Below are 144179 nucleotides of genomic sequence, written 5' to 3'. Positions count from 1 at the left end.
GCTTTGCTCACCTGCTCAACAGCTCGTGTTAAAACATCCTGCTATTCATATTTCTGTCTTTTTGGTTTAGTCTATGTTTTGCCGTGATTGATTTAATTCATTTGTAACAGTACTGTACTCCACTCAGGCTGTGTTATTTCGATATAATTTAAGAGCCATGCTTTAAATGTATCCATTGGTGTATTAACTTGGTTAATTTGTATGATCTGACCCCGGTATGTATTGCGCTTACTGCCAAAGCTGGGTGTAAGACAAAGATACATATGAAGGGAAATGCTGGGGACAGCCGCATCTCTCTTTCTCTCTCTCGACGTTGACACCACACAGTATTACATTTGTCTAACAAGTCAATCTCTCATTAACACTCAAACTACTTCACAGTTGATATGTTTTCTCACTGAGTCCTAATCTACCTAGAACATTACTCTTATCTTACACTGGTGTCAGCAAAAGTATATTTCTGTTTAACCAGGCACACTGCATTGCTTGAAGAAGCCAACAAGATAACCGGCTTTGTCATAATTCCATGACATCATCTGCTTCTCATCCCACCTGGCCCCAGCCACTCCGCTCCACTCTACAAACAAACACATGTGGTTCTGTTCTCTTGTGTTGTTCACTCAATGTTGTTTTATGACATGGTGATCTAGTTTCTCATATGTAATATCCATGGCTTATTTTCATGGAATTGACCTGGGCATAAAATAACATACTCCAAACAAAACAGACATATAAGTAAATTATTAATATACCATTGGCTGACAATTACAGCAATAAACAGAATGGTCCCACTTTATTTGGATAGTCCCATATAGATGATCCACAGATGATCATACTATCTGTTGATAAGCAAATGCTTGCTTAGGTTGCGGTTAAGTTTAGAATAAGGGTTAGGGTAATGGTTAGGTTTAGGTTTAGAATAAGGATAGGTTAATGGTTAGGGTTAGGTTTAGAATAAGGGTTAGGGTAATGATTAGGGTTAAGGCTGGGGTTAGGTTAAGGTTAGGGTTAAGGCTAGGGTTAGGGTTAGTGGATTTTTAGTTGAAATGTTGTGGACAGTTATTGAACATCTCCAAGTCATCTACTTGAGAATATCCCAATAAAGTGTTAACAAAATAATTGGGGTAATTGTTGAATAACCTGTGGTTAACCTAAAGTGGGTCACATGGCTGAAGTGGCAGTCAGCCTAGATGAGATTTGTTCCCATGACTTGTCTTCATATGTATTTCAATACAGTCACATGATTTCTCAGAATTCTTGATGATTCTAAAGACTTAGCCTACCTGCCAATATGAGGCCTGAGAGAGTTGACTCTTGACGTCTAACTGTGATAATTGCCAGTATTAATGCCACTTCCTTATCGGGGAAGTTAACTGTACCATACAGGCTGCAGATGCTTCAGATGAGTCACAAGGCCAGACGGTTTTGCAACAAACTGAGGATTAAGACACTCTATAGGCCTGTTATTAGCATTTTGTTATCTTTCAAGTCTACCATTGCCATATTCTATCTCCTATTTGTCTGTGTTGATTCATTAATGATTCATTGGTGACAACACATTGGGCTTAAGTTGTGGATACAGTCAAGTTGGAAATCAGGTGGAAACATTCCAAAGCAATTCTAACACACGCTTGCCGATTTGAAGATGTCATTCTTGCATTCTAAATGGGTGTGACAGACAGTAAGACAGTAACTGTTATTTAGTCACCTGAGATGCACGTCTCATTGAAAGGAACTTTGTCCCATGATTTCTGAATAAGCTACCTTCTTATTTATCATCACTCATCAATATTAGAATTAGAATTCCTAAAACCAGGTCTCAAGCATGGATTACACTTGAGGCCCATGCGATTTCCACAGAGTTGGGTATGGCTGCCTTTTCCTGTTACGCTCCTTACCTATGGAATAGCCTGCAGACTAAACTTAAATTTGAGACTCTTGTTCCCCTGTTTCCCATTTTAAATATTTATTGGAGGATTTTTATTTTTGTATTGCTTGTAACTGTTTCTGGTAATGCAGGTTTTTGTGCTGTTCGGGGAATAACCTGTGTGTAAATGTAATCTGTTGCTGTATTTTTTTGTGTTATCTGTGATCGTTTTGTTTGTCTTGTGTAGTTTCTTAATCATTGTACCTAAACTGTATGTGTAAACATGTATACGCCGGGCCCAGCTGTAAAAGAGACCTTGGTCTCAGTCTGTGTTCCTTGTTGAAATAAAGGTATAATAATTATTATTATTATTACAGAGGCTTGCAATGAGACAGACATACAGCTCGGTTCCAAAGACTCTTTGAGAATGATTGCATGTTGCAAAGATATAGCGACTGTACGACTGATTTGACTGGTGAGATGTTGCTGTCGGTGTACCATGATGACTTGACAAGTTGTTGACGGATAATTATCTTTATCTTAATTATTTCTCATCTTTACCATTTCACTAACTGCCCTCACTTCTCACTTCCCCTCAAGCACTTCTAGCTGTAGCAGTTACAGATGTCGCTGTTTCCTGGCCCACTGTGTTCTCTGCAGGAAACTTATGCAGTGACTTGGCACTTTTTATTCACACATAGAGGGGGGAAGACTGACTGTAACTTACTCCTTTAAAGTACCCTCCCCTAACTCAATCCAAACAATGGAATAAACATTTTTGTTGTTGTTGGTGGTGGAATATTTCCCTTAAAACTGGAGTATTGTATCAAGGCACAAGGCGAGACCCAGATGCAGACACAGGAGGCAGATGGTTGGAGTCTTACAGTGTTTAATAATCCAAAGGGGTAGGCAAGAGAATAGTCGTGGACAGGCAAAAGGTCAAAACCAGATCAGAGTCCAGGTGGCAGACAGGCTCGTGGTCAAGGCAGACAGAATGGTCAGGCAGGCGGGTACAGAGTCCAGAACAGGCAAGGGTGGACTAGAAACCGGGAGGACTAGAAAAAGGAGAATAGCAAAAGGAGTATGGGACAAACACGCTGGTTGACTAAACATACAAGACGAACTGGCACAGGGAGACGGGAAACACAGGGATAAATACACTGGTAACCAGGTAAGCGAGACATGCCTCTGTTCTGTCTGAAAAACCTTGCAACCTCACACTCGGTATTGTTCTGTTCCAGTCTGGTCACCTCATGGGAAATGTCCACCTTTGGACTTGACCAAGAGATCATCCCAACAAACCTGTCAAAGCACCTTCACAGCATGAACATGATGAACATGAACTCATACTTTCTCCACGCACCAGGCTGCTAACATTAATTATATAACATGGGGCATATTTCCAATAGCACTGGTTGTAATTATGTAATGACGGTTGTCATACATCAAGAAATATCCGTAATTAAATGAAAGGACCTTTATTAAATGTTTTTTGTTCATTGTCTGGTGTTGGTGTTTCAAATATAGTCGCATTATTAAATCATTTCAGAATATTTATGTGAGGCCAAAAAAAGAGACCGTATCTTCTCACCCTATAACAATTCAAGCTTGTTGGGAAGGAGCCAACTTTCTAACGGAATATCAGTCATGTGTGAGTGTGAGTCATAGAAATAGCATGCTAACTGTTTTATACAGGTCCCAGCTGAGGAAGAACAATGTTCCCTCTGTGGTATATACTGAGCCTATACTGTCTATTCATAGGTAACTTCATATTAATGGAATTAATTCATCAATGATCCTTCACTATCACTGCTTATCATTCAAACTAGGGGAAAATGCAATGTTTCTCCCTTTTTAAGTTTCACAACCAGGGGAAATGCAGCTTTTTTTTTAGGGTGGCTTACCGCTGCTGCTCCCCTGATTCAAATAGGCCCCTCGCTGATGTCTTGCAGCTTTCCCTCTGGCACTGTCCATGTTCACATGGTCATTATGGTCAGGTGATCCCTACTTTTGATTGAAATGGGACACTATGCTATTACCACCTTCCCACTTTGCTATGAACGCATCATTTGGCCAAAATGGAGCCGTAGGGAAATGCTGGGGGAATCCCGCGCCTCTCTCACGCTCACTCTGTGTCTCAAGCTTTTCTTTGATGTTGATACTATTTCCATACAGTATTACAGTATTACCGTTGTCTATCCTTCTCTCCTTGACGCGTAAACTACTTCACAGTTGATATAATGTAGCCTAGTGATTGACAACAGTAAACATATTTACTGCTATAGAACCTCTCTTCACCTGTCTCTTAACTCAGTGAAATATTTTGCATACTGGATAAAGACTGCAACCTACTCTTATGTATTTACAGTATATTTTGAAGTTTACTCCCTGAGTCCTAATCTACATATAGCATTACTTCTATCTTATATGCTTGTTGTCACTAACACCAGTGTTTCATTTTCTTTGTATCAACTTTCCCCTATTTACGCTTTTATACCCTCATTTCCAGCTGTAATGTCAACAAAAGATAAGATTGTGTTTACCAGACAATCTGTGTAAAAAGGCCGTGCCTGTGCACGTGACTTTCCCAACAGTCCCTTTAGGGTGACTTTTCCCTTCTCAGCTGTCTATCACAGCCTCCTGGTTTCAGCCAATGTGTGCCTCGAATGGACATTTGGACTCTGGCCCCTCCCTCTCTAGCTCAGAGTGGTTGTCATCTTCAGCCGATGAGGACGCAAAGTTTGGCTGGGGAGGCGGAAGGCTAGGGCGGTAAGATGGCGGACAGGGAAAAAAGGAGGAAAATGTAACTGGATGGTTTGTCCTCTGACAAATCAACTGTAAATTTCGGTGTTCCTCAAGGTTCCGTTTTAGAACCACTATTGTTTTCACTATATATTTTACCTCTTGGTGATGTCATTCGGAAACATAATGTTAACTTTCACTGCTATGCAGATGACACACAACTGTACATTTCGATGGAACATGGTGAAGCCCCAAAATTGCCCTCGCTGGAAGCCTGTGTTTCAGACATAAGGAAGTGGATGTCTGCAAATGTTCTACTTTTAAACTCGGACAAAACAGAGATGCTTGTTCTAGGTCCCAAGAAACAAAGAGATCTTCTGTTGAATCTGACAATTAATCTTGATGGTTGTACAGTCGTCTCAAATAAAACTGTGAAGGACCTCGAAGTTACTCTGGACCCTGATCTCTCTTTGACGAACATATCAAGACTGTTTCAAGGACAGCTTTTTTCCTTCTACGTAACATTGCAAAAATCTGAAACTTTCTGTCCAAATATGATGCAGAAAAATGTATCCATGCTTTTGTCACTTCTAGGTTAGACTACTGCAATGCTCTACTTTCTGGCAACCCGGATAAAGCACTAAATAAACTTCAGTTAGTGCAAAACACGGCTGTTAGAATCTTGACTAGAACCCACATTTTTTATCATATTACTCCAGTGCAAGCCTCTCTACACTGGCTTCCTGTTAAGGCAAGGGCTGATTTCAAGGTTTTACTGCTAACCTACAAAGCATTACATGGGCTTGCTCCTACCCATCTTTCCGATTTGGTCCTGCCGTACATACTTACACGTACGCTACGGTCACAAGACGCAGGCCTCCTAATTGTCCCTAGAATTTCTAAGCAAACAGCTGGAGGCAGGGCTTTCCCCTATAGAGCTCCATTTTTATGGAATGGTCTGCCTACCCACGTGAAAGACGCAGACTCGGTCTCAACTTTTAAGTCTTTATTGAAGACTCATCTCTTCAGTAGGTCCTATGATTGAGTGTAGTCTGGCCCAGGAGTGTGAAGGTGAACGGAAAGACACTGGAACAACGAACCACCCTTGCTGTCTCTGCCTGGCCGGTTCCCCTCTCTCCACTGAGATTCTCTACCTCTAACCCTATTACAGGGGCTGAGTCACTGGCTTACTGGTGCTCTTCCATGCCGTCCCTAGGAGGGGTGCGTCACTTGAGTGGGTTGAGTCACTGACGTGATCTTCCTGTCTGGGTTGGCGCCCCCTTTGGGTTGTGCCATGGCAGAGATCTTCGTGGGCTATACTCGGCCTTGTCTCAGGATGGTAAGTTGGTGATTGAAGATATCCCTCTAGTAGTGTGGGGGTTGTGCTTTGGCAAAGTGGGTGGGGTTATATCCTGCCTGTTTGGCCCTGTCCGGGGGTATCGTCGGACGGGGCCACAGTGTCTCCCGACCCCTCCTGTCTCAGCCTCCAGTATTTATGCTGCAGTAGTTTATGTGTCGGGGGGCTAGGGTCAGTCTGTTATATCTAGATAATTTCTCCTGTCTTATCCGGTGTCCTGTGTGAATTTAAGTATGCTCTCTCTAATTCTTTCTTTCTCTCTCTCGAAGGACCTGAGCCCTAGGACCATGCCTCAGGACTACCTGGCCTGATGACTCCTTGCTGTTCCCAGTCCACCTGGCCATGCTGCTGCTCCAGTTTCAACTGTTCTGCCTGCGGTTATGGAACCCTGACCTGTTCACTGGACGTGCTAGCTGTCCCAGACCTGCTGTTTTCAACTCTCTAGAGACAGCAGGAGCGGTAGAGACACTCTGAATGATCGGCTATGAAAAGCCAACTGATATTTACTCCTGAGGTGCTGACCTGTTGCACCCTCGACAACCACTGTGATTATTATTATTTGACCCTGCTGGTCATCTATGAAGATTTGAACATCTTGGCCATGTTCTGTTATAATCTCCACCCGGCACAGCCAGAAGAGGACTGGCCACCCCTCATAGCCTGGTTCCTCTCTAGGTTTCTTCCTGGGTTCTAGCCTTTATAGGGAGTTTTTCCTAGCCACCGTGCTTCTACACCTGCATTGCTTGCTGTTTGGGGTTTTAGGCTGGGTTTCTGTACAGCACTTTGAGATATCAGCTGTAAGAAGGGCTTTATAAATAAATTTGATTTGATGTAACATATTATGTGTAAATATGCAGTGAGGGATTGCAGTCTTCTGGAAGATCTGATGAAGGAGAAGATGGTGGATAAGAAAAAAGAAGAAAAGTGGAATATTTTTTGAGTGAATATGGAATGAAGGATATCAAAGCTTTTGGAAGAGCAGAACGAAATTGAACCTGACAAGAGTGAGGTTGAATTAACTGCGATGGCAGGTGCAGTGATGACAGCCGAGAAGGAGCTGAGTGTAGAGGGAAGCAGTGTGGTGAAGAAGGAGCTGAGTGTAGAGGGAAGCAGTGTGGTGAAGAAGGAGCTGAGTGTAGAGGGAAGCAGTGTGGTGAAGAAGGAGCTGAGTGTAGAGGGAAGCAGTGTGGTGAAGAAGGAGCTGAGTGTAGAGGGAAGCAGTGTGGTGAAGAAGGAGCTGAGTGTAGAGGGAAGCAGTGTGGTGAAGAAGGAGCTGAGTGTAGAGGGAAGCAGTGTGGTGAAGAAGGAGCTGAGTGTAGAGGGAAGCAGTGTGGTGAAGAAGGAGCTGAGTGTAGAGGGAAGCAGTGTGGTGAAGAAGGAGCTGAGTGTAGAGGGAAGCAGTGTGGTGAGGATGGTTGGCGTCAAGTGCAAAAAGAGGTATACGTCAAATCAAATTTTATTGGTCACATACACATGGTTAGCAGATGTTAATGTGAGTGTAGTGAAATGCTTGTTCACCAGTAGATCAGAGATGGAACCTGACGAGAGTGAGGATGAAGTACCTGCGGTGAGGACTGCTGAGTTTGGACATGATAAAGAAGAATATGGTCCAATAGAAGTGACATTTTTGGAGAAAGTGGACCCTTGCCTTTTGGCAGATCCATTTGTGGTTTCACGGTGGGTGGGAAAGGATTTGGGTGCAGTTGAATCAGTGAAGGTAACAAGTAGTGGACTTGTGCTATTTGTTTGTGTCTCTTCTGACCAAGGGGAGTAGGCGCCCAGTGTCACACAACTTTGGTCAAGATCTGTTTCTTCCTTTGCTCTTAGGAACAGAGCACCATTGAAAGGAGTGATTTCTGGGGTAGCCTTAAGTGTGGAGGTGTAGCAATTGAAGTTGAAGATTGTTGGTGTTTGTGACGCCCGCCATTTGGTGCGTCGCAGACCTGGTGGGGAGCGTGGTGAAACAGAGTAGTCATTGTCAGTCCTTTTTGAGTTTTGAGTCAGAGTCTCTACCAGACAAGCTCATGTTAGGATAAATCAGTTATCCTGTTAGAGCTTTTGTGCCGAATCCACTGCAGTGTTTCAGGTGCCACGTTTATGGGACAGAGGATTGTTTAGTTTTGGTGGATAAAGTTGTGGTGTTAACTGTAGGGGTGCCCATGTTGCTGGGGATCGGAAGTGTCCGGTGCAAGAGAGGCAGGTTGAAGTGGCTAGCGTCAGAGTAGTGCAGAAGGTGCCATATGCTGAGACAGTGAAGAAAGTAGAGGAAGATGGGTCAAGGGTGAGGGATCCCGAGAGGATCCCTGTGAGTAGTAGATCTGTGCCAGCACAGAGGTATAGGTCAACGAGTGATTTATGCTTCAGTAAGGTTGGCTTCTTAGCATTCATGGCAATGGTTATCAACTGTATCGCACAAATGGAATGTAAATCACAGAAAATAGATGTTATGGTGGCAGCTGCAAAGATGTATTTGGGTATACAAGATTTGACTTCAGAAGAGTTACAGGGTGTGTTGAGGGGTGGTGTCCCGTCCTCCCGAGCCGTTGGCATGGTGCAGGAGCAGATAGGTTCAAAGTAGTGGAATGAGGTAGTGGGTTTTGAATGAGTCTACGTGGTGGTGTCTAGGGCTATTTTTCCATTTCTTAGAGGAACCGGACTAATGGAGAGAATTTGATGTACAGTAGGTAGGCTGTGACTAGCCTCACTCTCCAGTACAGTAGGTGGCGGTGTATGCACCTAAAAGCTGGATGCGATCCACCAACCAGATTCCAAAGATGAAGAAGTTTGGCTGGGGAACAAAATCAAAACAAGAGCAACAAGGCAGGTAATGCATATACTGAACTGATTTGCAGTTAAAGAACATGTCATTTTAGTCTGTTCCACTCAACATGTTGATAAGCTTGGACAGGAAGACCGACAGTGGTTTAAGGAACCAACCAAGACCTGAAGACATAATGCCAAATGTATTTATATATGCACACAATGACTGAATTATGCTTATGATAAATATTGGCATCTCACAGCCCTCAATGCTTATGGAACAATACTGCATTTCTGAAATGTTGACAGAATCAATCTGATAAGCAAATAAAACTGTCTGATATTAACTAGAAGTTCAGTGTGTTTTATAGAACTGTGCGTGCCGCAATGTAAGTTGGGCCCTCATATTGTTGATGATGATTAATGCATGCTACTGAAACCTACTAGTGTTGGTAATCTTGTTACATAGAATCCCCGAGCTGACAAGGTAGAAATCTGTCGTTCTGCCTCTGATTAAGGCAGTTAACCCACTGTTCCCTGGTAGGCCATCATTGTAATTAAGAATTTGTTCTTAACTGACTTACCTAGTTAAATAAAGGTTCAATTTAAAAATATATATATTTTTTAAACAGTGTTCTGTCATCAGATGTTAGCATTGTTTACCTGTTTAGCTAATGCATACTATCACCTAAGGACAGAATTGCCAGCTAATGTAACCATTACATGTGTGTGACTATTATTATGTGATTGCTATTATTACTGCAAGAAAGTGTGTTATGTTTCAGCTAAGTCAGTAGAATATTCTAGACTGCCTGGTGAGCTTGCACATGCTCACTGTATTTGTGGCCTACTAGATAAGATCTCTAGCTGGCTGGAGAGAGGTCATAAATCGTGACTGGCAGCAGTAATTAGCCTCTCTTCCCCAATATGTTGACACCTTATCTGTAGTGTGAATGTGTCTCCAATGATAGGCTATGTAGCCTACAGTTCCAATAGTATACCTTCATTATAGCTGTTACGTTCCCCAGTTTCTGTGTTGTTTTGGGTTTGTATGTGTGTATTTCAGGAAATGGCTTCCTGGATTCTAAGCAGCTGATTGGTCGGCCCCATCGATGATTGGAGCTCTGAACCCTCCCTCTCGTCAGGGGAAACAGCTGTTTTCAATTACCACCTCCTTCTCCAGCTGGATAAAAGCCAGTGTTCCTTTGTCAGGAAGAGAGAGAGTTTATTTTATGTCCTGTGTTGGTTGTTGAACAGTAACAGTTTTGTTGAAAGTATTTTGTAGCTGCTACTTCTGAGGTATGTGTACGCCAAAAGGATTGTGATTATTGAAATTGTTCACTTTAAGTTAGTAGTTATTCAGTTTTTGTCCCCAGGGGGGAGGCACCTTGGGAGTGCTTAGGCAAGAGGCCTGCGGGCATACGTAGTATTTACTGTCTACGCACACTAAGTAAGATCTGGGCGGACCACCCCCTGTATTTTGGTTAGCCTGCCAGGAGGTGGTAAAAGATGTAGGTAGGAGAGGGGACTCTAACTTTTACTTGATTTTCTTTGGTTCTGTCCAGCCCCTTTTCCCCACATTACCGTGTTAAGGAAATAAATTCCCTGTTCACATACCTTTTTCACTCCACTGGGAGCTGAATGTAGAGGGTGTTCTGGTTGCCATTGTGGAGTCGTCCTCTCCACAGTGGGGATCCCCTGCTAGTCGAGGCAGACGCTCGGGCTCCCAAGGTTCAACCATCTGCTGCCTTGGAATCTGCAAACACTAAGTTTCGACCTGATCACACCATTTATTTTTGGGGGGGTCACGCAATAAAAAAAAATATTTACCTTATAAGATAATTGGCAGTGCTTTAGACAGTGTAATATACTAAACTCAGCAAAAAAAGGTCCCTTTTCAGGACCCTGTCTTTCAAAGATAATTTGTAAAAATCCAAATAACTTCAAAGATCTTAATTGTAAAGGGTTTAAACACTGTTTCCCATGTTTGTTCAAAGAACCGTTAATGATCATGCACCTGTGGAACGGTCGTTAAGACACTAGCAGCTTACAGATGGTAGGCAATTAAGGTCACAGTTATGAAAACTTAGGACACTAAAGAGGCCTTTCTACTGACTCTGAAAAACAACAAAAGAAAGGTGGCCAGGGTCCCTGCTCATCTGCGTGAATGTGCCTTAGGCATGATGCAAGGAGGCATGAGGACTGCAGATGTGGCCAGGGCAATAAATTGCAATACATATAGCACTACAGGGAGACAGGATGGACAGCTGATCGTCCTCGCAGTTGCAGACCACGTGCAACAACACCTGCACAGGATCGGTACATCCGAACATCACACCTGCGGGAAAGGTACAGGATGGCAACAACTGCCTGAGTTACACCAGGAATGCACAATCCCTCCATCAGTGCTCAGACTGTCCGCAATAGGCTGAGAGAGGCTGGACTGAGGGCTTGTAGGCCTGTTGTAAGGCAGGTCCTCACCATCACCTGCAACATCGCCTTTGTGCACAAACCCAGTGTCGCTGGACCAGACAGGACTGACAAAAAGTGCTCTTCACTGATGAGTCGCGGTCTTGTCTCACCAGGGCTGATGGTCGGATTCGCGTTTATCGTCGAAGGAATGAGCGTTACAGAGGCCTGTACTCTGGAACGGGATCGATTTGGAGGTGGAGGGTCCGTCATGGTCTGGGGCGGTGTGTCATTGCAGGCAATCTCAACATTGTGCGTTACAGGGAAGACATCCTCCTCCCTCATGTGGTACCCTTCCTGCAGGTTCATCCTGACATGACCCTCCGGCATGACAATGCCACCAGCCATACTGCTCGTTCTGTGTGTGATTTCCTGCAAGACAGGAATGTCAGTGTTCTGCCATGGCCAGCGAAGAGCCCGGATCTCAATCCCATTGAGCACGTCTGGAACCTGTTGGATTGGAGGGTGAGGGCTAGGGCCATTCCCCCCCAGAAATGTCCGGGAACTTGCAGGTGCCTTGGTGGAAGAGTGGGGTAACATCTCACAGCAAGAACCGGCAAATTTGGTGCAGTCCATGAGGAGGAGATGCACTGCAGTACTTAATGCAGCTGGTGGCCTCACCAGATACTGACTGTTACTTGTGATTTTGATCTCCCCCCCCCCCTTTTTGTTCAGGGACACGTTATTCCATTTCTGTTAGTCACATGTCTGTGGAACTTGTTCAGTTTATGTCTCAGTTGTTGAATCTTATGTTCATACAAATATTTACACATGTTAAGTTTGCTGAAAATAAACGCAGTTGACAGTGAGAGGACGTTTTTTTTTTTTGTGTTTACTAAGATGGTACGCTATTAAATAAATACGTTTTCATCTAACATGTCCAAGCAGGAATGCATTATTAAAAATATTTTGATGTGCAAGATAATCCAGTGAGTTGTGAGTTGACACATTTTATTGTTATAATTTACTGTTGAAATAGAGCTTCAGAATTTTCAGAATTTTGTTCAATAGAGATGAATTTGCCTACATGTTTATGTTCACAAATATCATCGGCTACTTTTGTGGATTATTCACCACATGAAGTTTAAACTTAAAACAAATTAGCTAGATCACTAACTCTAAAGATAATACCCACTGCTACTAGTCCTGTATTAATCTAACAGTAAATGAAATGTCCTAAAAAAACTGCAGTTTTTATGCTCTCGCAATATTTCAATATGGCTTTTAGATTAAAGCCATATCAAAAATCTGTTGTAAAATAGTTGCTATTCAGCTCAATATTAAGAGATGACACATTTTTAAAGCATACTCACAGAAAGAGAACAACAATAGTTGCTTCCAAAGCTATGTATTGGATTTTTTTTAAATCTCCCGGAGCACACAAATGGCTCGCCCCAGCTGAACAGGCCCCTGCGAATCTAGCCCAGGGGCTGGGTAGACACTTTCATTACACGAGGATAATGCACTTTACTGTTTGACCCAAATCATGGTTTTAGCCGTCAAAAAATATTGATGTTTTGAAACTTTAAAAGTGAGATCAAATAAAATGTTATTTGTCACATGCACTGAATACAACAGGTAGCCTTACAGTGAAATCCTTAATTACAAGCCCTTAACCAACAATGCAGTTTTTAGAAAAATTTAGTTAAGAAAAGATTTACTAAACTAAAGTAAAAAAAGTAACACAATAAAATAACAAGGCTATATACGGGGGTCAATGTGCGGGGGTACAGGTTAGTAAAAAAATGGGGGGGGGGGTGAATGCAAATAGTCCGGGTAGTCATTTGATTAATTGTTCAGCAGTTTTATAGCTTGGGGTAGAAGTTGTTAAGGAGCCCTTTGGACCTAAACTTGGCGCTCTGGTACCGTTTGACATGCTGTAGCAGAGAGAACAGTACATGACTTGGGAGATTAGAGTCTTTGACAATTGTTTGCGCAGAACATTTTGACTCACCCTACTTGTAGACTAATTGAATGCCAATGCCATCCTCTCTTTCATACTGGCAAAAACGGTCTATGGCTCTGTCATACATTACTATTAGTTTTTGTTGTCATGGGCTAGCAAGCATTTTAGCTAGGTAGCCTATCTTCCTGGCATGGGCAACAGTGAACCAGCTAAGTTGGCTAGCTACCTAGTTACATTTACATTTAAGTCATTTAGCAGACGCTCTTATCCAGAGCGACTTACAAATTGGAAAGTTCATACATATTCATCCTGTTAACGTGAGTTAACGTGAGCCTACTAGGCTACATATTGACCTTTAATCGTTTCAGGCCAGTGGCACAACATTTTCATTCATGGTTAGATCCGAATCGCCATAATCATTGGCCTGTACAGAGAATTTAGTCAAAACCACAAGTCCAAATCCCCGTCTCCATCTATGGTTTAGGAAAGGGCTGATTTAGAAAGCTAGCTACTCCCGGACATCAACATGAGCAGACAAGGAACAGACATGTTTAAAAAAAAAAATAGTATTGCTTAGGAAGTGATTTGATTGGTCTGAAGCCACATTCAAACTGGCCTCCCTTGGGGGGTGTTTTGCTGCACCAAGACAACTTACAGTTGAGCCCAGCTCAACGCTGATTTGGCTAATTCTTTTTTTATTTTTTATTATCAAGGGAGGCCAAATACTCCCTGGTACAAATCAAATGCTACAGTAGCAATATGTTATACTCTTTTGGTCCAGACATTATCAGATACATGGGCTACACATACTGAGACAGAGGGGTGCTGTTAACCTCGCTCAGATGATTTCTTCGGTGAGATTCACCAGGACAACCCACAGTTGAGCTCAGCTCAACTGATTGACTAATTATTTTGTTTTATCAAAGTAGGCCAAGTAGGCCAACTTTGTTTTATCAAAGTAGGCCAAGTACTTGCTGGTATCCATCAATCAAATGCTATGGTGTCAACATGTTATACTCTTTTGTTCCAGATATCAGATACATGGGCTACACATACTGAGACAGAGGGGTGCTGTTTGGCTCGCTCTGAGGATTTCTCCGGGGAGCTTCAGCCACCTGCGAATTGATGGAAAGTTATGAAAACACAGATAGAGACGAACAACATTTTAAATACATTTTATTTTATTATTGATGAAATATTTGGTGAATCCTGGCTTCCCTTGGCATCCATAAATACACTTCACTGCTCAGATACAGTGCATTCGGAAAGAATTCAGACAGCTTGACTTTTTCCACATTTTTTACATTAGTCTTATTCTAAAATGCATAAAATATTTTTTCAACTGTGGGACTTTATATAGACAGGTGTGTGCCTTTCCAAATCATGTCCAATCAATTGAATTTACCACAGGTGTTCTCCAATCAAGTTGTAGAAACATCTCGAGAATGATCAATGGAAACGGGATGCACCTGAGCTCAATTTCAAGACTCATAGCAAAGGGTCTGAATACTTATGCAAATGAGTTATTTCGTGAATTTGCAAACATTTCTAGCTTTGTCTTTATGGAGTATGTGTGTGTAGATTGAGGGCCATTTATTTTTTTATCCATTTTTGAAAAAGGCTGTAACGGAATGAGGAAAAAGTCAAGGGGTCTGAATACTTGCAGAATGCACTGTATGTAAGGGATAATGAACGAGGGGCTATGCGTTGTTCTATGGAAAGTAATGAACGACGGGAAAAGTGTGAACTGACCTTTAAACAGAGATGCATTATTTTCCAGAGAACGCATAGAGCCCCGAGTTGATTATTCCTTTTATACCACGGCTATAATTGAACACATTTGCCTCCCAGTAGGATCAGAGTTCTCTTTTCCAGTAGGGGAGTTTTAGTTTTCTGCCTACTTGGCAGGTGTAAAGTGTCCATGCTTTGAGTATCCTGCCCCCCGCGGTAGGTTTAGAGTTCCCTACCTTCCTGGTTGGTCCAATCTATCCTGCCCCCTTGGTAGGCTCTCAGTTTATGGCTTTACCCAATCAATCAATCAAATGTATTTATAAAGCCCTTTTAACATCAACCAATGTAACAAAGTGCTATAGAGAAACCCAGCCTAAAACCCCAAACAGCAAGCAATGCAGATGTTTAAGCACGCTGGCTAAGAAAAACTTCCTAGAAAGACAGGAACCTAGGAAGAAACCTAGAGGAACCAGGCTCTGAGGGATAGCCAGTCCTCTTCTGGCTGTGCTGGGTTGAGATTATAACAGTACATGGCCAAGATGTTCAAACTATCATGGATGACCAGCAGGGTCTAATAATAATCACTACCGCAGAAGTTGTAGTGCAACAGGTCAGCAACTCAGGATTAAATGTCAGTTGGCCTTACATAGCCGAGCATTCATAGTTAGAGACATCAGGTGCGCTAGAGAGAGAGAGAGTTGAAAACAGCAGGTCCGGTATAAGGTAGCACGTCTGGTGAACAGGTCAGGGTTCCATAGCCGTGGGCAGAACAGTTGAAACTGGAGCAGCAACACGACCAGATGGACTGGGGACAGCAAGGAGTCACCGGGCCAGCTAGTCCTGAGGCATGGTCCCAGGGCTCAGGTCCTCCGGGAGGGGAGGGGGAGAGAGAGAATTAGAGGGAGCATACTTAAATTCACACAGTTCACCGGATAAGACAGGAGAAATACTCCAGACATAACAGACTGACCCTAGCCCCCCGACACAAACTATTGCAGCATAAATACTGGAGGCTGAGACAGGAGGGGTCGGGAGACACTGTGTCCCCGTCCGACAATACCCCCGGACAGGGCCAACCAGGCAGAATATAACTCCACACACTTTGCCAAAGCACAGCCCCCACACCACTAGAGGGATATCTTCAAACCACCAACTTACTACCCTGAGACAAGGCTGAGTATAACCCACAAAGATCTCCACCACGGCACGAACCAGAGGGGCCGCCCTCAGTCTCAGGCCCCAGTTGCAGGTTCAAACTTGTCTGACTTAGGTTCCCAGACTCCAGCCATAGTGCTAGGCCCCCAGTCCTCAGCCGTTCTAGGTCTACAGTCTCCTAGCACTAGTGGGTCCTAAGTTTGCTGCTCTGCCAGGCCATAGGCACCCTACCCAGCTTGGCCCCATGTTTGCTTCGCCGTTAGGCCTGCAGTCTGCTGCCCTGCTCAGATCGCAGCCCCCTGACTTAGTTGCTAGGCACTTGCCTAGCCTGCTAGGTTTAGGACCTCCTGCCATTCTAGGCCCAGAGTTAGTTGTACTAGGTTTGCTGTCTCCACGGTTCTTCAGCCTGCCAGGCTTAGAGCTTCCTGTCCTGCTGGGCCAAAAGTTCTGTGCTAGGTTCTCAGTCCTCAGCCCCCCTTGGCCCTCATTCGCTAGCACTAGGTCCTCAGTCTCCTGCTGTACTAGCTGTGATCTCCTATCCCTCAGTCGTTGCCCCCGTCAGGTCCAGAGTCGTTTTTCCCCGTCAGGTCCAGAGTCGTTTTTCCCCGTCAGGTCCAGAGTCGTTTTTCCCCGTCAGGTCCAGAGTCGTTTTTCCCCGTCAGGTCCAGAGTCGTTTTTCCCCGTCAGGTCCAGAGTCGTTTTTCCCCGTCAGGTCCAGAGTCGTTTTTCCCCGTCAGGTCCAGAGTCGTTTTTCCCCGTCAGGTCCAGAGTCGTTTTTCCCCGTCAGGTCCAGAGTCGTTTTCCCCGTCAGGTCCAGAGTCGTTTTCCCCGTCAGGTCCAGAGTCAGTTTCCCCGTCAGGTCCAGAGTCAGTTTCCCCGTCAGGTCCAGAATCAGTTTCCCTGTCAGGCCCAATGTTATCAGCACTTGTCTCCCAGCCTTCAGTCGTTGCGGTTTTGCTGTCTCCAGCTCTAGTTGGCCCTGTCTACTGCTCCGCCAGGCTATAGGTTCTCTTCCCCACTAGGTCTGCAGCCTCTGCCCTCAGTTGGTCCGCAACCCCCAGCCAGCAAGCAGTCAGCTCCCTCAGTGCTTCTCGCCAAATCTCCTGCCCTAGTTTTAGGCCCTGGTTTTCCCGTCTTACTAAACCCTGAGTTATCTATTCCTTTAGGTGTGCAGTCCCTGCTCCTAGCCAGTTCGCAGTACCCAGCCTCATTCGGCACCCAGTCGCCTATACTAGCACTAGGCTACAAGTTCCCTGCTTAGATAGGTTTGCAGCCTCCCACCATACCTGGCTTGCAATCCTCAGTTTTAGGGCCTGACAGTTCAGGGGACTTACTGCTGAGTTTCCTGCCCTGCTAGGCCCTCAGCCCCCTGACCTGGGGGACCCACGTTCCCTGACCCGGGTGGCCTGCTCTCTCCAGTTCTGGAGGGCCACTTGCCTCCTGCACTGGAAGACCCTCCGGCCCTTGCACCTGACCTCGTCTCTGGGGACCAGCCGGCCCCTGCCTCTAGATCCCCGAGGAGCCTTGCCTATGGGTCCCCAACTGCTCCACCATGCAAGCCATTGCCTTCAGCAGTGGTGAGTCACCAACCTCAGCCATTGAGCTAACAATGACAGTTGTGATATTGACTGTCATTGACAATAATAACTGCTTGGTAATGAAACTTTGCTAGAGATAGTTATCTTGTTACATCTAACTTATTTGTACTGTCGTCAGCTGGTAGCATTGTTTACCTGTTGGCTAGCTCATGCAAGTTGTCTAATTACAGAATTGCAAGTCACTGTTGCATGATTGTAGCTACAATCACAAGTGTTATGTGAATGTTGAATTTTCTGCAAGAAAGTGTCTTATTGTTAAGTTCTGGAAGATTCTCGAAGGCCTGGTTTGCTCGAGCATGCACACTTGATTTAAGGCCTTGGCCTAGTAATCAAGTAACGGCGCCTCCTAGGATCCAATAGGATCTCTCTGTAGCTGGTTGGTGAGACAGACGTAAATCCATCACACCTGACTCCAATAATCAACTAATCATGATCTTCAGTTTAGACCGCAGTTTGTTTAATAAGCTTTTTAATCAGTTTGCTTGGGATGGGGGAAAGTGTGTGACATCACTCCGGTCCCCCGAGGACTGGAGTTGCCCATCCCTAATATAGGCCTGACTGTGTAGCTTGTATTTCCAGTGTTTATATGCATGTTTATCTCCTTTCTTTTATAGAAACCACAGATTACTACTTTGATATGAGTGCGCCCATATATGGAGTTCCTGCTCTTGGGGCATTCCCATACGGAAGACAAAGTCCATATATGGAAATCCTGCTGTGGATTAAGACGTGTGGTCTGAAGCTTAAAGCTCTCCTGCGTTATAAGCAACACGTTCAGTGTGGTTGAGTTATGTATATTGTGTGCAGAGCTGATAACTGTGGTTTCTTTTTTTCAGCGAGCTGTGTTTGGGGGGAGGGGTTCTTGCCCGACAGCCTGTAGCAAGTCAGAACCTCAACAAAACACAGCAAGGCACTTCCCTAATTGCTCTAGTCGCACTGATTGAAGTCATTTAATGTTGAGCTAAATGTAAATATATATATACATATATAAAACTAAACGCTATAAACCAGTACTTTTTGGGGTTCAAACTTTATTTTGCTGGTCAGAACGGGGAAAACAGTTATGTTCAGAAACAATTTGAAAATTATTTAGGTTCCAACCTCAGTACAACTGTTTGTTGGGTAACAGTGTGAAGACGGATGCCTTTGAAATACTGTGAGGTTGGTTGATTAAACAAGAGGATTCAGGTGAGTTAGGTGGGCTTGTGGCTAATGAAGATTGGATGCAGGTCAGCAAATTGGCATGGTCAATGCTCTATGACCATATATATAATTCCTTCATAATGATCGCATGGCAATGTGGGTGTCTAGGCCCATATAAGGAGTTCCTGCTCTGGGCAAGTTATGCAAATTGTGAGCAGAGCTGATCACTGTGGTTTCCTTTTTTTCAGCAAGCTGTAAAGGGAATGATGCCACTCGTAGCTTGAGAGTTTTGTTTATGTGGGGTTGAGTGTGTGTGCATGTGTGCGTGTGGCAGCGGAGACAGAGTGGAATGACTGCTGATAAGTTCACAGGAAGGGGTGGCCTGTTTTCTTTTTCTTAATCATGATGTATCTGCTCATTGTATCCCATTTATTTACGGTGTTGAGGGTAATGTTTCTGGTTGCTGTTGTGGAGTATCTTCATCACTTGTTATCTATAGCAGGGTTTTACGGTAAAACACTCCTTCAAACTAATCATGGTCTAGATTAAAGCCCATTAACATTTGGTTGATTAGTTGAATCAGGTGTTATAGATTGTTTACCTAATCAGCCCATTTATTTATTCCAGACTGTGAATACAGTAAGGCATCATGTCATACTGGAGTGAGGGAGGTAACAGGTAAGGTGGTTGGTTGAGAAGGTAGGAGAACTAGCCCAAGGTGCCTGCATAGTCATAGGTTACTATAGTTCACATTTTTCAGTGAGGTCAGATGAGGATATACAGTGCATTCGGAAAGTATTCAGACCCCTTCCCTTTTTCCACATTTTGTGACATTACAGCCTTATTATAAAATGGATTAAGTCAATAAAAATACTCATCAATCTACACACAATACCCCATAATGACAAAGTGATAACAGGAAACCTGCCACTATCTCTACAGTAAGCATGGTGGTGGCAGCAACATCATGCTGTGGGGATGTTTTTCAGCGGCAGGGACTGGGAGACTAGTCGGGATCGAGGGAAAGATGAACAGAGCAAAATACACAGAGATCCTTGATGAAAACCTGCTTCAGAGCCCTCATACTGGGTCGAAGGTTCACCTTCCAATAGGACAACACCCTTCAGCACTCAGCCAAGACATTCAGGAGAAGGTTTTGGGACAAGTCTCTGAATGTCCTTGAGTGGTCTAGCTAGAGCCCGGACTTGAACCCGATTGAACATCTCTGGAGAGACTTGAAAATCGCTGTGCAGCGACACTCCCCATCCAACCTGACAGAGCTTGAGAGGATATGCAAAGAAGAATGGGAGAAACTCCCCAAATACAAGTGTGCCATGCTTGTAGTGTTATACCCAAGAATAGTGGAGGCTGTAATCGCTGCCAATGGTGCTTCAACAAAGCACTGAGTAAAGGGTCTGAATAATTCTGTAAAGAAAATATATACATTTGCAAAAATGCCTAAACTGTTTTTCCTTTGTCATTATGGGGTATTGTGTGTAGATTGATGAGGGGAGGAAAAACAATGTCATCCATTTTGGAATAAGGCTGTAATGTAATAAAATATTGAAAAAATCAGGGGGTCTGAATATTTTCCAAATCTACTCTAACACTCATTTAGTCATTAGTCAACATGCAACAGGCAAACTCTCACCAACTAGAGAGAGAAAACAGAGCTGGACTGACACAACAGTTGCTTCCTGGCTGCCACCATGTCCAACTCCTCCTTGAGCTGCCTGAGCAGAGCAATGATCACAGAGGGGGAAGGCTGCGGCTTACCTTCCCTGCCATTTGTGGTCTGTGGGCCTGGTAAACTGCCCTTAGTGGCTTAGCGTCCTATTTCAATCATGAGTTGAAGTTGGAGTCACTTAGTTAATAGTACAGAATGTGGAATTAATGTTGTTACTGTTATGTTCTGTCATATCATTGATAGTCATTTGGTATCAGATCTGAGGATGCAAAGCACTTAAAGTCAAGTTTACCAGGCCCACTAATCTCTCGTGGACAGACTACATGAACATTCATCTGACCAATTACAAAAGAATGTTGTTCTGGTTTAACTGAGATTACAGGCCCACAGACCACAGCCTACACAATGATGTAGTCACACCATTTAATCATTCTGAATACTGTTACATGAGACAGAAAAGAGAGAGTATCCTCTCACGGTATAACCTGTCTCCCTGGGTACGGAAGTACGGTGGTACGGCGGTGGCCTTAGTCCTTAGCTCTGACACGGACCCAGTTCCCTCTCAGCCAGACAGGCAGATAGACTTGAGGCAGAGAGAGAGGATGCCATTAAACATAATGACAAAGGAGTAGGTGTATGGCATTTCAAACTTGTATACCTCTACTCACAAAGAGATTAGTCACAGAAGTACATTTTCAGATGTGGCACAAAGCTCATGATTTGTGTGTATGATAGATGTTTACCATCTGGCATGGAGCTACCTCGTCCTTCTGTATAGAGTAGTGTTTAGAGTTGACCTTTCCAACTGGTTTGAGGGACAGAAACGTGACCGTGACTTAGCCTTGGACCATCATTGGGAGACTTGGTGGTTTCCTGGTTGTAGTCCTGTGTCCCTCTACAATCTCCACACTTCCTGTGGGGAAGTGGTCAGTCGCATCGCTGCTAATTTAATCATTCCGTGGAGGTTTGTAATAGTTTTATTACAACTCGTCAGACACCCCTAACCCTCCTTGTAGGCTACCCTGCCAGGCTATAACCCTGTTTATTTGCCCTGATATCTAACAGTAGTCTGTTATCCACAGCTATCTGCTCATTGTTTTCTAAAGTCTCTGGAAATGTGAAAGTTGTGAATCTGTTTTAGATTATAGTAATGAAGAGTGTTTTTTCTTCTTTAGTAGTTCTTATGCATTTAGCTCAGACTGAAGGTACTGTGATGTTTCCTGTTTCAGACTGGTGTCAGAGAGGGACAGCACTGTGATCCTTCTACTTAACTAAACAGTCTGGTGTGATTGACTTGGGTGGAAGGGAGGTGAAAGTGTTGCATGACTGCTGCTGAGAAGTTCACAGGGCGGGGGGGGGGGTAGTGAAAGTCCAACGTTTTTGGCAGTGAAAGTTGTGTAATGTTTGTACATTGTACACAACTGTACTCCCTGTTCACCCACGACTGCGTAGCCAGGCACAACTCCAACACCGCACACAGCCAAAATCCAACACAACATCATTAAGTTTGCCGACAACACAACGGTGGTAGGCCTGATCACTGACAATGAGTCAGCTTATACGGAGGTCAGAGACCTGGCAGTGCAGTGCCAGGTCAACAACCTCTCCCTCAACATGATCAAGACAAAGGAGATTATCGTGGACTACAGGAAAAGGTGAGCTGAGCACACCACCATTCTCATTGATGGGGCTGTAGTGGAGCAGGTTGAGAGATTTAAGTTCCTTGGTGTCCACATCAAACAATCAAGGTCCAAACACACCAAGACAGTCGTGAAGAGGGCACGACAATGCCCATTCCCCTCAGGAAACTGAAAAGATTTGGCATGGTCCACATATCTTCAAAGTTCTACAGCTGCACCATTGAGAGCATCCTGACTGGTTGCATCACCACCTGGTATCGCAACTGCAAGGTGCTACAGAGGGTAGTGCGTGCAGCCCATTACATCACTGGGGCCAAGCTTCCTGCCACCCAGGACCTTATACCAGGCAGTAAACTGAGGAAGGCCCAAAACATTTCCAAAGACTCCAAAGACTCCAGCCACCAGTCATGTACTGTTCTCTCTGCTAACGCACTGCAAGCGGTACCAGAGTGCCAAGTCTAGGTCCAAAAGGCTTCTTAACAGCTGCTACCCCCCCATAAGACTGCAGAACAGCTAATCAAATGGCTACCCAGACTATTTGCATTGACCCCCCCCCTCCTGAAAAATGTAAGCTGCTGCTACTCTATATTGTAGCAGGCTCAAGGGTGTGGGGTTTCCACATCACCAAGTTCAATAACAAAACAGGCACCAGTAGCACAAATAGAATGCAAAAGGGAAGTTTAGAGGTTTTGGTACACAGGGAAAGAACGGGGAATTCACCAATCACCTCACAGTCCACAAGCATTTCATGTTGTCCATTCCATTTTTCAGGGTTAATCCTCACACTCGGGTTCTCAGCCAATCTGGTCTGATACACACGGGGGGTAATCCAACAGTCCAGGTAATCACACAGATATTGCGCTCACTTCTCTCACGCTTCATACCACTCTTGGTTCTCTCCTACTCTGCCCTTTTGTGCAGGATGCTTCCTCCTTTATCCCCAAGTACTCCCTGGCTTAATGACCCACAGCCTATCCTTGTTGGGGCCGGAAGTCCATATAAGGCCCTGGGGTGGAGCCAACAGGCTTTCAGATATCTCCTCTCAATAACCACTCCCCTCACCTCTCCCTGCCATCTTACACAATATATACTATCTATACATAGTCACTTTACCCCTACTATACCTACATGTATATATTACCTCAACTAAATTGTACCCCCGCACATTTGCTCGGTACCGGTACACCCTGTATATAGCCTTGCTATTGTTATTTTATTGTTACTTAAAATAGATATATTTTGTGTTTATTTAGTTAATATTTTCTTAACTCTTATTTTTCTTAACTGCATTGTTGGTTTAAGGGCTTGTAAGTAAGCATTTCACGGAAAGGTCTACACCTGTTGTATTTGGCGCGTGTGACAAATACAATTTTATTTTATTATAGTAGTGAGGTGTTTAGTATCTTTAGTAGTATTATAGTAGTGAGGTGTTTAGTATCTTTAGTAGTTCTTATGCATTTAGCTCAGACTGTAGGTACTCTGAGGTTGCATGTTTCAGACTGGTGTCAGAGAGGGACAGCACTGTGATCCAGAACCTTCTATTTAACTAAACAGTCTGGTGTGGTCGACTTGTTATGCATAGTAAGCTGGTCACTGTGGCTTCCTTTTTGTGAGCTGTAAAAGTACAGGATAGATATCATATTGTGTTGGGGGAGGGCTGAGAGTGTTGCGTGAGGGCTGAGAAGAGGGGTGGTTGCTCTTCTCTTCCTGCACCTTGGTTGGAAGGAGAGGTAGCAACAATATTCTTCTCCTGCACAGATTGTTTAACTGAATAGTTGGAGGTGGATTTGTAACGTCATCAGAGGAAAACTGAGTATGAGGCATATTTAGATACATAATAGCGTCACACTTTTTTGATAGTCTGCCACAGACGGGTGGTTATTCTCTTGATATATATATTTGTGTAGGGTGGGTGGGGTGAGTCTGTGAGATGTACAGTGGAGCCTGCAGCTGATTTTTTTTCTCTGAGTGGAGACTGGAGCTGTTATTCTTAATCACAATGTATCTGTTCATTGTATTCCGTTCTTTATGGTGTTGAGGGTAATGTTTCTGATCACTGTTGTGAAGTATCTTCATCACATTGTTATCTATAGCATGGCAGGACACTTTTGTTCCAGTCCAGCTTCTTGGTAAAACACTGCTTCAAACTAATCATGGTCTAGATTGGCGCCCCCCCTTGGGTTGTGCCGTGGCGGAGATCTTTGTGGGCTATACTTGGCCTTGTCTCAGGATTGTAAGTTGGTGGTTGAAGATATCCCTCTAGTGGTGCGGGGGCTGTGCTTTGGCAAAGTGGGTGGGGTTATAGCCTGCCTGTTTGGCCCTGTCCGGGGGTATCATCGGATGGGGCCACAGTGTCTCCTGACCCCTCCTGTCTCAGCCTCCAGTATTTATGCTGCAGTAGTTTATGTGTCGGGGGGCTAGGGTCAGTCTGTTATATCTGGAGTACTTCTCCTGTCTTATCCGGTGTCCTGTGTGAATTTAAGTATGCTCTCTCTAATTCTCTCTCTCTTTCTCTCTTTCTTTCTTTTTCTCTCTCTTGGAGGACCTGAGCCCTAGGACCATGCCTCAGGACTACCTGGCATGATGACTCCTTGCTGTCCCCAGTCCACCTGACCGTGCTGCTGCTCCAGTTTCAACTGTTCTGTCTGACCGCTATGCAACCCTGACCTGTTCACCGGACGTGCTACCTGTTCCAGACCTGCTGTTTTCAACTCTCTAGAGACAGCAGGAGCGGTAGAGATACTCTTAATGATCGGCTATGAAAAGCCAACTGACATTTACTCCTGAGGTGCTGACTTGTTGCACCCTCGACAACTACTGTGATTATTATTATTTGACCATGCTGGTCATTTATGAACATTTGAACATCTTGGCCATGTTCTGTTTTAATCTCCACCCGGCACAGCCAGAAGAGGACTGGCCACCCCTCATAGCCTGGTTCCTCTCTAGGTTTCTTCCTAGGTTCTAGCCTTTATAGGGAGTTTTTCCTAGCCACCTGCATTGCTTGCTGTTTGTGGTTTTAGGCTGGGTTTCTGAACAGCAATATGAGATATCAGCTGATGTAAGAAGGGCTATATAAATACATTTGATTTGATTTAGATTGAAGACCATTAACATTTGGTTGATTTGTTGAATCAGTTGTGTTATAGATTGTTTACCTAAGCAGTCCATATATTTATTCCAGACTGTGAATACAATAAGACATCATGTCATTCTGGTGTCAGGGAGGTAAACCGGAAAAGACTCCTGTTCTGTTTTGGTATTTACTGTTCTTCTCCATGGTGACCACCACAGACATTTCTGTGACTAGGTTTGGTGGTGTAATTGAGCTGATATGTAAATTCCCCTGTACCGCTGCTCTATGCTTGGCTGAGAGACCGCTGTGGGAAAAACAATGAAACAGAATACCAGATTATACATTTAAAAACTTTCTATCAGTTTGTGTCCAGATGATGGATTTTGGTCAATAGGAGTGGAACTCAACCTGTTCCCTCTCCTGTCCCTTTCCTCTTTGTAGGTCTGAGCATGAACTCACCAGTTTTATAAACAGATTGTACAGATTGTACTGCTATTCTTTTGTGTTGTGCTGTGTAAATAAACACATGCCCAGCCAGCGATCCCAGTTCTTTGGTGTTGTTTATTCTAACATTGGACAAGGGAAGTGCACATATGATGAGAAGCACTTGCAATGACAGTACCTTGACAATACTATCGATAGTAAAAACATAAAAATAAATTAATATAAATAAAACATAACTTAATTATAAACTTCATATGTTTCAATCAACCATACAGACGTGCAAAACACGCAAACTTGGCGAATCAAAAAGTATGTGGTTTAAAATGGCAGGACCCTCTGTGTAAGTCTGTCACCGAGACCTCTCCCTGACTTTACTTCCAGACCCTAGGAATCCCAAGGGACTCATGTACCCTGTTGCAAATGTGCAGAGTAAAAAAAAAATCAAAATGTATCAACCTTGCTTTCTAAGAGTTTACTGTTTCCTCAAGTTGGTTTAAATAGGAAACAGTACACTCTATAAGAAAGCCGGGTTTAAACAGGAATTAGCCAGTAACTAGACAACATTCACCCGGTTAGAAAAATATCTGATATATTCACATCTTAACACCCTCCAAGCAGGTCCTGCACTTCCTCTTTCCCATTGCTCACAGAGAGGAGGTCTTCTGAGCTGCAAGAGAGAATACAACAGGAAGAAGAGAGATAGTTAAACAGAGCCCCCAGACAATATTAAATATCAAAGTTACTACACTTAGTTTTAGATCAGTCTGGGTCAAAACACTACTATACATACTCACTGCGCTTTAATATAGGAATACATTTTAAGGAATTAAAATGGCCAAATTAAATGGTGAGATCAAGTTGTCACCACTTTCATATTTCCCTTTGAAACGTTCACTGACTGATCCCTGTTTCAGCACCGATACTTTGTGTAAATCTGTGAAACTGTCACAAGGTTTGAAAAACCATAATGTCAGGGAAGTGACTTAGAGTATATAAAACAAAGTACAGTATTAATTTCATTTTGAATCCATAATGAACACATGCATGACAGGCATGAGAACAGCTCACCTTCAACAGAAGCGCCAGATACAGCCCAGCCAGCCAGACATATAGCCACCACACGACAAAAGCTGAAAACAAAACAAAACAAACAAGGGCTCATGCGTGTGGATGTCTCAACAAACACCCACTCATATGGTCTTGTTAACGGTTTCTCCCTTTCAGTAATCTATATACCGTATCAGTCAGAATGTTGGACACCTACTCATTCAAGGAGTTTTCTTAATTTGTACTATTTTCTAAATTGTAGAATAAGAGTGAAGACATCAAAACTATGAAGTAACACATATGGAATCATGTAGTAACCAAAAAAGTGTTAAACAAATTAAAATTGATTTTATATTTGAGATTCTTCGAAGTAGCCACCCTTTGCCTTGATTATAGCTTTGCACACACTTTTTCAGGTGATCTATTACTAAACCACCACCTAAATAGAGGACATTTGGCACTGCCGTTCAAAAGTTTGGGGTCACTTAGAAATGTTCTTGTTGTCCATGAAAACATACAAGAAATGAGTTGCAAAATGAATAGGAAATATAGTCAAGACGTTGACAAGGTTATAAATAATGATTTTTAATTGAAATAATAATTGTGTCCTTCAAACTTTCCTTTCGTCAAAGAATCCTCCATTTGCAGCAATTACAGCCTTGCAGACCTTTGGCATTCCAGTTGTCAATTTGTTGAGGTAATCTGAAGAGATTTCACCCCATGCTTCCTGAAGCACCTCCCACAAGTTGGATTGGCTTGATGGGCACTTGTTATGTACCATACGGTCAAGCTGCTCCCACAACAGCTCAATAGGGTTGAGATCCGGTGACTGTGCTGGACACTCCATTATAGACAGAATACCAGCTGACTGCTTCTTCCCTAAATAGTTATTCCATAGTTTGAAGCTGTGCTTTGGGTCATTGTCCTGTTGTAGGAGGAAGTTGGCTCCAATTAAGCGCCGTCCACAGCGGTTGGCATGGCATTGCAAAATGGAGTGATAGCCTTCCTTCTTCAAGATCCCTTTTACCCTGTACAAATATCCCACTTTACCACCACCAAAGCACCCCCAGACCATCACATTGCCTCCACCATGCTTGACAGATGGCGTCAAGCAATCCTCCATAATCTTCACATTTTTTCTGCATCTCATGAATGTTCTTTTTTGTGATCCGAACACCTCAAACTTAGATTTGTCTGTCCATAACACTTTTTTTTCCAATTGTCCTCTGTCCAGTGTCTGTGTTCTTTTGCCCATCTTAATCTTTTATTTTTATTGGCCAGTCTGAGATATGGATTTTTCTTCGCAACTCTGCCTAGAAGGCCAGCATCCCGGAGTCGAGTCTTTACTGTTGACATTGAAACTGGTGTTTTGCGGGTACTATTTAATGAAGCTGCCAGTTGAGGACTTGTGAGGCGTCTGTTTCTCAAACTAGACACTCTAATGTACTTGTCCTCTTGCTCAGTTGTGCACAGGGGCCTCCCACTTTGGTTAGAGACAGTTTGTGCTGTTCTATGAAGGGAGTGGTACACAGCGATGTACCATATCTTCAGTTTCTTGGCAATTTCTTGCACGGAATAGCCTCGCATGTCCATGTTCACATGGTCATTGTAGTCAGTTGATCCCTATTTTGTGATTTATGAACATAGTGTTAACTAAGTCACTCCAACTTCAACTCATGATTAAAATGGGACACTATGCTATTACCACCTTCCCACTTGATTATGAATTAGGCCAAAATGGAGCCATAAATTTACCAGGCCCGCTAATCTCTTGTGGACAGACTACATAAACATTAATCTGACCAATTACTGAAGACTTTAGGTCTGGGTTAACCGAGATTACAGGCCCACAGACCACAGCCCACACAATGATGTAGTCACACCATTTAATAATTTCTGAATACTGTTATGTGAGACAAAAAAGAGAGAGTATCCGCTCACGGTATAATCTGCCTTCCTGCCTCCCTGGTACGGTGGTAGGGCGGTGGCAAAGAAACAGTATCTTCTCACCCTATAACAATTCAAGCTTGTTGGGAAGGAGCCAACTTTCTCACGGAATATCAGTCATGTCACTAGTGAGTCATAGAAATAGCATGCTAACTGTTTTATACAGGTCTGAGCTGAGGAAGAACATTGTTCCCTCTGTGGTATATACTGAGCCTATACTCCTTCAATTAAGACCAGGCAGAGGCCATGTCAACAACAACTGCTTCATCATAATTCCATGACATATTCCTGCATGCAGACCGTATTTGATGATTAGGATCCTCACACAGTTGTAATTGGTTGAGCTGGTATATGGTGATGTGGTGCTGATGTCTCTAAAGTTACTATTCTTTAGAAAGTTAAACTTAACAGTGCTGGAGAACTGATACACACAACCTACTTTCAACCTACTTTCAACCTACTTTCAAAACACACAACATATGACCTGCAATCATAAACTCTCTTTCCACTTCCAGCAACACAAGTGGGAAAAAATGGTGAAGGACGAGCTAATGGGGAATCCCCTGAAGCACAAATGTAAACGTAATTTGATCCTTTAAGTTTGTCAGCAGCTGGTTGTGTAACGATCCTTGTTGGAAGGACGGTCGGACCAAGATTCAGCGTGGGGTAGGTTAATCATCTTTATTTATGATAACCGGCAAAAAAAACAAGAAAGAGTAACAAATGAACTGTACAGCTTTGTAGGGCTAAAAAGCAACCATACAAAATCAAGATCCCACAAACAGGTGGGAAAAGGCTGCCTAAATATGATCCCCAATCAGAGACAACGATAGACAGTTGCCTCTGATTGGGAAACATACCAGGCCAACATAGAAAATAAAAATAATAATAATAAAAAACTAGACTACCCACCCTAGTCACACCCTGACCTAACCTAAAGGTTCTCTAAGGTCAGGGCGTGACAAGTTGTGAAACTGACACACAGATTAAAATAACATTCTCCAAACAAAACAGACACATAAGCAAAATATTAACATAAAACTGTCTGGAAATGAACGCATTAAAACTAATTGGGGCAGTTGTTGAAAAACCTACATTTTGCATGACATTTTATGATTTATAAAAGAAACATGCTAATTTGTGAACGTGACCAACACAACTGTATTAATGGGTGTAGATACATTATATAAATCTACTTTGATTATATTTTAAGAAATTTGACCGCTTGCTGATGTGGTTTCAGCGTTTCCAACTTCCTATTCAGCTTAGCCAGCAGACCAGGAAACTTGGCAGTGCATGAAACACATGTAATGACTTGGTGCATTTGATTCAGGTTTACAGCCACATGCTCTGCCACAGCTACAGTTACACGCACGCACGCACGCACGCACGCACGCACGCACGCACGCACGCACGCACGCACGCACGCACGCACGCACGCACGCAGAGGGAGCACAGCATACCAGGGCAGCGTGTCACTACACTCAACATTAAACAAACACAGGCCCTCTCTGATACACAGTTATGATTGCTAAGCTGATATGTGGTCATCACTGATATACAGTGCATTCGGAAAGTTTTCAGACCCCCTCACTTTTCCCACAATGTGTTACGTTACGGCCTAATTCAAAAATTGCTTTAATTGTTTTTGTTCCTTATTGATCTACACACAATTCACTGTAATGACAAAGCAAAAACAGGTTTTTAGAATTTTTTGCAGATGTATAATACATTTTTTAAATAAAACTTATTTTCATAACTATTCAGACCCTTTGCTATGAGACTCTAAATTGAGCTCAGGTGCATCCTGTTTTCATTGATCATCCTTGAGATGTTTCTACAACTTGATTGGAGTCCACCTGTGGTAAATTAAATTGATTGGACATGATTTGGAAAGGCACACACCTGTCTATATAAGGTCCCACCGTTGACAGTGCATGTCAGAGCAACAACTAAGCCATAAGGTTGAAGGAATTGTCCGTATAGCTCCGAGACAGGATCGTGTCGAGGCAGAGCAGGCCCGGGGGCCACGAAGGTGCAAAAGGGGGCCTTGAATATTGTGCCCCCTCAGTTTTGTATCCCTATTCTGTCCCACAATCTGCCCCCTCCAACATGGCCAACCAATTTGTTGTATATGCTTCATTCATGCAACTCCCTGCACACTTCATACATAAGTCATGCACATTTTACCAGTGGAAAAAAATGAATTTGGATTGGCCTTTACAATAGAAGGGCGGGGTCAATTTGACCGTTTAGGTTTGCTTTCAAATTTAAGTACTACGAAGTACCTTAAGCACAATTCCCCACAATGCACATCTCATGACATCCCAAACAAATTAATTGGGCTCATGAGTGAGGTAGTCACAGAGGAAATTGTGAAGGAAGTAGATGATTCAATGTACACACTAGGAGTGGATGGGACTAAAGACCCAACCGGGTGCGAGAACACTTCAATTGTACTCCGTTACGTTGGCGAAAACAAGCGTGTTTGTGGGCGGCTACTGTCAATGGCAACGAGTAAAGAATGTGATGCTTTATCGCTGACTAACTTCATCCTGTCAGAGCGAACAAATTTTGGCCTTAGCACCGAGAAAATTCTTAGTCAATGTTATGATGGCATTGAAGCTGTGATTAACATTTGGAGCATCCACGGCAACTTGTGAGAACTCTTTCAACATTGAAACACGTATTCAGTGAGCACAGACGGAGCATGTTGCACAGGAGAAAAGCACAGCTGAATCAACTGGCATTTGAGAGGGTGAGTAAACTGTATTGCGTGGCTGGAAATACATTATGTGTAATTGTACTATCGATTATTATCCATCCTGTGTTATCAGAAAGCGAAAATAGTTGTGCCCCCTTAGTCATTCCCGATGCCCCCTTGCCGAGTTAATCCTGCCGCCGGGCCTGAGGCAGAGATCTGGGGTAGGGTAGCAAAAAATGTTGGCAGCATTGAAGGTCCCCAAAAAAACAGTGGCCTCCATCATTCTTAAATGGAACAAGTTTGAAACCACCAAGACTCTTCGTAGAGCTGGTCACCCGGCCAAACTGAGCAATCGGAGGAGAAGGGCCTTGGTCAGGGAGGTGACCAAGAAACTGATTTTCACTCTGACAGAGCTCCAGAGTTCCTCTGTGGAGATGGGAGAACCTTCCAGAAGGACAACCATCTCTGCAGCACTCCACCAATCAGGCCTTTATGGTAGAGTGGCCAGACGGAAGTCACTCCTCAGTAAAAGGCACATGACATCCCGCTTGAAGTTTGCGAAAAGGCACCTAAATGACTCAGACCATGAGAAACAAGATTCTCTGGTCTGATGAAACCAAGATTGAACTTTTTGGCCTCAATGCCAAGCGTCACGTCTAGAGGAAACCTTGCACCATCCCTACGGTGAAGCATGGTGCTGACAGCATCCTGCTGTGGGGATATTTTCAGCAGCAGGGACTGGTAGACTAGTCAGGATTGAGGCAAAGATGAACGGAGCAAAGTACAGAGAGATCCTTAACGAAAACCTGCTCGAGAGTGCTCAGGACCTCAGACTGGGGCAAAGGTTCACCTTCCAACAGGACATCGACCCTAAGCACACAGCCAAGCCAACGCAGGAGTGGTATCTGAATGTCCTTGAGTGGCCCAGCCAGAGCCCGGACTGGAACCTGATCGAACATCTCTGGAGAGACCTGAAAATAGCTGTGTGGCGACGCTCCCCATCCAACCTGACAGAGCTTGAGAGGATCTGCAGAGAATAATGGGAGAAACTCCCCATATACTGGTGTGCCAAGATTGTAGCATCATACCCAAGAAGACTCAATGCTCTAATCGCTGCCAAAGGTGCTTCAACAAAGTGCTGAGTAAAGGGTCTGAATACTTATGTAAATGCAATATTTTAGTTTCTTATTGTTAAGACATTTGCTAAAAATTATAAAAACCTGTTTTTGCTTTGTCATTATGGGGTATTGTGTGTAGATTGATGAGGGGGCAAAAAACAATTAAATCAATTTTAGAATAAGGCTGTAAATAACAAAATGTGGAAAAAGTGAAGGGATGTGAATACTTTTCGATTGCACTGAAGTCCTGAGGTCACTATAGTTTACCTTCCCCAGTGAGCCAAATAACCTGGAAAGGAGTACAGCTAGACACAGTCAAACATCAGAGGTAACGTAACGTGACGGTGAGTCATTGTCAATCAAGTTTTTTTGTTTTTGCATTCTTCGTCTTCTCTCCCCTCCGTGTCCATGGTAACCTGCTGAATAACAGCCACATTTCTGCACCCCCCCAACCCTCCTTGTAGGCCACACATTCAGGCTTTACGCCTGTTTATTTGCTCTGGTAGATCAACAAAGTATGTTGCTCACTGTTTCCAAAGTCTCTGGCAATATGAAAGTTGAGTCTAATGTTTTCAACCAGGGCTCTTCAACCCTGTTCAGGAGAGCTACAGTCCTGTAAGTTTTCACTCTAACCCTAATCTAGCACACCTGATTCTAATAATTAGCTGCTTGATGAACCGAATCAGGTTAATTACAACTGGGGTTGGAGTGAAAATCTACAGGAGGGTAGCTCTCCAGGAACAGGTTTGGAGAGTCCTGTTTTAGATTATAGTTGTGAAGTGTTGATTCTTCCTTATTAATTCATATGCATTTAGCTCAGTCTGTAGGTACTGTGAGGTGCCATGTTTCAGACTGGTGTCAGAGAGGGACAGCACGGTGATCCAGAACCTTCTATTTAACTTCAATTTAACTAGTCTGGTATATCATATTGTGGAAGTGGGAGGCTGAGAGTGTGGTGTGACTGCTGAGAAGAGGGGTAGGGTGGGGGAGTGGTGCTCTTCTCTTCCTGCACCTTGGTTGGAAGGAGAGGTAGCAACGGTTTTCTTCTCCTGCACAGATTGTTTAGCTACCTAGCTGGAGAAGGAGTTGTAACGTAACCAGAGGAAAACGGTTGATTTTGTTTGGCTAATGGAGTGTCAGGAATGTTTACGTGACACAGAGGATGGTTTTGCTTTTGACTTATTTGTGTTGACATGCTTGAAGATGCTCCTCTTAATATGTAGTAGTAAACTACTAGAGTTGCATTGCTGCTTATTTAATCATTCCCTTGAGGTTACACATTCAGGGGCTGAGTGTGGCGTGGGTGACTGCTGAGAAGAGGGGTGGGGGTGGGGGGGTTGCTCTTCTCTTCCTGCACCTTGGTTGGAAGGAGAGGTAGCAACAATATTCTTCTCCTGCACAGATTGTTTAACTGAATAGTTGGAGGTGGATTTGTAACGTCATCAGAGGAAAACTGAGTATGAGGCATATTTCGATTCATAATTGCATCACACCTTTGTGATAGTCTGCCACAGACGGGTGGTTATGCTCTTGAGATATTTGTGTTGTCAGAGCTGACAGAGGGTGGGTGTGGTGAGTCTGTGAGATGCATAGTGGAGCCTGCCTTAGGCCATCATGGGGAAGCTGATTTTTATTTTTTCTGGGTGGAGACTGGAGCTGTTTTTCTTAATCACAATGTATCTGCTCATTGTATTCCATTCTTTATGGTGTTGAGGGTAATGTTTCTGATCACTGTTGTGCAGTACCTTCATCATTTACTGTTATCTATAGCGTGGCAGGACACTTTTGTTCCAGTCCAGCTCCTTGGTAAAACACTCCTTCAAACTAATCATGGTCTAGATTGAAACCATTAACAATTGGTTGATTTGTTGAATCAGTTGTGTTATAGATTGTTTACCTAAGCAGTCCATATATTTATTCCAGACTGTGAATACAATAAGGCATCATGTCATTCTGGTGTCAGGGAGGTAAACCGGAAAAGACTCCTGTTCTGTTCTGTTTTGGTATTTACTGTTCCTTCTCCATGGTGACCACTTGAAACAAAGACATTTCTGTGGCTAGGTTTGGTGGTGTAATTGAGCTGATATGTAAATTCCCCTGTACCGCTGCTCTATGCTTGGCTGAGAGACCGCTGTGGGAACAATAATGAAACAGAATACCAGATTATACATTTAAAAACTTTCTATCAGTTTGTGTCCAGATGATGGATTTTGGTCAATAGGAGTGGAACTCAACCTGTTCCCTCTCCTGTCCCTTTCCTCTTTGTAGGTCTGAGCATGAACTCACCAGTTTTATAAACAGATTGTACAGATTGTACTGCTATTCTTTTGTGTTGTGCTGTGTAAATAAACACATGCCCAGCCAGCGATCCCAGTTCTTTGGTGTTGTTTATTCTGACATTGGACAAGGGAAGTGCACATATGATGAGAAGCACCTTGCAATGACAGTACCTTGACAATACTATCGATAGTAAAAACATAAAAATAAATTAATATAAATAAAACATAACTTAATTATAAACTTCATATGTTTCAATCAACCATACAGACGTGCAAAACACGCAAACTTGGCGAATCAAAAAGTATGTGGTTTAAAATGGCAGGACCCTCTGTGTAAGTCTGTCACCGAGACCTTTCCCTGACTTTACTTCCAGACCCTAGGAATCCCAAGACACTCATGTGCGCTCTAGAGAGTTGAAAACAGCAGCTCTGGGACAGGTAGCACATCCGGTGGACAGGTCAGGGTTCCATAGCCGCGGGCAGAACAGTTGAAACTGGAACAGCAGCAAGGTCAGGTGGACTGGGGACAGCAAGGAGTCATCATGCCCGGTAGTCCTGACGCATGGTCCTAGGGCTCAGGTCCTCAGAGAGAGAAAGAAAGAGAGAAGGAGAGAATTAGAGAGAGCATACTTAAATTCACACAGGACACCGGATAAGACAGGAGAAGTACTCCAGATATAACCAACTGACCCTAGCCCCCCGACACATAAACTACTGCAGCATAAATACTGGAGGCTGAGATAGGAGGGGTCAGGAGACACTGTGGCCCCATCCGATGATACCCCGGACAGGGCCAAATAGGAAGGATATAACCCCACCCACTTTGCCAAAGCACAGCCCCCGCACCACTAGAGGGATATCTTCAACCACCAACTTACAATCCTGAGACAAGGCCGAGTATAGCCCACAAAGATCTCCACCACAGCACAAACCAAGGGGGGGCGCCAACCCAGACAGGAAGATCACGTCAGTAACTCAACCCACTCAAGTGACGCACCCCTCCTAGGGACGGCATGAAAGAGCACCAGTAAGCCAGTGACTCAGCCCCTGTAATAGGGTTAGAGGCAGAGAATCCCAGTGGAGAGAGGGGAACCGGCCAGGCAGAGACAGCAAGGGCAGTTCGTTGCTCCAGAGCCTTTCCGTTCACCTTCACACTCCTGGGCCAGACTACACACAATCATATGACCTACTGAAGAGAGAAGTCTTCAGTAAAGACTTAAAGGTTGAGACCGAGTCTGCGTCTCTCACATGGGTAGGCAGACCATTCCATAAAAATGGAGCTCTATAGGAGAAAGCCCTGCCTCCAGCTGTTTGCTTAGAAATTCTAGGGACAATGATAGACATTGATAGTCTTCAGGTGCCTTTTGGCAAACTCCAAGCAGGCTGTCATGTGCCTTTTACTGAGGGGTGGCTTCCGTCTGGCCAGTTTAACATAAAAGCCTGTTTGGTGGAGTGCTGCAGAGATGGTTGTCCTTCTGGAAGTTTCTCCCATTTCCACAGAGGAACTCTAGAGCTCTGTCAGAGTGGCCATCGGGTTCTTGGACAGCTCCCTGGCCAAGGGCCTTCTCCCCTTATTGCTCAGTTTGGCCAGGGGGACAGATCTAGGAAGAGTCTTGGTGGTTCTAAACTTCTTCCATTTAGGAATGATGGAGGCCACTGTGTTCTTGGGGACCTTCAATGCTGCAGAAATGTTTTGGTACCCTTCCCCATATCTGGGCCTCGACACAATTCTGTCTCGGAGCTCTACGGATAATACCTTCGACCTCATGGCTTGGTTTTTGTACAGACATGCACTATCAACTGTGGGACCTTATATAGACAGATGTGTGCCTTTCCAAATCATGTCCAAACAATTGAATTTACCACAAGTGGACTCCAAGTTGTAGAAACATCTCAAGGATGATCAATGGAAACAGGATGGATCTGAGCTGCATGTTGAGTCTCATAAAGGGTCTGAATACTTATGTAAATAAGGTATTTCTGTTTTTAATTTTTAATTTGCAAAACATTTTAAAACCTATTTTTGCTTCATCATTATGGGGTATTGTGTGTAGATTGCTGATGATTTTTTTTTTAATATATAATCCATTTTATAATAAGACTAACGTAACTATATGCGGAAAAAGTCAAGGGGTCTGAATACTTTACGAAGGCACTGTATATTTCAGTCACACAGCTCAGCTTAGAAGCAAGCAGAAGGCAACAAAGTCAGGTGCCCAGGCTAAGTGACTGTATAAAAGCCAGCTAAGTGACTGTATAAACGCCAGCAAAATATACGTTAAACCTGTATTCTCCTATGGAAAGGGACATGTTTAGCCAGTAAACTCCGTATCCCCCCCCCCCCCCCCCTTGCTCACTTGATCTGGTCCTTCTGCGCAAAACAACAATGAGGATGAAGATGACGATGACGATGACAAGGAAGACAATTGTTATTGACACAATAGCGATTCTTGTTTCCTTGGAAAACCTGCCAGTGCCATCAGGGGCCATTGCAGAGGCATTTGGATCTGTGTGTGCGAGAGGAGGACAGGGGGAGCAGTTAAAGGACAAAGACATCAAATGATCATCGTCTAACACTGTTAAACACTACTACTATCTTCAGATCAGATTTTTTGAATTTTCTCGATGAACTACAACGAAGTCTCTCTCACACACGAGCAAGAACTCAAGAGTTTGTCTCTTTATCCTTGGTGCACACGATATTGAGCTGAGCTGTTGTGTGGGTTTCTGCACTTACCAGGACGCCAAGCTAAACCTCCAGCTCCGCCTGTTGAAGACAAAACACATATAGAGTACCCAGACTGCTGTTCTCTGTTATGGAATTTGCTCTTGCAATGTAACATTACCATAAGATATGTTTTGTTTGAAATACGGTTTGAATATTGAATGGAACTCACCTGTCTGATCAGTTGAAACAATGCCGGTGCAATCTGTAATGACAGTACAAGAATGATTAGTTGAAACAATGCTGGGACAATCTGTAATGACAGTACAGGAATGATCAGTTGAAACAATGCTGGGACAATCTGTAATGACAGTACAGGAATGATCAGTTGAAACAATGCTGGGACAATCTGTAATGACAGTACAGGAATGGTTAGTTGAAACAATGCTGGGACAATCTGTAATGACAGTACAGGAATGGTTAGTTGAACAATGCTGGGACAATCTGTAATGACAGTACATGAATGGTTAGTTGAAACAATGCTGGGACAATCTGTAATGACAGTACAGGAATGGTTAGTTGAAACAATGCTGGGACAATCTGTAATGACAGTACAGGAATGGTTAGTTGAAACAATGCTGGGACAATCTGTAATGACAGTACATGAATGGTTAGTTGAACAATGCTGGGACAATCTGTAATGACAGTACAGGAATGGTTAGTTGAACAATGCTGGGACAATCTGTAATGACAATACAGGAATGATCAGTTGAAACAATGCTGGGACAATCTGTAATGACAGTACAGGAATGATCAGTTGAAACAATGCTGGGACAATCTGTAATGACAATACACAAATGGTTAGTTGAACAATGCTGGGACAATCTGTAATGACAGTACGGGAATGGTTAGTGGAACAATGCTGGGACAATCTGTAATGACAGTAAAGGAATGGTTAGTTGAACAATGCTGGGACAATCTGTAATGACAGTACAGGAATGGTTAGTTGAACAATGCTGGGACAATCTGTAATGACACTACAGGAATGGTTAGTTGAACAATGCTGGGACAACCAGTAAGGACAATACAGGAATGGTTAGTTGAAACAATGCTGGGACAATCTGTAATGACAATACAGGAATGGTTAATTGAACAATGCTGGGACAATCTGTAATGACACTACAGGAATGGTTAGTTGAACAATGCTGGGACAATCTGTAATGACAATACAGGAATGGTTAGTTGAACAATGCTGGGACAATCTGTAATGACAGTACAGGAATGGTTAGTTGAACAATGCTGGGACAATCTGTAATGACACTACAGGAATGGTTAGTTGAACAATGCTGGGACAATCTGTAATGACAATACAGGAATGATCAGTTGAAACAATGCTGGGACAATCTGTAATGACAGTACAGGAATGGTTAGTTGAACAATGCTGGGACAATCTGTAATGACACTACAGGAATGGTTAGTTGAACAATGCTGGGACAATCTGTAATGACAATACAGGAATGGTTAGTTGAACAATGCTGGGACAATCTGTAATGACAGTACAGGAATGGTTAGTTGAACAATGCTGGGACAATCTGTAATGACACTACAGGAATGGTTAGTTGAACAATGCTGGGACAATCTGTAATGACAGTACATGAATGGTTAGTTGAAACAATGCTGGGACAATCTGTAATGACAGTACAGGAATGGTTAGTTGAAACAATGCTGGGACAATCTGTAATGACAGTACATGAATGGTTAGTTGAACAATGCTGGGACAATCTGTAATGACAGTACAGGAATGGTTAGTTGAACAATGCTGGGACAATCTGTAATGACAATACAGGAATGATCAGTTGAAACAATGCTGGGACAATCTGTAATGACAGTACAGGAATGATCAGTTGAAACAATGCTGGGACAATCTGTAATGACAATACACAAATGGTTAGTTGAACAATGCTGGGACAATCTGTAATGACAATACAGGAATGATCAGTTGAAACAATGCTGGGACAATCTGTAATGACAGTACAGGAATGATCAGTTGAAACAATGCTGGGACAATCTGTAATGACAATACACAAATGGTTAGTTGAACAATGCTGGGACAATCTGTAATGACAGTACGGGAATGGTTAGTGGAACAATGCTGGGACAATGTGTAATGACAGTAAAGGAATGGTTAGTTGAACAATGCTGGGACAATCTGTAATGACAGTACAGGAATGGTTAGTTGAACAATGCTGGGACAATCTGTAATGACACTACAGGAATGGTTAGTTGAACAATGCTGGGACAACCAGTAAGGACAATACAGGAATGGTTAGTTGAAACAATGCTGGGACAATCTGTAATGACAATACAGGAATGGTTAGTTGAACAATGCTGGGACAATCTGTAATGACACTACAGGAATGGTTAGTTGAACAATGCTGGGACAATCTGTAATGACAGTACAGGAATGGTTAGTTGAACAATGCTGGGACAATCTGTAATGACACTACAGGAATGGTTAGTTGAACAATGCTGGGACAATCTGTAATGACAATACAGGAATGATCAGTTGAAACAATGCTGGGACAATCTGTAATGACAGTACAGGAATGGTTAGTTGAACAATGCTGGGACAATCTGTAATGACACTACAGGAATGGTTAGTTGAACAATGCTGGGACAATCTGTAATGACAATACAGGAATGGTTAGTTGAACAATGCTGGGACAATCTGTAATGACAGTACAGGAATGGTTAGTTGAACAATGCTGGGACAATCTGTAATGACACTACAGGAATGGTTAGTTGAACAATGCTGGGACAATCTGTAATGACAGTACAGGAATGATTCCCTACAACAACAGAGAGCTGGATAAGCTGGGAAATGCTCATAGTAGTGACTGTTTTGAGACACTGCTGTAAAGTGTCACGTCATGCTCTATAATAAACTTCAACTTCCAATTGCCCCTTAGCATTAATAATTGACACCTATGAAGATTTTCCAGAAATCTGCTTTGTTTGTTCCCTCTATTGACTATGCTCTTCCCCAGGTTGTACTGTCATGGGCCCTCACAGAAACTCACTGGCTTTGATGACAGGCATGGAGCTGCCTTGGCCCTCAAAGGCTGGCTCGATGATCTCTGAGTCACACGCAGCGCAGACCTCCTGGGTCTTAACACACAACAAGCATTTTTTAGATGGTCGGAGGGAGGTGATGGGGCAGGGAGGCAGGGCAGCCATTTCACCTCGTGACCACAGGGTCAAACTAGCCGTCACATGGTCATAAACAGTCTCAACGGTTGGGCATTTACTATCGTTACAGATGTAACAGACAGGGGAGGTCTTCTGAGCTGCAAGAGAGAATACAACAGGAAGAAGAGATAGTTAAACAGAGCCCCCAGACAATATTAAATATCAAAGTTACTACACTTAGTTTTAGATCAGTCTGGGTCAAAACACTACTATACATACTCACTGCGCTTTAATATAGGAATTATTTTATGGAATTAGAATGCCCAAATGAAATGGTGAGATCAAGTTGTCACCACTTTCATATTTCCCTTTGAAACGTTCACTGACTGATCCCTGTTTCAGCACCAATACTCTGTGAAACTGTGACTTGGTTTAAAAAACCATAATGTCGGGGGAAGTGACTAATTTAGAGTGTATAAAACAAGGTACAGTATTCATTTCATTTTGAATCCATAATGAACACATGCATGGCAGGCATGAGAACAGCTCACCTTCAACAGAAGTGCCAGATACAGCCCAGCCAGCAAAACATAGAGTCAGGCAGACTGCAAAAATAAAAATCAAGGGTTCATTCATGTGGATGTCACTACAGTACAAACACCCACTCCTGGTCTTGTTAACGGTTTATCACTTTCAGTCATCTATATATGACTAAAACTCTAAACGCTTTGTTGACTTACTTGGAAGTATCGATCCATTCATGTTTGGATGTTTCTGTGGAGTATCTGCAAAAAAACAAAAAACATTTAGTCTAAACATTATGTAAATCTTTGCTGCCATTCATCTAATGTCCTCAAGAGTACTGAGCAGGTGGATCTAGGGGTGTGGGGTTACAAATATTTTGACAACACAACAACGATTCCCCCAGTCATGAAGGTAGATACAGTATATTATATTCTAGTAGGCTATAGTCTAGTGTCCACTGGACTGATCATCCCCAGGGGTCTGTTTTAAAAGGGTTCTGAGTCTGTGTGATATCAACCAACCTCAGGGAGATCCATTTTAGCCCAATGGTTTCATGATCCCTCGGCTGTACCTCATCTACCCTAAAGCTCAGTTTTATAAAATGTTAATAGGCCTATTTCCACCTTCATTTATCCTGGTTAGTCTTATTGAGGCAACTAAAAAACGCAACAATCCACCTCAGTTGGACAATGCAGATCTATTCTTCTCATCCGTATTGTAATATGAACCTTTTAGACAAGCATGTATGGCATTCCTGACCTAACGTCTATGCTTTGGTATAACACAATATCACACTCAATTCGTGCAAATATGCATAAAAATTCTTTCAGCAGATTTCGTGCATTTTTGTGTGACTTAATTTGTGTGAAAATACATTTTTTGTGCGACTTCATTCATAGGAAAATACCTTTTTTGTGGGCAAACTTCGGAACAATCTTTTGAAATTTATTGGAGCAATGCATTTTAGGCAATGGTGTTGTACACTGTCTTTTTTGTATTCCACATGTTAACAACCCAATATTGTTAATCAAACAGGTTGTCAATTAAATACATATAATATAATAGTAGCCTTACAGGTTTTATTTTTATTAATGCAAATGCTGTTTTCTATGCTTGTTTTCGCTTAATACTTTGTGATACTGGTGCTATGTCCGATTTTATGAGGGTTTCCAGACTGGAGTCTAAACCTGTATTTGTATGTTATTTTTTAGGTATCAACGAAGGTATTTGATTGGGGAATGGGGATACATTTACATGATGGTAAATTAATTTAGCAAAAACATTTTGGGAAACAGAAGACCTGCAAAAAAAATCTGTTTGGTTTAAATTTCCCTCTTGCAACTGCCTGGTATTTGCAATTTTAACGAGTCTGGAATATGATCAATTAAGCCATATCAATGTAGTTAGACAGGTTAATGTAAAATTAAAATAAAATTATGTTGGCTTACACTTATGGCACTTCCAAGGCCGTTTCATGATGATGATTACGGTTGTGTCAATCATGTTATATACTTAGGCTATTGTAACCTTGCATATGCCAGCTTTGTAGGCCTACTGCCTCTGCCCAGATGGCTACTTGGCTATCATGGCAACGGCCGTTAGAGTTCACTTTGTCACGTATGAGCCCTGGTTAGAGTCCCTGTTGCAGCTTTCACTTTCTTCCGCTACATTGGTGGCAGCGATGGGATCACGTCCAGCTCACATCTAGTTATGTGAACCAGTGGTGGGAAGCATTCTGTTTTTCTACATTGTGGTGGGTATAATTACATTGATATATCTAGTGAACGATGAATAAGCAACAATGAGTATGACAGATAGAAGTAGTCACTACAGGTGTGATCAAACCTTACATCAAAGTTACCTGAAGCTGAATGGAAAGTGCTCGGCCCTGACCAGTTATTCTGAAGAACATCCTCTGTGACTGTCTAATTTACATAAGTTAACTTACCGGTGTGGACCCAAAACAAACACATTATACACATTTACAAACTAGCTGTTTGAAGTGTTATTACAACCATGGTGTTCTGTTGTTACTGAAGCTTATATATCTAATAACCTGACAATGATCCACATAATATTGGTAGACAAATGATGTGTGTTATGCGGAAAAACACAACTATGCTTTTTTTTAAAGATGCAAACCATTAATATGAATCACTAGTCTACTACCGCATGGCAAGCGGTACCGAAGTGCCAAGTCTAGGACAAAAAAGGCTTCTCAACAGTTTTTATCCCCAAACTCCTGAACAGGTAATCAAATGGCTTTTACGCTGCTGCTACTTTCTGTTTATCATACATGCATAGTCACTTTAACTATACATTCATGTACATACTACCTCAATTAGCCTGACTAACCGGTGTCTGTATGTAGCCTCGCTACTTTTATAGCCTCGCTACTGTATATAGCCTGTCTTTTTACTGTTGTTTTATTTATTTACCTACCTATTGTTCACCTAATACCTTTTTTTGCACTATTGGTTAGAGCCTGTAAGTGAGCATTTCACTGTAAGGTCTACATCTGTTGTATTCGTCGCACGTGACAAATAAACTTTGATTTGATTTGATTCATCCCGTTCTGATCGAATGAGACGGATGTAGGATTTTCTACGGCCTAGAATCTAGGCTTTTCCCAGTCATGAAGGACGAAGCTACAGGCCCCTGTTGGTTCTCATTGGCAAAGACTGAAATGAAGTTAGGGGTTATATGTCAGATTCTCCTATACCACTTGCCTAACATCTTATACCCCATAGGTTGTAAATAAACCATATTAAAGGTGATATAACTTGTATCATTATTATAAGGCTGTGAAACCTATAGCCGAATGTCTTCAAACTGAGCATTTCTCACCATCTATTTACACAGAGCAATTTTCGTTTTATAACAGGTAGTGTCCATTTATTTACAGTAGTGAATTATTACTTTCTTCAGTGGAAATACAGAATATATATATAAAAAATGTCAAATATACCAAAGCTAAATCAAACAGAGAACTACAAACATTTAACCAGTTAAAGATAACGAATAAATGACAACTAGAATATTTTATTATAAATAATGAATACAAAAGAGTTGGCTATAACAGTACAAACAAAGTGAGTGTGTGTATATGTGTGTTAGTGTTTGTGTGTGCACGATCATTTCCAATCATACAACTGTATCTCCATTCCCCAATTGAATACCTTCATTGACAACACAAACAATATATATACTGTATGTATATATTTTTTGGTCCTATCTGGCAACCCTCATAAAGTTCGACATAGCCTTGTATAAAATGCATTATGAAAGAAATGGTGTAATGTACACGAAACGTGGAGCCTTGTATTAAATGCATTATGAAGAAAATGGTGTCATGTATGATGATGGCCTACTTTATAATAAGGTTGTAGGCCTAATTTGGTGTTTTACGAATTTAAAAATATAGGTATATTCTAAAATTATTTTATACAATAGGCTTCATGTCGGTACCAACTTTCATTCGGAAATGATGGCTTAAATAGAAAATTGTGTAAAATTACAGGAAATTAGCTTTACAACGGCAACATATTCTCTTTACCATGGAATAATAATAAAATGGTGCTCGCATAGGCTACATTATAAAAATGGCACTATATCACTGGTTATAATACATATAAAGTAATTGCCATGGGTGATAATTCTGATAAGTCCATCATCGTTTTGATTGGGACAGTATTATTTCGCTGCTTTGAGACAAGCATGGGAACTCATCTTGATAAATCAATCAATGTCAGATTTTTTGTTTTCACTGAATCTCCGTTTGGATATTTGGTTACAATTAGGCTGAGAAATGTTAGCTAAATTGAGGTGAGTGCTCATGATCATTAGTCTAGCAATTGAAAGCAATGCAGATTTTCTCTACACACATCGATGAGGCCTATAGCCTACCTGATGAGCTTCCCTAATGTTTCCCTGAACTTTCCTGGTGCATTTCAGTCACTTAGCCTACTGATGCGAATACACACTTGTACACTTTTCCCATAGGCTATTCAAGTCATTTGACATATTCATGTATTGTTTTAAAAAGGTCCTTCAATAACAATATAGCTGAAAACACTATTGACATCATTGATTTACTGAATTTATTCTCGTAATTGTAGGCTAGTCTACTTGGTGATAGATAATTTGAAATATTATTGTAACAGTAGGCCTACCTACACTATAATCCCATATGCGGTTACTGACCACAATCGATTAAATTAAAAATAAGAAGTGTTGATTAATTTATTTGGCAATGGGGAGAGCACCATGGAAGCGCTGCAGGAAGGGGTGCTGGAAGTGCTGCAGATAGATTGAAATACATATGCCAAATTATTACTCATTCTCTACAAATAAATGAAATCATTGTAAATGCTACACCAGTATAATTTAGCCACAGAGGACCAATAGCCTATTTCAAAAATTGCTGTAGATTGTGTTGTCGTATTATGAGGGCATATGCCTAGTCTAGTCGGGAATCCAGCAGTTCGGCAATCGGCATGCAAATACAGTATAAAACAGCTGACTGTTGAATGAATAGCAGGCAGTAGCTAGAAGATACTTCGAAATACAACTGGGGGGAAAATTTGTTTGAATAGGTGAGTGCAACTGGAAAAATTGTAGATGGTAATTTCCTCATATTGTAGGCCTAAAATCGATGTATCCACTTTTCATTGGAATATGCTATTGGTTGCCTTTAAGTCATGGGTCGTTCATTGTCTTGATCTCGGTATGCAAATGTACGCTTGTCATTTTGATCATTCGTGTGATCAAATCTCCAGTCGTGTAAAATGATTTTAGAAAAAGCCCCTTTTTTCTTAGAACGACAAACCCCTCAGCCCCTGGTCTTCAGGACTGAGCCCCGAATGCTATGGAACTTTGAAGACGGCCCCGGCCTGCCCTATACATGATCTGTATCATCAGAAAACAGATAAACTGCGCGATAAGAACGAATTCAACATGACAATTCAACATGCGAAAGGCAAAATACTTTTCAATGTCGAAGGGACACAATTAACAGAACAACTAGATACATTTCTATGAGAATGTAGGACATTCAATTAATCAAATGAAATAGTAAACTCACGTAAATTCAATGTGTGTTGGTTGAACTCGTCTGGAATGCCTTTAGATCTCTGAAATGCAGTCTACCGCAACGTGCCTTCAACTTGCTCGCTTGCTTGTTCGTATACTGCCTTCCACTCAGAGAAGTGCATAAATGAATGAAAGTGCGGAAGAGCAGAAGAGTGTCTCTTTATAAGACCTAAGCTGTAGTGTGCTGAGCGGAACGGAACTCGCTTCTAGATTACTTCCACCACCTGCTGGTCACAGCATGTACACAAGGACCATGCATCGAACATACACTGCTCAAAAAAATAAAGGGAACACTTAAACAACACAATGTAACTCCAAGTCAATCACACTTCTGTGAAATCAAACTGTCCACTTAGGAAGCAACACTGATTGACAATAAATTTCACATGCTGTTGTGCAAATGGAATAGACAAAAGATGGAAATTATAGACAATTAGCAAGACACCCCCAAAAAAGGAGTGATTCTGCGGGTGGTGACCACAGACCACTTCTCAGTTCCTATGCTTCCTGGCTGATGTTTTGGTCACTTTTGAATGCTGGCGGTGCTCTCACTCTAGTGGTAGCATGAGACGGAGTCTACAACCCACACAAGTGGCTCAGGTAGTGCAGTTCATCCAGGATGGCACATCAATGCGAGCTGTGGCAAAAAGGTTTGCTGTGTCTGTCAGCGTAGTGTCCAGAGCATGGAGGCGCTACCAGGAGACAGGCCAGTACATCAGGAGACGTGGAGGAGGCCGTAGGAGGGCAACAACCCAGCAGCAGGACCGCTACCCCCGCCTTTGTGCAAGGAGGTGCACTGCCAGAGCCCTGCAAAATGACCTCCAGCAGGCCACAAATGTGCATGTGTCTGCTCAAACGGTCAGAAACAGACTCCATGAGGGTGGTATGAGGGCCCGAAAACAGCATTAAGTCAAAATAAAGTGTGGTCAAAATAAAGAGTTGGCTCTGGAGGGCCCCAAACACGCCAATATATTTTGTAGAATAGCATGAGATAAGCTATAAAACTGCAAATGTTTGTCACATAGCAAAATTAGCTGTATATTTTCTGGGTTGGGGTGATAACAATAGACATGACCACAGACAATTGTCACATACTTACAGAGTAGAATTACCACACATTCTCTGCTTCCATTTGTGAAGTACATTAAACATGAAAAAGGGAGAAACAGCAACAAATTAAACAAGACAGAACTGAAGACTGTTTCTGAGAATTGTTTTGTGCCCCCACCAAATCCTTACCACAACCAACCTATGAGCATAACTGGGAAATGTTCCACTGCACCCCTCTCTCTCTCTAACACATTCTCTCTGTAGGGGGTTTCCTGTGAGGAGGGCTGGATATGCTTTATTTGAACATATTAAGTTAAATATGAAGTTATGTTTTTACCATTGATAATTTTTGCATTGTACTGTAATTGCATGTCTGGAGAGGTTAATTGATGTTAGTGAATAGTGTTCTGCAGAGGTGGACCAGGGAGAGGCCTCCAGAATAAAATACTGTATACGGGGACCACATGTCTGAGTTTATAAATTCTGCTCAGACAGCGATCTGGAGTGATAAAGAGGGTTTACTTAGCAAACTACAAACCATCAAAGATTGTTTTTTTCCTTGTCTATTGTTAGTTCAGGCATAATTTGTATTCCTTCCTATTTTTGACATATTTAATTATAAAAATCCCAGTCTACTATTTACATGCAAAGGATTCTATAGCCGTCAATATCCTGGTGCAAGTGCTTCTCATCTTATGTACTCTTTCCTTGTCTATTGTCCGAATAAACAGCAAAGAACTGGGATCGCTGTCTGAGCATGTGTTTATTTACACAGCACCTCACAAAAGAATAGCAGGACAATCACATCTGTTTATGGTGAGGCCATACCCAGCCCTACAAAGAGGAAAGGGACAGGAGAGGGAACAGGTTTAGAGTTCCACTCCTATTGACCAAAATCCATATCTGGATACAAACAGATTGAAAGTGTTTCAACTTTTCATCCGGTATTCTGTTTCAGGGTTGTTCCCACAGTGCTCTCTCAGTCAAACACAGAACAGTTGTACACATGAATTTACATATCAGGTCAATTACACAACCAAACCTAGTTACAGAAATGTCTATTTGTTTCAAGTGGTCACGATGGAGATGAACAGTAAATACCAAAACAAGAGTCTTTTCCTGTTTTCCTCCCAAACTCCAGTATGACGTGATACCTTATGGGGTGGCAGGCAGTCTAGTGGTTAGAGCGTTGGGCCAATAACCAAAAGGTTGCTGGATCGAATCCCTGAGCTGACTAGGTAAAAATATGTCTTCGGCCCCTGATCAAGGCAATTAACTCTCCGTTCCCTGGTAGGTTGTCATTGTAAATAAGAATTTGTTCTTAACTGACTTGCCTAGTTAAATATATATTTTTTAAAGTATTGTATTCACAGTCTGGGATAAATATATGGTCTGCTTAGGTAAACAATGTATAACACAACTGATTCAGCTAATCAACTGACTGTTAATGGTCTTCAATCTAGACCAGGTATTCCCAAACTGGGCTACGCCAAATAAAAATGTGATTCACATTTTTTTTTTTAAGTTTGAAAAAAATTCTTCACATTTTCAAATAGTACATATTTTATGACAGGGCTATACATTTGGGTGAGTTTTTTTCTCACCTGAGTAGCCTCGTTTCACCTTCAAAAATAAAATGAAACCGTCTAGTGTTCAGCGAAATAACAACATAATGTCAAATACAGGTAGCCTCGTCAAATAATTAACATCCAATCACATTAACCGTTACTCTCTCGCGGGAAACCTTCACTCTTCCGCAGACATTTAGAAATGAAACATGAGGGTGGGTCAATGTAAATTGTCCAGTGGCGATTTTATGAATTGTTCAGCAGTCTTATGGCTTGGGGGTAGAAGCTGTTGAGGAGCCTTTTGGTCCTAAACTTGGCGCTCCGGTACTGCTTGCTGTGCAGTAGCAGAGAAAACAGTCTAGAACTTGGGTGACTGGAGTCTCTGATAATTTTATGGGCTTTCCTCTGACACCGCCTATTATATAGGTCCTGGATGGCAGGAAGCTTGGCTCCAGTGATGTACTGGGCCGTTCACACAACCCTCTGTAGCGCCTTATGGTCAGATGCTGAGCAGTTGCCATACCAGGAGGTGATGCTCTCGATGGTGCAGCTGTAGAACCTTTTGAGGATCTGGGGACCCATGCCAAATCTTTTCAGTCTCCTGAGGGGGAAAGGGTTTTGTTGTGCCCTCTTCATGACTGTCTTGGTATGTTTGGACCATGATAGTTCATTGGTGATGTGGACACCAAGGAACTTGAAAATCTCGACCCGCTCCACTACAGCCCCGTCGATGTTAATGGGGGCTTGTTCGGCTCGCCTTTTCCTGTAGTCCACGATCAGCTCCTTTGTCTTCCTCACATTTAGGGAGAGGTTGTTGTCCCGGCACCACACTGCCAGTTCTCTGACCTTCTCCCTATAGGCCATCTCATCGTTGTCTGTGATCAGGCCTACCACTGTCAGCAAACTTAATGATGGTGTTGGAGTCGTGTTTGGCCACGCAGTCGTGGGTGAACAGGGAATACCGGAGGGGACTAAGTACACACCCCTAAGGGGCCCAAAGTGTTAAGGATCAGCGTAGCAGACATGTTGTTGCCTTCCCTTACCACCTGGGGGCGGCCCATCAGGAAGTCCAGGATCAAGTTGCAGATGGAGGCGTTTAGTCCCAGAGTCCTTAGCTTAGTGATGAGCTTCGTGGGTGCTATGGTGTTGAACGCTGAGCTGTAGTCAATGAACAGCATTCTCACGTAGGTGTTCCTTTTGACCAGGTGAGAAAGGGCAGTGTGGAGTGAGATGTTGGGGCGGTATGCGAATTGGAGTGGGTCTTGGGTGTCCGGGAGGATGCTGTTGATGTGAGCCATGACCAGCCTTTGAAAGCACTTCATGGCTACCGACATGAGTGCCATGGGGCGGTAATCATTTAGGCAGGTTACCTTCGCTTCCTTGGGCGCAGGGACAAGAGACGGTAGCAGCAACATTATGTACACAATAAGTTAAAAAACAAGTTACACAAAACGCAAAAGAAATAACAAAATAGCACAATTGGTTGGGAGAATGTAAAACGTCAGCCATGTTCTTCGGCGCCATTTTAACTTCTTCCTGCTGCCGCGGATATGGCTGGGACAATGCTGAGGGAAAAGGCAAAAAAAAACTATACAGACAATGCTTTCATCAAACAACACTGTTTCATGACACATCAGTGACATGGCAGGAGATTTTTTGAAACAATTACTCCTTTGCATATAAGCCATTGAATTATATGCGTTACAGCTGGATGAGTCAACAGACGTGGCGGGTCTGGCACAGCTCCTGGTACAGCATATGTCTGTTACGTTGATGGGGGGTCAATTAAGGAAGACATCCTCTTCTGCAAACCATTGGAAACCAGGACAACATGAGAGGATCTTTTTAAAGTACTAGACAGCTTTGCGACATTAAATGGACTTTGGTGGTCAAGATGTGTTGGTATCTGTACTGATGGCACAAAAGCCACGACAGGGAGACATAGTGGAGTGGTAACGCGCGTGCAAGCAGTTGTTCCCGACGCCACTTGGGTACACTGCAGCATCTACCTCTCTCGTGAACTCTCGTGTATTTTCTGCATTATGCAATGATATGGGCAACGACCATGTAACTCTTTTACAACATACAGAAGTGCACTGGTTATCTAGGGGCAAAGTATTGACATGTTTTTTTTAAAATTGAGAGACAAGCTTAAAGTTTTCTTTACTGACCATCATTTTCACTTGTCTGACCGCTTGCATGATGATGAGTTTCTCACACGACTGGCCTATCTGGGTGATGTTTTTTCTCGCCTGAATGATCTGAATCTAGAATTACAGGGACTCTCCACAACTATATTCAATGTGCGGGACAAAATTGAGGCTATGATTAAGACATTTGAGCTCTTTTCTGTCTGCATTAACAAGGACAACACACAGGTCTTTCCATCATTGTATGATTTTTTGTGTGCAAATGAACTAAATTTTATGGACAATGTCAAATGTGATATAGCGAATTACCTGAGTGAGCTGGGTACGCAGTTACGCAGGTACTTTCCCGAAACGGACGACACAAACAACTGGATTCGTTATCCATTTCATGCCCTGCCTCCAGTTCACTTACCGATATCTGAACAAGAGAGCCTGATCGAAATTGCAACAAGCGGTTCTGTGAAAATTGAATTTAATCAAAACTACTACAAGATTTCTGGATAGGGCAGCGCTCAGAGTTTCTTGCCTTGGCAAACCGAGCTGTTAAGACACTGATGCCCTTTGCAACAACGTACCTATGTGAGAGTGGATTTTCGGCCCTCACAAGCACGAAAACTAAGTACAGGCACAGACTGTGTGTGGAAAATGACTTAAGACTGAGACTGTCTCCAATACAACCCATCATTGCATAGTTACAGTTGAAGTCGGAAGTTTATATACACTTAGGTTGGAGTCATTAAAACTTGTTTTTCAACCACTCCACAAATTTCTTGTTAACAATCTATAGTTTTTGCAAGGCGGTTAGGACATCTACTTTGTGCATGACAATTTTTCCAACAATTGTTTACAGACCGATTATTTTACTTATAATTCACTGTATCACAATTCCAGTGGGTCAGAAGTTTACATACACTAAGTTGACTGTGCCTTTAAACAGCTTTGAAAATTACAGAAAATTATGTCATGGCTTTAGAAGCTTCTGATAGGCTAATTGACACCATTTGAGTCAATTGGAGGTGTACCTGTGGATGTATTTCAAGGCCTACCGTCAAACTCAGTGTCTCTTTGCTTGACATAATGGGAAAATCAAAAGAAATCAGCCAAGACCCCAGAAAAAAAATTGGAGACCTCCACAAGTCTGGTTCATCCTTGGGAGCAATTTCCAAATGCCTGAAGGTACCACGTTCATCTGTATAAACAATAGTACGCAAGTATAAACACTATGGGACCAAGCAGCCATTATACCGCTCAGGAAGGAGACGCGTTCTGTCTCCTAGAGATGAACGTACTTTGGTGCGAAAAGTGCAAATCAATCCCAGAACAACAGCAAAGGACCTTGTGAAGATGCTGGAGGAAACAGGTACAAAAGTATCTATATCCACGGTAAAACGAGTCTTATATCGACATAACCTGAAAGGCCGCTCAGCAAGGAAGAAGCCACTGCTCCAAAACCGCAATAAAAAAGCCAGAATACGCTTTGCAACTGCCCATGGGGACAAAGATCGTACTTTTTGGAGAGATGTTCTCTGGTCTGATGAAACAAAAATAGAACTGTTTGGCCATAATGACCATCGTCATGTTTGGAGGAAAAGGAGAGAGGCTTGGAAGCCGAAGAACACCATCCCAACCGTGAAGCACGGGGGTGGCAGCATCATGTTGTGGGAGTGCTTTGCTGCAGGAGGGACTGGTGCACTTCACAAAATAGATGGCATCATGAGGTAGGAAAAGGATGTGGATATATTGAAGCAACATCTCAAGACATCAGTCAGGAAGTTAAAGCTTGGTCACAAATGGGTCTTCCAAATGGACAATGACCCCAAGCATACTTACAAAGTTGTGGCAAAATGGCTTAAGGACAACAAAGTCAAGGTATTGGAGTAGCCATCACAAAGCCCTGACCTCAATCCTGTAGAAAATGTGTGGGCAGAACTGAAAAAGCGTGTGCGAGCAAGGAGGCCTACAAACCTGACTCAGTTACACCAGCTCTGTCAGGAGGAATGGGCCAAAAGTCACCCAACTTATTGTGGGAAGCTTGTGGAAGGCTACCCGAAACGTTTGACCCAAGTTAAACAATTTACAGGCAATGCCACCAAATATTAATTGAGTGTATGTAAACTTCTGACCCACTGGTTATGTGATAAAAAAAATAAAAGCTGAAATACATCATTCTCTGTCACGTTCCTGACCTGTTTTCCCTTGTTTTGTATTTATTTAGTATGGTCAGGGCGTGAGTTGGGGTGGGTTGTCTATGTGTGTTTTTCTATGTTGGTATTTTGTGTTCGGCCTGGTATGATTCTCAATCAGAGGCAGCTGTCAATCGTTGTCCCTGATTGAGAATCATACTTAGGCAGCTGGGGTTTCACGTTTGGTTTGTGGGTGTTTGTTCCTGTGTCAGTGTTTCGCCACACAGGACTGTTACGGTATGTTCGTTTGTTGTTTTGTATCGTGTATTGTTTTCGTGTCTATTAAATATCATGGAAACTTACCACTCTGCACATTGGTCCTCCGATCCTTCCCGCCTCTCCTCGTCCGATGAGGAGGACGAAATAGACTGCCGTTACAGAAACACCCACCACCAAAGGACCAAGCAGAGTGGTAAAGGACAGCGGCAGAAGACACAGGACTCGTGGACTTGGGAAGAGATCCTGGACGGCAAAGGACCCTGGGCTCAGCCAGGGGAATATCGCCATCCCAAGGCAGAGTTGGAGGCAGCGAAGGCAGAGAGGCGCTGGTATGAGGAGGCAGCGCGGCGACGCGGTTGGAAGCCCGAGAGTCAGACCCAAACATTTCTTGTGGGGGGCACACGCGGAGTGTGGCTAAGCCGGGTAGGAGACCTGAGCCAACTCCCCGTGCTTACCATGGAGTGAGAGGGCGTCGTACTGGTCAGACACCGTGTTATGCGGTGGAGCGCACGGTGTCCCCAGTACGCGTGCTTAGCCCAGTGCGGGCTATTCCACCTCGCCGCACTGGCCGGGCTGGTTTGGGCATCGAGCCGGGTGCCATGAAGCCGGCCCAACGCATCTGGTCTCCAGTGCGTCTCCTCGGGCCGGCGTACATGGCACCAGCCTTACAAATGGTGTCCCCGGTTCGCCAGCATAGTCCAGTGCGGGCTATTCCACCTCGCCGCACTGGCAGGGCTACGGGGAACATTCAACCGGGTAAGGTTGGGCAGGCTCGGTGCTCAAGAGCTGTTGTACTCCTTCACGGTCCGGTATATCCGGTGCCACCTCCACGTACCAGTCCTCCGTTGGCAGCCCCCCGCACCAGGCTGTCTCTCCGGGTTCTCTCTACAGTTGCTCCCGCCTGTCCAGCGCTGCCAGAGCCTTCCTCTTCTCCAGCGCAGCCAGAGTCTCTCATCTGCCCAGCGCTGTCTGAGCTGCCTGCCTGCCCAGCGCCGTCTGAACTGCCTGCCTGCCCAGCGCCGTCTGAGCTGCCTGCCTGCCCAGCGCCGTCTGAGCTGCCTGCCTGCCCAGCGCCGTCAGAGCCGCCCGTCTGTCCCGAGCCGTCAGAGTCGCCCGTCTGTCCCGAGCCATTAGAGTCGCCCGTCTGTCCCGAGCCGCTAGAGCCGTCCGTCTGTCCCGAGCCGCTAGAGCCGTCCGTCAGTCAGGAGCTGCCAGAGCCGCCAGCCAGCCAGGAGCTGCCAGAGCCGCCAGCCAGCCAGGAGCTGCCAGAGCCGCCAGCCAGCCAGGAGCTGCCAGAGCCGCCAGCCAGCCAGGAGCTGCCAGAGCCAGCCAGCCAGGATCTGCCAGAGCTGTCAGCCAGCCAGGACCTGCCAGAGCCAGCCAGCCAGGACCTGCCGGAACTGTCAGTCAGCCAGGACCTGCCAGAGCCAGCCAGCCAGGACCTGCCGGAGCCGTCAGTCAGCCAGGACCTGCCGGAGCCGTCAGTCAGCCAGGACCTGCCAGAGCCAGCCAGCCAGGACCTGCCGGAACCGTCAGTCAGCCAGGACCTGCCAGAGCCAGCCAGCCAGCCAGGACATGCCGGAGCTGTCAGTCAGCCAGGACATGCCGGAGCTGTCAGTCAGCCAGGACCTGCCGGAGCTGTCAGTCAGCCAGGACCTGCCGGAGCTGTCAGTCAGCCAGGACCTGCCAGAGCCGCCAGCCAGCCAGGATCCGCCAGAGCCTGCAGTCAGCCAGGCAATGCCAAAATCGCCCTTCACTCTGGAGCTGCCGGAGGCGTCCTTCACTCCAGCGCTGCCGGAGTCTCCCGCCTGTCCGGCGCTGCCGGAATTCTCCGTTCATTTGGGACCCATGGCTAGGGTCCCCAGGCCAAGGTCGGCGGCGAGGATCGCCGCTCATAAGAGGCCACGGGGGCGATTAAGGAGGCGGACAAAAACATGGTTGAAGTGGGGTCCACGTCCCGCGCCAGAGCCGCCACCACGGACAGACGCCCACCCAGACCCTCCCCTAGAGTTTTAGGTGGTGCGCCCGGAGTTCGCACCTTGAGGGGGGGGTTCTGTCACGTTCCTGACCTGTTTTCCCTTGTTTTGTATTTATTTAGTATGGTCAGGGCGTGAGTTGGGGTGGGTTGTCTATGTGTGTTTTTCTATGTTGGTATTTTGTGTTCGGCCTGGTATGATTCTCAATCAGAGGCAGCTGTCAATCGTTGTCCCTGATTGAGAATCATACTTAGGCAGCTGGGGTTTCACGTTTGGTTTGTGGGTGTTTGTTCCTGTGTCAGTGTTTCGCCACACAGGACTGTTACGGTATGTTCGTTTGTTGTTTTGTATCGTGTATTGTTTTCGTGTCTATTAAATATCATGGAAACTTACCACTCTGCACATTGGTCCTCCGATCCTTCCTGCCTCTCCTCGTCCGATGAGGAGGACGAAATAGACTGCCGTTACAGAAACACCCACCACCAAAGGACCAAGCAGAGTGGTAAAGGACAGCGGCAGAAGACACAGGACTCGTGGACTTGGGAAGAGATCCTGGACGGCAAAGGACCCTGGGCTCAGCCAGGGGAATATCGCCATCCCAAGGCAGAGTTGGAGGCAGCGAAGGCAGAGAGGCGCTGGTATGAGGAGGCAGCGCGGCGACGCGGTTGGAAGCCCGAGAGTCAGACCCAAACATTTCTTGTGGGGGGCACACGCGGAGTGTGGCTAAGCCGGGTAGGAGACCTGAGCCAACTCCCCGTGCTTACCATGGAGTGAGAGGGCGTCGTACTGGTCAGACACCGTGTTATGCGGTGGAGCGCACGGTGTCCCCAGTACGCGTGCTTAGCCCAGTGCGGGCTATTCCACCTCGCCGCACTGGCCGGGCTGGTTTGGGCATCGAGCCGGGTGCCATGAAGCCGGCCCAACGCATCTGGTCTCCAGTGCGTCTCCTCGGGCCGGCGTACATGGCACCAGCCTTACAAATGGTGTCCCCGGTTCACCAGCATAGTCCAGTGCGGGCTATTCCACCTCGCCGCACTGGCAGGGCTACGGGGAACATTCAACCGGGTAAGGTTGGGCAGGCTCGGTGCTCAAGAGCTGTTGTACTCCTTCACGGTCCGGTATATCCGGTGCCACCTCCACGTACCAGTCCTCCGTTGGCAGCCCCCCGCACCAGGCTGTCTCTCCGGGTTCTCTCTACAGTTGCTCCCGCCTGTCCAGCGCTGCCAGAGCCTTCCTCTTCTCCAGCGCAGCCAGAGTCTCTCATCTGCCCAGCGCTGTCTGAGCTGCCTGCCTGCCCAGCGCCGTCTGAACTGCCTGCCTGCCCAGCGCCGTCTGAGCTGCCTGCCTGCCCAGCGCCGTCTGAGCTGCCTGCCTGCCCAGCGCCGTCAGAGCCGCCCGTCTGTCCCGAGCCGTCAGAGTCGCCCGTCTGTCCCGAGCCATTAGAGTCGCCCGTCTGTCCCGAGCCGCTAGAGCCGTCCGTCTGTCCCGAGCCGCTAGAGCCGTCCGTCAGTCAGGAGCTGCCAGAGCCGCCAGCCAGCCAGGAGCTGCCAGAGCCGCCAGCCAGCCAGGAGCTGCCAGAGCCGCCAGCCAGCCAGGAGCTGCCAGAGCCGCCAGCCAGCCAGGAGCTGCCAGAGCCAGCCAGCCAGGATCTGCCAGAGCTGTCAGCCAGCCAGGACCTGCCAGAGCCAGCCAGCCAGGACCTGCCGGAACTGTCAGTCAGCCAGGACCTGCCAGAGCCAGCCAGCCAGGACCTGCCAGAGCCGCCAGCCAGCCAGGATCCGCCAGAGCCTGCAGTCAGCCAGGCAATGCCAAAATCGCCCTTCACTCTGGAGCTGCCGGAGGCGTCCTTCACTCCAGCGCTGCCGGAGTCTCCCGCCTGTCCGGCGCTGCCGGAATTCTCCGTTCATTTGGGACCCATGGCTAGGGTCCCCAGGCCAAGGTCGGCGGCGAGGATCGCCGCTCATAAGAGGCCACGGGGGCGATTAAGGAGGCGGACAAAAACATGGTTGAAGTGGGGTCCACGTCCCGCGCCAGAGCCGCCACCACGGACAGACGCCCACCCAGACCCTCCCCTAGAGTTTTAGGTGGTGCGCCCGGAGTTCGCACCTTGAGGGGGGGGTTCTGTCACGTTCCTGACCTGTTTTCCCTTGTTTTGTATTTATTTAGTATGGTCAGGGCGTGAGTTGGGGTGGGTTGTCTATGTGTGTTTTTCTATGTTGGTATTTTGTGTTCGGCCTGGTATGATTCTCAATCAGAGGCAGCTGTCAATCGTTGTCCCTGATTGAGAATCATACTTAGGCAGCTGGGGTTTCACGTTTGGTTTGTGGGTGTTTGTTCCTGTGTCAGTGTTTCGCCACACAGGACTGTTACGGTATGTTCGTTTGTTGTTTTGTATCGTGTATTGTTTTCGTGTCTATTAAATATCATGGAAACTTACCACTCTGCACATTGGGCCTCCGATCCTTCTCGCCTCTCCTCGTCCGATGAGGAGGACGAAATAGACTGCCGTTACATTCTCGCTACTATTATTCTGACATTTCACATTCTTAAAATAAAGTGGTGATCCTAACTTACCTAAAACAGGAATTTTCTATTGGGATTAAATGTCAGGAATTGTGAAAACTGAGTTTAAATGTATTTGGCTAAGGTGTATGTAAACTTCCTGACCTCAACTGTATGTTCATCCTTTCAAACACACACTTCTCATGAACCTGTGGTGAGTTATTCACAATTTTTGATGAACAAATAAGGTTTTATATGTAATAAAGAGCAACATGATTTATTATTATTTGTGCCTTGGTCCTATAAGAGCACTTTGTCACTTCCCACGAGCCGGGTTGTGACAAAAACTCACACTCATTCTTATGTTTAATAAATGTATCCTATAGTGTGTGTGTGGCAGGCTTACAATGATGGCAAAAAACAACATTTGCGAGTGCGCTGACCCTGGTGCTAGAGGGGGTATGTTGCTGGAGGTTGAATGTTTGAAGGGGAACCACTGATCTAGACCATGATTCGTTTGAAGTAGTGTTTTTAAAACTTGCCTGTCGTAAATGTGCAGAGTTGAAGCTATCATACTGTAACAACCCAGCTTGATGGGGAGACACATTGTGCTACTGCTACAGTAAGCAACCTGACTGATAGAGCTGAAGGTCACCTGAACTTAAGGAGAACACTGTCCCCTCCAGTTGCAGGTTAAACACACACCATAGGGTTAAATAGGACCTAGACAACATTTACCTTGTTAGAAATATATTGGATGAGATATTCACCTCTTGGCACACCACTCTTCCCTGCAGGTCCTACTCTTCCTCGGCTGACAGTATCACACTCTTTCTTCAGTTCATTTGAATAGCACTGGGGTTCCCCTGATTTGACTGCTGGAGGGGCCCCTGGAAGACACCTGAAAAGACAATCACTCAAATTAATCTGCCAAAAGACAGCATATTGATGATAATGTGTTAATCACTCATACAGCTCTTTAAAAATGCAGAGGGAAACAATTATTGTTAAATGATGAAAGAGTCAAGTTAGGTGGCCAGGCTTAGTGACTGTATAACACATGAGTGTTAAACCTGTATTCTCCGATAGAGAGGGACATGTAACCGCCCGCTTACTTAACCTGGCCTTCGTAGCGCCATGCAACGAGGATGGCGAGGAAGGCGAGGGTGGCAGCTAAAATTCCAATAGTGATCTCTTCTTCTTTAGATAACCCCCCAGCTCTGTTTGCCTAGGCAAGAAACTCTGAGCGCAGCCTTATCCAGAAATCTTGCAGTGGCTTCTGATTACATTACATTTTCACACAACCGCTTGTTACAATGTCAATGAGGCTCTCTTGTTCAGATATTGGTAAGTGGACTGGTGTAATGCCCGGGGTGAGTGGAGGAAGAAGTCAGACGCAGGAGACAGAGAGTTCAGAGTACTACTTCTTTATTCACCACACAGGTGAAAACGACGCCACTCAAAACAAATGCCCCAAAACACAGGGGAACTAAACAGTCCCTAAAATAACTCACGTACACGAACAACCGTGACTTACAGGCGTGTACACGAGTACACATAAAACAATCCCGCACACCCAGCAGGCGGGCCGGCTGGATAATAAAGCCCAACTAATTAACCTAACTAAAAACAGGTGTAACTAATAAACAGACAAGGAGGGGGAGGAAAAGATCAGTGGCAGCTAGTAGGCCGGTGACGACGACCGCCGAGTGCCACCCGAACAGGAAGGAGAGCCACCTTCGGTAGGAGTCGTGACAACTGGAGGCAGGGCATGAAAGGGATAACGAATCCAGTTGTTTGTGTTGTCCGTTTCTAGAAAGTACCTGTGTAATTACGCACCCAGCTCACTCAGGTGATTCGCTATATCACATTTGACATTGTCCGTACGCTTGAGTTCATTTGCACACAAAAAATCATACAATGATGGAAAGACCTGTGTGTTGTCCTTGTTAATGCAGACAGAAAAGAGCTCAAATGTCTTAATCATAGCCTCAATTTTGTCCCGCACATTGAATATAGTTGTGGAGAGTCCCTGTAATTCTAGATTCAGATCATTCAGGCGAGAAAAAACATCACCCAGATAGGCCAGTCACCCAGATAGGCCGTGTGAGAAACTCATCATCATGCAAGCGGTCAGACAAGTGAAAATGATGGTCAGTAAAGAAAACTTTAAGTTTGTCTCTCAATTTAAAAAAAAACATGTCAATACTTTGCCCCTAGATAACCAGTGCACTTCTGTATGTTGTAAAAGAGTTACATGGTCGTTGCCCATATCATTGCATAATGCAGAAAATACACGAGAGTTCACGAGAGAGGTAGATGCTGCAGTGTACCCAAGTGGCGTCGGGAACAACTGCTTGCACGCGCGTTACCACTCCACTATGTCTCCCTGTCGTGGCTTTTGTGCCATCAGTACAGATACCAACACATCTTGACCACCAAAGTCCATTTAATGTCGCAAAGCTGTCTAGTACTTTAAAAAGATCCTCTCATGTTGTCCTGGTTTCCAATGGTTTGCAGAAGAGGATGTCTTCCTTAATTGACCCCCCATCAACGTAACAGACATATGCTGTACCAGGAGCTGTGCCAGACCCGCCACGTCTGTTGACTCATCCAGCTGTAACGCATATAATTCAATGGCTTATATGCAAAGGAGTAATTGTTTCAAAAAATCTCCTGCCATGTCACTGATGTGTCATGAAACAGTGTTGTTTGATGAAAGCATTGTCTGTATAGTTTTTTTTTGCCTTTTCCCTCAGCATTGTCCCAGCCATATCCGCGGCAGCAGGAAGAAGTTAAAATGGCGCCGAAGAACATGGCTGACGTTTTACATTCTCCCAACCAATTGTGCTATTTTGTTATTTCTTTTGCGTTTTGTGTAACTTGTTTTTTAACTTATTGTGTACATAATGTTGCTGCTACCGTCTCTTATGACCGAAAATAACTACTGGACATCAGAAAGCGATTACTTACAGCGGACTGAAAGAAACATTTTCCTTTAACGAGTCCGATGAGAAGGATATCCTGCTTTCACTGGAACAGGCCCAGATCCACGTCTTTTGCGTGAAGAAAAGACGCCGGAAAAGGGGCCGCAGATCGGGCATTCTTCTGAAAATCCGGAGGCGAAAGAGTAAACTACCACTGCCTTCCATTTTTCTCACTAACGTGCAATCATTGGAAAATAAAATTGATGACCTACGATTAACATTATCCTACTAACGGGACATTAAAAACTGTAACATCTTATGTTTCACCGAGACGTGGCTGAACGAAGATACGGACAATATAGAGCTGGTGGGATTTTCCATGCACCGGCAGAACAGAGACGCTACTTCTGGTAAGACGAGGGGCAGGGGTGTGTGTCTTTATGTCAATAACAACTGGTGCGTGAAGTCTAATATTAAATAAGTCTTGAGGTTTTGCTCGCCTGAGGTAGAGTACCTTATGATAAGCTGTAGACCACACTATCTACCAAGAGAGTTCTCATCTGTATTATTTGTAGCCGTCTATTTACCACCACAAAACGAAGCTGGCACTAAGCTGGCACGCTCTCAACCAACTCTATAAGGCCATAAGCAAAGAAGAAAATGCTCACCCAGAAGCAGCGCTCCTAGTGGCCGGGGACTTTAATGCAGGTAAACGTGAATCAGTTTTACCAAATTTTTACCAGCATGTCACATGTGCAACCAGGGGGAAAAATCCTAGACCACTACTCCACACATAGAGATGCATACAAAGCTCTTCCCCGCCCTCCATTTGGCAAATCTGACCATAATTCTATCCTCCTGATTCCTGCTTACAAGCAAAAACTAAAGCAGGAAGTACCAGTGACTCGCTCAATACGGAAGTGGTCAGATGACGCGGATGCTACACTACAGGACTGTTTCGCTAGCACAGACTGGAATATGTTCCGGGATTCATCCAATGGCATTGAGGAATACACCACCTCAGTCATCGGCTTCATCAATAAATGTATCGATGATGTCATCCCCACAGTGACTGTACGTACATACCCCAACCAGAAGCCATGGATTAAAGGCAACATCCCCATCGAGCTAAAGGCTAGAGCTGCCGCTTTCAAGGAGTGGGAGACTAATCCGGACGCTTATAAGAAATCCCGCTATGCCCTCAGATGAACCATCAAACAAGCAAAGCGTCAATACAGGATTACGATTGAATCCTACTACACCGGCTCTGACGCTCGTCAGATGTGGCAGGGCTTGAAAACTATTACAGACTACAAAGGGAAACCCAGATGCGAGCTGCCCAGTGACGCGAGCCTACCAGATGAGCTAAATGCCTTTTATGCTCACTTCGAAGCAAGCAACACTGAAGCATGCACGAGAGCACCAGCTGTTCTGGATGACTGTGTGATAACGCTCTCAGTAGTTGATATGAACAAAACCTTTAAACAGGTCAACATTCACAAAGCCTTCCATTTTTCTCACTAACGTGCAATCATTGGAAAATAAAATTGATGACCTACGATTAACATTATCCTACTAACGGGACATTAAAAACTGTAACATCTTATGTTTCACCGAGACGTGGCTGAACGAAGATACGGACAATATAGAGCTGGTGGGATTTTCCATGCACCGGCAGAACAGAGACGCTACTTCTGGTAAGACGAGGGGCAATTTCAGTTTCTTAATCATAGCCTCAATTTTGTCCCGCACATTGAATATAGTTGCGGAGAGTCCCTGTAATCCTAAATTCAGATCATTCAGGTGAGAAAAAACATCACCCAGATAGGCCAGTCACCCAGATAGGCCGTGTGAGAAACTCATCATCATGCAAGCGGTCAGACAAGTGAAAATGATGGTCAGTAAAGAAAACTTTAACCTCGTCTCTCAATTAAAAAAAAAAAAAGGTGTCAATTCTTTGCCCCTTGATAACCAGCGCACTTCTGTACGCTTTGAAAGCGTTACATGGGGAAAAAGCTAGATTTTTTTTAAAATGCTAAACAATCCAATAGTACCGACATCACAAAAACGTTCTGCAGAAAAATCCACCAAAAATGCCTACGACTGTGAAGCCATTACCGTTAAACCTGCGTAGACTACAGCTAACCAAGTAATGTTTTTCTTTTTAGCTGAACTTTGCGTCAATCAGAGAATTGTGTAATTGTCTAATATAAACCTTTTTATTAATATGGTTAGCCAAATGGGCATATGGTATTTGGTCCGTCATCCACTTGTTGGTGGCATTAAGTTGAAGACTTTTGTATGGTTGGACATTGGCGTACAGTAGGTGTAATTAGTACTGTTCTTAATAACAATTACAGAGGTTAACAAATACTAACATATGTGCTATTGTTAATTATCATAAGTTATTGTCACACCCTGATCTGTTTCACCTGTCCTTGTCTCCACCCCCTCCAGGTGTCACTTATTTTCCCTGGTGTATTTATCCCTGTTTCCTGTCTCTCTGTGCCAGTTCGACTTGTTTGTTCAAGTCAACCAGCGTGTTTTTCTATTCTCTTTTACTAGTGCTCCCGGTTTTGACCTTTGCCTGTTGTTCTGGACTCTATTCCCGCCTGCCTGACAATTCTGTCTGCCCTGACCTCGAGCCTGCCTGCCATTCGTTACCTCTGGAACTCTGAACTGGTTTTGACCTTTTGCCTGTCCACGACCATTCTCTTGCCTACCCCTTTTGGATTGTTAATAAACATCTTGGACTCTAACCATCTGCCTCCTGTGTCTGCATCTGGGTCTAGCCTTGTGTCCTTATAGTTATATTAATAGACATAGAACAGAAGTAACCTCGCATCAGTACAATAGTATTTCTCACTCAAGCTTATAGAAAATAAATATTGATAAGCGTTACATAAATGGTCCACAGGTAAGACGTGTGTGATCTTAATGGTTATTCGCTGTTGTGATGGACAGTGTGAGCAGTCCTTATGATCAAAAACAAACCAATCGTATTTGATAGTTTGCCAAATTCAAAAAGGCCTATTCCGAAGAGTTGCATTTTCCCCAAAAGTTTATTTTCACTCTGAAAAGCTGGAAAAGAACTTGTCCTTGATGTAACACATAATATAATATTAACTTTCTTGATAGGTTTGACATTTTCAGAAATGCGCAGTCGCAGAGTAGACCTGCTCGTTCCAGGACAACACAAAGACGAAATGTAACCGTTACATTTAGGGTGAGTTTTCTTAAAGCAGGAGTCCAACACTTCACTGCTGCAGGCAGTAAGAATATTTTAGTGCTATAGATTCATTTGCCACTGTTGTTGTTGTTGTTACATTCGTAAGCAGTATGCCCTTATTCAAAACCATATTTTTTTATGAACATTTGCCTTTTAGATGTCACTACGGCTCAGAGACTAGTGGTCCCAAGAGCACAATCTGATGAGCTGATGAGGGTGGTCCCTCAAGAGAATTTCTCTGGCTGCTAATGAGTGCCATCCATTCCTCTGCAATATTTGAGGGACCTGATTGGCAAAAATGCCTTTCTTGCAACTCTCAAGGTGAGTTACACTTTTACACCAACAAAGGCACGTTTGTTTATGGCAATATGTAGGACTTGAGTAAGACGTGATTTTTGTATGTTATGTAATGTGTCCTTTATTTACCGTTTGTCTTCTGTGTGACAGCACTCTATGATGGCGTATACAAGCAGGTGGGCCGCATGATTGCTGTCTGTATGGTACATGGGGTGTAGAGCCACAATTTTGTTCATAGAGGCTATACAGGCAGGTGTGTGGCCTACAACCTCCTGTGCCAGAACTGAAAGAAATTGTGGAATATGACTTCAGAGAGAAGTTGGAGAAGGTAAGTCACTTAATACTGTGATGGATGTTATGTTACCGTTAATTTGCAGTAAAACAAAATATTAGGGTTGTAGTTGTTTATGAATACTTTTCCACATTGATTTGGTTTCCTTTTGTTGGCAGTCAATCTTTTTAAGGGTAGTGATAATCAGTTTAGTGTTTTGCTAATTTGTCAAAAACACTTTTATTGAACTATCTAAGATCCAGTTTGCACAAACTGTTGACGAGCCACAGGAAGCGGTCATGGAGGCCTCCGAACAACTGGTCATGTTGGGTTCAGTGCGATACATTTGTACATTGGAGGAGAGGGATGCCCTGGTGGAGTCAGCCACAAAGTTTTACTTAGAAAGCAGGCTCCGGGATGCTCTTGAGCAGTGAGTTTCCATATATCTAAGGAATCTCATAAGCTGAGTGAAATTCTTCAGGGCAAATTCATTATGTGACTTGTTTTACTTTATAGATTCAAAGAGGGTCTGGAGTGTCTAGGGCTCCTGCCTTACATGAATAGACACTCAAGCCTCTTCAGAGAGGTTTTCATCTATGCTGAGAAACCTCTTTTGGCCAAAGACATAGCTTCTCTCTGCAAAGCAGACCTCTCCCCACCTGGTACCAATCAAAAAGCAATAGAGAGCAGAGTCATATGTTTCTGGAGGGAATGGCTGCTGGAGGTGGAAGGTTAGATGCAAAACCATGATCATTAACGGCCCACGTCAATAAAATGTATCACCTAATCACTCTCACAGCTGTGGGACAGCATTTTATAGCCTTGTCCTTTCATGGGCCCCCTAAGAACGTAATAGATTAATTACATCCCAAACTACTTTCACTTAGAGTATCGTGTTCTCCAATAAGTGTTACTTATGGACTTTAATGTCCCCCCCCCCCTTCTTTTTTTCAGAGGGGAACGCATACCATTTAACGTTGGAGAAGGTTCTCATTTTCACTTCGGGGGCTTTGGCCATTCCTAGGCTGGGATTCCCAGTGGAGCCACAGCCACAGTTCTTACACAAACAAGAGAGTGAGGCTGCCAGGATCTTCCTGGAAGCAAATACATGCAGCATTGTTTTAAGGCTGCCAATACACCCAACTTACGCAACCTTCTGGGAGAAAATGGAGATTGGAATTCTACAGTCACCAGCATTTGGTGTCACTTAAAGGGAATTAATTTAAGGGGAATTATCCTAAATGTTTATTGCATGACTACCTAGTAAAGTTCGGAATACTGCAGCCAATGTTAATTGGTGATGTGTCCCAAGAGGATTGATATATTATGAAAGTTTCCGACAGGATCGGACATCAGCAAAAGAAAGTTGTTTAGCGAAAGTTTTCAAAAACATTACAACCAACCAGAATCAATTGGACACAGTAATACATAATGCAGCTTTAATATTTTCTTCAAAGAACCCTTTATAATGGATCCTCAAAGAACCTTTTGAAGAACATTTTGGAGTAATTTTTTAAATACCCCACCAGCCCAGTTATTATTATGCATAATAATATGCATAATAATAACAACAACACAATATTTTAGTTCTCAGTGTTTGTTATGATTTTAGTAGCAAAGCAGAATAAAAAAAATCTAAATATGAGGTAAACTCCCAGCAGAGCCCCAAGTCCAATGGGTATATCCTCTGACATGTTGATGTTCTCCGTATCCATAGTCTGAATGATTTTGCAGCGAATGGTGATCGAGCAGGTTTCCTGTTATATTCATCAGAGGTGTAGGTATATGCCTCCTTGTCTGTATACCTGCAGACACAGACACAAAAGTAAGCATTTTTGGCAAAAAAACGATACCGATAACCGATATTTAAAATTTTAAGCATTCTAGTACAGTTAAATAGTTAACACACCCACATGGACGCAGCGGTCTAAGGCACTGCATCTCAGTGCAAGAGGCGTTACTACAGTCCCTGGTTCGAATCCAGGCTGTATCACATCCGGCCGTGATTAGAAGTCCCATAGGGCGGCGCACAATTGGCCCAGCGTCGTCTGGGGTAGGCCATCATTGTAAATAAAAATGTGTTCTTGCCTAGTTAAATGAAGGTTACACACACACACACACACACCAAAAAGTTATTTTGTTGGCATTTACCTATGTCCCCATTACCAGTAAAACATAATCATAACCTATTTCTTTCACTTACTTGCTGTGCTGTTTCGTTGTTCATTTGTTCAGTCGTTTCATTCTCAACCAGGATGTCTATGGAATTCCGTTTGGGTCTTTGCATGTCAAAAAATATACTATACCACTATTGGACGTGTCAAATAACACTATTTGGTGTGTCAAATAAGCTTGTTGATCAATCAGGACATGAATATAGCTAACTATATAGCTAGGTGTCATCATCTAAAATAGCCCTAATTTACAAGACAGTTCTTATTTGATTAATGGTGGTCGGACCCGTCTATGTGAAGCTAGCCACAATAAGGATTAGCCACAATAATGGACTTTGCGGTTAGCCTTTAAAATAAAAGTATGGCATAATTCTACAATTTGTATTCATTTGCATCACTGTCAATGACATACTTTTATTTTGAAGGCAAACCACAAATTCCACTATTGTGCCTAATCTTTATTGTGGCTAGCTTCACAACACATAACACGGTCCGGTCGAGCCTCACTAGCCAGATGACGCTAGCTGGCTGCTTATTCGGGTTAGATTTGGGCAACAGGGTTATGTAGCTGGCTAGCTTTTTATTTTCATGAACTGAAGTTCAATTTCAATAGGTGAACAATAAGTGGCAACCTAGCTAATACTTACAAGGATTCCCGAAATCATTGCTAAGAATAATGAAAATGACTGCAGTTCCTACTGGTCATTGTTTTCAGGCTGGTTGTATTGGTACTAGCTAGGTACCAAGCTAAAGCTAGCTACCTCAGAAGTTGCGGTCGAACAATTGATGCTTTATTACCAACGCGGTATTGTAAACACATAGTTCTTGGCCAGTGTTTGGCCAGTTTCAGACTTTTTTTGTACAGCTTTGACAGTGGTACTGTATCTTTTTTGACACGCAAAGACCCAAACGGCGTTCCATAGTATGTATGTTGTGAAGCTATTACTGTGTAACTCCGGTAGGGCAACATCTGAAAAATAGCGCACTTGGTAGTGTGTACCTGTGCTCGACCAGTCGGTGAAAGCCAACATCACCCACGACAGAAAACGGTTGATTGTCAAGGGCAATGAATTCCATTATCTTGGCTTTAATGGATTTTGCCTTTGAGTTGTCTCGCTGAAAATGTGTTCCTTTTTCAAAAGACTGCTTGACTTGTTGATTGCTCGATCCACACAGCAGATATTGTGGGCTAGTTTAGGAATGCTGGGTTTTGCACATCGGCGTTAAACTAGATGTCCACCGATATATCGTGCATCCCTAGTTCAGATATCTGCATGCAATACAGCTAGCCTTCAACATATTCTTATAGCCTACATATTCTTACCCGTTGATATCTGTTGAATTGTGTCCATTTTCTGTTTTAGAAAGATTGGCACAAATATGAAAAGATAGATGGTATCATATTAAACAATATACATTTAGATTTAGGACAAACCTGAGATCTTTACATTTTTCAGTTAAGTGCCTGCACCGGTTGTCCTTTTAAGATGCGTCTGTTACTTGCACTCTGTGAAGCATTTATTTGGGCTGCAATCTGAGGTGTAGTTAACTCTAATGACCGTATCCTCTGCAACAGAGGTAACTCTGGGTGTTCCTTTCCTGTGGTGGTCCTCACGAGAGCCAGTTTCATCATAGTGCTTGATGGTTTTTGCGACTGCACTTGAAGAAACTTGCAAAATTCTTGACATTTTCCGCATTTACTGACCTTCATGCCTTGACACACACATACCAACAAACGGGTGAGATTATTCTACAGTGGTCCCTGCAGCGTACGCTCAAACCGGTGTGGTTAGAATGTCAAGTTTCAGTTGATGCAACAATCAGCATTTGAGCTGGCCACACTTTTTTCACAGAAACATTTTGCACAAACACAGTCCTTACAAAGTTATGTCCAGAATGTGACCAGTTTATTTTTGGATGCAATGTTCAGACATTGAGGGAAATAGCTACAGCATAACACAATCATCCAACCTGGAAAATATAGGCTACATTTGTCCTAGCGCTAACTGAGAAAAAAATTGACGAAACAAGTGGTCATAACTTTCGTCTGACAGAAACTACAATATGAATTAGCTAATAGCAATTACTATTTATAATTAATCACATCACGGGTGAGCTCACCATTGATGTAAATAATTGAGTAAAACACTTTCTAGAAATCGAAAGTAATCCGACGATGGGTAGTTTGTGTGTGCCACCATGTTTGTTTTTTCGCATCAACCAAAGATAAGAGGAGACAAGATGAGTTTGGTCTGCTTATAGTATGCATGTTGAATGGGGTGTGTCTTCTACGATCATTCACTTCCCTTCATTCACTTCTGGAAGTTTACCCGAAAGATGAGTGAACCATTCCTTCAACTCATTATAACATCTTTGCTCTGACAGATGTTTACGTGACACCCAGAATGGATTGTATAATGTCAACAAACATAGCACCACACATAGCTGGCAAATAGCATAGCATTATCTCATTATAATCAGTACAACCTAAAAAAGTATTTTGCACACATCATAGGTGTCCATTACAATCTATGCAATAATCAGGATGCATTATTTGTCACAAGTACTTGAAAACATGTGAATAAAACTGTAAATACATTATGCTACATACATATATACTGTATACGCCTACAGTAGAAATGACAACACGATATACAGAAAATAAGGAACTTACTGTGATAGGAACGCACACGTATCCAAAGTTATTATTTGTAAGGAAAACAACAAGGAGGGCAATGTGAGCGCCAGCCAGAACATTTTCCAATTTGTGCAAGACTGTGCAAATGTCTGCAGACTTGATCTGCGCAAACATTGGTGAAGTGCGTGGGCTCTCATCGAAGAGAGAAGTTTGTCCTGCTTAGTAAAAGCCTCAAACATAAATTGTCCGTAACACTGAAATGGGCTACTTCTATGTGAATTAATGAGGAGGCGGAACACACCTTAATTCAAACTGTTGTTAGAAAATACAACTGGTTAGAAAATATTTTGAAATTGACAAGTTGAAACACAGCTTATAGATAATTAGCAGGCAGCGCGTGTTAACTGTCCTGTTGCGTAATAATCACAGTTTGGAACAGTGATTGCATTCTGACATCACGTGCATAAAACAACTCACGCTGGGGTGACCGTTAAAGATATTTGGAACTCACATATGAAAAGGTTAAAGTAGGGCTATCTTCTGTATACCACCCTTTATCTTGTCACTACACAACTGATTGGCTCAAATGCATTAAGAAGGAAATAAATTCCACAAATTAACTTTTAACAAGGCACACCTGTTAATTGAAATGCATTCCTGGTGATTTCCTCATGAAGCTGGTTGAGAGAATGCCACGAGTGTGCAAAGCTGTCATCAAGGCAAAGGGTGGCTACTTTGAAGAACATAAAATATTTTTCGATTTGTTAAACACCTTTTTGGTTACTACATGATTCCATATGTGTTATTGCATAGTTTTGATGTATTCACTATTATTATACAATGTAGAAAATACTAAAAAGAAATGAGTGAGTAGGTATGTCCAAACTTTTGACTGGTACTGTACATAAATACAGTCTACTATCAACGAGGAGTGCACGAACAGCAAAAACACTGCAACAAAACCGGGACACAGTGCCCTTCGCTCCTGCTTGACAAGCCCTACTGTCTGGCAACGGCATGGGAAGTAGCTAATATCAGGGTGACAGTCACGGTAAGCACACGCATAAAACACATGAAGCAACAGTACACCTATCAACAATAGTTTTAATAAAAAATTGCCAGTTTTATAACTGAAAATGTACAATTATTTGTGTAAAACTAAGTGAAATAGGACTCAGAGTCATCCTCTGGCTTAAAAACTTAAGTCCAAACTGTCGCGGTACCGTAGCTCAATTTATGGTAGGTGCGTGGTAAGAAACGGAAGAAGAAAAAAGAAGCTCAATCAAAACCGTCTAACTATAGCAGAACGCACCCACATTACGTTCAACACTCCCACTACTTTCCCTAAGATCTTTATAACTAAACCAAGATAGACCACAGCCCGTCGTTTCGAATTTGAAGAAATTAGTCATAGTGGGCAAAACAATTAAGGAGGTGGGCAGAGCCCAGCACGAGCTAGCGTGATCCTATTGGCGCGTTCTAGCATATATTTTCATATTTCCGTTAGGGAACGCCTACTCGGTGAGGAGCAAGTGTGCTGTCTAGCTCCCGCCTATCCTTTCTTTGGATTGGTGGATACTTCTCATTATTGTATATTGTTTTTAATATTCGATGAGGGTTGTTATTTAACTAGGCAAGTCAGTTAAGAACACATTCTTTACAATGACGGTGGCAGAACGTCAGATTTTTACCTTGTCAGCTCAGGGATTCGATCCGGCAACCTTTCGGTTACAGGCCCAACGCACTAGGCTACATGTCGCCCCCATTTTCAGGCAAAACCTTCTCAAACCTCAGTAACACTGATAAACTTACACTTCTTCCTATTTTCTACAGATCAACCTTTTGGCCTCAATCACTATGCCTACCTTCACATTTGCTTTGATACCATAGTGTGACGGACGGACCCAATACTCGCTCATTTCCACTATATATATATATCTATAAATTCAGACTCTACCAATCGATCGAAGATTTATCTTTGCAGCTCTCACATTGGAGAGGAAGTTACCACTATAGATACTGATCTAAAATAATTTTGCATGTTACTACCACACGGTGAAGGTTATGATTTCTGGAGGTAATCTGATCTGTGTCTAAAGCCCTATTCGCACGGGACTAGTATTACTAAATCATTTTGGTTATGTAATTATAACTCAGGAATGTCCGTTATTCCATAGCACGATTCGGACGGGACAATTTTTTTCCAAACTGCCACCTCTAATTCTTTCTCTTTTTTTCAATAAACTGACAGTTCTGTCTGAAGCCTGGAGGTTCCATCAGCCTTCAGATGTGAGCCAAACAGCGCACTTGCACTTGATATGCATTTTTAGGCTATGGATGAGATAGCGAACTTGTCATTTCCAAACGTTTAGCTCAGTTGTATGCTGGTTTGCGATCTATTAACAGCAAGGGTTGCATTAAATAGACGCAATATTTGTTTATGATACATTTGGCTATGTTCAAATCATTCGCACAAAACGTATTTACACAAGCATTCACTGTGAAAGTTGATACATGTACTATAGGCCCTTCATATATAGACTATATGCAGCACTTCGTTTAATTTATCGAATCAGTTACTGTTTTCTTACTCAAACCGCGAGCAACACCTGTCAAACTCAGACATTTCTCAGGGATGTCGATTCGCACGGGACTAGTATTATCAGAGGACTTTGGAGTTTGCCAAAAAAACAGTAGGTTATTCTGTCTGGAATTGTTACTCTCCTACCATGTAAAAATTACTGACATGGCAGATTCGAACGGCACTAAAATTACAGATGTACTGTTTTGTGCTTGTGCACATAATTACGTTACCCCAGTAAAACGAATCCCGTCCGAATATGGCTTTAAAGCTTGGTAACTACTCCAAGTAGTGGAGAAATGAAATGGTTATTGCCATTATTGGCACAGCCAAAACAGATAGCAATAAATAGTTGTGGAAATATTCAATAACGTCAAATATAAGATTAAACATAAATGTATGTCTATTTTGTTCATATTTTAAGTAGATGTATTGTTTCCCAGCAGCCAGTGATATAATTTGTCAAGCTCGGTGACTTCGGAAACACCCCTCTCCGCCCACCTCCAGTCTACTGTCCCGAGAGTGGAGTTTGCGCAATGTTATCAGCTCCGCCATTGACGGAGTCGCTGGAGAAAACTGCACATAGCCTGTCACGTTTTGTTCTTAGTAAGTATTCGACGTCTAGATAATGTATTCTCACAACTGAATTTAGTGTCGTTAATACATACGGTTGTTTACATCTACATGATTGGATTTGCATAAACTGTACGGCAGAAGTTGTCAATCCTCCTGCATCGTTAGCTAGCTTACGCACACCTAGCCAGCAGCGAGCGTGTCGTGCACGGCTGCGTCGCCCGTGTGCTCCACTCCATGGATCCAAGAATCGCCTGGTTCCAGCCAGAACAGCTCGGCCCTGCCAATAGCGCGTGGATGAATATTTGGGAAACGACACAAGGTCTGGGCAATTTGAGTTTGAGTAATCATAACAACCACGGCTCTGCTGTGTGGAACACGCCCACCACCAAGACGAGCCCTAGTACAACGGTATCCGTGAACTGTGGCACGGGAAACGTGATTCAGAACGGAGTCCCCGACGCTGTCACGAGCAGCAGTGAGACGAGGATGCAAGGGACGATCAATCCAAAAGGCGATAATGAAATAGAACATAAATTCGACTTATTGGAAGCAAATATCAACCAACATCCTGCGGGGAGGGGTAGTAGTGGACCTTGGGTTGTGGGTGGCACTGCGTTCGGTAGCTGGAGAGAACGAGAGAGAGAATGTGGACTTGGGAACAGACGGAGAAGAGACAACCGAGCGAGCACTTTCGGATTTAACCGCAGTTTATTGAGTATTGGCAGTAACTCTGCAGTGGACGACGCTGGGTGCCGTGGAGTTGGTTACACAGGCACGCCTTGGAAAACCAGGAACTACTCTGCAGGGATTTTGGGGTAAGGAAGGATGCCTGGGGCAGCAGACCTCCTCTACACACACGTGTCATGTTTGAACTGGCAGGATGTCAATGTATTACAGAACACAGGGAGGGACATTGGTGTGTGTTGCCAATACGTTGATCTACATGAGGAGATTTCTCACACAGAATGATCACACATTGCCTGTCTTTTCTAGCTCGTCAGTGACAAAGATGACTTTTGCTGAACATCATATGTACTATTCAGCAGCAGTTGTTTAGAATATGTGAAGTCTTATCATAAGACTCATGCAAACACACATTTGGGATCATGTGAGTTGAAAGAGTAGGGGTCCACATTGGACTAGACCACTATTATTATCCTCCGTTTGGTTTCCTTCCTCAGAACATGACCAGGTAGATCTGAACCCGCACCACACAAGGCTAGCTCAGCTCTGTTACATTCCAATGACTCATCTGGTTCAGACTCTACAAACTCCTTCCTACTTGACATACTGAGAAGTTCGTGGTACATGTGTTTTTCAATGAGAAGTGTGCATTCCTCAATTTTCCATTTATGATTTTATAATAGCATGGGCACCTTGAATTATGAATATTTCATCGCTGTCCTCTCCGAAACTATTAAAATGGTCAAGGGCCCATTCTATGAGCTTTTCAGTTAACCCCACGACTGATCTGAGACCTGTACATGTAGAACTTTAACCAACCTTTTCCTTTGAATCTTATCTCCTCTGCTGTATTAATAGCCTAGCGCAGGGGTCTCCAACAGTACCAGTAGCTCGCAGCACACCTATGAGTAGCTTACCAAACAATTCTGTTCCACTTGCAAACTGTCATAAAGAAATCTCACAAGTATCAGACCCCGCATGTTCCCAGCTACTAACCAATCAATGCAACACTGACATTATCCAGGGCTTGACATTCACTTTTTTTTTAGCCTTTGGGCAAGTAGGACTGATTCTTTACTTGTCTGACAGCTCAAGTCACTTGTCTCCTGCTGTTGTGGCCTTGAGCAAGGCACTTAACCCCCCACAAATTAAAATACTACACTGATGGGCAACTGATTCAAAACCATGTGGGCTGTCAACCCTCCATTTGGAGAGCTACTATCCAACCCTGCTCAAACACACCAGTCAGCTTATCAAGGTCCAGTTGATTGACAGATTTTTGTATTTTTTTTTTACAATGTGATGTTACCCCCAATCGTTCTCCTTAATGCTGAGAGCTAAACTGAGATGCGTCATGTCCCATTTTTACAGTCTGACTCACGACCTTCCAATCTCAGGGCAGACACTCTAACCACAAGGCCACTGAGTTGGTCAGTTAGGCTGTTCTAATATATATATATATATATATATAAAAAATAAAAAAAACTTTGTCAGAATTACATGGCCAGTATTGAATAGAGGAGAATCCTAGCCAATTTTGAGTGCTGCCCTATATGCACCACCATCAAGCAGCTTAGGGAAGAGATCCTCTGTCTGTTAGCTCAGCTGTGAAAAAGGATAACCTGATTTCTAAGTACACCTACCTTTCTGTAACCCAGGCAAATCGAATCTCAGTTTTAAATGCCCCCTATAGCAAAGCTGTTGCTGAGTCGGGCGACGTTGATCTGTCCCAATCCAACGGACGGATGTAAAAGCTCAACTCTGCGGCCCACGGGAGACTGGACACTTGCAAGGCGTAGAAGATTGGGGAGGCCACACTTTCATCTATCCGATAAGATCCGATCCATCTATCTAACAGCTTTGCCCCTCTTGAGACGGACCTACCAGCCCCAGGAGTCTGCACGGATCCTGGGTGTATACTAACAGCCGGCGGCTGCCCAGTGGCACCCTCCCTAACAGCCACCACTGTTCAGCAGATCGCTTCCCCATCAGATTCCATCACCACCATTATTGTGGGCAGCTCGATGGTGAGCGATTTTGGCCTGCTTACGATCTGTGGACTGACCAAGGTCCACTGTCACCCAGGAGCCTGTGTCCATGACATCAACTCCCTCCTGCCCACGGTTCTGGCCAACTACTCCAATATTGACACCATCGTCACTCACACCGGTTTTAACTACCTTTTTTCCTAGGCGATCTGAGAAACATTTTCGAAACTCCCTCGCTAGCACAGGGAAGATAATAATTATCTCTGGCCCCCTCCCGTGTTGCCGAAGGGGTTCGTAACTTTTTAGCCGACTCTTTGCCCTGAACGAGTACATGAAGAAACTTTGTAATGACAGGAATGTTTATTTTTGTGACAACTTTGATTTGCTGTGGGAGCAACAAGCACTTTTTTTAAAAAACTGACAAGATTCGCCCTAACCGCAGGGGTTCCATGATTATTTCCAGCAACATCGCAAACTGTTTTGAGACTGACGGACAGAGTCTATTAAGTGCTCCAGTTCGCCCTGTCAGAATAAGCAACAGAACTTGGAAAGCATATCCACTCCTGTTGAAATGGCACTATGGTTATTGTGAGTAACCTAATTTTTTGTGCCTTTTAACTTTGCCTTCTAGTGAGTGTATACACTGTCATCTCCTACCATTCTGATAGATAAGAGACTGTTAGAAAACATGGTTGTAACGTTAATAAGTTATTCCAACCCATCCCCCCCACCCGGACTACAGCTTTTCATACTCTATCAGAAAAGGGAAAATGGGTGGGGGGGACAGACTCTATTTTTTTCTAATGCTCTCAGCTGTAAGACCATTTTGTTTGGCGACTTTGAATCTTTTGAGCATCATGCTCTATTGTTTTTTACTCCATACATTTTCCTTGACACCCAAAGCACTCGTTACATTTTGAGTGCTTAGCAGCACAGGAAAATGGTCCAATTCACGCACTTATCAACAGAACATCCCTGGTCATCCCTACTGCCTCTGATCTGGTGGACTCGTTAAACACACATACTTTGTTTGTAAATCATGTCTGAATGTTGGAGTGTGCCCTTGCTTTTCGCAAATTTAAAAAAATTACGTTTAGTGCCGTCTGGTTTGCTTAATATAAGGAATTTGAAATTATTTTTACTTTTACTTTTGATACTTATGTAAATTTTAGCGATTACATTTTCTTTTGGTACTTAAGTATATTGAACCAAATACATTTAAACTTTTACTTAAGTAGTATTTTACTGGGTTACTTTTACTTGAGTCATTTACTATTACTTTTACTGAAGTATGACAGTTGGGTACTTTTTCTACCACTGCCAAAACACTGCCCCACTTTTCTTTACTGATTTAACTGAACTATTGTCTTAGAACTATGATAAAATAACTGTTGGGTGCTTTTAATATTCATGTTGACCAAGATACTGACTCCATAGCCATTTCATTTCTGAATCTTTTGAGCTCTATGGACTTTATCCAACATGTTACTAGGCCCACCCATAAATGCAGCCATACTCTGGACCTGGTTATTACCAAAGGGCTTTCTGCTGACATATCCTCTATTGTTGATGTTGCTTTATCTGATCACCACTGTGTATTTTTTACTACCTTGTTGCTTATTGCACAGGGTAATACTGAACGCATTATTAAGAAATGCTATCTTACCTCTGAAGTTGCTACAGATTTTGAGTGTATGGACAATACTCCATCACCTATTCTGCCTTCCTCTTGTGATGATTTAGTTGATAACTTTAATTGCAAAATATGGGCAACTTGGCATATATAACAAGGCAATTTAGAAATGCCAGACGGGCTCATTTTTATAACTTGCTCACTATCAGAATAATCAGAGAGCGCTCTTCTCGACCATTGATGGCTTGATAAATCCTACCCCCGCAAACCTTTGAACTTTCCTCCACATCTAAATGTAATGAGTTTGCGACATATTACAGAGATAACTAACATTAGGCTGGGTATCAGTCAAGCAAGACCCGGTGAGAATTTTGATATGTGTCCCAGGCTACCACGCAAAGGCACTATGGATTTATTTTCTCTGGTTGGCACAGACGTGCACCGGAAAGTGATATCACAACTTAAGCCTTCTACCTGCCTTCTTGATCCTATCCCCACCACCTTCTTCATATCTGAAGAAGTGCAAGCTATTGTTAATCTCTAACTGTTCACAGGCACTTTCCCCACTGCACTAAAAACTGCTATGGTGAAACCCCTTCTGAAAAAAGTAATCTAGATTCTTCTGATTTTAGCAAATTTTCAGCCAATTTCCAACCTTCCATTGTTAAGCAAAAAAAATCTGGAGAAATTTGTTATTTTTAAGTCCCAACTTTATTTTAGAAAAATTCCAATCTGGTTTTCGTAACAACCACAGCACAGAGAAAGCCTTAGTTAATGTGATCTTAGAGCCAACACAGATGCCAAACAGCTATCTAGTTAGTCTTGTACAGTGCATTCAGAAAGTAGTCAGACCCTTTCACTTTTTCCACATTTTGTTACATTACAGCCTTATTATAAAATGGATTAAACCGTTCTCAGAAATGTTTGCAAATGTATAACTTTTTTTTTTTTACTCTCAAATTTACATAAGTATTCAGACCCTTTACTATGAGACTTGAAATTGAGCTCCGGTGCATCCTGTTTCCATTGATCATCCTTGAGATGTTTTTACAACTTGATTGGAGTCCACCTGTGGTAAATTCAATTGATTGAACATGATTTGGAAAGGCACACACCTGTGTGTGTGTGTGTGTGTGTGTGTGTGTGTGTGTGTGTGTATATATATATATATATAAGGTCCCACAGTTGACAGTGCATATCAGAGCAAAAACCAAGGAATTGTCCGTAGAGCTCAGAAACAAGATTGTGTCGAGGCGCAGATCTGGGGAAAGGTACCAAAAAATGTGTGCAGCATTGAACGTCCTCAAAAACATATTGGCCTCCATCATTCTTAAATGCAAGAAGTTTGTAACCACTAAGACACTTCCTAGAGCTGGCTGCCAGGCCAAACCGGGCAATCGGGAGAAGGGCCTTGGTCAGAGAGGTGACCAAGGACCCGATAATCACTCTGACAGAGCTCCGGAGTTCCTCTGTAGATATGGGAGAACTTCCAGAAGGACAACCATCTCTGCAGCACTCCACCAATCAGGCCTTCATGGTAGATTAGACAGATGGAAGCCATTCCTCAGTAAAAGTCACCTAAAGACTCTCAGACCATGAGAAATACGATTCTCTGGTCTGATGAAACCAAGACTGAAGTCTTTGGCCTGAATGCCAAGCGAAACATCTGGAGGAAACCTGGCACCATCCCTACGGTGAAGCAAGGTGATGGCAGCATCATGCTGTGGGGGAATGTTTTTCAGTGGCAGGGACTGGGAGACTAGTCAGGATCAAGGGAAAGATGAACAGAGCAAAGTACAGAGAGATCCTTGATGAAAACCTGCTCCAGAGTGCTCAGGACCTCGGATTGGGGCGAAGGTTCACCTTCCAACAGGACAACAACCCTAAGCACACAGCCAAGACAACACAGGAGTGGCTTCAGGAAAAGTCTCTGAATGTCATTGAGTGGCCCAGCCAGAGCCCGGACTTGAACCTGATCAAACATCTCTGAAGAGACCTGAAAATAGCTGTGCAGCAATGCTCCCCATTCAACCTGACCGAGCTTGAGAGGATCTGCAGAGAAGAGAAACTCCCCAAATACAGGTGTGCTAAGCTTGTAGCGTCATACCCAAGGAGAGTCGAGGCTGTAATCGCTGCCAACGGTGCTTCAACAAAGTATTGAGTAAAGGTTCAATGGAAAGGGTCTCAATACCTACTGTTGAAGTCGGAAGTTTACATACACTTAGGTTGGAGTCATTAAAACTAGTTTTTCAACCACTCCACAAATGTATTGTTAACAAACTATAGTTTTGTCAAGTCGGTTAGGACATCTACTTTGTGCATGATACAAGTACTTTTTCCAACAATTGTTTACAGACAGATTATTTCACTTACAAAATCACATTTCCAGTGGGTAAGAAGTTTATGTACACTAAGTTGACTGTGCCTTTAAACAGCTTGGAACATTCCAGAAAATGATGTCATGGCTTTAGAAGCTTCTGATAGGCTAATTGACACCATTTGAGTCAATTGGAGGTGTACCTGTGGATGTATTTCAAGGCCTACCTTCAAACTCAGTGCCTCTTTTCTTGACATCATGAGAAAATCAAAAGAAATCAGCCAATACCTCAGAAAACAAACTGGTTCATCCTTGGGAGCAATTTCCAAATGCCTGAAGGTACCACGTTCATCTGTACAAACAATAGTACGCAAGTATAAACACCATGGGACCACGCAACCAGACCGTGCTCAGGAAGGAGACACGTAATGTCTCCTAGAGATGAACGTACTTTGGTGTGAAAAGTGCAATCTATATCCACAGTAAAACGAGTGCTATATCGACATAACCTGAAAGGCCGCTCAGCAAGGAAGAAGCCACTGCTCCAAAACCGCCATAAAAAAGCCAGACTACGGTTTGCAACTGCACATGGGGACAAAGATTGTACTTTTTGGAGAGATGTCCTCTGGTCTGATGAAACAAAAATAGAATTGTTTGGCCATAATGACCAGCATTATGTTTGGAGGAAAAAGGGGGATGCTTGCAAGTCGAAGAACACCATCCCAACCGTGAAGCACGGTGTGGCAGCATCATGTTGTTGGGGTGCTTTGCTGCAGGAGGACCTGGTACAGGAAGGAAAATGATGTGGATATATTGAAGCAACATCTCAAGACATCAGTCAGGAAGTTAAAGCTTGGTCGCAAATGGGTCTTCCAAATGGACAATGACCCCAAGCATACTTCCAAAGTTATGGCTTAAGGACAACAAAGTCAAGGTATTGGAGTGACCATCACAAAGCCCTGACCTCAATCCTATAGAAGATTTGTGAGCAGAACTGAAAAAGCGTGTGAAAGCAAGGAGGCCTACAAACCTGACTCAGTTACACCAGCTCTGCCGGGTGAATTTTGGCCCATTCCTCCTAACTTATTGTGGGAAGCTTGTGGAAGGCAACCTGAAACATTTGACCCAAGTGAAACAATTTAAATGCAATGCTACCAAATACTAAACTTCTGACCCACTGGGAATGTGATGAAATAAATAAAAGCCAAAATAAATCACTCAACTATTATTCTGACATTTCACATTCTTAAAATAAGGTGGTGATCCTACCTAAGACAGGGAATTTTTACTAGGATTAAATGTCAGGAATTGTTAAACTGAGTTTAAATGTAATTGGCTAAGGTGCATGTAAACTTATGACTTCAACTGTATGTTTTTAAGGTATTACTGTTTTTATTTTTTTTATTTTTTATAAATTAGCAATAAATTCGTAACCTGTTTTCGCTTTGTCATTATGGGGTCTAGTATGTAGATGAATTTAAAAAATCTTTAAATGTATCCTTTATTTAACTAGGAAAGTCAGTTAAGAAAAAATACTTATTTACAATGACGGCCTAAGAACAGTGGGTTAACTGCCTTGTTCATGGGTACAACAACAGATTTTTACCTTGTCAGCTCGGGGATTCGATCTAGCAACCTTTCGGTTACTGGCCCAGTGCTCTAACCACTAGGCTACCTTCCACCCCTTGTATTGATGAGGAACATTTTTTTTATTTAATTCATTTCAGAATAAGGCTGTAACATAACAAAATGTAGGGAAGGGGTCTGAATACTTTCCGAATGCGTTGTAAATGTAGGTATTAGAGGTCGACCGATTTTTATTTAGGGCCGATTTCAAGTTTTCATAACAATCGGCATTTTTTGACACCGATTATGGCCGATTATTGCACTCCACGAGGAGACTGCGTGGCAGGCTGAATACCTGTTATGCGAGTGCAGTAAGGAGCCAAGGTAAGATGTTAGCTAGCATTAAACTTATCTTATAAAAAAAATCTATTTAAACATAATCACTAGTTAACTACACATGGTTGATGATATTACTAGTTTATCTAGCTTGTCCTGCGTTGCATATAGTCGATGCGGTGCCTGTTAATTTATCATTGAATCACAGCCTACTTCGCCAAACGGGTGATTTAACAAGCACATTTGCGGGGAAAAAAGCACTGTCGTTGCACCAATGTGTTCCTAACCATAAACATCAATGCCTTTCTTAAAATCAATGCACAAGTATATATTTTTAATCCTGCATATTTAGTTAATATTGCCTGCTAACATTAATTTATTTTAACTAGGGAAATTGTGTCACTTCTCTTGCGTTCTGTGCAAGCAGAGTCAGGGTATATGCAGCAGTTTGGGCCGCCTGGCTCATTGCGAACTGTGTGAAGACCATTTCTTCCTAACAAATACTGTAATTAATTTGCCAGAATTGTACAAAATTATGACTTAACATTGAAGGTTGTGCAATGTAATGTAAGCATGAATGTAAGCATTCATTCAAACCGCACTTTCCTGTATTTGCCAGCAGCTCTTCGCTCTGCTTCAAGCATTGCGCTGTTTATGACTTCAAGCCTATAAACTCCCGAGATTAGGCTGGCAATACTAAAGTACCTATTAGAACATCCAATAGTCAAAGGTATATGAAATAGAGAGAAATAGTTCTATAATAACTACAACATAAAACTTCTTACCTGGGAATATTGAAGACTCATGTTAAAAGGAACCACCAGCTTTCATATGTTCTCATGTTCTGAGCAAGGAACTTAAACGTTAGCTTTCTTACATGGCACATATTGCACTTTTACTTCTCCAACACTTTGTTTTTGCATTATTTAAAACAAATTGAACGTGTTTCATTATTTATTTGAGACTAAATTGATTTTATTGATGTATTATATTAAGTAAAAATAAGTGTTCATTCAGTATTGTTGTAATTGTCGTTATTACAAATGTGTATATATAAAAAATCGGCCGATTTTAATCGGTATCGGATTTTTTTGGTCCTCCAATAATCGGCATCGGCCTTAAATCATAATCGGTCGACCTCTAGTATGTATGTCTCTCTGGGTTTATCAGCCCTTTCCTTGCTGTGTTCGGTCCTCTCCTTCCTGCCTCCGTCTGTCTGGTGCAAGCTGCAGTCACCTTATGACCAACTTCTCCATCTTGTAGCCTTGAATGTGAAAGTGTTTCTCCTAACAGCATCTTTTGAATAACAGAAAAAAAGTAGTTACAACAATTACTACAATTTTGACTCCACACACAAATCCTTGGAATCACAATCCAGACCTGAAATGGGAAGCACATCAACACAAAAACCAGAGGTTTTTAAATTCAAAACTGAGTCAAACAGATCAAGAGATGTGCCTATTTGTAGCGCCACCGTGTGTTCAATCTGAATGTGCTTGCATGTGTTGAATCTTGACAGGGTTTGGAACTTGTACCAAGTTTGGTTACAATACAAGTATCTGTGTTTGATTTTGTATTCATTTATGTGCCAGACCACGCCCACATGAATGTTTATTAGTCAGTTTGTTTATTGACATACTAGCATGGAAAATATTGCGTTGAAAGACCTTGGTCAAGTTTCATCCAGATCGGCCCTGTGATTCCGGAAGAGATGTCATTTAAGTGTTTTTCAAAAATTAAAAATGGCGGAAAATCCATCATGGCAGACCTTGAGGGTCCTTGAGGTACATTTGTTCCTTGTGAGAACAGGGACCGATGCACAGAATTTCAGGACTCTAGGTCGAGGATGGGCAACTGGCGGCCCATGGGCCACAAAGGCCTCGGATCATTTTCCCTCTGAAAAAAAGTATTCTCTGTGATCTATTGTCAGGCTATGTTATAATAGTATCCTAATTCTATGGTCAGGCCACTGTCTGTCTCTCACACCAGTCTTGTGTCCCCTGCCCAGTATTCATGGCTAAAGCTCTCAGGTGATAAACATATGGTCCGTGCTATTCAGAATCCTTTGGACTTCCCTACCCCATTTGAAGTTGACATTTTAAAAGGGTTAGGGTTATGATTTAGGGTAGGGATGTCCCAAGGATTCCAGATAACACTGACCATAAACATGTAGGAGCTATGGATGCAAGGACTGGCTAACCATTATATACAAATGCTAGTTTTAACCATGTTTTCAGTTAAACAGGCTTATGTTTGGTTCTGATGGGGAAGAACAGTTCAACTAAGCTCAACATGCATTTATAACTTATCTTCTTCAAGAATCAATGGGTTTACAGTGCCTAGTGAAAGTCTACACACCCTTGAACAGTTTTCACATTTGAGATGGACTCCTTTACTGTCCAGCCACACCAGCTGAAGCTCAGGGTGCCAGCCTTCAGATTCACATTTTGAGTATTTTTGTTGCACGGTGGTGGAAGGTAGAGAGAGTCCATCAGAGAGGCTGAGGGTGGAGAGACAGTCTGCTGGCAGGAAGACAAACAAGAAGACATGTATTGTGGGGCACATCACTTTACATGGGGTTCAAGTGAGGAATGGGGTCAGCTGGAAACACTACTCATTCAACCTATAGAATGTTATTTTACAGTATGCTTATAGTATTTTTTTTTTTTTATATAGATTTGCTTTTCAATGAAAGAAGACAGCAGCTGATTGACCCATTGGCTGTATAGGGTCAACCATGAATAGTTTCACAAAACTATTTATTGTTTTGTGGTCGACCACTACTGTAAGCAAACGCACTTCTGTACATTGCGCTGTAACGTACAATTGACCTTTATTTTAGCGTCCCAAAAACGTAATACTTCCAGGTCAACTGTAATATGAATACCATTGTAAAGCACAATCAATGACAAGACCATCATGCTGCCCGTCTCTGCATGATTGAAGAAGGCGATGAGCTCCGTCAGGTCTTTTTAACAATGGAAGGTGGGGAAGCGAAACCTACTGTGTGATAGGGAAAGGGGGGAAACTGCATTCTTCACCCGATCTGTCCAACTTATCACCTCTAAAATGTAAATAAAACACTAAAGAGTTTATATAATGTGTCATTACATACCTACAGTTGAAGTCGGAAGTTTACATACACCTTAGCCAAATACATTTAAACTCAGTTTTTCACAATTCCTGACATCTAATCCTAGTAAACATTCCCTGTTTTAGGTCAGTTAGGATCACCACTTTATTTTAAGAATGTGAAATGTCTGAATAATAGTAGAGAGAATGATTTATTTCAGCTTTTATTTATTTCATCACATTCCCAGTGGGTCAGAAGTTTACATACTCAATTAGTATTTCGTGGCATTGCCTGTAAATTGTTTAACTTGGGTCAAATGTTTTGGGTAGCCTTCCACAAGCTTCCCACAATAAGTTGGGTGAATTTTGGGCCATTCCTCCTGATAGAGCTGGTGTAACTGAGTCAGGTTTGTAGGCCTCCTTGCTCACACATGCTTTTTTTAGTTCTGCCCACATATTTTCTATGTGCTTGAGGTCAGGGCTTTGTGATAGCCACTCCAATACCTTGACTTTGTTGTCCTTAAGCCATTTTGCCTCAACTTTGGAAGTATGCTTGGGGTCATTGTCCATTTGGAAGACCCATTTGCATTTACCTTGCTCATGATGCCATCTATTTTGTGAAGTGCACCAGTCCCTCCTGCAGCAAAGCACTCCCACAACATGATGCTGCCACCCCCGTGCTTCACGGTTGGGATGGTGTTCTTCGGCTTGCAAGCCTCCCCCTTTTTCCTCCGAACATGACGATGGTCATTATGGCCAAGCAGTTCTATTTTTGTTTCATCAGACCAGAGAACATTTCTCCAAAAAGTACGATCTTTGTCCCCATGTGCAGTTGCAAACTGTAGTCTGGCTTTTTTATGGGGGTTTTGGAGCAGTGGCTTCTTCCTTGCTGAGCGGCCTTTCAGGTTATGTCGATGTAGGACTCGTTTTACTGTGGATATAGATACTTTTGTACCTGTTTCCTCCAGCATCTTCACAAGGTCCTTTGCTGCTGTTCTGGGATTGATTTTCACTTTTTGCACCAATGTACGTTCATCTCTGGGAGACAGAACGCGTCTCCTTCCTGAGCGGTACGTGATGAACGTGGTACCTTCACGATGAACCAGACTTGTGTAGGTCTGCTATTTGTTTTCTGAGGCCTTAGCTGATTTTTATTTTATTTTATTGATTTTCCCATGATGTCAAGCAAAGAGGCACTGAGTTTGAAGGTAGGCCTTGAAATACATCCACAGGTACACCTCCAATTGACTCAAATGATGTCAATTAGCCTATCAGAAGCTTCTAAAGCCATGATAACATTTTCTGGAATGTTCCAAGCTGTTTAAAGGCACAGTCAACTTAGTGTATGTAAACTTCTGGCCCACTGGAATTGTGTTTAACCTGTTTGGCGTGCAAGCCCGACGTCGGTACACTTATGACAACAGCCAGCTCAAAGTGCAGGGCGCGAAATTCAAAATATATATTTTTTTAAATATTTAACTTTCACACATTAACAAGTCCAAGACACCAGATGAAAGGTACACATCTTGTGAATCAAGCCAACATGTCTGATTTTTAAAATGTTTTACAGGGAAGACACAATATGTAAATCTATTAGCTAACCACGTTAGCAAAAGACACCACTATTTTTACTCCATCAGTAGCTATCACAAATTCAACCAAATAAAGATATAAATAGCCACTAACCAAGAAACAACTTCATCAGATGACAGTCTGATAACATATTTATTGTATAGCATATGTTTTGTTAGAAAAATTTGCATATTTCAGGTATAAATCATAGTTTACATTGCAGCTACAGTCAGAAATTGCACCGAAAGCAGACAGAAAAATTAGACACCAACGCCAAATAACTAAATACTCATCATAAAACATTTCTGAAAAATACATAGTGTACAGCAATTGAAAGACAGGCATCTTGTGATTCCAGACAATATTTCCGATTTATCAAGTGTTTTACAGCGAAAACACAATATAGCGTTATATTAGCGTAGCCACAATAGCCAAAAACACAAGCAATTTACCAGTAGCAAAAGTAAGCGATCGTAACAAACAGGCAAAAGATATATAATTTTTGACTAACCTTGATTTTCTTCCTCAGATGACAGTCCTATAACATCAGGTTATACATACACTTATGTTTTGTTCAAAAATGTGCATATTTAGAGCTGAAATCAGTGGTTACCCATTATGCTAACGTAGCTACTATTTCCCACAACGTTCGGATATTTTACTGACACTTTTTCTGACACACATATTCTTACCAAATAGCTATTCATAAACATAACTAAAAAATACATGTTGTATAGGAAATGATAGATCCATTAGTTATTAATGAAATCACAGTGTTAGAATTCTAAAAATAACTTCATTACGTTATGCAGCTTCGGTATAGCTTAGAGTAGCCAAAACGTTGGCCGCCCACGACTAGTACACAGTTCGACAGATATATGAAATAGCATCATAAAATGTTTCTTACTTTTGCTGATCTTTCATCAGAATGTTGGACAAGGTGTCCTTTGTCCAGAACAGTCGGTGTTTGGATTTAGAACCTTCATTTTCCCTCTCGATTTAGGAAGCGCACTTGCCAAGTGGCACGGATCTCTCCAACCTCAACAAAGTTAGAGAACGGAACACGGCAAAACTCCCGAAAATTTTTCAATAATCTGATGAAACTATATTGAAAAAACATATTTTACGATGATATGGTCACATGTATCAAATAAAATCTATCCCGGAGATGTTAGTCGTTCATAACGACAGCTAAACAGAAGGCAAATCCATGTCCTCTTTCGCGCGCTCCAGAAACAGGAAATGGACGGTCACGTCAAACAAAGAGCTTTTATTCCACCTCAGACCAAGATAAACACTAAATTTTTTCTCTCACCGCCTCTTGACAACCAGGGGAAGGTGTATGAAGTGTACGTAGACTCTTACGTATCATGCCCATGTATAGGCAGGAAGTTGAACAGAGCATCGATTTCTGACATTCCACTTCCTGGTCAGGAAGTGTGCTGCAGAATGACTTCTGTTTCACTCAGAGAAATAATTCAAACGGTTTTAGAAACTAGAGAGTGTTTTCTATCCAATAGTAATAATAATATGCATATTGTACGAGCAAGAATTGAGTACGAGGCCGTTTGAAATGGGCACAATTTAACTGGCTACTCAATACTGCCCCTTGCAGCCATAAGAAGTTAAGTGAAATCTGTCTGCAAACAATTGTTGGAAAAATTTATTGTGTCATGCACAAAGTAGATGTCCTAGCCGACTTGCTAAAACTATAGTTTGTTAAAAATTTGAAATTTGTGGAGTGGTTGAAAAATGAGTTTTAATGACTGCAACCTATGTGTTTGTAAACTTCCGACTTCAACTGTGTTTGAAGGTTTGTGTCGAATTTGAATCAGGTTTTTAGGGCGGTGCTAAAGTTGTCTTCAGAAGTTAACAGCGGCTTTTGAGTCATGATGGCTTGCAGTGATGACGCAAGAAATGTATGCAGTCAGTTGTACAATTGACTAGGTATCCCACCTTACCCTGTCCCTTTCTTATTTTTAAACTGCGAGAGAAGTGCAACACCTGGTGGAGAGAGGCTGTACAATACAGAATGAGTTGCATTATGCGTGCTGTATGTTACGTCATGACACGTCACAATTTAACGTACAGCGTCGGAGAGGCGAGTTTCCCCCCCCAACTTTTCTCCAATACTATCGGGCCATTACATTTCAATCAACGCTTGAATAGACACGTAGTTCACACCCCAGATTTTGATTACACAGAACCATCGGGACCATATAAAAAAACAAACATATATACATATTTTATGTGGTACTGTAATTCAGCGTTTAGCTGCCATAGTACACATGAAACTAAATAAACTTACCATTGAATCTTGGCGCGTTCTTTGCCAGTTGGGGTCGCGCAAGTCCTTTGACTCACTGGACATAGCTAACTAGCTAGCAAGCTAATGATAGCTAGCTAACTGTCACTGTTAGCTAGCTATGTTAACCATGTGCTTTCCTAGTCTTAGCTAGACTACCAATTTTTTACAAATAAAAACACTAGCTAGCTTAATTAGCTACATAATATCACATAGGCTAGACACTAAACAAAATTGACTTAGCTAGCTCGCTCTGCTCTAACAGTTAGCTAAGATAGCCAGCTGGCTAACATTAACGGAGAAACTTTGACAACCATGACCAGTCCAGAAATTAAGCTAGCTACAATGTCACAAACTAAATAGCGACAGCGACGAAATACTGCTACAAATACAATAGCTACAATTACCTATTTTGAACTTTTTTGGTATCTTTTCCGGCTGGCTTGGCAGGCTTGAGCTGCAAGGCAGACGGCTCAAGCAGCAGAGGCCACCGCTGCTGCATCGTGTGTTTTTGGTTCCTTTCGAGGTAATGCTAGTTCCCTATTAAGGGTACTTCAGCAAGCATTGATGAGGGCAATTGACGATACATGTATGCTGCTATTTGCTATGTTGAAAATTACAATCACAGATTTGTAAAACAGACAGGAAGTAGTAGCCTATTGTTGACTTGGTGATGTGAGGTCTCAATCTTGAATTAAACTTTGTCTATGTTCAGGTACAGCAAAAATGTGCCATGCAACCTTGGGTTATGACAAGGAAACACTGTCAAAGTTACACAGTTGGTGATGCAATTCATAACTTACCCTGTTTAGATAGTTATATTTCCTTCTGTCTTCTCAGAAAGCGCAGGCAACCCATAACTACTGTCCAAAGTAGTTGATATCGAAATTGTTCGATATCTCACACATGAGGTGTGCAAAAGTAATACATGTGACATTAAGCAGACACTTTTATCCAAAGCGACAGTATGCATGCATTCATTTTCCGTTCGTGGCCCCGGGAATTGAACCCACAATCATGACGTTTCGAGCGCCATGATTGTTTCCCATTGACTGTTATGGTCGTTATTTATTTGGCTATTTTAATAGGTTGTAGACTACAGTAATTTGCAGTAATTCAACATGCATGGTTGAAGGGTACATCACTCTTCCAGCCAAGGTAACAGATTATCAAATGGAAGATTTTGGCCTACGTTTTTAGAAAATACAATTATTCTACGTCCTAGGCTACAACAACCCAGTGTAATGAGGAATGTATTATTGTTAGTACACAATTTGTCTAGGCTGTAAACTGCAGTGATGTAGGCTAATTTGAATAACCGCTCAAATGTCCTTTTGTGTTTCATGCCGAAATAAATCCCTGATTTATACAACCATTTGGATCAGTTCTGGGTTTATTCTCGACAGTTTACAAGGTCCAGAAAGTTACACTAGTCCACTCATATGGTGTATTTTGTCAGGATGTATCAGCATTTACAGATGGGCCTACCGTAGAAAAATAGGCTATAGCCTATGACATTGAGATGTGATGTCTGTCGTGTATCATGTATCCCAAGTCGTCCTATAATTAACGTGGCCTCCAGCATATGCATAAAAATTGTCAATGCCATTTCATATTAAGCCAGCGTTGGCTGAATGACTGAAATTAATAGAATTAGTGTGAGTGGGGTTCCAAGAAACATCTGTAGTAAAAATCGAATTAATTTATATCAGATTCTCTAGGGGCCTTCTCCATCTGATAGCCTATAGGCTGAACATTTGCTAGCAAATTCGACTTGAGATTATTACATTAATTCGTTTTTTGTTATTCTTCCATCACCTGCCGAATTAAAAACCTCATATGGCCCTACTATTGAAACCGTTAATTGTGCTGATGTGGACTTGGCCCGAGTACCATAAGTCGGAACCAAGAGTAATATGATTCTGCCGTACTCGGGAAGAGCTTGGCCCGTATGAAGCATTCCAAGTCGATGCAGAGTCCCACGAGTCTCAAACAAAATAGGCCCGAACCCACCGGGTTGATTGACTATTAATGCCCATGATTTTGGAATGAGATGTTTGACGAGCAGGTGTCCACATACTTTTGGTCATGTAGTACATGTCATCAGTAACTATAATGCCTTCAGAAAGTATTCAGACCCCTTGACTTTTTCCACATCTTGTTACGTTACAGCCTTATTCTAAAATGGATATAAAAAATTAAATACTGCAATCTATACACAATACCCCGTAATGGCAAGGCGAAAACAGCTTTTTAGACATTTTTACAAATGTATTTAAAATCAAATACAGATACCTTATTTACATAAGTATTCGGACCCTTTGCTATGAGACTCGAAATTGAGCTCAGGTGCATCCTGTTTCCATTGATCATCCTTGAGATGTTGATACAACTTGATTACCACCTATGGTAAATTCAATTGATTGAACATGATTTTGAAAGGCACACACCTGTCTATATAAGGTCCCACAGTTGACAGTACATGTTAGAGCAAAAACCAAGCCATGAGGTCGACGGAATTGTGCGTAGAGCTCAGAGACAAGATTGTGTCTCGGCACAGATCTGTGGAAGGGTATCAAAAACATATCTGCGGCATTGAATGTCCTCAAGAACACCGTGGCCCCCATCATTTTTAAATTGAAGAAGTTTGGAACCACCAAGACTCTCCTAGAGCTGGCCACCTGGCCAAACTGAGTAATCGGGGGAGAAGGGCGTTGGTCAGGGAGGTGACCTTCTGGTTGTCCTTCTGGAAGGTTCTCCCATCTCTGCAGCACTCCACCAATCAGGCCTTTTATGGAAGAGTGGCCAGACAGAAGCCTCTCCTCAGTAAAAGGCACATGACAGCACCTGAAGACTCTCGGACGATGAGAAACAAGATTCTCTGGTCTGATGAAACCAAGATTGAACTCTTTGGCCTGAATTCCAAGCGTCATGTCTGGAGGAAACCATGCACCATCCCTATGGTGAAGCATGGTGGTGGCAACATCATGCTGTGGGGATGTTTTTTAGCGGCAGGGACTGGGAGACTAGTCGGGGTCGAGGGAAAGATGAATGGAGCAAAGTATAGAGATCCTTGATTAAAAACCTGCTCCAGAGCGCTCAGACTATGGTGAAGGTTCATCTTCCAACAGGACAATGACCGTAAGCACACAGCCAAGACAACGCAGGAGTGGCTTCGGGACAAGTCTCTGAATGTCCTTGAGTGGCCCAGCCAAAGCCCGGACTTGAACCCGATCGAACATCTCTGGAGAGATCTGAAAATAGCTGTGCAGCAATGCTCCCCATTCAACCTGACAGAGCTTGAGAGGATCTGCGGAGAAGAGAAACTCCCCAAATACAGGTGTGCCAAGCTTGTAGCATCATACCCAAGAAGACTTGATGCTCTAATCGCTGCCAAAGGTGCTTCAACAAAGTACTGAGTAAAGAGTCTGAGTACTTATGTATATTTTATTTTTTTGTATAAATTAGCAAACATTTCTCAACCTGTTTTTGCTTTGTCATTATGGGGTATTGTGTGTAGATTGAGAAACTATTTAATACATTTTAGGATAAGGCTGTAATGTAACAAAATGTGGAAAAAGTCAAGGGGTCTGAATACTTTCCGAAGGCACTGTGTAGCATTTGTATCTATTTGTTGTTTGATAACTTTGTCATGAAATGAGCAGCAGCAGTACAGAGCCATTGCTAGACTGACACATTACTCACTCGATAGATATGCAATTAAATGGCCAAATCAAAAAAAATTGATCTAAAACAAATTGTGTGCTGATGTGATTTTAAGCATTGACATGGACTCAACATTCCAATTCCATTGTTTCTTTATGAACAATTGTCATTTTGAAAGTGAAAAACAGAAAATGACAGAATTTGGGGGGGAAATCTCATATTTTTACAGTTTATTAACCATTATTTTACCAGGTATATTGACAGAAAACAACAGTGTGCTACTTTCTCTTGTACACAAAGGACCTGGAGAAGAGTTGCAAGGGAAAGGATAAGAATCTGCCTATTTGAAAGAAATTTAAAATATGTAAAAAAAAAGAATTAAGTAGCTCTCATGCTAGAAAAGGTTGGAGACCCATGGCCTAGCGTAATGCAGCAGATAACCTTTCCTGGTACACCATGCAGAAGAGGGTTATTCAAAGTACGTTATTACTCTGGATGACATATTGAAAAGCAGCTGGCTGGGCTGGCGCACATTACATGTCCTCCTGGGAATACACACTGCTGCTCTTTTGGTATAGTTGCATATGTGTCCACTAGAGTGTATTTATAGTAACTCCCTGCTCTGTAATCACAGGCTTCATAGCACACTGACAGACTGAAGGCCACTTCTAGTCTACATACTGTAGTGCTATGGGATTAGTTGGCTATAACAAACATATCAAATGTAATGGGTGTCTAGCCTATTTGTTTCTCAATAAGCTCTAGACTTGAAATAAACAAATTTAAATGAATGAATCGTGTGAAAAGTTGTAGGTTGTTTGTGTTTTTTCAGTTTCATAGCTTTGCCAGGGAACCCCTGACTGCATTACTTTTTAGGGATTTCACACGTGTTCTAACCACGGTGTGTGTCTCTGACTTTGTAGGCTCCATGAGGAGATCCAGGATTTCTATGCCTACATGTCTCCGCGGCCAGAGGAGGAGAGGATGAGGAGGGAGGTGGTGGAGAGGATAGAGAGGGTCATTAAGGACCTTTGGCCCACTGCTGACGTAAGTCAATCACTTTCACTGTAGTAAAACATGTAAACCCCTTGACCATTGACTTCCTTGTCCAGTTATTTATTGGATTTGAAATGGTGTAGTATTTCTGATTACATTTGGATACCAATGGATACCAGTATGATAATGTTATAGCTTATGGTTGCTGTTAGGGATGTAACGATTCACCAGAACGTATTGGTCCCCGGTTCAAATGTTTAACATGCGAGTGCATCGGTCCGCGGGAGCCTAAAACGATCCAAATGAAGCATGCATCGGTAAGAAAACCAACTAAAACATTAGGAATCACAGGTTCGCAAATGTTTTTTACTCATTATTACGAAATACCTCTAATCTGTTGTGACTGAATTCATGCGTCCTCTCCTTCAGCCTATCACATTTTTATGCATGTTAACACCGTATGACATTGATCTACAAGTCAGATGAGAAATGTGCGCACGTGCGCATGTGCTCTCACCAACGAGAGGTAGGCTTACCCTATCCCTGTTTTATATTCGTAGGCTACATCTGCGCGGCACCTTCAGCATTCAGATGTTTGTAAAATGGCTTTTGTAATATTAAAAATAGGCTTTATTAATTGAGGGGCAACCCCATGTAAGTTGTTGGGCCATTGTTACCAAATGCGCTATGGAAAATTGTGTTTTACCGGCAGAGCTGTGTAGACTACCGGAATGAACACAACTCACGTCTTGCTGATTGCACATCTAACTGCTGATTGGGGCTTTTCGATTGTCAGGTTCACCGTACAAAATATTTTTGGTAGTTCTGCTTTAAAGAGTCATTGCATTTGGTAATGTTTACATGAACAGTGTAAAGGTGGAATTTCATAACAAGGACAGCAATCATTTTTGCAAGCAGGACTGGTCGGAACGGGAGAAGCACGCAGCTCTCCTCAAAGTTCCAAACGGTCAAAACCATTCGCTCTGAGACTGGTGAAATCCAAAGCTGTGTTATATTAATTGCCTATGTTTCCATAGCTAATTTCTAAAGATAAATATTGACAGATTACTAGCTCAAAACATTTTAACCCTTTCCAGCCCGTCCATTAAAATATCGGAAACATGTTCCCGATGGTTGTCAATATCACTCCCTAAAAACACACCCCTATGGAACAATCCTTGGGTAGCTTTTCACAATTCACCAATAAATTGGTCCACATGGAAAACTAAAGGCATAGAAGTAGTACATTACTTAGTAACAGGAAATACATTAATTTCCATGACAATATAAAAAAATGATAATATTGGAACCAACATTTAAAAAGAACTGTTGGCACAAGATGGAGGGAAAGTTGGCGTATAACTAACAAAATAACGGTTAACTGCTTAATCCAGTATAAACTAATTTATAGAATGTATTATTACAAGAGACAAAAATCACAAATTCTACAGCATAACAGCAGAGTCATGTATTAAGTATCAAACTAAGAATGACTCAATATGCCATGCTTTCTGGGAGTGCTATAAAGTCCGGAAGTTGTGGGCAGAGGTAGGAAGTTGGCTTTCAGAAGTATTACAATGTAAACTTAATTTTAATTAGTCTGTCTGCATATTTCGAGACATGGCATATGGGGGTATAGTGACTAGAATGCTTTTCCAACAGTCTTGAAGGAGTTCCCACATATGCTGAGCACTTGTTGGCTTCTTTTCCTTCACTCTGCGGTCCAACTCATCCCAAACCATCTCAATTGGATTGAGGTCGGGTGATTGTGGAGGCCAGGTCATCTGATGCAGCACTCCATCACTCTCCTTCTTGGTCAAATAGCCCTTACACAGCCTGGAGGTGTGTTGGGTCATTGTCCTGTTGAAAAACAAATGATAGTCCCACTAAACGCAAACCAGATGGGATAGCATATCGCTGTAGAATGCTGTGGTAGTTATGCTGGTTAAGTGTGCCTTGAATTCTAAGTAAATCTCAGTGTCACCAGTAAAGCACCATCGCACCTCCTCCTCCATGCTTCACGGTGGGAACCACACATGCGGAGATCATCCGCTCTCCTACTCTGCGTCTCACAAAGACACGGCGGTTGGAACCAAAAATCTCAGATTTGCACTCATCAGACCAAAGGACAGATTTCCACCAGTCTATCTATTGCTCGTGATTCCTTTCGTAGTGGTTTCTGATTCACGCCGGCCTGATTCACGTAGTCTCCTCTGAACAGTTGATGTTGAGATGTCTGTTACTTGAACTCTGAAACATTTATTTGGGCTGCAATCTGAGGTGCAGTTAATTGCCGATTTCTGAGGCTGGTAACTCTAATGAATTAACTTATCCTCTGTAGCAGAGGTAACAATGGGTCTTCCTTTCATTTGGCGGTCCTCATGAGAGCCAGTTTCATCATAGCGATTGATGGTTTTTGCGACTGCACTTGAAGAAACGTTCAAAGTTCTTGAAATGTTCCGCATTGACTGGCCTTTATGTCTTAAAGTAATGGACTGTCGTTTTTCTTTGCTTATTTGCGCTGTTCTTGCCATAATGTGGACGTAGTCTTTTACCCAATAGGGTTATCTTCTGTACCTATCTCCTACCTTGTAACAACACAACTGAATGGCTCAAACACATTAACCTCTACGGCGCCGACCGAGATGGCCGCCTCGCTTCGCGTTCCTAGGAAAATATGCAGTATTTTTTTTTTTTTATGTGTTATTCCTTACATTGGTACCCCAGGTAATCTTAGGTTTCATTACATACAGTCGGGAGGAACTACTGAATATAAGAGCAACGTCAACTCACCATCGTTACAACCAGGAATATGACTTTCCCGATGCGGATCCAGTGTTTTGCCTTCCACCCAATACAATGGATCTGATCCCAGCCGGCGAACCTAAGCGACGCCGAAAAAGGGGCAAACGCAGCGGTCTCCTGGTCAGGCTTCGGAGACGGGCACATCGCGCTCCACTCCCTAGCATACTACTCGCCAATGTCCAGTCTCTTGACAATAAGGTTGATGAAATCCGAGCACGGGTAACATTCCAGAGAGACATCAGGGATTGTAACGTTCTCTGCTTCACGGAAACATGGCTCACTCAAGAGACGCTAACGGAGTCGGTGCAGCCAGCTGGTTTCTTCACGCATCGCGCCGATAGAAACAAACATCTTTCTGGTAAGAAGAGGGCGGGGGTGTATGCCTTATGATTAACGAGACGTGGTGTGATCATAACAACATACAGGAACTCAAGTCATTCTGTTCACCTGATCTAGAATTCCTCACAATCAAATGTCGACCGCATTATCTACCAAGGGAATTCTCTTCGATTATAATCACAGCCGTATATATTCCCCCCCAAGCAGACACATCGATGGCCCTGAACGAACTTTATCTGACTCTTTGTAAACTGGAAACCACACACCCTGAGGCTGCATTCATCGTAGCTGGGGATTTTAACAAGGCTAATCTGAAAACAAAACTCCCTAAATTCTATCAGCATATCGATTGTGCTACCAGGGCTGGTAAAACCTTGGATCATTGTTATACTAACTTCCGCGACGCATATAAGGCCCTCCCCCGCCCTCCTTTCGGAAAAGCTGACCACGACTCCATTTTGTTGCTTCCAGCCTACAAACAGAAACTAAAACAACAAGCTCCCGCGCTCAGGTCTGTTCAACGCTGGTCCGACCAATCTGATTCCACGCTTCAAGACTGCTTCGAGCACGTGGATTGGGATATGTTCCGCATTGCGTCCAACAACAATATTGACGAATACGCTGATTCGGTGAGCGAGTTCATTAGAAAGTGCATTGACGATGTCGTACCCACAGCAACGATTAAAACATTCCCAAACCAGAAACCGGGGATTGATGGCAGCATTCGCGTGAAACTGAAAGCGCGAACCACTGCTTTTAACCAGGGCAAGGTGACCGGAAACATGACCGAATACAAACAGTGTAGCTATTCTCTCCGCAAGGCAATCAAACAAGCTAAGTCCCAGTATAGAGACAAAGTAGAGTCGCAATTCAACAGCTCAGACACGAGGTATGTGGCAGGGTCTACAGTCAATCACGGATTACAAAAAGAAAACCAGCCCCGTCGCGGACCAGGATGTCTTGCTCCCAGACAGGCTAAATAACTTTTTTGCTCGCTTTGAGGACAATACAGTGCCACTGACACGGCCCGCTACCAAAACCTGCGGGCTCTCCTTCACTGCAGCCGAGGTGAGTAAAACATTTAAACGTGTTAACCCTCGCAAGGCTGCAGGCCCAGATGGCATTCCCAGCCGCGTCCTCAGAGCATGCGCAGACCAGCTGGCTGGTGTGTTTACGGACATATTCAATCAATCCTTATCCCAGTCTGCTGTTCCCACATGCTTCAAGAGGGCCACCATTGTTCCTGTTCCCAAGAAGGCTAAGGTAACTGAGCTAAACGACTACCGCCCCGTAGCATTCACTTCCGTCATCATGAAGTGCTTTGAGAGACTAGTCAAGGACCATATCACCTCCACCCTACCTGACACCCACTCCAATTTGCTTACCGACCCAATAGGTCCACAGACGACGCAATCGTAACCACACTGCACACTGCCCTAACCCATCTGGACAAGAGGAATACCTATGTGAGAATGCTGTTCATCGACTACAGCTCAGCATTTAACACCATAGTACCCTTCAAACTCGTCATCAAGCTCGAGACCCTGGGTCTCGACCCCGCCCTGTGCCACTGGGTCCTGGACTTCCTGACGGGCCGCCCCCAGGTGGTGAGGGTAGGTAACAACATCTCCACCTCGCTAATCCTCAACACCGGGGCCCCACAAGGGTGCGTTCTGAGCCCTCTCCTGTACTCCCTGTTCACCCACGACTGTGTGGCCACGCACGCCTCCAACTCAATCATCAAGTTTGCGGACGACACTACAGTGGTAGGCTTGATTACCAACAACGACGAGACGGCCTACAGGGAGGAGGTGAGGGCCCTCGGAGTGTGGTGTCAGGAAAATAACCTCACACTCAACGTCAACAAAACAAAGGAGATGATTGTGGACTTCAGGAAACAGCAGAGGGAGCACCCCCCTATTCACATCGACGGGACAGTAGTGGAGAAGGTGGAACGTTTTAAGTTCCTCGGTGTACACATCACGGACAAACTGAATTGGTCCACCCACACAGACAGCGTTCAACCTCAGGAGGCTGAAGAAATTCGGCTTGTCACCAAAAGCACTCACAAACTTCTACAGATGCACAATCGAGAGCATCCTGTCGGGCTGTATCACCGCCTGGTACGGCAACTGCTCCGCCCACAACCGTAAGGCTCTCCAGAGGGTAGTGAGGTCTGCACAACGCATCACCGGGGGCAAACTACCTGCCCTCCAGGACACCTACACCACCCGATGTCACAGGAAGGCCATAAAGATCATCAAGGACAACAACCACCCGAGCCACTGCCTGTTCACCCCGCTATCATCCAGAAGGCGAGGTCAGTACAGGTGCATCAAAGCAGGGACCGAGAGACTGAAAAACAGCTTCTATCTCAAGGCCATCAGACTGTTAAACAGCCACCACTAACATTTAGTGGCCACTGCCAACATACTGACTCAACTCCAGCCACTTTAATAATGGGAATTGATGGAAATTATGTAAAAATGTACCACTAGCCACTTTAAACAATGCCACTTAATATAATGTTTACATACCCTACATTACTCATCTCATATGTATATGTATATACTGTACTCTATATCATCTACTGCATCTTGCCATCTTTATGTAATACATGTATCACTAGCCACTTTAAACTATGCCACTTTATGTTTACATACCCTACATTACTCATCTCATATGTATATACTGTACTCTATACCATCTACTGCATCTTGCCTATGCCATTCTGTACCATCACTCATTCATATATCTTTATGTACATATTCTTTATCCCTTTACACTTGTGTGTATAAGGTAGTAGTTGTGGAATTGTTAGGTTAGATTACTTGTTGGTTATTACTGCATTGTCGGAACTAGAAGCACAAGCATTTCGCTACACTCGCATTAACATCTGCTAACCATGTGTATGTGACAAATAAAATTTGATTTGATTTGAAATGCCCCAAATTAACTTAACAAGGCACATCTGTTAATTGAACTGCATTATATGTGACTACCTCATGAAGCTGGTTGAGAGAATGCCAAGAGTGTGCAAAGCTGTCAAGGCAAAGGGTGGCTACTTTGAAGAGTCTCAAATTTCAAAAATAGTTTTATTTGTTTAACCATTTTTTGGTTACTACATGATTCCATGTGTTATTTCATAGTTTTGATGTCTTCACTATTATTCTACAAAGTATAAAATAGTAAAAATAATGAAAAACCCTTCAATGAGTAGGTGTACATAAAACCCCTCTTTTGATAGGTTATAATGTCTGCATCAACGATATATGATTGGTTTAGGGGTTCATGGGCGGGAATTAGGCTTTCTCTCAAGGTTAAACTCAACACGAAAATGGCTCATTTGACGCTGCTGGCACAGGGAGGCGTTTCCCCCCCACTCAATTGGATAGGTTATGACCAACTTTGGCAGCGCCATCATTCCGATTTGGACAACAATATCAAGGTAAGAAACTGTATATAATTTGTTTTATGTTAATAATGACATTTGCATTTTAGAGTACTTTTTCCGATTGATAAGATGTTCGTCTGCAAAATGAGCTTTTGACGCCTGGTGAGCTATCTAGCTACCAAGCCGAGTAGACTTGAAAAGTAAAATCTGCTTGAAAGTGAGTTGACTTTCTATCTGAGGTAACGTAAACTCACTCACTTTTGTACATCGCCTTGGTCCGTACAATTGACATTTATTTTAGCGCTCCAAAAACGTAATACTTCCAGATCAACTGTAATGTCAATACCATTGTAAAGTACAATTTCTCCCCTTTCCAACAAGATTAATGACATGACCTCCACGCTGCCCGTTTCTGCATAATTCAAGAAGGCAATGAGCTACGTCGGGTCTTTTTAAAAAATGGCGGGTGGGGAAGCAAAACTAATGTGTGATAGTGATAGTGAGGAGAGGAGATGTGTGGGAAAATTGCATTTTTTTCACTCGATCTGTCCAACTTATCACCTTATCGCCTCTAAAATGTAAATAAAACACTATAAAGAGTTTATATAATGTGTCATTACATACCTATTTGAAGGTTTGTGTCGAATTTGAATCGGGTTTTTAGGGCTGTGCTAAAGGGCTGTGCTGAAGTAAACAGCGGCTTTGAGAGTCATGATCGCTTACAGTGATGACGCAAAAAACTACTAGGTATCCCTTTCCCTCGTCACTGTCCATTTCTTGTTTTTATACAATGAGAGAAGTGCTACACCGGGTGGAGAGAGATTGTAAGACAGAAATAGTTGCTTTATGCGGGCTGTACGTTACGGCATGACACGTCAAGATGTAACGGAGGGTCAGTTTTTTTCAACTTTTCTCCAATACTATAGAGTCATTACATGTTGATCAACACTTGAATAGAAACGTAGTTCACACCCCAGATTTTGAAGTCAACACAGTCGCTACAGTCCCATTAGTTTTCTTTGCAGCCTCGTTTGAATGTCGCGGTTGCGCACATTTGTACGGAATGGGGTGAGTTTACGTTAAAAGTTCATATCTGCTCAATGACGTCAATATTTTTGAAGTACATGAAAAGCTTTATTGAGTGACTCAAAGCTTTTAAAACATATCTTCAGATAAACTAGGTGGCTAACAAGCAATCTAGCTATAACTATGATGACTAGTTAGCCTGTGTTGTTCTAGTCAGTCACTCAAGATGGAATGGAGCAAGGTAGCCTAACAGTACTTGATTTATCTCTCCTCTTGCCTTCTTGATGTTCATGTTTTCTTTCATAACTGTACAAAATAAAATGCATATCTCATTCGGTATTAGAGCTTAACTAACTGGCTAATGATTATATTTTGGCCGTAGCTAGCCAGCCAAACGAGAGAGGGGTGCTGAGAAGGAATGTACAGTGTTTTCGGAAAGTATTCAGCCTTATTCTAAAATATATTAAATTGTTGTTTTTTCTCATCAATCTACACACAATACCCCATAATGACGAAGCAAAAACAGGTTTTTAGAAATGTTGGCTAATTTAGAAAAATAAAAACTATCACATTTACATAAGTATTCAGACCCTTTATTTAGTCCTTTGTTGAAGCATCTTTGGCAGCGATTACAGTATCGAGTCTTCTTGGGAATGACGCTAAAAGCTTGGCACACCTATATTTGGGAGTTTATCCCATTCTCTGCAGATCCTCTCAAGCTCTGTCAGGTTGGATGGGGAGCATTGCTGCACAGCTATTTTCAGATCTCTCCCAGAGATGTATGATCGGGTTCAAGGCCGGACTCTGGCTGGGCCACTGAAGGACGTGATGCGACTTGTCCCGAAGCCACTCCTGCGTTGTCTTGGCTGTGTGCTTAGGGTCGTTGTCCTGTCTCTCTGTTCTTTGCTCCATTCATCTTTGCCTCGATCCTGACTAGTCTCCCAGTCTCTGCCACTGACAAACATCCCCACAGCATGATGCAAGCCACTACCATGCTTCACCGTAGAGATGGTGCCAGGTTTCCTCTAGACATGACACTTGTAATTCAGGCCAAAGAGTTCAGTCTTGGATTCATCAGACCAGAGAATCTTGTTTCTCATGGTCTGAGAGTCTTTAGGTGCCTTTTGGCAAACTCCAAGCAGGCTGTCATGTGCCTTTTTACTGAGGAGTGGCTTCCGTCTGGCCGCTCTACCATAAAGGCCTGATTGGTGGAGTGCTGCAAAGATGGTTGTCCTTCTGGAAGGTTCTACCATCTCCACAGAGGAACTCTGGAGCTCTGTCAGAGTGACCATGGGGTTCTTGGTCACCTCCCTGACCAAGGTCCTTCTCCCACGACTGCTCAGGTTGGCTGGGCGACCAGCTCTAGGAAGAGTCTTGGTGGTTCCAAACTTATTCCATTTCAGAATGGAGTTCACTGTGTTCTTGGGGACCTTCAATGCTGCAGAAATATTTTGGTGCCCTTCCTCAGATCTGTGCCTCGACACAATCCTGTCTCGGAGCTCTACGGACAATTCCTTCAATCTCATGGCTTGGTTTTTGCTCTGACATGCACTGTCAACTGTGGGACCTTATATAGACAGGTTGTGCCTTTCCAAATCATGTCCAATCAATTGAATTTACCACAGGTGGACTCCAATCAAGTTGTAGAAACAGGATGCACCTGAGCTCAATTTTGAGTCTCATAGCAAAAATGTCTGAAAAAACGTTTTTTTCTTTGTTATTAATGGGGTATTGTGTGTAGATTGAGGATTTTTATTTTTTATTTAATCCATTTTAGAATAAGGCTGTAACGTAACAAAGTAGAAAAAGTCAAAAGGTCTGAATGCTTTCCGAAGGCACTGTATGTATGTATGTACTGGCATTCTCAACTTTCCTAATATTAAGCGCATTGTTTATTTTTACAACAGGAGTATAGCCTACCTGACTAGCCTTACATTGTATTAAAAATCAAAACATATAGCCTTAAGTTTACAGAACTGCAGTTACATTAATACCCATTTCTTTAACCGCTCAACACAGAATAGCTGCATGTGCGCACACCCTCAAATCGTTAGGAGAAAAAAATATTTAATCAGCTTTGTTCAATTGTATTCTTCATACTATAAAATAATGCCCCGGAATTCTAGGCAAATCTTGTCTGCTAAATGAACTAGTTTAGACCACAGCCATTTGGCATAGCCAGATCAAGACCTAACATAAGGACAACTTAGAGTATGCTATTCTGTTGTTCTGAAATAGACTACATTTTCTTCATATCATGCTTCTTTAGACCGGTCTAAAAAATAATGAAATTATTGTGAAGGTCTAGGCTATATTACATGGATTAAAAATAAATAAAAATAAAATAAATAAAAAATGTTTGTTCCAAATGTTTGCATCAGTGGCGTGTAGGCTGTGTGTGGAAGCCAGGAGATGCTAAATGCGTTTGTTAATTGTCAACTACCGTGAGGCCGGCAGTTATTTGCTTGACAATCGCCGGCTGACAATTTTGTGACCGCCACAGCTCTAGTCTGGAGGAAACCTGGCACCATCCTTATGGTGAAGCATGGTGGTGGCAGCATCATGCTATGTGGATATTTTTCAGCAGCATGGACTGGGAAAATAGTCAATTTAATGCATTTTAGAATGAGGCTGTAACTTAACAAAATGTGGAAAAAGTCAAGGGGTCCTAATACGTTCCGGCTGGCTGGCTGGCTGGCTTCATAGACAAACATTGGCAGTAGAATGGCCTTACTGAAGAGCTGTGACTTTCAATGTGGCATCGTCATAGGATGCCACCTTTCCATCAAGTCAGTTCATGAAATTACTGCCCTGCTAGAGCTGCCACAGTCAACTATAAGTGCTGTTGTTGTGAAGTGGAAATGTCTAGGAGCCACAACGGCTCAGCCGTGAAGTGGTAGGCCACACAAGCTCCCGAGTTTTGAAGCACGTAGCGTGTAAAAAATCGTCTCCTCGGTTGCAACACTCACTACCGAGTTCCAAAATGCCTGTGGAAGCAACGTCAGCACAAGAACTGTTCATCGGGAGCTTCAGCCGCACACAAGCCTAAGATCATTGGACTTTGGAGCAGCGGAAACGTGTTTTCTGAAGTGATGAATCACGCTTCACCATCTGGCAGTCCGACGAGAGAACGCTACCTGCCCTAATGCATAGTGCCAACTGTACATTTTGCTGGAGGAGGAATAATGATCTGGGGCTGTTTTACATGGTAATCTTACTGCTACAGCATACAATGGCATTGTAGACGATTCTGTGCTTTCACCTTGGGGGGAAGACCCTTTCCTGTTTCAGCGTGACAATGCAACTGTGCACAAAGCGCGGTCCATACAGAAATGGTGTGTCGAGATGATACGTTTGGAAGAACTTGACTGGCCTGCACAGAGCCCTGACCTCAACCCCACCGAACACATTTGGAATACGGACTGTGAGCAAGGCCTAATCGCCCAACATCAGTGCCTAACCTCACTAATGCTCTCGTGGCTGAATAGAAGCAAGTCCTCACAGCAATCTTCCAAAATCTGATGGAACGCCTTCCCAGAAAAGTGGAGACTGTTATAGCAGCAAAGGGGGGACCAACTCCATATTAATACTCATGATTTTGGAAGGAGTAGCTAGTTATATCCCCATAGCCATGTAGTTGTCCCCTGATGACATTTGAGAAATTTACCGGACCCATAAATGTTGGGTGCGTAACCTGATTAGGGCGTCCACCCACAGTGCTCAGACTGACAGAAATCACATTTAGAATATGGTAATTATTTATATTAACATAACTTAACAAATCTGTATATGTACTTTGGACATGTTAGAATAACTGTCCACATTTACTTTTCCTCAGCCAACAAGACAAGTAACGAATAGCAAAATCACTAGCATATGTCAATCTATTGTAGAGAAGTTTAGGCTACCTATTCTATTGGTCAGCTTGTTGAGAAATAGATGGCCTTTTCCAAACAGACTCTGGGACAGTTGTGGGACGATAGAGCCCAAATTCATACAACCTGTAGCCCCAGGCTACAGTACATTAAGTAAAATAACAACTTTAAAAAGCAACGAGTCTGCAACAGATCAGAACGTTTGCCTCGTGTTAAAACATTAAAGTTTGAAACGTTGCTTATTGCAAAGTGGTGTGTGACGTACTGATGAAGCCTGCCTTCCATTGCCGTTTGATGCATTCAAAACTGGGAAAGTTCGTGCAAAGATAACTGGGGAAAAACGAGCACCGACTGGGAAAAGTCTTTTTGAAGTCCGACTGAATTTCAACTCAGGAACTCTAGCCTCTTTTTAGAGCTCAGACTTTCTCACCTGCAGAACATCAGAACATCATGATTTGAGTTCCCAGTTGTCCTTGCGATTGATAACTTGTGGATACACTAATCACTTTCATTCATGATTCCCATTTTTATGTATTCTGAATATAACTTTGTCAATCTTAGGCTATTCTTCGGAGGGGTTGTCACTGATTTTACATTTGAAATGTACATTTTCCTTGTTTGTCTTTGAGTTTTAGAAATGGACAGAGGGGACCAGTACCATCGAATAATGCAGTCCCTGTCTATGAGGAGGACACTGATGGCAAATGAGCTGCGGGTCATTGCCGCGCAAGCCCTGTAGGATGAGGACGACAATGAAGGCATGGCCTTCTTAAAGGAAGATACCTTATGATGCTGAGCTACTTGGAGAAGACGAGGATGAAGAGAATGAGATCAAGGAGCCAGAGGAAGTGGAGCCACCAGCTGAGGCCTCAGCCAAGCTCTTCAACTGGAAGGTAACTATAGATGTGTTACAGACTTGTAAAAAGCTGTATCAGCCAAAGCGAAGTGTAGACCTAGATGAGTGCATGTTCAAATCAAAGGGGCGATCAGTATTTGAAAGGGTGGCCAACTAGGTGGGGATTTAAAGGATGGGTCATTCAGCTGACACAGGCTACACTTCAGGCTTTAAAGGTTTACATATGGGGATATGTGTTGGCGTAGGATAGGGGGCAATGTATTGGCCATACAGTAGAGACACACGTACTGCTACTTGCCTTCCCAATTTTTCACAATGCAAATGATTCCACTCAAGTATAGGAAAGTGGTCCGCCAGCCTGCTGTAATCCACGATTACAATAGACATATGGGTGGGGTTGACAGGTTTGATAAGTTGAAATTTGATCAGTTGATCAACTCCTCCAATGTGTTACAGAACACCCAGAAGTGATGGAACCCCCCCCCCCCCACTGTGTTGACATTGCAGTTATCAACAGTTAACTTTTGCTCCAGGAATGGCAGTGTAATCACGCAGCACCTGGCAAGGAAAATTAGCAAATTGGTTCCTGCCAGATTACATTCAGAGACGCTTTCTCATCAGTTCGGAGGTATTGGTGTTAATGACAGGTATCTTTTGACAGACCTTTGTCTGTGAAAACTGTAAGCTCATCTTTTCACACACAGCACATGCCCAGTCTACAGGCGCCCTCTATAAATTGTTGGCCGTGTTTCCTGTGTTACAGGAAAGATAAAAGAATAGGACCCAGTTTGTTTGTGTGGCATATGATTTTGCATCGTGGAGGACCGACATTGTTTTAGGTTGTGGCACTCATCTGAGTGCGGCTCATAGCAGAAATAGGCACTAGTAAAGGGACTCAGATGTAGCTCAGATGTTCACTAGTAATTTTGCATGTTTCCCTTTCCTGCATGTCCCTTCACCTGCATGTCCTTTCTTCCTTGGATGTTTTCCCTTTCTTTTCCGAGACATCCTGCATGCCAGCCTCCCTTTGTTTCATTCATGATTCTAATGGCCTTGGGGATGTAAAGGACTTGTAAATTGTAATGAGTGTAAAATAATGTTGCGCTTTTGGAATTGTTCCTGTACGGACTATTTGTGTAATAGATTAAATGCTAGTTGAATGTAGAAATAGAAGTTGTAAAAGCTAATAATTATTGTTAAATGCCTTATTTGTTCATATTTTGTCATTCCAGTAAAATTTTGATGAATGTAGCCCTGAAATGAATGTTGTATTATGTTATGGTTATGATAGCGGTTTTAAATGGCTTCATTTTCAGGTTTGAATGAGATAATGTATTCCGCTAAGATTATTCTTTCAATAAAGTTCTTGTTTTATTAATATTGTATCACTTGTTTGTCTTTTCTTATCATATGTAAGACTAAATGCTATTTGTAATTTTTGGTGCATATACAGTTGAAGTCGGAAGTTTACGTACTCAGGTTGGAGTCATTAAAACTCGTTTTTCAACCACTCCACAAATTTCTTGTTAACAAACTATAGTTTTTGCAAGGCGGTTAGGACATCTACTTTGTGCATGAAACAAGTCATTTTTCCAACAATTGTTTACAGACCGATTATTTTACTTATATTTCACTGTATCACAATTCCAGTAGGTCAGAAGTTTACATACACTAAGTTGACTGTGCCTTTTAAACAGCTTGGAAAATTCCAGAAAATGTCATGGCTTTAGAAGGTTCTGATAGGCTAATTGACATCAGTCAGGAAGTTAAAGCTTGGTTGCAAATGGGTCTTCCAAATGGACAATGACCCCAAGCATACTTCCAAAGTTGTGGCAAAATGGCTTAAGGACAACAAAGTCAAGGTATTGGAGTGGCCATCACAAAGCCCTGACCTCAATCCCATATACATTTTTTGGCAGAACTGAAAAAGTGTGTGTGAGCAAGGAGGCCTACAAACCTGACTCAGTTACACCAGCTCTGTCAGGAGGAATGGGCCAAAATTCACCCAACTTATTGTGGGAAGCTTGTGGAAGGCTACCCTAAACGTTTGACCCAAGTTAAACAATTTACAGGCAATGCTACCAAATACTAATTGAGTGTATGTAAACTTCTGACCCACTGCGAATGTGATGAAAGAAAAGCTGAAATAAATAATTCTCTCTACTATTATTCTGACATTTCATATTCTTAAAATAAAGTGGTGATCCTAACTGACCTAAGACAGGGAATGTTTACTAGAATTAAATGTCAGGAATTGTGAACAACTGAGATTAAATGTATTTGTCTAAGGTGTATGTAAACTTCTGACTTCAACTGTATGTGTTTTAATATACTATCCAGATAAGGTGTCTGATCACAGAACATTCCATAGAATTTGAGAAAAATACCATCGGTCACTAAAACGCCTGCAACCCATTCACAGTTAAATGTATTTCGATTTTGATTTTCCCTGCAAAATATGTCAAAACTTGCCGAAATTTGAGTGTTCCTCTATCGTCATGAATTTTGTAAATGGCAATTGTTTTGGAGAAAAGCATTGATTTTTGTGTAAGATGCACATTTTCACAAGTATTTTTTTCTTGACTGATTTACAGTTTCAGGTGGTGCTATTGTATATCATATCATTTTAAATAACTGTTTGTGAGCTTTGAAATATTGTAACATGTTTTATTATAATGTTTAACAACAGAAAATGTTTCTAATTTATGCACACCGAGGACATGGTCGAGCAATATATAGAACATTGCGCTGGGTAGGAAATGATTTTAATCTGCTATATGACAAATTAATCAGTGGTGCATTAGGATTTCCGATAAGTTTGAGGACAAAAACAAATTGCCCAACCTAATCAGATAGGGCAGAATGTGAATCTATCGCTCAGCTCACACACTACGTCATTCTCTGTCACACACACACACACACACTGAGCTCAGACAGATCCAGCTGAGCTCCATCAGCATCAGATGTTCATTTAGAATGTAAAATGAACGTGTTAATGCAGCAACTGTTAGTGCATCGTATCAAACCGAATGGCATCAATTCGCTCCACCGATCAAATCGAATTGTTTCAAACTCGTTCTTGTATCGTATCGGAGCCCATGTATCTAGATGCATATCGAATCGTGCTTGTAAGGTGAGATGCACATCCCTAGTTGCTGTCATGGAGTTTTATATGCAATGTCACAATCTAATTGACTAATGCTGTGACCAATGCTTTGCAGGTTCAGGTATTTGGGAGTTTCAGCACAGGTCTCTATCTACCTACCAGGTAAGCTGTCCTTCCATTTCAAGTCATTTGGAAAATTTTCATAACCGTTATATTCCACCTTGGCATGAGTTTGTGATCATGTGATTCTTTGTGTTGCAGTGACATTGACCTGGTGGTGTTTGGGAAGTTCAGGGAAGGAGACAGCCTCCCTCTGTGGAGGTTAGAAGAGGCCCTGAGGAAACACAAAGTGGTGGAGGAGAATTCTGTCAAAGTGCTGGACAAGGCCACGGTTGGTGTAGTGTGTGTGTTTTGTGTCCTGTCTGTGGAGGAAAGCCTGTTAAGTGTGTGTGTGTGTGTTTGTGTCCGTATGCCTGTCAAATCTGATCTCTCCTTGTCTTCAGGTGCCAATCATCAAACTGACAGACTCTCTCACGGAGGTCAAAGTTGACATCAGTTTCAACATGAAGAATGCTGTCAAAGCTGCTGCCCTCATTAAAGATTATAAAAAGGTACAATGCTCCCAGTGTTTGTGCTTACACACGCATACGTGTGTACGTACGTATTTGAGCTCATATCTGTATTCGAGCACAATTCTCCTGGTTTGAACTGCTGTTCTAAAGTTCTCTCTCCCTTGCTCTCTCCTCAGAAATATCCTGTGCTTCCATACCTGGTGCTAGTCCTGAAACAGTTCTTATTACAAAGAGACATGAATGAAGTGTTTACAGGAGGAATCAGCTCCTACTGCCTCTTCCTCATCGCTGTCAGCTTCTTACAGGTGGGTAGGTGGCCTTCCTCTCTATACTGTACATAAGTATTCAGACCGTTTGCTATGAGACTCGAAATTGAGCTCGGGCATCCTGTTCCCATTGATCATCCTTGATGTTTCTACAACATGAATGGAGTCCACCGTTTGTAAATTAAATTGATTGGACATGATTTGGAAAGGCACACACCTGTCTATATAAGGTCCCACAGTTGACAGTGCTTGTCTGAGCAAAAACCAAGCCATGAGGTCGAAGGAATTGTCAGTAGAGCTCTGAGACAGGGTTGTGTCGAGGCACAGATCTGGGGAAGGGTACCAAAACATTTCTGCAGCATTGAAGGTCCCCAAGAACACAGGGCCTCCATCATCCTTAAATGGAAGAAGTTTGGAACCACCAAGACTCTTCCTAGAGCTGGCCGCCTGGCCAAACTTTGCCATCGGGGAGAAGGGCCTTGGTCAGGGTGTTGACCAAGAACCCAATGGTCACTCTGACAGAGCTCCAGATTTTCGCCGGCTGGGCGCAGCCTGGGCGCGAACCCAGAGACTCTGGTGGCGCAGCTAGCGCTAGACCGCTGCGCCACCCGGGAGGCCCCCAATCTAGTATTCTAGTGAAATGATTATATGAAGGATTTCCCCAGCCTTTTCTCAACCATTGAGAGCAAGGAGTAATTACTTCTGTACTGTTGACTAAACTTTATTGATCCCCAGAGGGGAAATTGGATTTGTCACCTGCAGCATAGTGTTCTTACTAATATGTGTTCTTAAGGTGGAAACAAGTTATAGACTGTATTGTGTGTGTGTGTGTTTCAGCTCCATAGCAGAGAGGACGCCTGTAGTCCTAACGCCAACACTGGTGTCCTGCTCATAGAGTTCTTTGAGCTGTACGGCCGCCATTTTAACTACCTGAAGACGGGGATCCGGATCAAAGACGGGGGCTGCTACCTCTCCAAAGACGAGGTCCAGAAGAGCATGCTGGATGGATACAGGCCATCCCTGCTCTACATCGAGGATCCACTGCAGCCAGGTGAGCCTCGGCTCACACACACCTTTAGTTTGTCTAAGATTGCTTACTGCAGTGTTTCCCAAACTCGGTCCTCGGGACACCAAGGGGTGCACGTTTACATTTTTAGTAAATTTAATTTAGTCAAAATATGGTAGCAAGCTAGCTAGCTAGCTATGATGTCTCTGAAAAGTACACATTGAATGAAGTGTCTTGTGCTTCATAACTAAGACATCAGATGTAGTTTTATAGAGATGTTTGAGAACTCTTATGGTAGGCCAGATGCAATAAGCAGCTGCCAAGTTTATGTTTGTACCTGACCGTGAATGTTTGCTGTATGTCCTGTGTTCCTTGTGTTGCCCAGGTAATGATGTGGGCCGTAGCTCGTACGGGGCCATGCAGGTGAAGCAGGTGTTTGACTATGCCTACATGGTGCTGAGCCACGCTGTGTCGCCCATCGCCAAGTACTACCCCAACAACCACAGCGAGAGGTACAGGGCAGGGCAGGGCTGGGACTCATGGGGGAAGGTTACTGTCACATAATCAGTAGTGATGGCAGAAATAGACGATAGTTACATATCGCAGTAGTATTTTTGGACAATATTGGATCGATATTTGACTCCCATCCTATAGCTTGCTCTCCATCTTCTTTTTAAATAGTGAGCCAACATTTTATCACTTATTTCCCTGACTGATCAAAACGTGTATTTAAATTTTTTTTGGTGAGGGTTTCAAATCACAGACAGGCAATCATCTTCAAAAAGTACATTGATCCACCACCCCCTCCCGGCGACCAGAAAAAAAAACTCTCCCCATACCACCCTTTCCATGTGGGCCAGAAAGCAAAGAAAGTAAAAAATATAAAAATAGGTGTATAATGTGCCTTCAGATAGGATTCACGCATGCGCGTACCGATAGGGGAGTGAGTAGCTCTGTTTTGTACCGATAAAACTGTGGTTATATGTAGAAGCCAAACAAGAGTTCAACTAGCGTCTAAAATCGCTAGATCAATAATATCCATAAGCAACTGGGAACCGAGTGAGGTGTCAGTTATGTACAACAGCGAACCAATCAGTTGGTAAAGCGATGCGGCGACAAGAGCCCAATAAGCCATTGCTTTCCTCAGAGGAACAGACAAGGAACAATCTGGAGACGCAAATAAGAATAATGAACAGCTAAAGGAAATCCAGAAAACATAGCTAAAATGCTCTCAATGCTCATCAAAACACACTGTTACGATCTGTTGAACAAAAAGATTTGTTCGAAAGGAAAGTGGAGTCTATCATGTCAGACATGCACATACAAGGCTTGCGCATAAACGCCAGACAACTATATTAGCCTTCTGGAAACAAGGTTGCAAACTTTAGGATATGAACTGGAACAGAAAGAAAACAACATGAGAATATTGTCCTTCCCGGAAGACGAGAACAAAGGAGACCTTTCCAGCTACGTGGTCAAACTGATATCAGAGGAGCTTGGCGTGGATATATCACCAGAGGATCTGGAACGATGCCATCGGATCAGTGTGAAACAGAAGAACACTAAATACCCTTGCATGGTAATTTTCAAGCTGTGGAACTATCAGACCAAAGTCAACATTCTGATGGCACGGGGGGGAAAGGAGATCAAAATCCTCGGCCAGTCCGTTCGATTCGTCCAGGACCTGTCTGCTAAGCTGAGAAAAAAAACGCAAGCAATACTACATTCCCATCAGACAGTCACTGGAGGAAAAGGAATCAAGTCTCAACTTTGCTTCCCGGCAGTGCTGTGGGTATGGAAGGGAACACAAAGCTAGAATTCACAAGCGCCGATGAAGCCCTAAACCGGCTGCAAGAGACATATACAGTTGAAGGAGAGCTCACTGCCCTGAGGAGAGGACAAAGCTGGAAAAAGCAATAAGCACATACAGTGATGTCTAAAACCAGCTTATTGTAAATTGAGACTATTCTTTCCCCCTTCCCCAAATACAATCTAAACTCTACTGTCCCCAAGTAACTGTTCTTCTCTAGGAAGTAATGATAGAAGTACCAATGCCAATGGACTACATGGACACAAAAGACAATACAAAAGAGAAAATATAGCACGTATGTCAATAATTGTTCTATGGATGTGTGATTGTGTGTGTGTGCATATGAATGGGAGTGTGAAGGAGGGTGAATATGAGGGTGGGAGAGAATGGGTGGGTGGATGCATAGGGTATGTGAATAAAGGAGAATGGATAAGTCGATGGGTGTAAATGTGTCTGAGAAGAGGAGATGGGGAAAAGATGGGAGGTTGGGATAAACTTTGCCGGGACGGGTAAGGGAGGGCATGGTTCGGAGGTGGTGGGGCAAGGGTGTGTAAGGGTGAGAGGTTGGGACAAGCTTGGCTTGGGTGGGGTAAAGGGGGGAGAATTGGGAAAGGGAGGTGGAGAGGGAAGGGTTGGCTTGGGAGAGAGAGAGAAGGAAGGATTTAACTATACTACAATGTCATTTTATTTATTTTTGTGACTTGCAAACCTGCTGTAAAATGAATGAGTTCTGGAGAAATTAGCAGAGAATGTTGAGTCATTATTAGTCCTTGTTTGTCATTATAGCTAAGATTCAATGGTGGTTATTGGTGAGAGTGTAGAGGGGCTCTATCCACGGTATTGGGATGGGGTGACTGGCAAGGGCATCAGACACTTCTCTGACGTATGCGTGGGGCTCTACTCATCCCACTTCAGTCTCTCGGTGGACCCACACTTCAGTCTCTCGGTGGACCCACTCTCCCCAAGTAGACCCCCACCAGCCACTATACTTTTAATTTACAAGGTAATACAAACTGACCACAGTACTTATGTGTCAGTGTTTCTCCAATGTATGTACAATGACATAACCCAGTCTTTTGGATTTCTTTACATTAGGAGAGGAGTTGGAGCTTGAAATCCCTAAAACGGCGTAACGCCACAAAGTACAAAGAAGTGTTTCTTGTACTTGTTTCTTGTGTGTTCTCTGTTAAATGTCTGCTCAGCCCACAGGCTCACACACTATATATGTAATGTATATAATAACTATGTATTCATACTATGACTATCCCATTCCATGGAATGCCCACAGCCCTCCTATGACATGTCGGCTAAAATGTTTTATCTGGTTCGTCAATGATAGGCGGAACAGACAAGGTCAACTTTGATTCTATACAAGTAAAGACCCCAAAAATCCAACTTACAACTTGGAAAGGTCACATGCTTCATGATAGGAAAAAAAGCATATGGTTCTTGAACACTTAGAGATTGTCAGCAGATGTTTTTTTTTGCGAGAGTCATATTTCAAAAAGGAGAAATGTAATATTTAAAGAGGAACCAGGTTGGAGAGACCTACGCTGCCACCTGCTGTAGTAACAGCAGAGGTGTAGGCATCCTGATAAATACAAATACACCCTTTTTCCTTAGTCCGTTTGCTGGGATATAAGAAGGCCGTTTTCTAATGTTGACTTGTACCTTACATGGTGAAGAATACACATTGTTTTCATTGGAAGTGAGTAAATGTTTTACTCACGTTGGCCACGGTGAAGGAGAGCCCACAGGCTTTGGTAGCGGGCCGTGTCAGTGGCACTGTATTGTCCTCAAAGTGAGCAAAGAAGTTGTTTAATTTGTCTGGGAGCAAGATGTCGATGTCCACAACAGGGCTGGTTTTCTTTTTGTAATCTGTGATTGACTGTAGACCCTGCCACATACGTCTCGTGTTTGAGCCGTTGAATTGCAACTACTTTGTCTCTATACTGGCGCTTGTTTGATTGCCTTGCGGAGGGAATACACTGGAGGGAATAGCTGCACTGTTTGTATTCGGTCATGTTTCCGGTCGCCTTGCCATGATTAAAAGCGGTGGTTTGCGCTTTCAGTTTTGCGTGAACGCTGCCATCAATACACTGTTTCTGGTTAGGGGAGGTTTTAATAGTCACAGTGGGTACAACATCACAGATGCACTTGCTAATAAACTCTCACAGAGTCAGCGTATATGTCAATGTTGTTGTCTGAGGCTACCCGGAACATATCCAAGTCCACGTGATCGAAGCAATCTTGAAGCGTGGAATCTGATTGGTTGGACTAGTGTTGAACAGACCTGAGCACTGGCTTTTCCTGTTTTAGTTTCTCTCTATAGGCTGGGAGCAACAAAATGGAGTCATGGTCAGCTTTGCTGAAGGGAGGTTGGGGGAGGTGAAGACAGGATTTGTCTAGGACATTATAGTTTACACAGGTTCCACCACTGACATTCAACATTATGAGAGGCTTGGGGTGTCCGGGGCCATGGTGATGACCATGCTGGCTCCTCATCTTGGCAAGGGACACACTTTGTTTGTGGACAACTGGTACAGCTGTCCCACACTCTTCTAGCATCTGCTCTCCAACAGCACAGGGGCCTGTGGCACAGTCAGGTTGAACAGGAAGGGTATGCGCCGGCATTCGGATGCGGAGAGGGGAGGTAGAGTTCAAGGAGAACGGTCAACAGCTCACAGTAAAGTGGCATGACAAACGGGCCATGTCCTCTCCACTGTCCAATCAGCAACCATGTCGGCCACAGGGAAGGTGGATCACCTGACTGGAGTGAGAAAGATCAAACCAGACTGTGTGCTTGACTATAACCTCAAAATGGGGGCAGTGGATAAGGCAGACATGATAAACAGCTTTGTGGAATGCACTCAGAAAACTACCAAGTGGTATAAGAAGATATTTTCCCATCTGATCGACAATGGCCACGCCCTCAATGGCCACATAGTTCACCGCCAACTGACAGGTGAGATGATTACTGAACAAGGTATTTTTTGTAATTGGACGTAGTTCACATACAGTTCCATTATGCAATTATTGTGACAATATCTCACCCACCTACCCACTGCCTCATCATCCTCTCCCTTCCCTCATCCTCCCCACTCCCTCATAGGTAAAGTAATTACCTACCAAAAGTACAGAGAGAACCTCATGAGAGAGCTGCTGGAGGAGCACCACACCCCTCGGCGCCCATCCACTAGGGGCTGTGCTGCTGCAGATAATCCCTACGCCTCACTGCACGGCATTTTCCCTGCAAAGTCCCTCAAACTGCTGCTCAAGGTAGTCGCACACGGAGGCACTGCAAAGTCTGCCTGTCTGGCACCAGGAGAAGGAAGCAGAGGTTGACAAAGTACATGTGTTCAGCTTGTGAAACACCTCTGTGTTTCACCATGCTTTGAGGAGTATCACATGCTCAAGCACTACTGAGCACATCTGCAGCAATTAGTGACTGACTGACCTGACAGGTGACTTGACAGGTGACCTGCTATGATATTATGTCTTTAGAGGTGGGGGGTGGAAATGCAGTTGTTGTTCAATCACAATATGAAATATGGGTTATGCATATTCATAAGTTGTCAGTCTTTTCTTGCAGTTTTTTCCCCTCTAGCAAAACAAGTTGTTGTTCAACCGCCACCAATACTTCAATAAAATAGACGACTATTACATATAGGCCTATGTGTTTTCTTGCTTTGTTTTCATCCATTAATACTGTTGAGCGTACGCTAGCATACAAAAGCTGTCCTCAATCTTCACCTCAAAAGATGTCCGGTTCCATTTATGATATTGGCAAATAATGTTCAATACTGTTTGTGTGGGTGGTTTTTGAAAGTACAGGAATTATTTGTAATTAGAATACAATATCAGGAAATAGCAATACAACAATATTACAAAGAAGTAACGTAAAATAATAAATTGTATTGACAAAATCCTAAATATGAGTTATATAACAGTAAGAAACAGTAGCTGTTGAGTTCCACAATTGTGCAGGACAGAGCTATGCTAAACAGTCCGAATGATAACAAGCCATAGTCATAAGGCCAGGGTAGCTTCAAAAGACAACACAAGCTAATACTTCTGACGCAATTATCATTTTTTCCAGAGCTAATAGAAGAATGTAGCTAGCTACATAAGCACAATTGAGTATAACACCATAAAGGTTATGAAATAAGTAACGTTACCTCGCGTGTCCGCTGTTATAAGGAATACACACATTAAATGATGCTCCTTACATACAGTGAGCTACAGTAGAAACGACATAACACGACATGCAGAAACTATTATAACATAATAAGGCACTAATTTTGATAGAAACGCACACATGTCTAAAGTTATTATCATGTAGTAATGAAAACAACAATGAAGGCAATGCGGGCACCAGCTGGAAAATTTGAAAAAGTTTGTGCAGGTCCTGTTCTGACTGGAGATGCGAAAATGTCTGCATACTTGATCTGCGGAAACAATGGGGAAGTGCTTGGGGATATTTGTCTGGCTCAGTAATGCCTAAAAAATGTATTGTCCGCAAAAGTGAAATGGCCTACTTTTATACGAATTAATGAGGAGGCAGAACACACCTCAATTCAAACTGTTAGAAAATAAAACAAGTTAGAAAAGCATTTGAAATTGACAAGTTGAAACAGCCTATAAATAAACGCAGGCAGCGTGCCTTAGTTTGAGGGCATGACACATTCCATGGCACATGGTTTATGAACTGATATGCAAAACAACGGCAGATTCAAAACTTAAATTATTATACAAAATTCTTGCAACCAATAGAATGTTATATACAGTAGCAGTCAAAAGTTTGGACACCTACTCATTCAAGGGTTTTTCCTTTTACTATTTCTACATTGTAGAATAATAGTGAAGACATCAAAACTGTGAAATAACACATGGAATCATGTAGTAAGTAAAAAAGTTTTAAACAAATATAAATATATTTTATATTTGAGATTCTTCAAATAGCCACCCTTTGCCTTGATGACAGATTTGCACATGCTTGGCATTCTCTCAACCAGCTTCATGAGGTAGTCACCTGGAATGCATTTCAATTAACAGGTGTGCTTTTGTAAGTTCATTTGTGGAATTTCTTTCCTTAATGCATTTGAGCCAATCAGTTATGCTGTGACAAGGTATACAGAAGATGGCCCTATTTGGTAAAAGACGAACTCTATAGTATGGCAAGAACAGCTCAAATAAGCAAAGAGAAACGACAGTCCATTACTTTAAGACATTAAGGTCAGTCAATACAGAACATTTCAAGAACTTTGAAAGTGCAGTCGCAAGAACCTTCAACCGCTATGATAAAACTAGGTCTCATGAGGACTGCCACAGGAAAGGAAGACCCAGAGTTACCTCTGCTCTAGAGGATAAGTTCATTAGAGTTACCAGCCTCAAATTGCAGCCCAAATAAATACTTCACAGCGTTGAAGTAGCAGACATATCTCAACATCAACTGTTCAGAGGAGACTGCGTGAATCAGGCCTTCATGGTCAAATTTCTGCAAAGAAACCACTACTAAAGGACACCAATAATAAGAAGAGACTTGCTTTGGCCAAGAAACACGAGCAATGGACATTAGACCGGTGGAAATCTGTCCTTTGGTCTGATGAGTCCAAATTTGGTATTTTTGGTTCCAACCGTCGTGTCTTCGTGAGGCGGATTATCTCCGCATGTGTGCTTCCCACCGTGAAACATGGAGGAGGAGGTGTGGAGGTGCTTTGCTGGTGACACTGTCAGTGATTTATTTAGAATTCAAGGCACACTTAACCAGCATGGCTACCACAGCATTCTGCAGCGATATGCCATCACATCTGGTTTGCGCTTAGTGGGACTATCATTTGTTTTTCAACAGGACAATGACACAAAATACACATCCAGGCTCTGTAAGGGCTATTTGACCAAGAAGGAGAGTGATGGTGTGCTGCATCAGATGACCTGGCCTCTACAATCACCCTACTTCAACCCAATTGAGATGGTTTGGGATGAGTTGAACTGCAGAGTGAATGAAAAGCAGCCAAGTGCTCAGCATATGTGGGAACTCCTTAAAAACTGTTGGAAAAGCTGGTTGAGAGAAGCTGGTTGAGAGAATTCCCAGAGTGTGCAAAGTTGTCATCAAGGCAAAGGGTGGCTACTTTGAAGAATCTAAAATATATTTTGATTTGTTTAACACTTTTTTGGTTACTACATGATACATGATAATGTGTTATTTCATAGTTTTGAGGTCTTCACTATTATTCTACAATGTAGAAAATAATGAAAAACCTTTGAATGAGTTGGTGTGTCCAAACTTTTGACTGGTACTGTATATATTTTTTGTTACAATATTAAGTGGGGAAAAAAGATTGCCCATGTACGTGTGTCCCCTTTCCAACCTGTGGTAACATTGTTTGTTGTGTGTCCTGCAGTATACTGGGCAGAATAATCCGGGTGACTCAGGAAGTGGCAGAATACAGGGACTGGATCACCATGAAGTGGGCTGATCTATCACTGAACTCCCTGACCTTAAACGGTAAGGAGATGAGACGTTGTAGAGCCCATTTTATTTTATACAATTGTATTTTAATAGATTTTCACAGTTATCCAGTCCAAGTACAGCACTATATCAAAACAGTGTAAACTTGTCTAGCCCCACATTTCTTACCGTTTCCCCTATGTCACAGGAAATGATGTCACGTTGCTGGTGGAGCCTCAGCAGACGTACGAATGCAACAACAATCTCTCTGAGGAAGGAGCGGAATCACCAAGCTCCTCCTCTCCTCCTCCTTCCTCTCCATCCTTCTCTTCATCATCCTCCTCGCCGCAGTCTTCATCAGCTAGCTCCAGCGATGCTGTGGGTGCCTTGTGAAACCGATCGTGTTCTCTCCACACATTTTGCACCTTAAAGACCAGGGGCTGTATGTGTCAAGTGATTCTCTGAGACGCTTAATACCTACAGCCCCAGTGCTGACCTTTCCTTAGCAACTATGATGTAAAACCTCTAAAGATAGCTCTAAAATATTTTTCTAACTAGTAGTTAGTCTATCAGAAAGGTCCCTTAGGCAATCTACCCTTTCATGTGTTAGAAGTTTCAGATACCTGTCGTTAAACTGTATTTTGCCCATGTTTGATTGGATGCTCTGAACCCTCCAGGATTCGGACGGAAGCCCCTGTAAAACGGTGTTGTCGCGTGGCAGGCGGGGCTTATCCGCACACAGCGCTGCCCCCCTAGGATTGACCAATCACAGGGCTACAAGTTCCTCTTCCGGAAGCCACGTGAGCCACTCGAACAAGAGCAAGGTAGGTGACTAACTATAGCATTGGTCACCAACCTGTCGGTCGGTCGCGATCGACTGGTCGATCTTCAAGGCATCCGTAGTCAATCACCAAACATTTCTGTAAAAAAACAACGATAAAACCTTGCATTCCTATTTTTTTATATTTTTGTTTAGCGCTGTTGGCGGTATGTGCACTTGATTCAGCAGCCCTAGTGCCAGGAAGGGAAAGTGTTCCCATTTTGAATCATTTCATGTGTCTGACGGTAGAACTCCGCTTACCCTGCAGGCCTACCGTGTCCAATCCGATAGCTCAGATCACTGTGTCTGCAGTTTCCTCAAGCCATTTGTTGTAAAAAAGAAGCCTCTAGTGCACAGCAAATTGAGACTGAGATTTCAAAACTTGAGACTAGAGAGATTCAATGAATAGAGCAAAGAGCTGCTGTTTTTTAAAAATGAAGTTCATGTTTAAGTTGTTATTCAGCACGGTCATCTTGTTCAACACTTTTATAAGCCATGAAATGTGTGTTCTCCGTACTTTCAGTCATGCTACAACCACTACTGAGTGAGTATAGCAAAGTGTTTCGATAAGCTTGCGTTGTTATTATTAGAGGCAGAGGCTTGTCTTTTTTAGTATCAAGGAATATTTCACTTTCTCTGTTCATAAGAGCAGCAACTTGAACTGGTGCACGAGGCCGGAATAATGCAGTGCGTCTTGAGTTTCGCCATCAGCTGGAAGACTTTTTCTCAGTGAGAGCAGAGGTACGGTGAGTCGGGTGAGAGGCAGCCTCACCGTTGTTCTCCTCTCTCCCTCCCCTCAGACTGACCATCAGATGCAGGCCATCACACCAGTAAAATAAAATAAAAGCTAATTATTATGCTCACTTAGCTCTGCCTCACATTCCTTTTTAATAATGATTTCAAAATGGTCTGGGAAGAACAACATTGACAGGGCAAAGATAAGAATAGCCAATATGCAGTCATAATGTATTGGGCCTATAGCCTACTGCACAAACTTCATTACTACAGAACTGTTTTTTATAAGTTAATGTTGCATAGGCTAGTGTTTTTTAAGTCATGTGATCGGAGCGGTAGATCTCAGCTTTCTTTTGGACTCAAAGTGATCTTGACTCAGAAGAGGTTGGTGACCACTGAACTATAGGGTCGTTCCCCGAAATAAGGGCCTTTTGCGTCGCTTTAATATCTTAATTCTGCACCAATATTGCATTTTTTTATGGCCTGTTATATTCAGTGAAGGGCCCTTTTAATATAGGCCACGTGGAAAATTAAATAAATAAGACTTGCTAAAGGGCCAAAATTCAACACCATCTGTGACTTCTAGGAAGACCCACTTAGCCCCGACATTTCTCCAAGTTTTCTTTGCCAGTCAACTTCGGTACAACATACTATGGGGAGTCGCACTCTCGTGACTTCGGTTGAAGGATCTACAATGAAATCTGCGCCTCGCTGGAAGCCAACCTTCCACAGGTGATAAGCGTGAGGCTTGGATTCATTCCTTCAATTATGCCGCTCTTCACCTCTGTTAACAGGAACAATTCAAGCTACTAAAACAAACGATTGGAACTCGAGACTGTCTTTCGTTGCGCCAACTGAACTGTCCCTTGGTGTTAGAGCATGAGCTCCCACTGGATGTTGTGGGCTGAAGTTTGTATGGTTCTCATACGTTTCCTAATCACAAACAATTAGTTATTCTTCTAATTGCTTGGCCTGGTTTTAGCAGTAAGTAAGATGGCTAATGCCACTGAAACGACGAAGGCAAACAAGGTGGGTTTGGGTTCACGAACATGCCCCAATGAATAGAAAGATACTCACGTTTGTTGTCTTGTATGTCTCGGCTCGGTGCATGATCAGGCTGCCCTCGTTGAAATCAGTTTGTGTGAGACTAGGGGATGTCTGGCACTGTTCCCCTACTAGTCCGCGGTCCAGGTTCTGTTGACAATCGTGTAGCATTCTTTAGGGGCCTTCGTGTTTCCGATAGTGACTTTCTCTCCCGGATGCCCGTACCTCGGATGAGTCGGTGTTGCGGAGTCTGATGTCGGGTCAAATGTCTCCTGGCTTCTGTGCTATTTGTCACCGGTTACGGGAGGATACTCGAAGAGAGAGGGCGACCAGGTTCTGTGGGTATCCCCTCCACTGCCTGTGTCTGCCTTGGTTAAGCAGCGCTTGCCTCTCTTCCCAGAAGGGTTCAAGTCCCACCTCTGTGATCCGGTCCAACATAGACTTACGAGACCAGGCTAGCTAACACATGCTGCATAGCGTGCTAGCCTGGTTAGCTAACTTGCCACGGTGCTAGCTATTCCTGCCTCCCCCTGGTGGAGTTGCTTGGGTAACTCTCTTGTTTAGTATAAGTAACGCTATGTCGATTTAGTTATTCTAAATTTACTGTGCTGCGATCAGAGGCTAGCTATTCTAGCTTAGACTAAAGAGCCTCCTGACTAACTTTGGCAATCATGCATAACTTCCAGTGAATTAAGCTTACTAGCATTCCCCCAGTGCTATGGCAACCCCATCCCTATTTTATATTCCTGAAGTTGGGAGGGGTAGACAGAGCGGGGCTTGCATGCTCCTCCGATGAGGAAGTAGCCCCTGTGCAGCTGCACCACAAAAACATTGCTATGACGACAGTGCTCCCACATTTTGCTAGGGCAAACAGGATACTACGTCAGTCATTGCCAGAGTCCTCTATGCCCATAAGAGCTGGGCTTTAGGCAAACCTGGGCACATAGATTGTGCTAGCCACTCACCTGACGCATCTTGCAGCCTAAGCCGCTCACTTCTGGTGTCCCTGTCAGGCATATGGGCCATGGCCCAGTGGTGGAATCCTCTGCTATTGTCAGGGAGCTCTCATGGGCTGAGTTGTATTCCGCAAGGTGATCACATCAGACGCGTCCTACGAAGGCAACTCTGCTCATCTGCGTGAACGTGCCTTAGGCATGCTGCAAGGAGCATGAGGACTGCATATGTTGCCAGGGCAATACATTGCAATGTCCATACTGTGAGACGACTAAGACAGCGCTACAGGGAGACAGGACAGACAGCTGATCATCCTCGCAGTGGCAGACCACATGTAACCACACCTGCACAGGATCGGTACATCCGAACATCACACCTGCAGGACAGGTACAGAATGGCAACAACATATGCCCGAGTTATACAAGGGATGCACAATCCCTCCATCAGTGCTCAGACTGTCCGCAATAGACTGAGAAAGGCTGGACTGAGGGCTTATAAGCCTGTTGTAAGGCAGGTCCTCACCAGATATCACCGGCAACAACGTCGCCTATGGGCACAAACCCACCGTCGCTGGACCAGACAGGGCTGGCAAAAAGTGCTCTTCACTGACGAGTCGCAGGTTTGTCTCACCAGGGATGATGGTCAGATTTGAGTTTATCGTCGAAGGAATGAGCATTACACCGAGGCCTGTACTCGATTTGGAGGTGGAGGGTCCGTCATGGTCTGGGGCGGTGTGTCACCTCATCATCGGACTGAGCTTGTTGTCATTGCAGGCCATCTCAACGCTATGCGTTACAGGGAAGACATCCTCCTCCCTCATGTGGTACCCTTCCTGCAGGCTCATCCTGACATGACCCTCCAGCATGACAATGCCACCAGCTATACTGCTCGTTCTGTGCGTGATTTCCTGCAAGACAGGGATGTCCTTGTTCTGCCATGGCCAGCGAAGAGCCCGGAACTCAATCCCATTGAGCACATCTGGGACCTGTTGGATCGGAGGGTGAGGGCTAGGACCATTCCCCCCAGAAATGTCTGGGAACTTGCAGGTGCCTTGGTGGAAGAGTGGGGTAACATCTCACAGCAAGAATTGCAAATCTGGTGCAGTCTATGAGGAGGAGATGCGCTGCAGTACTTAATGCAGCTGGTGGCCACACCGACTGTTACTTTTGATTTTGACCCTCCGCATTTGTTCAGGGACACATTATTCAATTTCTGTTAGTCATAAACGCAGTTGACAATGAGAGGATGTTTATTTCTTTGCTGAGTTTAGCAGCAAGAGGCAATGGTTACCTAGCAGTGTACGCGTCCACTCCACCAGGGGTCTGTCAGCGTCTTGGGCATTGTTTAAAGTGTTGACTGTAGGAGATATTTGTGATGCGGGGAGTTGGGCATCACCACACACTTTCAGGTTTTATCACTGGGATGTCACTGCTCCCAGTGTAGCCCACAGCATGCTTACGGCTGGGTCAGGGGAAAGTCACTAGGCAACGCAATACCAAGACTTCCACATCTGGCAGGGTCAGGTCTGGGTGGTCTGCCATGGGGCGTTTTTATTTAGTATCTGTTGGCGTCCGTATGGGGAGTGATTATATTTCCCCATAATATGTGGTACCGACATTGAATGACTGAAAGGTAAAGTAACGTTAAGACTATAACTACTTTTCCCTGAAGGAGGGAATGAGGTACATCTGTTTGGCCCCGCACCGCCCGTTCCTGGGCTCGATGAAGAGCGGTATTAAATTGAAGGAATGAATCCGAGCCTCAAGCTTATCACCTGTGGAAGGCGGGGACTTCCAGCGAGGCGCGGACTTCACTGGCCTGAACAGGTGTTATTGTAGATACTTCAACAGAAGTAGTGAGAGTGCAACTCCCCATAGTATGTTGTATGTAATTTCCCTACTTTAGGGAGCAGTAGTTATAGTCATAACATTGTTTTTAACATCATTGCAAAGCCATAGTTTTGCTTTGACAAAGTCATTTATGAATGTTATTTATTTCATGACATTAGTGATTTATTTACGTCTGTCCCTCATTTTAAGGTCAACCCTGTTATGTGAACTGAACTTTCATTTTAATATGGTATTTTTTTCAAAAGCAACATTGAACATCTAGTCAAATTATAGTGTAAAAGCAGGTGAGCTGGTTCTACTCTTTTTTCTACTCATGTTTTGTGGTGGAAAATTGAGTGTCAACCCCGTTACCCATAGATAGACTGGCTATAATGTTTTAACAGTTAAACATTAAGCTTGCATTCAATTGCGTCTTTTCACAAGTGGATTTATGGCTGATTTAAGATGAAATCGTCAACCTGTTACTTTATTTGCCATTTAATAGGCACTTATTATAGTATTATTTTTTATTTAACCTCATCAAATGGGAATATGAGTTTTTTTGAAAGTTTAACATGTGCTCTTTATGACAATGTTAAAATGTGGTGATATCCCGTTTTTTTTTTTACTAAGTTAAACGTCTCAAAAGGCACCAAATTGGTGGAACGACCCTATATCATACAAGCTTTAGTGTTAACTTACCACACATCCATGTATGTCACACTAAATGTTATTCCAAGACAAATTTCCCATCAGGGGACAATACAGTTCATCTTGTCTTATGTTTTTTCCTGGCAACAGGTGGACAGAGAAAGTTTGACGACTCGTCAGAACAGCCATGCCAACACACAGCCAAGCGCAGAAACAGGACAGTCGTCAGGCAGGAACCACCAAGGCAGCAGGCGGAGCTGTCCTGGCAGGAGGAGGAAACCACAGCCTCAGCACCAACGCAAACCTGCGCCTGCAGTGGAGGACCTCTGTAGATAGGATGCGCCATGTCACAGAACTCCACTCTCTGCCGCCGAAACGGAGGCGATCGAGTTACTCTTACCAGGGCTTTTGGTAGTGATATGTTTAAAGCCAAGTTGGAAGGAGATTTCTCCTTTTTCTGTTAGTTGAATGGGCAGATTGACGCTATCCTCGTCTTGAGGGCATAGTCTTTCTCTATTATGAACACACTGCCCATTGGAGGAAGGTCGTCGTGCCTGATCAGTTGTTCCTGTACTTTATCAGTGGCAATACACCCTGGTGCATTGGTTGGGTCTATAACTTACTGGCAATTAAACTTTACAGCATAAATGACAAGGGAAAATGTATGGTATAAAACTATGGATATTATTGCTATATTGGGCAAAATGCTTGCACTGACAACACGAGTTGTTGAAAATGTACGTATTTCAACAACTCATCTACATTTGCAATGGAAAAAGTAGAGCAACATGTTATTTAAAAAGGCGAAATGGAGGTTAGAGGGAGACAAAAAAAACATTACAATGGATAGGGATTGTATATTTATCACCAGCTGAATTAAAATGAATATCGATTTGCCATCTCTCCTGGACTGGGGCAAGTGTGGGTTCTAAGTGCCAACTCCAACCATCAGCAAAATAGATTACTACAGTACCATGTATGAGAGCACAAGATCACGAAAGGATCAGGCCAAGGGATCATCCCAAATGGACCAGTTTCCGTGCATAAAGGGGATGATTTTTGTAATGATCTGTTCAATGGCTATTTCACAATACTGTTTAATCAACGTAATTGCTTACAGTCTAATGTACCTACAGGTAGAATACAAAATGCCACAATATCTGCAATTTGCAAACTTCCTGTACATGAAAACATCAATACTCCACTATTTTGCCTATTACAAAATGATTTGTATTTGTTTATGTATTTATTTTTTTAGTATATTTATATGAATCTATAAATGTTACGCCCTATGGATGGAAAGCTTAGGAATAGCCTGTGTGCGTGTGTAAGAGATGGTTCAGAAGCACATTTTGTGCCGAATATCTCAGATGCCTGTGTTCTAAAAGTCTTACACCCCAGATGATAGGTTTTGGAAATAGTGTCTAACACTTTGCTTTTACTCATCCAGTGCTTTCAGACCACTGATTGAAAGTCATTGGCTTTGTTCAATTTCTGTCTCTAGCCCTTTTCTCTAGCTCTTACTTCTTCCTGTCTGGCTTTTATATAAAAGGAGTGGACTGGATGTTAACAATACGGTGATAGTTCCGCCAAGCCTTTAAAGAGGGTGAGTGCAGCTTCTTCCAAGTTGCTTTCACCCATCTAATCCTTTCAGATCCGCCAAAAGAATATAGGCCTAACTTTGACAGTGCAAATAAATTGTGCTACTGTTAATTGAGAACATTATACAAATTACACTGCATTCATTTTAAAGTTATGTAAAGTTTCAACAAGAGCACTACTTTTGACGTTATCAAAATGGCAGGTTGACCTGGAGGCAGAGCTTGGAGGCAGAGCAATTTCTGATGAGGTTAGCAGTGTGGTTGGGGTTAGGGTTAAAATCAGATGTTGACTGTGGCTGTGCCAGCTAGTGACTAGCCTGCAGTGGCCTCCAGTACATGAGTCATCCCAATAAATTCCAGCATCAAAATGTCATTAAGGGTTGGGCCACTGTTAGTCCTAGCATTTTCTTTTGTTCCCAAAATTGGTCCTCACAAAACATTTTGTGTGCAGTCCAGACATTTGTTCCAACCTTCAAGATAGCTCATTGTTTTACAAGTGATAATATATTGTAAAAGAAATGCATATTTCCCATTGCCTGTTCTTTATTATATGTGATTAGAATATAACAAAATTCATGACTAAGGAATGTTTTTTTTTTTCCTGTTTGTCTTTCACTGCAAATTTGTTCATGTGCTCACTGCTCAATAATTTCAACACTGAATTGGTTTTTCAAGCAGACACGCCACCATCAAACATCCTAAAAGTCAACAGAATTATTATTTACATTCAGTATGCCATTGTCAATTCAATACCAGTCAACATTTCTCTCCACTTTCCAACCATGAATGAATTTGAAGTGGAAAAAGGTTTTATTGCTGTGAACAGTAAAGCTGTTTTGTTGAATGGTAATTTCTTTATTTTGTCTTAGCATTGTCTACAGCAAATGTACAATCCCTGCATTGAAGTTGTATTTTCATATGATTACTGATATTATTTAGCTAATTATATTTTTGTGGAAGATGAATAGATATAAATGTCAAGACCCTGAGGGTAAAAGTGGCAAGTGGGAAAATGTAAGTCTCTCATTATTAAAATAAACTTTTGAAAGAACTACTGGTCTGTCTGCATTTACATGTCCCATTTAGCACTCTTTTGAAAACGTTCTCCCCAGTTGAAGTTTTTCCACAACTGTCCCATTGACATAAAATGTATAATATAAATTGTGCACCAAAGAACAGTATCGCGAGTGAGAAGAGCCGAATGAGATACCATTGAATGCCTACCACTGAACGTCTGACTGACATGTCGTGATACCAACAACTGACTAACGTCTGCGTGACACCTGCATCTTAAATAACATTGAGCTATATTGTTCATCTGTGCAGGCTATTATAATACTGTAAAATTCAACTGCGTGAGGGTCTACTCATACAATTAGATTGTATTTATACTGAAAAATATAACCGCAACATGTAAAGTGTTGATCCCATGTTTCATGACCTGAAATAAAAAATCCTAGAAATGTTCCATAAGCACCAAATTATTTACCTTAAATTTACATCCTGTTAGTTAGCATTTCTCCTTTGTCAAGATAATCCATCCACCTGACAGGTGTGGCATATCAAGAAACTGATTAAACAGCATGATCATTACACAGGTGCACCTTGTGCTGGGGGCACTAAAAGGTCACTCTAAAATGTGCAGTTTTGTCACAACACAATGCCACAGATGTCTCAAGTCTTGAAGGAGCGTGCAATTGGCATGCTGACTGCAGGAATGTCCACCAGAGCTGTTGCCAGAAAATGTCATGTTAATTTCTCTACCATAAGCTGCCGTCAACGTCGTTTTAAAGAATTTGGCAGTACGTTCAACTGGCCTCACAACAGCAGACCACATGTGGGCGAGCGGTTTGCTGATGTCAAAGTTGTGGAAAGACTGCCCCATGGTAGTGGTGGGGTTATGGTATGGGCAGGCATAAGCTACAGACACCGAACACAATTGCATTTTATCCATAGCAATTTGAATGCACAGAGAAATAATGTGACGAGATCCTGAGGCCCATTGTGAGGCCCATTTTTTTCAAGGTATCTGTGACCAACAGATGCATATCTGTATTCCCAGGCATGTGAAATCCAGGGGCCAGTAAAATCCTTGAAATTGTTGCATGTTGCGTTTATATTTTTGTTCAGTGTATATATAAAACCTTTTGTTCAATTCAAAATGTAACTGCCATTGCAATTTAAAAAACAATTGCCAATTCATTCCGGCATGACAACACAATAGGACAGGGATCGAACCAACTTCCAAGTAAGCACTTAATTTTTTTAAAGTATCAAGGTAAGCAAAGTTGGTTATTTAATTTAAAATATATGTAGCCAAAGTCATATGATAAACTATAGGCTAGATAAATAAAGTTTCAATGTTATTAGAATTTTAGCACATTTGTAAGCTAGCTGCTAACTTAGCTAGCTAAACAGAAAAGGCTACTTTAATTTGCCACTTTAGAAGCTGGCCAGCTAGCTAATTTTTGTATTAAGGGATACACTAAATAGAATTACAGACCCAGCCAGACATTGGCAATTAGCCAAGTCTTTATTTCAGGGCGCAACTTTCACTGGGGACCGGGGGGACATGACCCCCCCCCAACATTCCTTTTGGTCCCCCAGTTTTATCATTGCACTGTGATAAACTCGGCAATGTTGTGATTTAGGACTAAGTGGACGACTCCGAGAGGTCGGGTAGGCTGTTTTCCGGTTTCAGCTGGCTGGATTTAGGACCACACAGACACAACAGAGCAGAGCGTGCAGACAGGCGGTGTGAAGGCAAAGCTTCAGTGTAGGACCAGCACAGGAGAGATGAACAGAGGTAGCTGCTGTCTGTTGCACCTTTTCTCAGAGTTTTAAAAGCAAGCAGAGCAGAAACTGGCTACTCTTTGGTTGACTGATCTAGCTGGCAAGATAACTACTGTTTGACAAAAAAGAAAAAAAGTATTCCCAGTGCTGAGCTAGTAGTGTACATGTGACATGTAACATTAGCTAATGTTTCACCCCCTCTGGACTGAAGTGAATGAACTACAAGCAGGTAGCTAATAGCTACTACAGCCAGTTCAGCTCTAGCTAGCATCTACCTATCTGTCGGGTAGCAGTTTCTAACAGCTGTTGTGTGTATGGAAATGTTTTGTAGCCTTTTTTGTCCGGTTTTCAACAGAAGTAAATTTGATGTACCACTTAGCTAGAGCTAGCCAAAAGTTGGCTAACGTTAGCTTGCTAGCTCACTAACTTTAGCTATTGTTTTTGCCTCAGTCACATGTCGTGGAAAATTGAAAGATTATGTTATAATGCTTGTATTGCATTATAATGGTTGTTTTATTCGACAGAATAGAGTATTCTGTTAACTATTGTGTGTGTGTTCCACTGATGGGCCTCTATGAGATAGCACTGACAGAGGAGATTTACGATGTCTTTGGGTGATAAAATCTAAAGAGCATTCCAGATAACATGAGGTAATGTTTTTGTGCTATGAAGTACCAGGAACGAGATTAGAACCTCGTTTTAGGGACCAAACTGAACGATAATTTATAGCGAATGCTATCTCGCTATGGGATACTCCTCTCTCTCAAGTAAAAGTCTTTCTTTGTGAACAGTTCCTAAGATCTGTGGTTCGTCATGTAAGTTGAGAGGGGTGTATCTTGGTTATAAGAGATCTTTGTACTTTTCTGTTAACACTTTCAATGGTTCATTAGAGATAGCGCATCATTGAAAGTCAAAGGCTATTGCAAAGCTCTTATTATTAAAGATGTAGTTTAAGTATAACTGACTGGTGTGTGAAGCTTGTAACTCTCCTCATTTGGTAAAGTAGAAATATGCCACCACACACACTAGACCTGAATCAAATTATGAAACCAGCAGCCAAATGATTGAAGACCTATATTCTGATGTTTTTTCAGTACAATGTGAGTTTTATTAGTCAGTATTGCAATGTAACGTTATCTGTCAGTTTCCCTAGCTAATTCCCTATTTTTCCCACTAACACCGTATAAACAGTGTCGCTGTTCAGCTATTTTCAAGTATCTTCAGAGATGCTCAATCGGGTTCAAGTCCGGGCTCTGGCTGGGCCACTCAAGGACATTCACAGACTTGTCCCGAAGCCACTGCTGCATTGTCTTGGTTGTGTGCTTAGGGTCGTTGTCCTGTTGGAAGGTGAACCTTCGCCCCAGTCTGAGGTCCTGAGCGCTCTGGAGCAGGTTTTCATCAAGGATCTCTCTGCACTTTGCTCCATTCATCTTTCCCTCAATCCTGACTAGTCACCCAGTCCCTGCTGCTGAAAAATCCATACGGATTACCAGGACGTATACTACGAGCATGCACTGACCAACTGGCAAGTGTTTTCACTAACATTTTCAACTTGTCCCTGACCGAGTCTGCAATACCAACATCTTTCAAGCAGACCACCGTAGTCCCTGTGCCGAAGAACACCAAGGTAACCTGCCGAAATGACTACCGACCCGTAACACTCACATCTGTAGCCATGAAGTGCTTTGAAAGGCTGGTCATGGCTCACATCAACACTATTATCCCAAAAACTCTAGACCCACTCCAATTTGCATACCGCCCCAACTGATCCACAGATGACGCAATCTCTATTGCACTTCGCACTGCCCTTTCCCTCCTGGGAAAAAAAGGAACACCTACATGGGAATGCTATTCATTGACTACAGCTCAACGTTCAACACCAGAGTGCCCTCACTAAGCTAAGGATCCTGGGACTAAACACCTCCCTCTGCAATTGGATCCTGGACTTCCTGGTGGGCCGCCCCCAGGTGGTAACAACACATCTGCCACGCTGATCCTCAACACGGGTGCCTCTCAGTGGTGCATGCTCAGTCCGCTCCTGTACTCCCTGTTCACCCATGACTGCATGGCCAAGCATTACTCCAACACCATCATTAAATTTGCCGACTATACAACAGTGGTAGGCCTGATCACCGACAACTATGAGACAGCCTATAGGGAGAAGGTCAGAGAGCTGGCAGTGTGGTGCCAGGATAACAACCTCTCCCTCAATGTGATCAAGACAAAGGAGATGATTGTAGACTATAGGAAAAGGAGGACCGAGCACGCCCCCATTCTCATTGCCATGGCTGTAGTGGAGCAGGTTGAGAGCTTCAAGTTCCTTGGTGTCCACATCACTAACAAACTATCATGGTCCAAACACACCAGAATAGTTGTGAAGAGGGCACGACAATGCCTATTCCCCCTCAGGAGACTAAAATAATTTGTCATGCATCCTAAGAGCCTCAAAAAGTTCTACAGCTGCACCATCGAGAGCATCCTGACTGGCTGCATCACCGCCTGGTATGGTAACTGCTCGGCCTCCGACCGCAAGGCACTACAGAGGGTAGTGCGTACGGCCCAGTACATCACTGGGGCCAAGCTTCCTGCCATCCAGGACCTCTATACCAGGCGGTGTCAGAGGATGGCCCAAAAAATTGCCATAGACTCCAGCCACCCTAGTTATAGACTGTTCTCTCTGTTCTCTCTGCTCTCTGTACCGGAGCGCCAAGTCTAGGTCCAAAAGGCTTCTTAACATCTTCTACCCCCAAGCTATAAGACTCCTGAACACCTAATCAAATGGCTACCCAGATTATTTGCATTGTAGTCGTCGTCCCACCCCCATTTTTAAACTACTGCTTCTCTCTGTTTATTATCTATGCATAGTCACTTTACCTCTACCTACATGTACATATTACCTCAATTACCTAGACTAACCTGTTCCCCTGCACATTGACTCTGTACCGGTACCCCCTGTATATAGCCTCGCTACTGTTATTTTTTATATATATTTTTTTACTTCAGTTTATTTTAGTAAATACTTAAACACTTTTTTTCTTAACTGCATTGTTGGTTAAGGGCTTGTAAGTAAGCATTTCACTGTAAGGTCTACCTGTTGTATTCGGGGCATGTGACAAATACATTTTGATTTGATCTCTGGAGCTCTGTCAGAGTGACCATCGGGTTCTTGGTCACCTCCCTGACCAAGGCCCTTCTCCATCGATTGCTCCGTTTGGCCGGGCGGCCAGCTCTAGGAAGAGTCTTGGTGGTTCCAAACTTCTTCCATTTAAGAATGATGGAGGCCACTGTGTTGTTGGGGACCTTCAATGCTGCAGAAATGTGTTGGTACCCTTCACCAGATCTGTGCCTGGACACAATCCTCTGTCGGAGCTCTACGGACAATTCCTTCGACCTCATGGCTTGGTTTTTGCTCAGACATGCACTGTCAACTTTGAGACCTTATGTACAGTAAGTAGTCAGGTGTATGCCTTTCCAAATCATGTCCAATCAATTGAATATACCACAGGTGGACTTAAACATCTCAAGGACGATCAATTGAAACAGGATGGATTTGAGCTCATTTTCGAGTCTCATAGCAAAGGGTCTGAATACTTATGTGAATAAGGTAATTCCGTTTTTACAATTCAAAAAATCTGTTTTCACTCTTTCATTATGGGGTATTGTGTGTAGATTGAAGTGAAAAAATAAATATTTCATCCATTTTAGATTAAGGCGGTAACGTAACAAAATGTAGAAAAAGTCAAGGGTCTGAATACTTTCCGAATGCACTGTATTTGCTTATGTTATGGTCTTGTGAAGGCTGGCTGAATTCTGGCAAAGAGTATGTCATTTTATCACAGCATGTCTACAGACTCTACCTTCTCCCTGTTTTTGTTTGCTTGGAAATGTTGATACTGGAGACTTGGCAGAAACTGTGTAACCAAGCATTTATAGGGGCTAAGAAATGCATTGCCATTAATTGGAAGGTTGGTTATCCTCCCAAAATGGATGGAATAAACATCAAGTTATGTATCACTAGATATGACTTATTACAAGATTTAGGGCATACTGTGCAACGTTCACAAGATCTGGAGGCCTTATTGGGAATACTGTACAACAAAAGGAGTCTGTATTTAAAACATGCTAGCTGCTGGGCTGCTCAGTCCTGGCCCTGGGGATCTGCCGTACTGTTGGTTGTCACTCTGGTCTTGGCCAAACATACCTGAAACCAATAATGAATATTTCACTAAGATCCTAAAGCTGAGTAGGATGTGTTGGGTTGGGGCGCTGCAGGGCCGTTGACCCCTAAGGGCAGGACGGGGTGACCCAGCTATGTTGTGTGCAAGTAAAAAGAGCTCTACAGTACTATTACGCATGTGATATGAATTACATGGAGGGTCTACTGTTTCTGTGTATTATTGTGTGGGTGTATGTGTGTTTCCCTTGAGATAGAAAAAAATAAGATGGGAAGGAATTTGTTTTGGGGAGAGTTGAGGTATTGACTAGGCTGTCTTAATACTTTATTTGTACTTTATTTATTTGTACTTTATTTGTAAGTTGTTCATTTGTTAGGCTGTTAAAACAGTTACAATACTGATTCAGAGGGGTTGGGTTAAATGGAAGACACATTTCAGTTGAATGCATTCAGTTGTACACCTGACTAGGGATCCCCCCTTTTCCTTTCCCTATTGATTATTGTATCATTGATTTAGTTCAGTCTTATCAATCACTTAATCATATTTAATAAGGATCTCTTACCTAGCTTGATGACTGTGGGCATTTTTGCTTACTTTTTGTTCTAAATCGAGATGGCTAGAAGGGCCATGGGTCATATTAAATTGTGTAGAAATGCAGGAAATTAGCTTTAGATGTCCCAAAAAATGGGAGGAGCCTCCGGCCTAGTTATGTCCCCGCCACTTCTAAAGCCAAAGTTGCGCCCCTGGTTTATTTTATTTCAGTATTTCAGTGTGGAGTGCACTAAGGGAACTAGCCTATGTTTCATAGCCATTTTCAAGACGTTTGCTGACTGAGAGGAGGTACAGTGCCTTCAGAAGTAATCAGACCCCTTGACATTTTTCAAATTTTATTAAGTTACATCCTTATTCTAAAATTTATACAATTTTAAAAATCCTCAGCAATCTACACACAAAACCCGTAATGACAAATAGAAAACAGGTTTAGACATTTTTGCAAATGTATTAAAAATAAAAACAGAAACACCTTATTTACATAAGTATTCAGACCCTTTGCTATGAGACTTGAAATTGAGCTCAGGTGCATCCTGCTTGATTGGAGTACACCTGTGGTCAATTCAATTGATTGGACATGATTTGGAAAGGCACAACCTGTCTATATAAGGTCCCACAGTTGGCAGTGCATGTCAGAGGAAAAACCAAGACATGAGGTCGAAGGAATTGTCCGTAGAGATCCGAGACAGGATTGTGTCGAGGCACAGATCTGGGGAAGGGTACTAAAAAAATGTCTGCAGCATTGAAGGTCCCCAAGAACACAGTGACCTCCATCATTCTTAAATGGAAGAAGTTTGGAACCACCAAGACTCTTCCTAGAGCTGGCCACCCGGCCAAACTGAGCAAACGGAGGAGAAGGGCCTTGGTCAGGGAAGTGACCAAGAAACCAATGGTCCCTCTGACAGAGTTCCAGAGTTCCTCTGTGGAGATGGGAGAACCTTCCAGAAGGACAACCATCTCTGCAGCACTCCACCAATCAGGTCTTTATGGTAGAGTGGCCAGACGGAAGCCACTCCTCAGTAAAAGGCATATGACAACTCGCTTGGAGTTTGACAAAATCACCTAAAGACTCTCAAACCATGAGGAACAAGATTCTCTGGTCTGATGAAACCAAGATTGAACTCTTTGGCCTGAATGCCAAGCGTCACGTCTAAAGGAAACCTGGCACCATCCCTACGGCAAGGCATGGTGGTGGCAGCATCATGCTGTGGGGATGTTTTTTAGTGGCAGGGACTGGGAGTCTAGTCAGGATCGAGGCAAAGATTAATGAAGCAAAGTACAGAGAGATCCTTAATGAAAACCTGCTCCAGAGTGCTCAGGACCTCAGACTGGGGCAAAGGTTCACCTTCCAACAGGACAACAACCCTAAGCACACAGCCAAGACAATGCAGGAGTGGCTTCGGGACAAGTCTCTGAATGTCCATGAGTGGCCGAACCAGAGCCTGGACTTGAACCTGATCAAACATCTCTGGAGAGACCTGAAAATATCTATGCAGCAACGCTCCCCATCCAACCTGACAGAGCTTGAGAGGATCTGCAGAGAAGAATGGGATAAACTCCCCAAATACAGGTGTGTCAAGCTTGTAGTGTCATACCCAAGAAGACTCGATGCTGTAATCGCTGCCAAAGGTGTTTCAACAAAGTACTGAGTAAAGGGTCTGAATACTTATGTAAATATGATAAATGACCAAAAATGTCTAAAAAACTGTTTTTGCTTTGTCATTATAGGGTATTGTGTGGATTGATGAGGGGGAAAAACAATTTAATCAATTTTAGAATAAGGCTGTAATGTAACAAAATGTGAAAAATGTCAAGAGCTCTGAATACCTTCCGAATGCACTGTATGTACAAATTATTTATAATAAATGATGTATAATAAGTATTGGTCATTTAATTGTGTGTTTATCATTACATGACTTTTAACACGCTATCCCCAGTTTAAGTTGGAAGTTTACATACACCTTAGCCAAATACATTTAAACTCAGTTTTTCACAATTCACTTAATCCTGGTAAAAATTCCCTGTCTTAGTTCAGTTAGGATCACCACTTTATTTTAAGAATGTGAAATGTCAGAATAATAGTAGAGAGAATGATGTATTTCAGCTTTTATTTCTTTCATCACATAACCAGTAGGTCAGAAGTTTACATACACTCAATTAGTATTTGGTAGCATTGCCTTGAAATTGTTTAACTTGGGTCAAACGTTTCGGGTAGCCTTCCACAAGCTTCCCACAATAAGTTGGGTGACTTTTGGCCCATTCCTCCTGACAGAGCTGGTGTAACTGAGTCAGGTTTGTAGGCCTCCTTGCTCGCACACGCTTTTTCAGTTCTGCCCACACATTTTCTATAGGATTGAGGTCAGGGCTTTGTGATGGCCACTCCAATACCTTGACTTTGTTGTCCTTAAGCCATTTGCCACAATTCTGGAAGTATGCTTGGGGTCATTGTCCATTTGGAAGACCCATTTGCAACCAAGCGTTAACTTCCTGACTGATGTCTTGAGATATGTTGCTTTAAAATATCCACATCATTTTCCTGCCTCATGATGCCATCTATTTTGTGAAGTGCACCAGTCCCTCCTGCAGCAAAGCACCCCCACAACATGATACTGCCACCCCCGTGCTTCACGGTTGGGATGATGTTCATCGGCTTGCAAGCATCCCCCTTTTTCCTCCAAACATAACGATGGTCATTATGACCAAACAGTTCTATTTTTGTTTCATCAGACCAGAGGACATTTCTCAAAAAGTACGATCTTTGTCCCATGTGCAGTTGCAAACCATAGTCTGGCTTTTTTATGGCGGTTTTGGAGCAGTGGCTTCTTCCTTGCTGAGTGGCATTTCAGGTTATGTCGATATAGGACTCGTTTTACTGTGGATATAGATACTTGTGTACCTGTTTCCTCCAGCATCTTCACAAGGTCCTTTGCTGTTCTGGGATTGATTTGCACTTTTTGCACCAAAGTACGTTCATCTCTGGGAGACAGAACGTATCTCGTTCCTGAGCAGTATGACGGCTGCGTGGTCCCATGGTGTTTATACTTGCGTACTATTGTTTGTACAGATGAACGTGGTACCTTCAGGCGTTTGGAAATTGCTCCCAAGGATGAACCAGACTTGTGGAGGTCTCCAATTTTTTTCTGAGGTCTTGGCTGATTTTTTTTTAATTTTCCATGATGTGGCACTGAGTTTGAAGGTAGACCTTGAAATATTACTATTACTATTTAATAGTTGTAGCCATATTTCATAAATGGCACCATGCATGGTTCTATATTGAACCATTTTGACTCAGTGAAGAAGAAACCCCTAGGGTTCTTTTCGGGGGAAAAACATAAAAGGGTTATACGGTATATCACTTTTAGGGGTTCCTTATATGAAACAAGCCATAGAACCATTTTTGTACTAAGAGTGTACAGAGTTGGCAATGAACTTCCTTGATAATTTGTGTGAGATTGAGGGCATCTAGATTAGATTGTAGGATGGCCGGGGTGTTAAGCATATCACAATTTAGGTTATCTAGCAGCTTCTGGTGGCCTTCCAATTGGTGGCCTTCCAATTGACTCAAATTATGTCAATTAGCCTATCAGAAGCTACTAAAGCCATGACGTAATTTTCTGGAATTTCCCAAGCTGTTTAAAGGCACAGTCAACTTAGTGTATGTAAACTTCTGACCCACTGGAATTGTGATACAGGGAACTATAAGTGAAATAATCTGTCTGTAAACAACTGTTGGAAAAATTACTTGTGTCAATCGTGAAGTAGATGTCCTAACTGACTTCCCAAAACTATAGTTTCTTAACAAGAAATTTGTGGAGTGGTTGAAAAATGAGTTTTAATGACTCCAAACTAAGTGTCTGTAAACTTCCGACTTCAACTGTATGTTTGGCAGAGTCTGACAGTAACCCAGAGGCAGAGGATCTCTTTCGGCTGCTGCTGACAAATACCTAACGTAAGTTGTTCTTTATCATAATATGTATATGTCTGCATAGCATTCTGTCTTCATTTTGTCAGATTAACTCGTGCTTATTTGGGAACATTAACTTGTTTTTGCTCCCTTTTTATTCTTCTCTGGAACCAGTCAAGCAGCCCAGTGGCTTGGAGTTGGACCTGTGGCAGGTGTTGGACATGTGGATCAAAAGTGGCCGGTTCAAATCCCGGGCCAGGCTAGAAAAAATTGGTTGAATTGATTTTGACAACTGGAGGGCGGCTGGGTTGACATACTCAAAACATTCCCCTACCGTTGGGCCCTTGAGCAAGGCCCTTTACCCTTCAACATGCTCTCCATCCAGGAGGGCTGCATACAGCTTGAACCTGTGCTCATGTCAACTGTATGTGTGAGGTCTGCTGTTTGGGAGGGTTGAGAATGAAGCATAAGACATATTTTGTTGTTCACTATAACTAATGGACAAAGTATATTGTATTGTATAGTAACGAAGTCTACCAGAGTTGACTTGGGCCATCATTCAAACAGAGATCAAATCAAATTTTATTTGTCACATACACATGGTTAGCAGATGTTAATGTGAGTGTAGCGAAATGCTTGTGCTACTAATTCCGACCATGCAGTAATATCTAACAAGTAATCTAACCTAACAATTTCACAACAACTACCTTATACACAAGTGTAAAGGAATGAATAAGAATATGTACATAAAAATATATGAATGAGTGATGGCCGAACGGCAAGATGCAGTAGATGGTATAGAGTACAGTATATACATATGAGATGAATAATGTAGGGTATGTAAACATTATATAAAGCGGCATTGTTTAAAGTGGCTAGTGATACATTTATTACATCAATTTTTCCATTATTAAAGTGGCTAGAGTTGAGTCAGTATGTTGGCAGCAGCCACTCAATGTTAGTGATGGCTGTTTAACAATCTGATGGCCTTGAGATAGAAGCTGTTTTTCAGTCTCTCGGTCCCCGCTTTGACGCACCTGTACCTGTACAGAGTTGGCAGTGAACTGGCATAGGGAGTTTGAATGGCGAGAGGGACATGTATAGCTCTGGTGTTATGTCATCATTGGCTAATTTAATACATTGCTGCACTGATGCATATTAATTTATTAATTTGCTCAAATAACCCACAGACCTGTCAGTGGCAGTGCACAGACTGTCAGTGGCAGGCTACCCTGTACTTATGTAGAATTAAAAGTTTATGCTAATGTATCCAGTAATACAATGTAGTAGGCTAGAAATTTCATGAAACGCGTTTATGTAGGCCTAAGGACACATTTTTGTCAGGCAAAGAAAGGAGATTAAACATCTGTCACACAATAGGGTAAGCTACATAGGCCTATACAATAAAGCAACGTTTTGCAAAGTTTTATATTGGCTATATGGTTAATTCAAATTAATTATAAAAACAGATTTATCGAATAGTTTCATTAAGTGACTGTGTTTGTAGCCAACATTAGGCTAGGTTATATGTTGTTTGAGATCAATTGTTTTGTAATGCTTAAACGAACAATGTTTACAATATCATGGAAAGAACAAATATAGTTTAATGAAACGATATAGTTTAATGTCGTTTATTTCTGCAGGTTATAGGTTGCTTGCATGAGATTAAATGTTTTGCTCCATCAGTTTCAATGAGAAAAAAACGATTGAATAAGTTATTATTAAAATTTAATCTCAATTAGACCAATAACATGATGTTTTTGCCTTTGTTGCTTTCGTAGAGCAATGTGAAATTAACTTGGACTCCAAAAAAATCCCATTCCAGCGAAAACAAGTTTAATTGCCTTTATTATATATACACTGAGTGTACAAAACATTAGGAACACCTTCCTAATATTAAGTTGCATACCCTTTTGTCATCAAAATGACTACAAGGTGTCGAAAGCGTTCCACAGGGATGCTGGCCCATGTTGACTCTAATGCTTCCCGCAGTTGTGTAAAGTTGGCTGGATGTCCTTTGTGTGGTCGACCATGGTTGATACACACGGAAAACTGTTGAAAAGCGTTGTAGTTCTTGACACACAAACCGGTGCGCCTGGCACAGTGGCGATTTTAGCATGTAAATCTTGGTGGGGCAAAACAAAATAATAATAAGTGGGATGCATGCCAGCAAAGCCACAACACTAAATAATACATTAATTGCACTATAATAGTGACAAACGGTGCCCACAAACTGTTAGGGCCTACATAAAGCTGTCCCAACAGCAGTCCCAACATCTTACCGTTGATACACCTGGCTATCAGCGGAGCCTTGTCTGGCAGTGAAACAGTTCATTCATCCTCATTTCCTGCCTTTAAAAAAAACATAGCTGATATGGCTGACTTGCTTAAACAAATGTGGTTTCTAATGACAATTGAGATGGAGAAACTTTGGCATAAGGGGACGACAAGCTGATGAGGCAATCCGTAAATTCGATTAAGCCATTAAAGAACGAGCTAGGACGGACGTACTCAGTATAACTATTTGTTGAGCACTTTTGAAATGTACAGCGACAGAATTCAGAACATGGGCCGTTCTTACAGTGTTCTCCCTGTATACCAAGTCAGAACCGTAGGATAAATAAAGGAGGCATATAAGCAGACAATGAAAGCTCTTACAATATTCGATGATTACGTTTCTCTAAAACAGGTTATAGGCTACATGTGCACCACCAACTCAGAACAGTAGGTGGAATTAAGAGGGTTAAATAAACCAAATTACTAGGGTGAGGCACATGGGCTACTAACAGCTTACTACACAACATACACTTAGTATTATTTTCTTAGCTACTGTATACATACAGACGTGCTCAAATTTGTTGGTACCCTTTCAGCTCATTGAAATAATGCTTCATTCTTCCTGAAAAGTGATGAAATTAAAAGCTATTTTATCCTGTATACTTGCATGCCGTTGGTATGTCATAGAATAAAGCAAAGAAGCTGTGAAAAGAGATTAATTATTGCTTATTCTACAAAGATATTCTAAAATTTAGAAAAAATAAACTTAGAAAAAATAATAAATAATTGGATTATAGTGATATTTCAAAGTAATTTGTTTCTTTAATTAGTATCACACGTCTCCAATCTTGTAATCAGTCATTCAGCCTATTTAAATGGAGAAAAGTAGTCACTGTGCTGTTTGGTGTCATTGTGTGCACCACGCTGAACATGGACCCGAGAGAGCAAAGGATAGATTTGCCTGAGGAGATCAGAAAGAAAATAGACAAGCATGGTAAAGGTAAAGGCTACAATACCATCTCCAAGCAGCTTGATGTTCCTGTGACAACAGTTGCAAATATTATTAAGAAGTTTAACGTTCATGGAACTGTAGCCAACCTCCCTGGGCGTGGCCTCAAGAGGAAAATCAACCCCAGATTGAACAGAATGAATTGCGAATGGTAGAAAAAGAACCAGGGATAACTGCCAAAGAGATACAAGCTGAACTCCAAGGTGAAGGTACGTCAGTTTCTGATCGCACCATCTGTCGCTTTTTGAGCGAAAGTGAGCTCCATGGAAGAAGACCCAGGAGGACTCCACTTTTGAAAGAACATAAAAAAGCCAGACTGGAATTTGCTAAAATGCATATTGACAAGCCACAATCCTTCTGGGAGAATGTCCTTTGGACAGATGAGTCAAAACTGGAGCGTTTTGGCAAGTCACATCAGCTCTATGTTCACAGATGAAAAAATGAAGCTTTCGAAGAGAAGAACACCAAACCTACAGTGAAACATGGAGGAGGCTGGGTTATGTTTTGGGGCTGCTTTGCTGCGCCTGGCACAGGGTGCCTTGAATCTGTGCAGGACACAATGAAATCTCAAGACTATCAAGGCATTCTGGAGCGAAACATACTGCCCAGTGTCAGAAAGCTTTGTCTCAGTCGCAGGTCATGGGTCCTCCAACAGGATAATGACCCAAAACACACAGCTAAAAGCACCAAAGGATGGATAAGAACAAAACATTGGACTATTCTGAAGTGGCCTTCTATGAGTCCTGATCTGAATCCTATCGAACATCTATGGAAAGAGCTGAAACTTGCAGTCTGGAGAAGGCACCCATCAAACCTGAGACAGCTGGAGCAGTTTGCTCAGGAAGAGTGGGCCAAACTATCTGTTAGCAGGTGCAGAAGTCTCATTGAGAGCTACAGAAAACATTTGATTGCCTCTAAAGGTTGAGAACAAGTGCGATTGGTAAGCTGCTCTGACAGCTGACGCATAAAGTTAGAGGGAGATGTAAGTCTCCAACTTCAGTGATTTCAGTGATTACCTGTTTCCTCCAGTATCTTCACAGGGTCCTTTGCTGTTGTTCTGGGATTGATTTGCACTTTTCACACCAAAGTACATTCATCTCTAGGAGACAGAACGAGTCTCCTTCCTGAGCGATATGACAGCTGCGTGGTCCCATACTTGCGTACTATTGTTTGTACAGATGAGCGTGGTACCTTCTGGTGTTTGTAAAAATTCTGAGGTCTTTGCTGATTTCTTTTGATTTTCCCATGATGTCAAGCAAAGAGGCACTGAGTTTGAAGGTAGGCCTTGAAATACATCCACAGGTACACCTCCAATTAACTCAAATGATGTCAATTAGCCTATCAGAAGCTTCTAAAGCCATTACATCTTTTTATGGAATTTTCCAAGCTATTTAAAGGCATAGTCAATTTAGTGTATGTAAACTTCTGACTCACTGGAATTGTGATACAGTGAATTATAAGTAAAATAATCTGTCTGTAAACAGTTGTTGGAAAAAGTACTTGTGTCATGCATAAAGTAGATGTCCTAACCGACTTGTTAACAAGAAATGTGTGGAGTGGTTGAAAAATGAGTTTTAATGACTCCAACTAAGTGTATGTAAATTTCCGACTTCAACTGTATGTTTGGTCTCATTGAAATAGAGTAGCCTGACTACATGGGGAGAGCTTCACATGGCAGTTAACTTAAAGTTGCACTGTGCAGAAATCGCTCTGCCATTTCCTGGTTGCTAAAATTCTAATAGTTTGCCTAATTTCAGTTTATGTGACAAAATAAGCTAGTTTAGTGTAGAGAATCATTGCACCATCTCAAGTGCTCTGAAATATATTCTCCATAACCAAAAATATTGTCAAATGAAAAAAGGAAACTTAAGAACGGGAAGTATAGAAATAGGGCACATAGAACAGATCTACCGCTTCTTAGACTTGCTTTCAATGAGAATGACATAGCTATAACTCACACTTCTATGTGTGTTTGGTTAGTCCCCAAAAAGTTATATATTGCCACTTTAAATATGATTAGACTGTAGTTTACTACAGTGTCTGTAAATAAATATTGTTAACGGAAAGAAGTGGCGGGCACTCAACCAACGTGAGTTGGTGCAATCCATTTTCATTGAAAAGGAAAAGGCACATCACTCGCATAGGTTAGGCTAATATGGTGAGCGAGCGTTGCACATTTTCTCTTTCATTAAGTATTGATTACCCATTTATTTGTCTCTACCTGTAAACCTTCCTCCTAAAAGGTAGTCTATATCCTATAAGAAAAACGCAGCAAGTGTGGCTGTCATCATTCTTGCTTCTTCAAGTTCAGTAGCCATACCTGCAAGATCCAAGGAAATGTACTTCCTAAATATGATTAGGCTATAGTTGTTTACTACATTTCCTATAAATAAATATTGATCACCCATATTTCTCTGTCTGAAAATCTTCCCACTCCTATAAGGTAGGAAATAGAAACAGCTCAAAAGAAAAGGGCAAGTCTCTCCAACCCTGCTCTATTCAAACTACATCTACATCTAGCATATTAGCACATCAAACTACATCTAGCATATTGGCTGATATAGCCCAGTAATATAAACCTAATATAATGGGCCAAGTGAGAATCTCTGGTAATTTCAGTGGTGTAAAATGCTTAAGTAAAAATACTTTAATGTTCTACTTTACTCCACTACATACCTAAAGAAAAGTATGTACTTTTTACTCCATCCATTTTCCCTGACACCTAAAAGCACTCGTTGCATTTTCAATGCTTAGCAGGAGTAAATAAAAAATGCAAAATAAATTGTGTGATCTCGTTTGCTTAATATAAGGAATAAAATAATAATAATATAAGGAATTTGAAATGGTTCATACTTTTACTTTTACTTTTGATACTTAAGTATATTTTAGCAATTCAATTTACTTTTGATACTTAAGTATTTAACTTTTAGACTTTTACTCAAGGAGTATTTTGCTGGGGGACTGGGGAACTTTAATTTTCTATTAAGTTATCTTTACTTTATTCAGGATGACAATTGGGTGCTTTTTCCACCACTGGGTAATTTAACCTATTTGTGAAGTTATTTTTGCTGATTGATATTGCCCATAGGACGCAAAATTGCTGGGACCATGGCTGGCAAGTGAGCTGTGTCACACATGCCTAAAATAACATTTTGGGACTGTGGTTGGGTTTGGGATCTATTCTTGCCGTAGTGAGTGGGAGTCCGACTGAAAGCCAGTGGGTGCGGGCGGGGCGCAGTATGAAAAATTGCATGGGAGGAAGAAATCAATCCCGCGCAGACCTCTATCGGGAAGCATAGAAGTAGCACACATAGAACAGATATAACGCTTATTAAACTTGCTTTCAATGTGAATGACAGATATATAACACATTTCTATGCGAATTTGGTCGGGTCGCCCAAAAAGTTACATATTGCTGCTTTAATCACCATCCCTGTGTAGCCTATGTGGATCCGTGATTAGAGTTCAACTGTCTGTTTATGGGAACTCCTTCATATGCACTGATCTAAAAAAATATATATACCTGACGGAAGAAAGAAAGTCCCTGGCTTTCAGGTGTCATGTCTTCTCATCTTGATCCAGATAAAGGAAAGGTGATTAGGAGGAAAATCACTTTAGATGCAGCTCGTCTTCCCTCAGCCTGTATGAGGTATGCTCAACACAGTATCATAGGTTATTGTGAAATAGACACAAATTGCATGAGGCCTGACCAG

General features: G+C 42.7%; 2 protein-coding genes across 2 annotated transcripts; both read left to right on the top strand.

Annotated features, from left to right (window-relative positions):
• Positions 1-72465: 72465 nt before the first annotated feature.
• On the top strand, positions 72466-126807 carry LOC120054145 (terminal nucleotidyltransferase 4B-like). The gene is made up of 12 exons (XM_039001565.1): positions 72466-73296; positions 92544-92667; positions 108133-108179; positions 108279-108408; positions 108521-108628; positions 108766-108894; positions 109693-109906; positions 110247-110373; positions 118076-118179; positions 118331-118500; positions 118800-118946; positions 124306-126807. Exons 1-12 carry the CDS (start codon positions 72716-72718, stop codon positions 124489-124491), a joined length of 2067 nt encoding a protein of 688 aa, XP_038857493.1. The 5' UTR covers positions 72466-72715; the 3' UTR covers positions 124492-126807.
• On the top strand, positions 114168-115169 carry LOC120054146 (piggyBac transposable element-derived protein 4-like). Its single transcript, XM_039001568.1, has 2 exons — positions 114168-114636; positions 114784-115169. The coding sequence occupies exons 1-2, from the start codon at positions 114411-114413 to the stop codon at positions 115014-115016; spliced, it is 459 nt and encodes a 152-aa protein (XP_038857496.1). The 5' UTR covers positions 114168-114410; the 3' UTR covers positions 115017-115169.
• Positions 126808-144179: the final 17372 nt, after the last annotated feature.

Source organism: Salvelinus namaycush, chromosome 9, assembly GCF_016432855.1.
Source record: "Salvelinus namaycush isolate Seneca chromosome 9, SaNama_1.0, whole genome shotgun sequence".
Taxonomy (NCBI): domain Eukaryota; kingdom Metazoa; phylum Chordata; class Actinopteri; order Salmoniformes; family Salmonidae; genus Salvelinus; species Salvelinus namaycush.
The sequence above is the reverse complement of the archived record's forward strand: the minus strand, read 5'-3'. Positions and strand labels throughout refer to the sequence as shown.

Coding starts and splice junctions, on each gene's coding strand:
- LOC120054145 (XM_039001565.1), top strand. CDS start 72,716: ATGGATCCAAGAATCGCCTGGTTCCAGCCAGAACAGCTCGGCCCTGCC. Junction 92,668..108,132: donor ACCTTTGGCCCACTGCTGAC/GTAAGTCAATCA, acceptor AATGCTTTGCAG/GTTCAGGTATTTGGGAGTTT. Junction 108,180..108,278: donor GGTCTCTATCTACCTACCAG/GTAAGCTGTCCT, acceptor TTTGTGTTGCAG/TGACATTGACCTGGTGGTGT.
- LOC120054146 (XM_039001568.1), top strand. CDS start 114,411: ATGTCGGCCACAGGGAAGGTGGATCACCTGACTGGAGTGAGAAAGATC. Junction 114,637..114,783: donor AGTTCACCGCCAACTGACAG/GTGAGATGATTA, acceptor ACTCCCTCATAG/GTAAAGTAATTACCTACCAA.